This window comes from Vulpes vulpes, chromosome 1, assembly GCF_048418805.1.
Source record: "Vulpes vulpes isolate BD-2025 chromosome 1, VulVul3, whole genome shotgun sequence".
NCBI lineage: Eukaryota > Metazoa > Chordata > Mammalia > Carnivora > Canidae > Vulpes > Vulpes vulpes.
Window position 1 is genome coordinate 177,423,211 of NC_132780.1, and position 105,691 is coordinate 177,528,901.

At 43.1% G+C, this 105,691-nt stretch overlaps 2 protein-coding genes and 1 pseudogene across 23 annotated transcripts; 1 reads left to right on the top strand and 2 right to left on the bottom strand.

Annotated features, from left to right (window-relative positions):
• Positions 1-14,317: 14,317 nt before the first annotated feature.
• LOC140595470 (U1 small nuclear ribonucleoprotein C-like) lies at positions 14,318-14,909 on the bottom strand (annotated as a pseudogene).
• A 7,262-nt stretch (positions 14,910-22,171) lies between these two features.
• ANKRD6 (ankyrin repeat domain 6) lies at positions 22,172-97,011 on the top strand. 22 transcript variants are annotated; one of them, XM_072737179.1, is made up of 17 exons: positions 22,172-22,310; positions 55,169-55,267; positions 62,447-62,545; positions 63,768-63,815; positions 64,338-64,436; positions 68,649-68,747; positions 70,380-70,478; positions 72,632-72,730; positions 73,658-73,717; positions 73,958-74,035; positions 78,260-78,364; positions 79,885-80,019; positions 80,348-80,533; positions 81,032-81,184; positions 91,661-91,774; positions 92,497-92,623; positions 93,963-97,011. In XM_072737179.1, exons 1-17 carry the CDS (start codon positions 22,191-22,193, stop codon positions 94,532-94,534), a joined length of 2,292 nt encoding a protein of 763 aa, XP_072593280.1. In that variant the 5' UTR covers positions 22,172-22,190; the 3' UTR covers positions 94,535-97,011. The 22 variants fall into 22 exon arrangements, with proteins under 22 accessions (XP_072593280.1, XP_025839657.2, XP_025839656.2 ...); XM_072737159.1 differs by lacking the exon at positions 22,172-22,310 and adding an exon at positions 57,561-57,898 and having other exon boundaries at positions 55,180-55,267; positions 73,658-73,678; XM_025983872.2 differs by lacking the exon at positions 73,658-73,717.
• Positions 97,012-98,781: 1,770 nt separating this feature from the next.
• On the bottom strand, positions 98,782-102,770 carry LYRM2 (LYR motif containing 2). The gene is made up of 3 exons (XM_072737306.1): positions 102,653-102,770; positions 101,842-101,982; positions 98,782-101,061 (listed from the first exon to the last, which is right to left on the bottom strand). The coding sequence occupies exons 1-3, from the start codon at positions 102,695-102,697 to the stop codon at positions 100,981-100,983; spliced, it is 267 nt and encodes an 88-aa protein (XP_072593407.1). The 5' UTR covers positions 102,698-102,770; the 3' UTR covers positions 98,782-100,980.
• Between the last annotated feature and the right edge of the window lie 2,921 nt (positions 102,771-105,691).

Sequence of the window (105,691 nt, forward strand, 5' to 3'; positions counted from 1 at the left end):
GCCTCTGCGATTTTGGAATCTTGTCATTTCCCATTAATTCAGAAGAGCCTTATACTATGGCAGCATCTCCTATAGTCAACTCTGGTCAATAGAGAACATAACCACTGGACTCCTTCATATTGCCCTTTATCCCTTTAGTGATCAGATCTTCCTGGGATCATGTTCAGACAGTGAGTGCTTCGGTTCATAATAAATCCAGTCTAGTGCACCCATGTTTTTGCCTTTTGACTCCTCCCTCAACATTCTGCCAAAGCTGTTCCTACATCCCTATTAGCCTCTGTAGGCCATGACTGTGCCCAGACTTCAAGGAGCCAGGCCAGCTTCAGGTGTCTGTGCCAGATACTAAGCCACAACTTACAAGAGAGTGCTTTTGTGTCAATAAATTCTCATCAGTCTAGCCTGACATTCATCCCATTGACCTTCCCTCACCCATGTGTTCCCTCAGTTCCATCAGTACAGAACAGTGGAAACTGAAAGTCCTTCGCTATGAATCTAGTTCCTGCAAGAGCAGGGACTCTGTTTCCTCACATGGTGTGGAGACCTGACCCTAACTATTGGCTGGGGTGGAAGGATTTTGAAGAAGAGGAGTATCACTTTAGGAAGCAGTTGCCTCAAGTGAGGTCTTTTGGTCTCCTAGCAAGAAGCGGCAACTTTCCTCTATCAAGTAAAAGTTCCTTTAGGGGTTCAAAAAGTTCAGGGGGGATTTGGGAGTTCAGAATTCTGGAACTTGTCCACAAAATGTTCCTATGGCAAGTCTCAAGGGTGGGTGGCTCCATCTGTGTAAAATTCCCACACCTCTACGTTGTGCCAAGAGATATGCTGAGGGAGTCCCACTCTGTAGTGTCAAAGAAACTGCATCCTCAGGTGAGGTGCTGCGTAGGTCTCTGGTCTGCAGTTCTGGTTGGAGCAGCAGTCGCTTAAAAGGTAAAGTCAAGGGGATCCCTGGATGGCTCATTGGTTTAGTGCCTGCCTTCTGCCCATGGCATGGTCCTGGAGTTCTAGGATCGAATCCCACATCGGGCTCCCTGCGTGGAGCCTGCTTCTCTCTCTGCCTATGTCTCTGCCTCTCTCATGAATAAATAAATAAAATCTTAAAAAAAAAAGGTGAAGTCAAGAGAATGATGAAGTGGTATATACAGGTGCCTGAAACAAGGGGTCTCCACTAGAATTTATTTACAAGAGGAGCTCAGAGAAATACATCATTTAAACCCAGAACTTCCTGTGTGACAGATACATTCACAGGGTTCACAGAGGCCCAGTTCTTCCAAGTGTCTCAAACCCCAAAAGGCATACTAACTCTTGAGGAAAGCAATATTGAACCAGAGTCAAACATGGTTGTCTAATGCCATAATAGCAATAATAATAGTCGTTACTAAAAGCTGGTATCTATGTCATTCTAGATTCATTATCTTATTTCTGTAACATAATGTTTCTATTATCTTATTTAACACTATCTTATTTAATGTTCATCACCATTCTATCACAAATAGATAATATATCCATTTTACAAAAGAAGCAGCTGACATTCAGAGAAGTTAAGTAGCTTTTACATAGTAAATTAACCAGTAAGGAGTGGATCCTAAATTTACCTGGCTCCAACTTACAACTTATAAGCTATGTTGACACTCAACAAAGCCATGAAAATTTAAGAGAAGTAATGTATATACTAGCCAAAATTTTATACATATGTAAATAATTTATACATACGTAAATACTTTCTGAGAAAGGAACAGTACAGCAAGCCGATGATGTAAAAACACCGGTAAAAAAGCTGAGGGTCCCCTGGGGTGTGATCCTGTAGTGGGGCTCCCTGCAAGGAGCCTGCTTCTTCCTCTGCCTGTGTCTCTGCCTCTCTCTCATGAATAAATAAATAAAATCTTTTTTTTAAAATTTTTTTCAATTTTTATTTATTTATGATAGTCACACACACAGAGAGAGAGAGAGAGAGAGAGAGAGAGGCAGAGACATAGGCAGAGGGAGAAGCAGGCTCCATGCACCGGGAGCCCGATGTGGGATTCGATCCCGGGTCTCCAGGATCGCGCCCTGGGCCAAAGGCATGCGCTAAACCACTGCGCCACCCAGGGATCCCTAAATAAATAAAATCTTTAAAAAAAAAGCTGAAAGCAATGTGATGATTTTTTAAAATTACATCAAACTACAGTTAGGAAAAGGTAAAAGCAAAAAAAAAAAAAAAAACCACTAGAAGGACTAGAAGGATGCTCTTCTTCTGTAGGATCTTACTGTGATTGATGTTCACAAGAGGAGCAGTCCCAAAGACCATTAAAGGGATACCCCCTGCAGTCAGTCTTTCTTCATTTCTTGCTAATTATAGAATAAATTTTGAACTGTCACCCCTGAAGTATTACTTTCAAGGAAATTTCTGGTTTATGGAGTACTGTTGGCATTGCTAAAACCATTAACTAGAAAGATCCTATTACAACTTATTATTTGAGGGATTAAATATGATGTGTTCCAGCAACAAACTGAGGCAGGTGTAGGGGGCAGCGGTTGTTCTGGCAAGAGGTGAATCTTGGAGATGGTATTTGAGGGGTGGCATCCTACTCAGCTGATTCTCAGCCAACAAGGACTTCCTGGCAGCAACTGCCTGACAGCTTATCCTTAGGAACTCTGGAGACAACTCTTGCATCCCTGTTATTCTGCTTGTTGATATGTCTTCCTTTATGGCAGGATTTCCCCCCTTTTAACTGAACAGCAAACCTCACTTGTGTAACTCCTTATATATTATATATATCAGTTATGTCCTTTAGTGGGTTTGATAGAAATAATTGATGAGTGTATCCCGGGGGATGTCAAAACGTGCATTTGCTAGGAGCCAGTTTCTACTATTTCTGCAAACATTAGCATCATTACTAGGCACTTTCTATGTGTGATCATTGTGACAAAAAGTATCATCTTGAGTATCCTAGTTGTCATTTGAGATCATTCTTTTATCTCCATTTTACGGAGGAGGAGACTGCAGCTCAGAGGGCTTAAATGGCTTGTCCACAGCATCATGCATGTAGCAGCTGGAGTCAAGTCCATGGCTGTTTTATGTCAGTGCCCTGGTCTGAACTTGACATTTTAAAAAATGGAGATATACTTCATATATCATAGAACTCATCCTTTTGAAGTATACAATTTAGTGGTATTTTCTATATCCACAAAGTTGTATAGTCATTACCTATTCCAGAACATTTCTATCACCCCAAAAAGAAAACCCATACCCATTAGTAGTCATTCCCCATTCTCTTTCCCTGTGCCCCCTTCCAGTCACCAATGTCCTTCCTGTCTCTATGGATTTGTCTATTCTGGATATTTTATATAAATTCAAGTATATAATGTGTGATCTTTTATGTCTGGCTTTGTTTACTTAGCTTAATGTTTTTCAAGGTCCATCTATATTATATAGGATATATCAGTTCATTCCTTATTTTATTATTTTTTTTAGAGAGAGAATGTGTCTGCAAGCAGTGAGGGAAGAAGGGCAGAGGGAGAGGGGGAGAACGAATCTTAAGCTGATTCACATGGTATGTCTATGACTTAATTGGATGTTTACCTGAGAAAACTCTGGAATCTTTTTCAAATATGAAAGTAAAATAAGGTAGTTTCTGTGACAATGCTTTAGAAGACTATCATAGTATGGAAAAGCAGGCTCCTGGAGGGGATTTTTCCTTTGGAGCTTTGTTAAGTGTTTTTGTAAAACTGTCCAGTGACTTGAAGTGCTTTGTAAAGCAATGTGATCCTGATTCTTAGTGTGTGGGCCAGGGAGCACATGATTTACAGAATAGTAATTATGCTTCCATTTCCATTTCCATTTCTCGTCTTTGGAATACATCCAACTACTTTTTAAGACTAATTTGATAAAAACAAGTCGTGAACTAATGAAATACTGTTCTTGGTGTCCTCTTCTTTCCATCCATTGGGCATTTGATGTGGGCCCAGTGGGTGGAGTGAGTTTCTTCTTGGTGGAAGGAGCAAGGCAGCTGTCCGGGGTCAGCATTGTCTGCCAGTAATTTTTCAGTTAATGATATTCAGGCAGTGATAGTTCTTTTGCTCTGTAACGTATTTATAAAAAATAACAAAAGCAAACTAAAGATTTGTTCCTCTTACATGATTTTTTGAAGGCATAGACTGTCTCTAAGAGTGGTAAGGAATAGACAAACCCAGTGCCCCTCAGTTCTGCGTGGGACTCTCATGTGCCTTATATGATTCACATAGACTGATAGGATACATGTGATTGTGAGAAATATGCATAGAAACATCTGCTGAATTTGAATATACATATGCATGCCTATGACCCCAAAATTCTATTCCTAGGTAGACTTGGCATATGTGTCTTCACCAAAAACTATGCATGTAAGAATATTCAAAGCCACACTGTTTTGAGTACATGAAATATAAAACTACCTGAAAGCCCATCAATAGAATGGATAAATGAATTGTGGCGTATTCACACAATGGAACACTACATAGCCATGAGAATGATTAGAGTACAGTATGGATGAATTTCACAAATGTGAAATGAAAGAAGCCACACAGAAAAGGATAATTCTATTTGATTCCATTCACATAAAATTCAAAATTAGGCAAAACTAATCCATGTTGTTAAAAATCAGGAGAGTGGTTACTCCTGGGGGTGAAAGTAGAATTAGATGTGCATGAGGGGGGCTTCAGGGATACTGGTGATTGATTTTGTTGATTAAGGTGCTGGATACATGGGTCCGTTCTGTTTCTGAAAGTTCAGATGTCCCAGCAACATTTTACTTTAGTATTAAAACTAGAGGGACACCTGGGTGGCCCAGCGGTTGAGCGTCTGCTTCAGCTCAGGTCTTTTTTTTTTTTTTTAATAAATTTATTTTTTATTGGTGTTCAATTTACCAACATACAGAATAACACCCAGTGCTCATCCCGTCAAGTGTCCCCCTCAGTGTCCGTCACCCATTCTCCCCCACCCCCCGCCCTCCTCCCCTTCCACCACCCCTAGTTCGTTTCCCAGAATTAGGAGTCTTTATGTTCTGTCTCCCTTTCTGATATTTCCCACACATTTCTTCTCCCTTCCCTTATATTCCCTTTCACTATTGTTTATATTCCCCAAATGAATGAGAACATACACTGTTTGTCCTTCTCCGATTGACTTACTTCACTCAGCATAATACCCTCCAGTTCCATCCACGTTGAAGCAAATGGTGGGTATTTGTCGTTTCTAATGGCTCAGGAATATTCCATTGTATACATAAACCACATCTTCTTTATCCATTCATCTTTTTTTTTTTTTTTTTTTTTTTTTATCCATTCATCTTTTGATGGACACCGAGGCTCCTTCCACAGTTTGGCTATTGTTGACATTTCAGCTCAGGTCTTGATCCCGGGGTCCTGGGATCGAATCCTGCTTTGGGCTCCCCAGAGGGAGCCTGCTTCTCCCTCTGCCTGTGTCTGCCTCTCTCTCTGTCTCTCATGAATAAACAAATAAATCTTTTTAAAAAATCAAATAAAATATTGCTAAACATTTTGCTAAACCTGATACAGACTGTAGAATTATAAGACATAAATTCTATTACAAGGAGTCCCTGCACTGATTTAACCAATACCCAGTGAACAGAGATTGAGCTGGGTCGAATATTTCTAGCTGGGGGAGGGGCGGGAATTGGAAGGGATTGCCCTTGAGTGTGCTCCCCACCTCTTCTTATCAGTAGCTGCATCCTAGCTGTGGTATGCTCATGGTCTTTTCATGTTGTCCTTCCTCCTGCAGTCCTCCCTCTCTCCCCTTTCTCCTTCGTTTTTCTCTCTTGCCCTCTTCCCAGTGTGCTCTTTGTTTGGACATTGGGCTAACTGATCGTCAAAGAGGCAATCTGCCTGAAGGTGGAGAACACATGGAACTGTTTCGGGGAGCAACCCCCTCTCCCCCAAGGAAGGGCTAGAGTGGGTCTGTGGATTCTTCATAGGGACTGAGTCCCAAAGAAGATCGGTGGAAACCTGGGAACAAAAGCTTCACCTATCATAGCGAATCCAGACCTACCCTTTGATGAAGAGAAGCACAGCTTCAGTCCCTGAGAAAACTATCAGAAGAGGGAGGGCACAGGCTTCACCTGGGACTCTTACCCAGAGGGTCTCATGCTTTGTAATTTCTCAAGTTGACCCTGTCTCCTGAAGACTGGTGAAGCTCAACTAATTAAATAAATTTTCATCATGGAAATAATTTGACCATGATAATAATGAGAAATTCCTAAGAGACCTGACTATTTTAAGATTGTTTAAAACTCTTGGGGACAGATATCTCTGGGACTAATTCTGGGCGTGTAATAAGCAATTCAAGGTCAGTGTCATTTCTGTTCTTGCTGCCTTCACTGTAAGAACCTCTTTTCCTTGTAAAGATGTGGCCAAATTTTAATTTCAAATAATGGACCATAACTGATGCTGATGACAATTGGGCATGTTTGTCATGTGATGCAATTATTAGTAGCAAAAGAATTTAGACCAGATTTGCTATGGTTAATCTATGACTGAAACTTAAAATATGAACAATAACCAGTGTGAGAGAAAGTCTGAGCTGGGAAATAACCAGGGGTAGGAAGAGACTGAATGTGAGGAGAGCTGACTTCAGGTGGAACATTCCACGGAAGCTTGCCCTCCACCTAATAAATAGATCCTCACCTTCCTGGGATGCAGAGTCCACGAGGTCAGAGGCCATCTTTCCAAGCATGTACATGTCTGATTGTCGGTGTGTGATGGCCCGACTATGGGGAGAGGCTGCAAAGCCTCCCTGATGGCCAGCTCCACTTGAAGTCCTAATTCTCCTCCTCTGTGGGAACACTTGATCCTAGCAAAGGTCTGTGCTGAAGCCAAACGCTGTGTCATGCTGTGTATTGAGCAAGGCCAAGGGACCAAGCTCTCCTTGGGGCAGCCACTGGGAACTGTAAAGAAGAGGTAGGAGGATTAAATGATGGAAAGAGTTTGGAAATCTAATTGGAGAATTTAGCCTCTGGTTGACTTTATTCATGTGCACACACAAACACACACACACGCACAATATTTCCTGAGTGCTTACTCTGTGCCAGGTGCTATGCTAAGTGCTTGTCATCTACTCCCACAGGTAATTCTTTCAGCTTCCTGATGCAGCCAGTAGCTACTATTATTATCCCCATTTTACAGATGAGGACATTAAGGCCCAGGAAAGTTATATAGCCTGCCCAGAGTCATGAAGCACACTCTGTGGGTGGAGTGTTTAAGTAACCTTCTTCTTCCCTTGCTTCTACTCACTTCTACCTCAGCCAGTCTTAAAAGGGAATTGAGATGAGAAATCTACGTGTGTATAGTCTTCTGCAAACACTGGTGTGGAAACAGTTGATTATTGGAAGTCTCTTTTTGTAGGTGATGCACAATATTACTATTGCATCACATCTAACCCAGTCATGCTTGCTGAAAGTTGCAGATTTTGAAAGAGCTGTTATTACAGGGGATCCCTGGGTGGCTTAGCAGTTTAGTGCCTGCCTTTGGCCCAGGGCGTGGTCCTGGAGTCTCGGGATCAAGTCCCATGTCGGGCTCCCTGCATGGAGCCTGCTTCTCCCTCTGCCTGTGTCTCTCTGCCTTTCTCTCTCTCTCTCTCTCTCTCTGTCTCTCATGAATAAATAAATAAATAAATAAATAAATAAATAAATAAATAAATCTTTTTAAAAAAAGGAAGAGCTATTACAGAAAGTCATGTGGATTAGGGGAAACAGGAGTTGGGAAGGAGAGGTGGTATCTATTTCAGTATCAGATGGATATTATGTTAATACTTCATCAACTGTACAATTGATCAAATTAGGATCACTCCTATGAAAACTGAGTCCAGCTGACTTAAAAACAATAATTTCTGGAAGATTAGATAGCAGACCTTGATAAGTAAAAGCAATAATTGTGCATGCTGGGGGAATTTGAGTGGTCCTGCAAGGGTCATGGGCTTGCTGACCAAGAGACCTCCTCCAGCTTTGAGAGAAGGCCTCTGTTCTCTGAGGAATATAGTGGAAGAAATAATGCTGTAATTATAGTGGCAGGTCCCTGCGATGTTTACTTCTGAGTAGACACTCCTGTTAATCCCAGACTTCCTTTTCCCGTATTTGAAACTATGTCTGTGGGCTTGCATTCAGACACTTAATTCTTGGCTGGCAGAGCAACTTTATGATTGAGACTTGTGTGTGTATGTGTGTGCACACGCTCACACTGTGATACAGAATTGGGAACTGAAAGTCTAATGTGGCTCTCTTTCAGTTCAGCAGTGTTTCCTGCAAGTGCTTCCCTACTGTGCTAGCTCCTTCTTGAAAGAATGAGTGAAGGACATTATGTAGGAGTATGTAGTCAGTAGACACTTAGCCCCCGGAACCTGACTACCCCTCAGACAGTAGCAAGGGACCATTTGGTTACAACAGCACTGTAAATGTTGAAGTGACATAGTAGAGTCCTGGCTCTTGGCCAGGAGAGAGTGGGTGAGTGACATTGAAAAGGAAGCACAGCTTGTGATTGTACGTGACCCCGACAGGTAATTGACAAAGAGTTATTGAACATCCATTATGTATAAGCATTTGTGTTATTTTCCTGTGGCTGCTGTAACAAATCACAATTAACTCGATGGCTTAAAACAATAGGGAGTTATTCTCTCACATTCTGGAGGCCAGAAATCTGAAATCAAGATGTCAGCTGGGCTGCACTCCCTGTGGAAGCTCTAGGGGATAATTCTTCCTTTCCTCATCTGGCCTCTGATGGCTCTAGGTGGCATGTGTCCTCATCACTCTAATCTCTGCCTTTGGGGTCACATGGCCTCCTTTTTTTCTGTTTTAAGACTCCCTCTGCTTCTCTTCTAAGGATTCACATGATTGCATTTAGAACTCACCCAGATAATCCAGGATAACCATCTCTTCTCAGGATCCTTAACATAATATATCTTTTTAAAAAAATAATTATTTATGCATGAGAGACACAGAGAGAGAGAGGCAGAGACACAGGCAGAGGGAGAAGCAGGCTCCATGCAGGGAGCCCGACGTGGGACTCGATCCTGGGTCTCCAGGATCACGCCCTGGGCCAAAGGTGGCGCTTAACCACTGAGCCACGCCGGCTGCCCCATTAATATATCTTTTGTTATATAATTTACCACTCAGGCTCTGGGGATTAGGACATGGACATATCTTTTAGGAGGGCCACTATTCAACTCACCACAGCATTCAATGATTTATTTGGATAGATGGAAAAATTAGAGCATTGACTTGCCCATAGGAGTCTATGATCCAGTTGTATAAGCATAGATGTGTTTATTTATTCAGCAAGTATTTACTGTTCATACGTCATGTACCAGGCTGTGTGATTTCATTGGATTTACAGAAAGGGATGAGACACAGCTCCTCTACTGGAGAAGCTGACTCTAGAACAAAGACATGGTAAACAAGGGTACCCCTAAAGAATTTCAGTTTCATGTGGTCTAGTGTTTGTATGGATGTACTCAAATAATCACAATCCAAAGACCAAAAATAATTTTTTAAAAATAGTAATCATTAACTTGTTCCTTTTTAAAAAATTAAGGGAAACTCAATTCATAAACTCCCGGTAATAATTTTCATATCCCTTTTCCTCCCCCTAATTCTCTCATATCCCACAGTGTTTAGAAGCCAATTGTTTGCCGCCACCCTCCAGAAACTCTTTTAAACTCTTTTTCCTTTCTCCATCCTGCATGGCACTTCTTTTCTCTCTCTCCCAGCTCTTTGTTAAACAGAGTAGCTTGGCCTCCCTTGACAAGTCAACCTTCTCCTTTCCCCTCTCTGCTGACTGTCCTGTAATTCTGCATCCTGAAGTCCAGAAGCCTCTCTGGCTGGGACAGTGTCCTTAGAAGAGTAGCTGAATGGGGAAGGCTTTTTAATCAGAAGGTAGGAGGGGAGGCCAAGAAAACTGACATCACACAATTGCAGTCCAGTTTGGTAAATACTTACAATGAGATTTAAAAGTTACATTATTTTATATTAGCCTCTTTTTAATGTTTGCAACAACCCAATGGGTAAAAACTGCTATCCTTTCTATTTTACACATGAGGAAATGAACTTAGATTTATTAAATCCAAAATAAGTAGTCAAGTCGGATTTGAGCCCAGGCTACCTGGGATTTGGGCCTTGGGAACCTGGAATATAGAGTAGCATTGGAAGAATCTTCTGTGAGAAGGAAACCTTGAATCAGGTTTGAAGGATAAGAGTTTGGAAAAGATCTAAAGAGTATTGTAAGCAAAAATGGCAGGACGGTGCTTTTCAGGTTCTGAATACCTGTGTGGTGAAGCCAGTGTGCAGAATGGATGGGTGGGAAATTGAGGTAACACCAGGCCATGTGTGGACTTGTGTCTCATGGACTTTGTTCTGGGGGAACCCGAGTCACTGAGGGTTATTAGAAAAGGGGAAGCATGATCACATTTGCTGTGAAAAGAGCATTCTAAGAGTGATGATATATATTGAGGTGGAGGAGGGGATGGGCAGGACTTGAGACCAGGAGAGTACCATGGGAGATAGCTTCTGCATGCCAACTTTTCTCCTGATTAGCAGTCTCTATAGCCCCCATATGGTCTGGTCATAGAACGCTCTTTGACCAGAAGCACAAAGGATGAGAGGTCCATAGACAAAGGCAAAATAAGTGGCACCAAAGACCTAGGCACCACAGCCGAGCAGACTATTGCCTGGCAGATAGGCAGTGGTAATGACTCCTCCAGCATTGCAGCTCATCTGTCTGCAATTTCAGTCTTTGCCATCCTGAAATGAATTAGAGAAGTTTCCCATTACTCCCTTTCTTCTACACACAGAAGGGAGAACTTATCTCTTACTTGCTCAGTGATCTTCTAAGCCCAGTCAGAGGAGAATTTAACACTGTTGGCTCAATGGCTCTCTTTCCTGAGGGTCAAGTTTAGTAAATCCTGACAACAATCTGGGCAGGTTATATTGATTTCTACAAAGTTAGCTTTTATTGAAGATATATTTTGAGCCAAAGTATACTCACTGTCAGAATCCCGAACATTAGTCTGGCCTACTTTTCCCTTGGTAAAAACTCATCTGCAGCAGCAGATTCCATTACACAAGCTGAAAAGTACTTCACCTTTCTTATCCCAGTTTCCAAGTTTAGATAATCACAGGCAGAATTTCAAGAAATATCATTAGCATGCAGTTGGAGATCACTGTGATAGTTCAGGTAAGAAATGACGACTTCCTAAATCAAAGCAAGTGGCAATGCAGCTAGAGAAGAGAGAATAGATCAAGGAAAATTTAAGCAACAGCCGTACAGCCATGCTTATATTTACTGAGCACTGTCTATGTGCCAGGCATTATATAGTGCGTGTATTATCTCATTCAATCTTTGCAACAACCCAATGAGGTAAGAACTGTTATTCTGTTTTATACATGAGAAAACAGGCTTAGAGTCATTAGAAATTTACCTAAAGAAATTTACCCAGAGCTGGGATTTGAGCCCAGCAAACTGATCTCAAAACTCTCATATTTTTTAAAGATTTATTTACTTTATATGAGAGAGACAGAGCATGAGTGAGAGGGGCAGAAGGAAAGGAGAGAGATCCCAAGCAGTACTCTATGCTGAGCATGAAGCCAGCTGCAGGGCTTGATCTTATGACCTTGAGATCACATCCTGAGCTGAAACCAAGAGCTGTCACTTAACTGATGGCACCACCCAGGCACCCCTCAAAACTCTCATTTTTAATCTCTGTGTATTACTGTCTCAAATCAGGAGGAGTTGGTAATTTATGGAATGTGGGAGCGGGGGAGGGAGAATTAGAGGAATGGGAGGAGTGTTCCAGATTAGGGAAACAGGCAGATAGATGAAAGATGGAGCTGGTCACCAAAATGGGGATGGAGGAAAAGGAATGGGTTTGAAAAAAGGATGATGATTTGGTGTGAATATGTTGATAGGGGACATCCAAGTAAGATGTCTTTAAATGGTTGAGTGCTTAAAATATGGAGCTTCAGAGAAAGTGATTGAGGCTAAAGAAGTCTGTATCTAGGCAGCAGAGGAGCATGTGGGCAGCAACAGCAGGGGGTGGGGAGGTGGGTAACTGAGATTTTCTAGAGAAGAAGATGAGCAGAGAAGGCAATCAGAGATAGAATCTCAGGGACCTGCATTTGGGGACCCGTGAATGAAGAGCCCTTGAATGAGAGAAAAATAGTTCAAGGGATGGTAGGAGAACAAGAAGAGACTGTGTCACAGACACCAAAGGAGAAGGAAGTGTGATGAAGGGATGATAGCAGTGCCTAATGCAACAGAGAAATCATATAAGGTAAGAAGTGAAAGTTACCATTCCATTTGGCAATTAGGTCAATGTAAAATCAGCTGGTGGGAATGCAACACGTTAATAGCCATTTTGGAAGACAGTATGGCAGTTTCTTATAAAGCTAAACATTTTCCTAGCATATGATTTACTAGTGGTATTCCTTAGTATTTACCAAATGAGATTTAAAAAAAAGAGAAGTGCGACACACAAAAACCACATCAATGGTTTGTTTATAGCAGCTTTATTCATAATTGCTAAAACTTGAAAGCGATGAAAAGGTCCTTTAATAGATGAATGGATAAACTGGTACATCTGTAGAACGGAATATGATTTAATGATAACAAAAGTGAGTTATCAAGCCATGAAAAGACTTGGAGAAACCTTAAGTGCATGTTACTAAGTGAAAGAAGCCAACCGAAAAGGTTGATTGATTCCAACTATATGACGTTGTGAGAAAGGGAAAACTATGAGATAGTATTGAGTTCAGTGGCTGCCAGAAGTTGAGGGAAGAGAGGGATAAATAGGTAGAGCATTAGGCCAGTGAAACTATTCTGTATGGTACTGTAATGGTGTATACACCTCATTATACATTTGTCCAAACCCATGGAACTATACACACAAATAAGAAACCCTAGTGAAAACCATGACCTTCAATTAGTAATAATGTAACGATATTGACTCATCAATTATAAAACATTTTTCACACCAATGCAGAATGTTAATAATAGGGGAAACTGGCAGGGGGCTTTGGCGGGGGGTACATGGAAACCCTTTGTACTTTCTGGTCAGTTTTCTGTAAACCTAAAACTGATCTAAAAAATAAGATCTATTGACTAAAACAAAAAGAGGAAAGGAAGGAATAAAAGAATAAACAAATGAAGAAAGAGAAAGAAAGCCATGTGTATACAATCTTGAAAGTATAACATATACTTATACGTTATACCTATAATTATAATAAATCTAATTCTTAGAAATCTTGAAGTCTACGTTGAGTCAAAATAGGACTAGTTTCTCTTCTGTTTACCAACTTCTAGAGCTGCCCATCACAAATGCAAGATATAAACCAAACTTTGGCATGATATGAACATTTTTTCACAGCTCAACTTTGCAGCGTGATCTCTGGGTCATCACCCACATATTATGAGCTTCAGCTGCAACAGTCTCTTGCTTGTCTTTACCACTCATGATGTGTACTTCAAGACTACTCTGCCTTTTTGCTCTTGCTGTTTCTTCTACCTATTTCTTCTCCCCTTCTCTAGCTAACAAAATCCTACACATCCTCCACCACCCATCCCACACCTTCCCTTCTCTATGAGAACTTTGTTGATTCCTTTTTTCACCTCTAACACACTAAGCAAGAAAGATCCCTTCCCCGGCTTCTATACTTCTTTGTGCCCATCTCTTCCATAAGTGCATAGTATAGTACAACATCAACAACAAATAGATTAGTGAGAAAATTGGAGTGGAAAGAAGACTGATAAAAGCAGATTTAAAAAGTAGGTGGGAGAAATGTATGGATAGAAGGTAAAATATTGTGTGGGGATTGGTCTTGTAATTTGGCATTGCTTGTTTTGGTTTGTCTTTAGCATTTGTGGTTTTACCCAACTGGGATTGAGGGTAGCAAGAAAATTCTGGAGTGGCTGTGGCGCTGTCCAATGCTTGCAATGCTGATGGACCTGTGGCACTGGGTAGGATCTGTCTCAAGATCGGTAATTCTTCTCTCCCAGGAGCCTTGGTCCTCTGTTTTGGGGATGGAGGGAGGGAGGAGAATGACTATATCCATTTATTATCTCTCAGAGGTTCAGGAGCCATAGCCTGCCTCATCTGTGGGGGAAAGAGAAAAAGGTTTGCTGACTTGGTTGACACTTCCTTTTTCTCATGGGATCCACGGGCTCCTGAAGATGAGTTAATGACTAGAAAAAGCAATTAGTTATTAGTTTTTCTTTTCTTTTTTTTAACTAAAACAGTTGACAATTTTATTTTCACATTTCACAATACAAATGAAAATTGCCTTTTTTTTTTTTTTTTGTCCCACTATTCCCCTGCAGAAACTATTCTCTCTTTGATAGGAAGGGGAAGCAAGTCTTCCTTGTCATGCTGTTAGAAAACACCCAGAGTCACAGCACCATGATCTCCTGGTGAAGTAGAACAAGTAATATAAAATGAATATAAAGAGGTTCCTGTCTCTCCTTATCTGTCTGGTCGAGTCATTCCTGGCCGAGTGGGTACCATCATGGGACGAGCAGGAGGTCTCATCATTGGGGGCCCAGGCATCATTGGCATATGGCCTCCCATAGGTGGCCTCATTCCAGGAGCAGGTCCCACTGGCATCATCCCAGGAGGAGGAGGGCCCGTCATTGGCATCATGGGAGGGCCCCCCATATGGGGGGCTGGCATCATACCAGGGCGAGGAGGACCCGTTGTTTTGTCGATCAGGCTCTGAGCCTGCTCTTCCATCCATTTCTGATAGTAGTCTTTCACATTCTTTGTGTTTCCTACCACTGCAGGGTGTCTTTCTCACAGATGGAGAGTCATGGGTGAGGTATGTGTCGCAGTAGTCACAATAAAACTTAGGCATGTTGCTCTGCAGGCTGTTGGCCACTCCGTCCCGCGCTGCCCCAGTTATTAGTTTTTCTATCATCCACTTAACAGATATTAAAAGCTAACTATTCCAGGAACCATCCCAGGCACTGGAATACAAGATAACCAAAACAGGGTTCCTGTCCTCAAGGAATTTCGTCTAAGCAAGATCAGCCTTGAGCCCATGCCAGCAATTACACTGTGAAGGGAGCTGTCTTAGTTCAGGCTACCAGAACAAGATACATAGACTGAGTGGCTTAAGTAATAGAAATTTATTTTCTCATAGTCCTCAAGGCTGGAAGTCCCAAGATCGGGGTCCAGCAGGGTTTGGTTTTTGGTAAGCACTTCCTTCCTGGCTTGCAGGTGGCCACTTTCTTACTAGGTCTTCATATGGCCTTTCCTCTGAGAATGTGTGTGGGTGGTGGTTGTAGGAGTGTGATGAGAGGGAATAGGGGGATGGACCTTCTTTGGTATTTCTCTTATAAGGGGGCCCCATTCTATGACCTCAATTTATTTACCTCCTAAAGGCCCTATTTCCAGTACAGTCACACTGAAGGTCAGGGCCTCAACACATGAATTGGGGGGGGGGGGAGGGGCACAATTCAGTCCATAATAGGAGCTTATAGAAAACCGTAAGAGCACAGATGAGAGCATAATGGTCTTGTTTATGGAAAGAAGGCTCAGTGATGACTCTTGATGTGGATTCTGAGCACATGGGTATCAGTATATGTGATTTCAGTAGCCCCAAGTTGGAGGCTCTGGTGATCTAGCCAGAATTATTGTCCCGTGTAAAAAGAAGAGGTCTCCATACCACAAGCTGTCAATCATAACTTTATATTCAATGATATTCTTAGGCCTCTGAAACTATTTTTATATCTATTAGCAGCTTTTCTTGGTAGTAGAGGATGTCACAGGTTTCCAGATGTCACTCAGCCTTTATTGCAACAGCCTCTATATGCCTCCTGCAAAGGTGATTATCTCAACGAGTCAATAACTGTCAGGTTCAGAAGTACTGTACTTGTAGTGGCTCCAGAAATAAGCATACATGTTCTTCTGCAGTAGTGAGGTGTGTAAAATGAGTCATGGGCTTGTTCAAGAGGGTGTTTTGCCTCTGTTGTCCCTGTCTTTTGCAGATTAGTGTTTGTGGGTACCAGGCTCTGTGAACAGCCAGTGCTGTACTGTCCTCATTGATAATATTAGGTTGAGGAGTCCCTGTGTGTGGGGTACATATTCTCAGAAGAAGGAAATGTCCCAGAAGCCCTGAGAAAAGTAACCACCGCTTTCTTTATACTTCTGTCACATTTGGTGTACCTTTCTTACTTGGCATCTGGCCTTTGGGCTTCATTCAGGCCTATCAGAGCCAGTTTCTTTAAAGCAGGGAGTGAGTCACATTGCACTCTGTTCTAACCTCACTTGTCCTCCAGTGGTGGTAGCAGTATCCCAGTGGTGATCACTTTTGGATAAACTAGTACGATTGTTGTATATTAAAAATAAGCTATCATTCTACTGGCACTTTGTCTCCCCAGCAGAATTCAGTCTGTCTGTAAGGCACTGCCCTGATTCTGGCTTTTCTCCCCTTGGTATAAGCCAAATAATGGCCAAAGAAGCATCCCTGTCTTTTGCCCATAAGAGCTGCTACCCTCAAGGACATAGGGGCAAGGCCTTGAGGAGGGAGGATGCTTAGAGGGTTTGCATTGACAGAGTCATTTTCCCATCTTGAGGACCAACAATTTTGGCTTTAGAAATAAGGAAAAAGTGGTAATGTGGCTCAAGTCAAAATGAAAACCCTCTTCCTGGGGCAGCCCAGGTGGCTTGGCGGTTTAGCGCCGCCTTCAGCCCAGGACCTGATCCTGGAGACCCGGGATCAGGTCCCACATCGGGCTCCCTGCATAGAGCCTGCTTCTCGCTCTGCCCGTGTCTCTACGCCTCTCTCCTCTGTGTGTGTGTGTGTCTCATAAATAAATAAATAAAATCTTAAAAAAGAAAAAAGAAAGAAAGAAAAAGAAAACCCTCTTCCTTTCTGTGGCTACTCCAGTTGGGGAGTTAGTTTTCTGTTGCTTCAACAAGTGGTCTGGAGGACACCTCTGTAGTGTTTAGGGCCATTGATAGCACTTGAACAGCTTTGTTCCCTGTCTCCTGCCTGCCCTCTCCCCACAGAGACTCTGTTTAGAGGAGCATTTGGGAGACAGACTCTGGGCTTACAAACATTGAAATAGCCTATCTCCCAGCCCCTTGACTCCTATGCTGCTGCAGTCACGATGCTGGAACTCTCTGCCGGGGAGGGCGGAGTGTCTGGATCTCTGCTGTTCCCTGTTACCATAAAGGCAGCTCATTACAGGTTTTGACCCTCCCTGCATTCTCCCTCCCTTGCAACATGCACATTCCTCTCTTCTCCTGGCATTACTGCTGGCAGAGTGCAAACTTCCTTTCTCTGTCATCTGAGCATCATTCAAAAGCAGTCCGCCCATCTGTGAATTATGCCCTGACTCTTTGATAGGGCAGTGTTACAGGTTCTCTGCCGGCAGGAGGGAGCAGTCCGACAAGATCTGAAGACCAAGACTTTGAGAAGCTGTGACGAGCAGACTAGGAAGCCACAAAACATTGTGAGCTGAGTGGATATCTTAATAAGCTTTTAGATGTGATTTGGCCAGAGTTGGCAGAGGAAGCCCAAGGGAAAAAGGCGAGTAAATCAATGCAGACCCACTGGGCCTGACAATCCTAGGAAGCTAATGATCTCTCCAGGAAAGAACTGAAAGCAAATATCCAGCAACAGACCACCATGTAGGATGGGGAGGACGGACCCCCGGATGTGAGTACAATCTCTCTTCACTACAGGGCTCTAAGCAGTAGGAGCAAAGCAAGTTATTGTCACTGATGGTGCTCCCTAACCACTGGTTCCAGGGGCCTGTGGACTGTCTCTGGGTGGGCTGTGCAGAAGGTCCTGGCTGGGACTATTTGTAGGTCTTTTCTAGGATATTTTGTCTGTCAGGAAACTGAATATAGTGGTTTGGGGATATTGGTACCAGGAGACTTTGTTGTAAACCCTCAGGAAACCAGCAAAAGCAAACCTCAGAGACCTTTTGCTATAAAAAGAAAACAGATTGCATCACAGACCAAGCAGCTGTGTGGCCTTCTGGCATTCGCGATGAGAGGAAAAAAGCATTGGCAAATTGGAATGCAGTGAAAATGGGGCAGTGGGCTGGGAAAAAGGAGGGAAATCTTAGGAAGCTAAATACCTTTCTGGATTCAGGATGCTCGTTGAATATTTATGATCACGGATTTATTTCATTTCTGCTTAAAGAACTGGCAGCATGTTTGCATTTAATGTTTTTCTCTAGAACCCAGTGAAAGTGAGCATTGTGACGAAGAGGGATGTGATTGATAGATGTGGGGCAGAAGAAATTCCTCACCACCATCAGTGGGAAGTGTCTTGAAAGATAGCTGATCTACTTGGAGGAGGAGGCTCAGATTTAATGAGGGAACAGGGCTGCTACAGCCCGGGTACCCAACAGGTTGGCAGTGAAACTTAACTCGTTTATTGCAGACTGGTTGCCACCTCTCTAATCTTCTCCCCTCACCATTTATTAATGGGTATTCTCTATCCTCCTTATTCCCCACCCCCCAGCCTGCCTCTGCCTGGCCCAATTTGTCAGTTCAGAGGTGTCACACAAGAAGTTGAGTATTTCCTGACTCCAAAAGGATGTAAAGAAAAGGATGGGGGTATAGAAAGGAAACATAAGACTCAGCCACTTTGATCCCCTCCCACCACCCTGAGTGTAAATGCAACTGTAGGTGAATGCTGGAGGTCCTACAAGTGAGGCTATTACTGGATTTAAATTGAGAATGAACATGAGATGCCCAAGCACACAGGGATGATGCTAACTGCAGACTGGGAACTGGAACCCTGGGATTTTGTTCCTGATTTTGCAGGCAGTTCTCTGCAATTCTAGTTGGGAGCAGTATCCAAAATCCTATAAGCAACATATCCTGATGCTGCCCATTGCCTCAGGCAGGCTGTGCATTGACCAAGGGGGAAGAGGAAGGGTGAGGAGTGGGGAGCATTTCATTCCTAAGTAGCTGTAACTGAAAAGCTAAAAAAAAAAAAATCTGGCCAACATTTTTCAACTGTGGTGTTTTTCTATCTTAAAAAAAAAAAAAAAAGGAATAGTAATGTATGCTAGATTTGCAAAGGGCTGTTTACCAAAGGTAATTATGTAAACAAGGCTATCTCAGAAGGCTGCAACCATGGCAATAGATGTCTGAGAGCTGAATTTATTGTCTGGGACAGGAGGGGAGTGGCTGTACATGTACTATGGGCCCATTGACCCGTGCATCTGTTGCTGGGGAGACTGGACAGCACTGCTGGTCTGGAGCTTGTGACCTCGGCTGATGGGCTGCACTGAGTTTACAGCTAGGACATCTCTATTCCCTAAGCTCTGAAGTAAAATGAGTGAAATTTTAGCCATGATAACTGTCTTTGTATGCACTGGGCCATTGTCCTTGAGACATTCAAACGCCCATTGCAGGAAAAGTTTGGGTACGAGAAGGTGGCAGTTGAGTGTGCAAGGACAACAAATGAGTAAATGGAAGAATGTGGATGTGGAGGGAGAGCATTTAGGAAGCCACGGCTAATATTGTATTTTCGTGCCACTTGGGCCTGGAGCGCTTTTGCAGTATTGGGACAAACAGAGCAGAAGCTCAGTATTCTTGGTGTGAAGGTTCCACGGATGATCTATAGAGAGACAGTGTTTTCAATATTTACAAAAACAGGGCAGCCTGGGTGGCTCAGCGGTTTAAGCACCCAGGGTGTGATCCTGGAGTCCCTGGATCAAGTCCCACGTCGGGCTCCCTACACGGAGCCTGCTTCTCCCTCTGCCTGTGTCTCTGCCTCTCTCTCTCTCTGTGTCTATCATGAATAAGTAAATAAAATCTTTAAAGATAATAATAATAATAATAAAAGTATATCCAGGAGCTAACTCATTAAAAAAGAAATATTTACAAAAACAAACCACTTGTGAACAGTGGAACAGTCTGAGAAACATAAAGCCCGAACTAGTCTTTCAGTGGGGCCCTGGGAGTTTCCAGTGGCATTTCCAGCTCTGTTTCTGTGTTTTGAGTCTCAACCTGATTCACTTGATTCTTTAATTGGCTTATTCTTCATTCACCCAAGATTTCTGGTGCTTCCCAGGGACCTCTGACCATGGCTAACAGAGGAGTCCTCTGCTTTGGAGCATCCCTTCTCCAGGTCTGCTGAGCCAACAATGAGCAGAGCAGGGTAGATTGGTGAAGGTTTCTTGGCTCTCTTTCCTTGCTATTCTTTACCCACATTTTGGGCAATGTATGGATGAAGTGAGAAAATTTGATAATTAACAAGTAGGGGGTAGGAGGGATAATCATTACCTTTTTGAAAGTATAATATTCACATTTGGCCAATACTTTCACATAATAGAATGCTACGTTTCATCCCCACCAATTTCGTTTTTTTGTTTGTTTGTTTGTTTTGTTTTTGTCTGATTTATATATGATCATTTAACCCCAGCCTTTCAGAGCTGTTGGCAAAATGACTTACCTGGAATGCCATGGTAGGATGAGAGTTAGGGCAAGGTACCTACTGTCCAGAACTTTTCTAGTCACCTCATGGCCAGTTCCTTAGTTTTAGAGGTTGAAAGGAGCCTTGGGTTTGCCTGGAAGCAACTGTAAAAGATGTCTGTATCTTCCAGGCCTTCAAAATTAGAATGTGTAGTAGGGCCTGGGGTTAAAAGTGGTGTCCCCTTGGCATAGTGTTTTCTGTCCATTTGCATATACTGGTATTTTTAATTAAGTATGTTTTAAAACACAAAGCACAAAGCTTTCACTTCCTTTATGTCCTAGCAGAAGTGTGTTTAATTTTTAAGCATTCCTTCTTTTGCCCCGCGAAAACTCTCCTTTTTTTTTTTTTTTTTTTTTTTTTTTGAGAATCTTAAGCAGACTCCATATACACCTCACGGATTCATCTCAAGACCCTGAGATCATGACCTGAATGAAAATCAAGAGTCAGGATTCTTAACCATTTGAACCACCCAGGCACCCTGAACCCCTTACTTTTGACATAATTACCAATGGCTTTGGTTTGCTCTCATGGTGGCCTGGGGCCACTGAGAGGAGTCAGTCTTTAAAATTCTGTTCATTTGCCCTTTGGTGGAAAGAAGAGGTTAAGTTAACTACTGGTTACCACCTCCAGACCGCTGCTCTGGGTCGGGGCTTCATGTCCTAGAGGTGGCTTTAGTAGGCCTTTTATTTCCTGTTAAGCATGGAGGCAACACAAGCAGCCCCTCCTGGTGCCACTGGCAGTGCGCACTGTCAGTGTTTCTAGCATCCTTGTTCCCAACGTGGGTTGTTCCGACAGTAATTGGAACTGGGAGATGGCCCCGGGCCTGTGCCCAGCTCTTCATCTGCCCCAGAACTCAGGAAACCGCACTGCTTACAAAAGAACTGCAGTAAATGCCAGGACAACATCCCAAGGATCTAGCCCACTCCTCAGGGTCTCAGTGGGGGTGTGGTCCACAGGCCCCTTCACCAGAGAGGGGGGATGAGCATGTTAGCTGTGGTGGACCCCTGGCACATGGTCAGAAGGCCCTCTGTGATCATACACACAGGACACTGACTTGCAGAGGCTGGCCTGGAAACCCCATGATGTTGATGGGGTTCTTTTTTTTTTTTTTTTTAGATTTTATTTATTTATTCATGAGAGACACAGAGAGAGAGGCAGAAATATAGGCAGAAGTAGAAGCAGGCTCCTCGCGGGGAGCCTGATGCGGGACTCGACCCCAGGACCCCGGGAGCACACCCTGAACTGAAGGCAAGACGCTCAACCACTGAGCCACCCAGACGTCCCTGTTGATGGGATTCTATCAGGTGTCTGCAACCCAGGATGCAAGTGCAGAGCAGACCTCACAGTTTGGGCTGCGGTCCTCTGGGGAATGTCCCTGAAACGGGAAGAAGGGAGGGCGACTGGCGCACTCTGCTGTCATCTCCTCCCAGGTTCAGGGGTCTTGGTGTGCAGAGACAGTGCTTCGTGCTTGTCCTGTCCTCACTCAGCTCCTGCCCCCTGCAATGAGCCATCAGCAGATGCCCTAAAACCAGAGAAGAGGTGTGGCCGGTCCTGTGTGCCGAGTGGTGCTGATGGCAACTCTGTTTTGTAATCCCCAGGTCCCGAAGATGGCATAGGAATAAAGACACCTTCTAATGATCGGGAGCATCTTTACCTGTGGGTGCCTGCCCGGGCCGGTGGCATCGTGTTGAGCTGAAAGAACTTGACTACTGCTGTCCTGAAAACCTCTTTCTCTCCTAATTCATGAGCCAGCAGGATGCGGTCGCTGCACTTTCAGAACGCCTTCTCATAGCTGCGTACAAAGGCCAAGCAGAGAATGTGGTTCAGCTCATCAACAAGGGCGCCAAGGTAGCAGTTACCAAGGTAACAAGAAGGGGGTGAAAAAACGCTTTAGCCATTCCCTGGGAAAAAGCCTACCTCTTAATAACCATTGTCTGTACAACTGTTGTGTGTGGTTTGAAGCTTTCATAGAACTGGCTTTTTCTTTTTTCCAGTGATGGCAGTTTGGGGAGAAGGAAGGAGGATTAAAATGCTTTCAATGCTATTTTTCAAATGGAGTGACTTGTAATTAGCATTTGAGTCTTTAAAATCACAGTGTGGCTTTTTCTCACCTATTCCTTTAGCTAAAAGGACAAGAGATCTCTCTGGAAAAGTTGGGACACAAAAATTTATTGGGAAAAGTGTTTGTACAATAATCGCATTAGACTAGCTTGTGGACCGGCAGCCCATCCACCGTGGGGAACCTCGCTGTTCCCATCTGTATAGTGACAGACCTGGACCAGATGATGGGCGCCTTCTCTTTCATTTCATATGGGTCAGTAAAAATGCATAGTAGGCTTTGGAGGACATTGGTTACCCCTCACCGACAGATGACACCATGGGAGATGAGAGAACAAACTGGCCAAGGGTGCAGTTTTGTAGCAAAATGGAGGAAAGTCAGGCTGCAGAGTTAGGTGACAAGTTAAAAATACAAAAATGAAATAATGCTGATGGAAGATACTTACTGTGCACTTAGTATTGCTCTAAGAACTACAGTCCTCTAGAAGAGGTACTTTTTTGTGCCCACTGTAGAGATGAGGAAACTGAGGCACAGAATCATATAAGCAACTTGCTCAGGGTCCTTCAGCTGTTGAGTGACCGAATTGCTACTTGTACCTGCAGAGTCTGGCTCCAAAGCCCACCTTCCAGACCACCCCAGACAGAGCTGTGGTGAGAAGCACAGTTTAATTTTCAAATGGTAATGTCTGACAACCTGTGGCAACAATTGGCCAGCTCACATTTTCAGTTTCTCATACGCAGTCTCTCTGTTTCATGATTCTGATGTGTGCTTCTTTGGCACCACCAAGCAGTTAGCTCAATTTTGACACTATCTATCCGGGAATGGTGACAGGTCTCACAGTTTAAGGTCTCCATCCCACAAGAGTGCCTAGCCCCACAATACCCCTTCAGATGCCAATTGCCAAGCACGGTTGTCACCTGTGCTTTTCATCAACTGGTTATAAATCAAAGGCTCTGGGGATCCCTGGGTGGCTCAGGGGTTTGGCACCTGCCTTCAGCCCAGGGCGTGATCCTGGAGTCCTGGGATCGAGTCCCACATCAGGCTTCCTGTATGGAGCCAGCTTCTTCTCTGCTGTGTCTCTGTCTCTGTCTCTCTCTCTGTCTCTCTCTCTCTCTCATGAATAAATAAATAAAACCTTAAAAAAATTCTTCCTATTAAAAAAAATAATCAAAGGTTCTTACAACCTCGTCCTATGGTTTAATTCGCTAGAGCAGGTCACAGAACTCAGGAAGACCTTTTGTTGGCTAGATTACTAGTTTATTATGAAAGGATATAACTGAGGATCAGCCAGATGGAAGAGATACATAGGGCAAGGTATAAGGAAAGGGGCACAGAATTTCCATGCTCTCTGAGTGCATCACCCTCCCAGCACTTCCATGTCTTCATCAACCCAGAAGTTTTCTGAATTCTCTTGGGTTTTTATGGAGGCTTCATTGGTGATTGCTGATTGACATTCAACCTCCAGCCTCACCTCCCTCCTTCGAGGTCAGAGGATAGGACAGAAAGTTAACCCTCTAGCCTAGTTTGGTTCCCCTGGCAACCAGCCCCCATCCTTAAGGGCTTTCAAAAAGTTACCTCATTAACATAAACTCAGGTGTGGTTGAAAGGGGCTTATTATGAAGAACAGACTTCTTTCACTTTTTTTATTCTGGGGCTATTTCAGGAACTAAGGACAAAAGATCAACTATTGTAACAAAAGATGCTCTTATTGCTCTTATCACTTAGGAAATTCCAAGGATTTGGGGAGCTGTGAGCCAGGACAGGGACTAAAACCAAGTATATATTTATTATTAAAAGATTCCATCCTCATTGGTTGGGAGAAAAAATATTGTTAAAATATCTGTGCTATCCAAAGCAATGTACACATTAAATACAATTCTTATCAAAATACCAACAGCATTTTTCATAGAATCAGAACAAACAGTCCTAAAATTTGTATGAAACCACAAAAGATCCCAAACAGCTAAAGCAATCTTGAAAAAGAAAAGCAAAGCTGGAGGCAATCAGAATTCGGGGTTTCAAGTTAAATCACAAAGCAGCAATAATCAAAACAGTATGGTACTGGCACAAAAATAAACACATGGGGTGCCTGGGTGACTTAGTTATGCATCAGACTCTTGGTTTCAGCCCAGGTCATGATCTCAGGGTCATGAGATTGAGCCCCTCATCAGGTTCCACATTCAGTGGGGAGTCTACTTGAGATTCTCTCTCTCCATTTCCCTCTACCCCTCCCTGTCCCTCCCAAAACAAACAAATAAATAAGTTTTTTTTTAAAGACCCATAGATCAAATAAACCTGCAATTATATGGCCAATTAATCTTCAAAAAATGAAGTAAGAATGTACAATGGGAAAAAGACAATCTCTTCAACAAATGGTGTTGGGAAAAACTGGACAGCTATATATAAAAGAGTGAAATTGGACCATTTTCTTACACCATACACAAAAAGAAATTCAAAAAGGATTCAACACCTAAATGTGAGACCTGAAAACTTACGAATCCTAAAAGACTACAAGCAGTGACTTCTTTAACATTAGACATAGCAACTGCTTTCTAGATATGTCTCCTGAGGCAAGGAAAACAAAGGCAAAAATAAACTATTGGGACTACATCAAAATAAAAAATCTCCTGCACAGCAAAGGAAACAGTCAACAGAACTAAAAGACAACCAAGTGAATGAGAATAGATAGTTGCAAATTACATATTCAGTAAAGGGTTAGTGTCTAAAATTATAAAGAACTTATAAAACTCAACACCCAAAAAACAAATAATCCAATTTAAAAATGGGCAGAAAACTTGAACAGATACTTCTCCAAAGAAGACATACAATTGGCCAACAGGCACATGAAAAGATGCTCATCATCACATATCATCAGGGAAATGCAAATGAAAACTACAATGTGATAGTGTGTCACACCTATCAGAATGGCTAAAATCAACAACACAAAAAACAGCAGGTGCTGGAGAGGTTATGGAGAAAAGGGAGTCCTCTTGTACTGTTGATGGGAATGCAAACTGGTGCAGCCACTGTGGAAGACACTATGGAGGTTCCTCAAAAAGTTAAAAATAGAACAATCTTATGATTCAGCAATTGTACTTTTGGATATTTACCCAATTAATAAGCCATATATGAAAAGCCTATAGTAAATATCATTTTCAGTGGGGAAAAACAGAGCTTTTCACCTAAAGTCAGGAACATGGCAGGGATGTCCACTATCACTACTGATGTTCAACATAGCACAAGAAGTCCTAGCCTCAGCAATCAGACAACAAAAAGAAATAAAAGGCATCTGAATCAGCAAAGAATAAAAGACACTAATTCAAAGAGATGCATACACCCCTATGTTTATAGCAGCATTATTTACAGTAGCCAAGATACGGAAGCAGCCCAAGTATCCCCTGATAGATGAATGGATAAAGAAGACAGATAGATAGCAATATCATTCAAGATTTTATATACATATATATCAGAATATTCAGCCAATAAAAAGAATGAAATATTGTCATTTGTGACAACATAGATGGTGCTAGAGCAAAATAAGTCAGAGAAAGAAAAATACTATATGATTTCACTTGTGTGGAATTAAATAAACGAGCAAAGGAGAAAAAGAGAGAGAGAGAGAGAAAGACAAACCAAGAAACAGACTCTTAACTATAGAAAACAAACTGGTAGGTTACCAGAGGGGAGGTGGATGGGAGAAATGGAAAAATAGGTGATGGGAATTAAGGAGTGCATTTGTCTGGTGAGATATGGAAGTACTAAATCACGTATCATATATCTGAAACTAATATTACACTGTATGTTAACAAATTAAAATAAAAACTTTTTAAAAAGTAGGTATTATTTTCATTTTTATATTGTACCTACACATAAAGTCAAATATTTTTACTGTGTTTCTCTTCCTTTTCTGATTCTCCATAGCCAACTACATTCAGTCTTTTAGGTAGTTTTCCTTTAGCGTTTACATTCATAAATGGTATCCTGATATTGTTCAATCTTGATTTTTCCATTTGAGGCATTATCTGTTGATTTAACAATATGAAAACTGGTGATTTAAGATTTAATTTTTTTTCTTCCCTGCTGTCATATATGCATGTCTACCTTCTCCAATATAGTTGTGTCATTACTTAGATGACATCAGCATTTGGTCTTCATGTTAATTTAACCAGTTTATTTATTTATTGTTTATTTTAAAGATTTATTACTTGAGAGAGAGTGGGGGGAGGGTTAGAGGGAGAGAATCTCAGGCAGAGTCCCTGCTGAATGCAGAGCTGGGTCCCCTGACTCTGAGATCATGACCTGAACTGAAATCAAGAGCCAGACATTCAACTGACTATGCCACCTAGGTGCCCCTTAACCAGTTTATTTCTGGATGACCCATGTAGTAGGTACTATCCTTGGGTTTTCTTTTTTTTTTCTTTGTAATAATTCATTTACTCTGATGTTAATAATTGTCTTGTGTTTGTTTCCTTGGTTTTGTCTGTACATACTACAAACTATCCTCAAACTCTCCCTCAGTTGCTAATCTTCTCTCTGGATGTTCAGATGTGTTAGGTAGTCTCTCTACTGAGTCTCTTTGAAGAGATGTTCTCTGGAGCCCCCTTCCCTATTTCAGTCTGCACTGGTGGCCTGTAGGGCCTTCTAACAAATGTCACTCTTCACTATATAACTATTATCCTAAGGATTCCATTTACCATTTTCCAATATATTTATCTTTTGTTTCTGGACCCTCATGTCTTTTTCTTTCTTGATTTACTCCCTTGGTTTGATGGGATACATCCTGCAGACAGCACTGTCCAACAGAACTTTCTGTGATGATGAAATGTTCTATATCTGTGCTGTCTAATAGGGTAGCAATGCATAGCTATTCAGTACCTAGAATGTTGCCAGTACGGCTGAATTTTACATTTCATTTTAATTAACTAAAATTGAAATGCCACGTGTGGCTGTTGGCTACTGTATTGAATAGCACAGCTGTGATGTCTTCCTGAGAATGAGTGCATGGAAGAGATTGATCAACTTCAGACATAATCTATTGCCCCTTTCTCTTTCACACTCTCTCAGTCTAGTTATATCACAATTCTTGAGCAGATTCAGAATTACTGTGATTATGTAATTGCTGTTCATTGGTGAGCCAAGAGTTGTACTATAATTAATTCCATTTCCATTTTTATATAACTTGCTGTTTTTCCTGGACTTGATAATTGCCTTGATTTTTTAATTTGGTTAGCTTTATTCAAACTTATAATTAAGAGTTCCTCTGCCCTCCAACAAGTCTGTAAAGCAGTTCTTAGTACAATTTTCTATGACCGATCCTATCATGTATTTGTCAGGTTTATTCTTTTCCTTGAAATATCCCTTCTGGAGCCATCCATCTTTTCATTCCAGTTTGATCTGTGTTGTTCTCTAGTTCTGCTTGAACAGAGTCATCCTGAGAATTTCTTTCACCGCTCCTCTGTACTAGGTCCTATTTGCTGGAACCCATGTCACCCTTAGTTTGGTGGTGCATGGTGACTGGTAACTTCTAAAGAAAGGCAACAGGAAGATAAATGTTTTGAGAGTCTGCACGTCCAAAAAAATATCTTAATTCTAACCTCTCACTTAAGTGACAATTTGGTATGAAACCTAGGCTGAGAATTATTTTTGCCTCAGAACTTTGAAGGGAATATTTGTCTTGAGCTTGCAGTGTTGCTGTTGGGAAACTTTATAGATTCTTCCCTGCGAGACTCCTGAAAGACCCTACATACCCACTCTGCCCCCATAAGGCCTACTCATTCATTCTGAACCTGGTGCAGGTAGTTCACTTAGAGAAGTATCCTGCATGGTATGCGCTCTACTCTCAACTGGTGAAATGCTGCCCATTCAGTCTAATAATTGGATACTGTTGTGTGGGTACTCACAACTCCCCACCAGACTATTACTCTGACCTGGGTCTAAGTTTATCTCCCATATCTCTCTGTGTTTGGCACAGAAGACGAGCAATGGATTTGGAATCCAAAGACCTTGGTACAGGCACCTGCTCCATTGCTTATTAACTACTTGTTAATGTGGCCAGGGTTGCTTGACTTCCATATTACTGACATTTTAGGTCACGCAGTGCTTTTTGTGGGAATTGGTCCTATGCATGGTAGAATGTTTAGCAGCATCTCTGGCATCCACCCTTTAGATGCCAATAGTGTCCCTTTTTACCCAGTTGTAACAACCAAATATGATTCCAGAAGTTGCTAAGTATCTCCTGGGGGGCAAGATCACCATTGGCTAAGAGCCACTGATGTAGTTAAATTTCTTCACTTCATGAGTTTCAAATTCTTCACCAAACTTTATTTTAAAGATCTCATTTTTTAAAAAAGATTTATTTGTTTGAAAGAGAGAGAGAGAGAAAGAGCCCTCACATGGTTGCGAGGGTAGTGGCAGGGCAAGAGAGAAACTTAAGCAGATTCTGCACTACTCAGACATCCCTTAAAGATTTTATTTTTAAGTTATCTCTACACCCAATGTGGGCTTGAACTTAAAACCACAAAATCAAGAGTCACATGCTCTACCAGTTGAGCCAGCCAGGTGCCTCGAATTCCTCCCCAGACTTAAAGGGTTTCCATAAGAACTAAGTGTGAGAACAGTAGTTGCCACAGTTACAAAGTCTAAGTAGGTACATCATATGCAGGATTCACACAGTAAGGCCCGTGTACATTGAGTGAGGGAATAGTGTTGTTGAGTGTAAGCTGCTTTCACTTAAATAAGTAGTGTTTCTGAGGTGCCAGGTACTCTTTCAAGAGCCATTCAGTGATTAAATGTTTTAAACTTACCACAACTCCATTATCCTTATTATACAGATAAGGAAACTGAGGTAAGACGAGATTAGGTAACTAACCCATCCAAAGTTTCACTTAGGAAGTATCAGGACTGGGATTCAAACACTGGCCATCTGGTTCCAGAGTTCTTGCTCTGAGCCAGCATGTTCAAATGTGTGGTTTATAACTTTGGATTGTGAACTTCCTGTGGGCTCCTTCTTGTTAGAATATCTTCCTTGGTATCTTGCACATGGTAGATGTAATCTGCAAATGTTTTCCTGCCTAGAATACCATATGCACAGATATTTTAATAAAGCAGTATCCCAATAATGGTATTATACATGGGTGTAACATTTTATACTTTGCAAATTATTTTCACATACATGTTGCTCAGCCCCAGAACCTTTGAATGTACATACACAGATTTTTCTTTTGGAGTTGTAAGGAAATGGGAGGCCCCCAAAGGGGAATGACTGGTACATCTAGAAAGTGCCAGTGCTGAGACCAGAACCAGTATCTCCTGGCTCCCATTCAGATATCCTGTTAGACCAGGGCTCAGACAAGGGTAGTCTCTTCTGTGTCATGGAGATTTTTACTTGGTAGCTAATAGTGTGTAGTTGTGCTATCTTATCCGCCAGGTAGGGGCAGAATTATGCACAGGACAACTCCTCAGAGTTAATGGGGTTGGGAGTTGGGAATTGGGTAGAAACTACATGTAAAAGAATTTTTTTGTATTTAAAGATTTTATTTGACACACAGAGAGAACTCTGATTAGCTATTTGCATAATTTTCATATTTAGACCTATTATTTTCATGTTGTATTGACCAACACATTTTCAGTTAGAACAGGTAACCTGACAAGGACAGTGGATATCATGTCAGACATATCCCTAGAGTAAATTGGTGTTAGAGATGGAAGCTTGGGATCTTCCAGTAATTTGGCTCCCTTTCCCCTCACTTCTATGCCACTGCTCTCACCCAAGTCACCTGTTATCTCACCCATCCAGCAAGTATTAATTGAGCACCTGCTTTACACCAGTGAACAAGACAGGGTGCGGGGGATGGGGTGAGAGAAGTCTGTTTTTGTTGGGGAAATTGGCTAGAATTTGCATGTTGCCCACCCTCCCTTCCATGAAGATCTTCTGGCTCCTCAATGCTCTGCCTCTTGGGTTTTCTTCTCTCATGCTGCCTCCATCTCCTTTTGCTGTTTCTGCCTCCAAAGCTGGTTTTCTTCGGGGCTCTCAGCACTCATTGGCTCTCACTCTGCACACCCACCTTGACTTACCAGCTCTGGCTGGGCACCTTCACCTTCATCTCCTGATCCACCTGTGAGCCGCCTTCATAGGCATCTTTATCTGAATGATGTGTGGGTTCCTCACAGTTATTTCATTTTTTTTCTTTTTTTATGTATATTTTTATTGGAGTTCTATTTGCCAACATATAACACCCAGTGCTCATCCTGTCAAGTGCCCCCTCCTCAGTGCCCGTTGTCACCCCGTCACCTTATGCCCCCGCCCACCCCCCCTTCCACTCCTCACAGTTATTTCGGATCTGAATACACACCACTGACCCTATGCCCTTCCTGAAACCCAGTCCTTTTTCCATGGTCTCCTTGTTGATGAATGGCATCCATTTGCTCAGTCCTCAAGCAGAAGGTCAAACCACCCTCTCTTCTTTTGGCTGCTTTACATCCCTCCCCTTATACAAGTTCCCAATGGCCCAGCACTCCCCGCTCTGCCTCCTAGTTTTCTCTTTCCCCTGTGCCATTCTAGTTGCCCCACTGATGGGCAGATAGTCCCTGAGGTATTTGGTACAAACATTAAGCGAGATTTCTTTCTCTACAAGAGAACATATTTAATGTGAACATATTCTCGCCATAGTCACCTCACATTTTAGTTAAAAATCTTTACATACAACTTAATTTTGTTACTTCAAAACCAGTAGGTATGGGGCACCTGGGTGGCTCAGTGCAAGCTGAGCCTCTGCCTTTGGCTCAGGTCATGATCCCGGGGTCCTGGGATTAAGTTTCATATCAGGCTCCCCACAGGAAGCCTGCTTCTCCCTCTGCTTGTGTCTCTGCCTCTCTCTCTGTGTCTCTCATGAATAAATAAAATTAAAAAAAAATACCAGTACGTATTTTGCTGTCTGAATAAACCCTTTGTACCTCAATGCCAAGTGCCAACCATGTAGCAAGAGTGGTTGTGAACTTCTAGGAAGCCACAGGTAGCGTGTCTTTTTACAGAGCTTTTAGGAAGCTGGTCCTTGGGTTGTTTCACTGCAGCTTCTGGTTCCTTCCAAAACAACCAGACAAAAGTTATTGGATGCAACTTTAGTTAAGAAAAAAAGTGGTTTTATTTATAAAATTAACGTTTCCCAGATTTCCATTTGATACCTACTGCTACCCCTGAATAATGACATAGGGATTTAGACAATTAAGGACAGATCGTGGGGCACCTGGGTGGCTCAGTCGGTTAAATTTAGTTTGCCTTCTGCTCAGGTAGTGATCCCAGGGTCCTGGGATTGAGCCCCTGTCAGGCTCCCTGCTCAGTGGGGAATCTGCATCTCCCTCTGCTCCTCCCCCCTGCTCATGCTCTTGCTCACTCTCGTTGTCTCTTAAAAAAAAAAAAAAAAACCAACCAAGTACAGATCATGTCCTCAAGCAGTTTGTTCAAAGAGTGCACCCCCACAGTTCACTGCAGAGTAAGCAGGGAGAAAACTCAGGAGGTGGCCTCATGGGGATACTTTATGGAGGTGGGGAAAAAGGGGCCAGAGGCAAGGAAAAAAAACAGAACTAAAGGCCATATGTACACCATTCCCAGAGTTTTGTAGCAGCTTTGAAATTCCCTACCAAGGCTGTGTAGTGTAGAGGGTGTGAGCATGGATGTCAGAACCGGACTGCCTTGGGTTCCGATGCCAGTGCATTTACCAAACCTCGCTGATCTCGAGGAGATTACTTCATCTCTGGGCCTCATATTGTCACCTCTGAAATGAGTAATAAATAATAGTAGCTACCTTATAAGGTTGTTTAAGAAACTAAATCAATATATGCAAAGTACTTAGAACCATGCTTAGTGTCAAATGTGGGAGCCCTCAGGAGATTCTGATGCCACAGGGGCCACCTCCTGGTCTGAAAGTCGTGGTCTGAATAGCAGGCAGTGAATCCTGAGCAGAGGGCACAAGGCTATTCAATGTCCTCACCTGAAAAATGAGGATAATCCCAACCTCGTGGTGTTGCTGTGAAGATTAAATGAGATGGCAGTTGTTGAGCACAATTTCTGTCATTAAATAAATGACTGTTACAAGCTTTCTTGGTTGAAGTTGAGAAGCTGAGTCTAAAATTTATATAAAAATGCAGGGCAGCCCGGATGGCTCAGCGGTTTAGCGCCACCTTCAGCCCAGGGTGTGATCCTGGAGACCTGGGATCGAGTCCGGCACATCAGACTCCCTTCATGGAGCCTGCTTCTCCCTCTGCCTGTGTCTCCGCCTCTCTCTGTGTGTCTCTCATGAATAAATAAATAAAATCTTAAAAAAAAAAAAGAAAGAAAATGCAAAGAAAGCACCTAGACTAGCCAAAGCAATTTTGACGAACACAGTTGGAGGGCTTTTACTTGTTGATTTCTAAGTTTACTGTACAACTATGATAATCTACCCAGACAAGAGCAAAAGAATGGAATAGGGAATCCACAAATAGATCTACACACATGTGGTCAGTTGATTTTTGACAAACATGCCAACACAGTTTGGCAGGTAAAGAACAGTCTTCTCAACAAATGGTGTTGGCACAATTGGACATCTGTATGCAAAAAAAGTAAATGTATTGTAGCATATGTAAACATTAACATAAGGCTTAAATGTAGGGACTACAAAATATGAAAATTGCTTGAAGAGGGCAGCTCTGGTGGCTCAGCAGTTTAGCGCAGCCTTCAGCCCAGGGCCTGATCCGGGAGATCCAGGATCGAGTCCCACATCGGGCTCCCTGTGTGGAGACTGCTTCTCCCTCTGCCTGTGTCTCTGCCTCTCTCTGTGTGTCTCTCATGAATGAATAAATAAAATCTTAAAAAAAAAAAATTATGGAAAAAAACAGGCTAAAATCTTTGCAATCTTATGTGATGGTTAATTTTGTTTCAATTTGGCCATGATACCCAGATATTTGGTCAAACATTATTCTATATATTTCTGTAAAGATATTTCTTGGATGTGATTAACACTTAAATCAGTAGACTTTGAATTAGGCAGATTATCCTCCATAATGTGGGTGGGCCTTATCCAATCAGTTGAAGACCTTAAGAGAAAAAGACTCCTGTGAGGAAGAGATAGTTCTGCCTCCAAACTGCATTTGGGCTTGAGGTGAAGGAGCAACTCTTACAAAGGTCTGCAGCCTGCTAGCTTACCATGTGACGTTTGAACTTGCCAAGCCTCCACAATTGGCAGGAGTTAATTCCTTAAAGTAAACCTCACCACTACCAATGATAAACACATTGGGAAATGCTATTCAGCAATAAAAAGGAATGAGCTACTGACTGAGGGAGGAAACAACATTAACAAATATCAAAAGCATATGCATTTGAAGCCACAAAAGGCCACACACTGTATGATTCCATTCATGTGACATTCTAGAAGAGTCAGAACTATTAGAATGGAAGTCAGGGGGTCTAGATGGTGGAAATGGATAGACAGAAAAATTGGAAGGAATGGGGAGGGGGCAATGAAAATATTCTATATCTTGCATGTAGTGATGTTCATATGATTATGTACATTTATCTAAATACATCAAACTGAGTACTTTGAAATGGTGAGTTTTAGTGAATATAAATTATACCTCCAGAAATATCTTTTTTGGGCAGCCCCAGTGGCACAGTGGTTTAGCGCCACCTGTAGCCCAGGGTGTGTTCCTGGAGACCCAGGATCGAGTCCTGCGTGGGGCTCCCTGCATGGAGCCTGTGTCTCCCTCTGCCTGTGTCTCTACCTCTCTCTCTCTCTCTCTCTCTCTCTCTCGTTCTGTGTCTCTCATGAATAAATAAAATAAAATCTTTAAAAAAAAACCAGAAATGTCTTTTTTTTTTTTTTAACCAGCAAGAATAGGTTTATTTAGGAATAGCAGAGAATTACAATTCAGGACATGCAAGCTATGGCAAAACCACAGGCAAGTCCCCAGAAACTTGATTTTTTATTTTTTATTGTATTTTTTTAAAATATATATTTATTTATTTATTTATTTATTTATTTATTTATTTATTTATGATAGACATAGAGAGAGAGAGAGGCAGAGACACAGGAGGAGGGAGAAGCAGGCTCCATGCCGGGAGCCCGACGCGGGACTCGATCCCGGGACTCCAGGATCGCACCCTGGGCCAAAGGCAGGCGCCAAACCGCTGAGCCACCCAGGGATCCCCAAAACTTGATTTTTTAAAACAGCTGTTCTAAATATAACAATTGTTACAGATAAGGAAGCAAACATAAGGAGGTTCAATAACTTTGTTCTCATCATTTGTAGGTGTGGCTCCTGGGGGCTTTCATATCTTGTCTCCCTAGTAAATGACTATATGACTAAGCTCCCATTAACATAAACTCTAAACTTGTAAAAGAGAAATGCAAAGGGTTTGATTGTAATAAAGAAAATTTCCCAAGCATGACACTTGATAGTTTTTGTAGAAATGAAGAGTACGTGGGGCGGGTACATATTTTCTGGCAGTCACTCCAAAGAGAAGGCTGGAGGTAAAAGATGTATTCCCAGCCTAGGAACTAGAGCAAGAGCAGGCTCTGCATGCATCATCCCTCCTACTGCCTTTGCCTGGACTTCTTGCTCTTGAACCTGTTTCCTGTTGAGTAAAATCCCCAGGATGGGTCTGTGAGGCCGGCTTTCCCAGACGGAGGGAAGCAGTGGGAACCAAGGATCTATTTTGTTGTTCATTTGCTTTGTTTTTGATTCTATGAGTGTGGATTTTGTTTTTTGTTTTTTTTAAGCCTGGATCTATTTCTGGATGCTTTATTTTATTTTTAGTTTAATTTAATTTAAACTCAATTAATTAACATATAGTGTATTATTGGTTTCAAAGGAGAGTCAGTGATTCATCAGTTGCATTTAACACCCAGTGCTCATCACATCACGTGCCCTCCTTCATGCCCATCACCCCGTGACCTGATCCCCCCCACCTGTCTCCCCTCCAGCAACCTTCAGTGTGTTTCTTAGAGTTAAGAGTCTCTTACAGTTTGTCTGACCATGTGTTTAATATTAGGACTTACTAGAATGGCGTGGGTACAAATTTGTGTTTGCCAGTCTGTGGGTTTGTGGCTGCCAGTCCCCAGGAGGTGGGTGGTAGGAGAAATACATGCTTATGAAGTTTTTGCTCAGGTGAAATGGTTCATTTGAGGGAAAACATGTTGTGTGTAGTGCACTTCTTCCAGAAGATTCCATATACTTGCTGATAAAGATATAAAAATTGTTCAGGTTTTTAGTAGATAACCTATTCACATGGTTCTGATACAGAAGATACAGAGTTGACAAGTCTTCCTCCCATGCTGTCTTCCAGCCACTCAGTGTTTCCCTCTGGGTAGACCACGTGTGTTACCTGTTTCTTGCGGTATTTTCCTGATGTAATTCATGCATATATGTGCAAATACATATATCCCTATGTGTTTCCCTCCTTTTACGTAAATTGTAGGATACTATACATATTCTTCTTCACTATGCTTTATTTTGTGAACCATCCCCTAACCTAACCAGTAGGGGATAGGTTAGGAATTGGCCTAACCCATCCCCTACTGATGGGCATTTAGATTGTTAATCTTTTCTTATAAATTAGGCTGCAGTGACTAACCTTGTCCTAAGGTCTCATTATACACTGTGATCATTATATCTGATGAACAGATTTCTCTAACTGGCACTGCTGGGTCAGGGCATGTGTGCCCTTGGAACTGTGCCAGCTTGAGCAGAATTGCTTTGCACGGAGCCTGTGTCAGTGGACACTCACTAGCACAGAGAGAGGCCTGGAGCCTGAGCCTTATGCACAGGCCACCAGTGGTTTACTGACCTCTTCCTTCTTGATAGCTCCAGCCTCCCTCTTTCCTGGACCTTCATCTTCTGAATTTATCCTGCCTTTATAGCACTCACTCAAGGAGCTCTCTGCTATGGTTCATCTGGCCTCTATTTTGGCCTTTGTTCCTCTTTGCTTCAGCATGGGTTTCATAGAATTTTCTTCCTTTTTATTTTTATTTTTATTTTTTTTATACCTGTTCTGGGTTATGTCAAAGGCCCACTGCCAGGAGTCAGGGAAAAAAGACTGGGGTGGGCATCTCCACACCTCTTTGCTTCCTCACCATCCAGTCAGCTGGAAGACAGGGTTCCCTTCCAAGGCTGCCTGGGACTTTTCACCTCATATCCAGTGGCCCCATGTGTTCTCACCTCCTGAATGGGGGCTGGAGCCTAGGCAGGGCTGATGAAGCCCTGGTCCTGCTCTGGGCTCTTACATCTACACACCCCATGGGGGGCAGCAAGGATGTACAGTTACATGTCAGGTCAGGCAGAAAGTCTGCTTTTTGTTCTGCGATAGCTAGAAGTGTCATCTTGTGGGGAGAAAACCTCAACCAGGAGAACTTAGGCCTTTGTAGTTTATCATCAGAAATCATCAGGGAAACTTGACATATGGTGGTAATTCTGAGCAACAGATATAAAACAAACACATGTTAAGATTTTATTTAATCAAGTCATGAGGGAACCAATGAGATGTTGCAACTGGCTCAAAGGAGAATTCAAAGAATTTTAAGTGTAGGCCATCCGGAAAGTGGAAATAAATTTGCTGTTTAGATGTAAAACTGGCCAATATCTACTGGATCTCAGCTAGACACAATTTATTGGCATCACACTCTGCATCCTGCTACTTAGAGCTGTAAAATAGCTAAAAGACAATGAAGATAACTGAGATATAATCTGGAATTGCACTGTGTGAGACAGGGCATCGAATCCTCTCTCTGTCTTTCTCTTTCACCCATTTTTATTTTATTTGTAAATTTCTCTTTTTATGTTGACATAAAACTATGACAAAATATACCTAACCTGACATTTACCATCTGAACCATATTTGAGTGTACAGTTCAGTTCAGAATTAAGTATATTCACATTTTTGTGCAATCATCAGCACCATCCATCTTCAAAACTTTTGCATCTTCCCAAACTGAACCTCTGTGCTCATTAAACAATAAGTCCCCATTCACCCCTCCTCTGGTCCCTGGCAACCACTGTTCCACTTTCTGTTTCTCTAAATTTGTCACCCATTTAAAAATCTTTCCTAGTTTTTCCTTACCAAGAGTGGAGGCAGCAAATCACATGAACTATCTCTGTGATGTTGGCCAAGTTATTAGCCACCTTGAGCCTTGGTTTCCTTTCTATAAAATTAGCATAACAGCACCTCCCACAGGGATTTATTGTGAGGATTAAATGAGGTAGTCCTTGCAGAGCACTTAGTGTAAGAAGTATATAAAAAGGTCAATGGATGGTAGTTTTATTGTCATACTTACTGTTTTCTCACTTGAGTTTATGGTCCTCAGAGGCACGGAAGTTCCTTTAGGTCAGTGGTTCTCAGTATCAACCGCACATGTGATCACCTGGAGAGCCTTTGAAAATACTGATGCCCAGGTCCCACACTCAGAGGTTCAGATTTAACTGGTCTGAGTGTGGGTTGGGCTTGGTGGGCTTTCAAATCTCTAATGGGACACCTGGGTGGCTCAGTTGTTTAGCGCCGCCTTCAGCCCAGGGCGTGGTCCTGGAGTCCCGGGATCGAGTCCCACGTTGGGCTCCCTGCATGGAGCCTGCTTCTCCCTCTGACTGTGTCTCTGCCTCTCTCTCTCTGTGTCTCTCTCTGTGTGTCTCTCATGGATAAATAAATAAAATCTTAAAAAAAAAAAAAAAAAAAGCTCTAATGAGCAACCAGGTGGAGAACCACTCACTGCTCCAGGTGTTTCTCCCTGAGGTCCCAGAAGCTTCATGGCCATGTGGGAGAGGACAACACTCTAGTGAGCATTGGACCAAGTCAGTAGTTAGACACCTGGAAGTCCTGGTGCTCTTTGCAGAACACTATGGAATATTGATAATCCAAATGCCATAATTCAGACTAGAAACTTGTTTACTACCAAGAAATAAATGTCCCAGACGTGGGAAGAGAATTGTGTGGCTTGCCTATGAGACAGTGCGTTGAAATTTATTGGGTCAATAGTAGGAAAGTCTCATTGTTAACTTATGATGAGGGGGTTAATTAGGCAGGCAGCGCTAACAAAGGTAGGGAGGCACCCTCTGGAGATGTCTTGGAGGAAGGAAAAGTAGACTTCTCAGACACAGAGGGACAATGTAAGAGCTGGTGTAGCAGGTCACTCAGGAGTCCCTGCAGGGGCCTGTGGGGACACGGGCTCGGTTGAGGAAGCAAGCCTTAGAACTTTGTAGATGGACACTCAGACCTGACTCACGCATCTGGGGAGGCGCTGTTGAGGCTGCCATTGGAGCAGGAACGCTGGAGCTGGCCCTGCGACTCTCGGCTACTCTCCCCCACACTCTGCTGCCTCCGGGGCAGTCTCTGGAGTGGCACCTCGCTCTGCAGGGCCTCTTGTCTTCCCTCGTGCCCGTGCTTACAGTGGTGTTCAGTGGGGGTGGAGGCAGGCCAGTGCACCTGGGCAGTCAGGCAGCTGGCCATCTGTTCCTTGTGCCCGTGGTCTGCCTGTGGGGTTTGCACTGTTGCCTCAGCAGTCTGCACTTAAAATTGAGGCCTCTAACTACACAGCTGAGTATTTTGTAACACAGATTAATGTGCCATAAAACCCCCTATAGTTAAAAACAAACCAACCAACCAACCCTGAAGTCATGTATTTAATAGTTCTAACCACCCTAGAGGAGACATTTTAAATGATCTGGCACACCTGGGTGTCCGTATTTTAAAATCCTCCCTAAATGTCTCTATCTTTTCTGAATGAATACATTGGAGGATTAGTGGTTTCCATGCCAGTAATCGGCCTGTTGCAAGGCTTCCAAGGTGTCATCACCTAATCTGTGTTGAGGAATATCATGAAGAAACCACAGGGGGAAGGAGCTTTAGAACTGCTCAGATGACAGTGCAGGTGGTCTGTTGGTAAATTCCATGAGTCCCTCTTATTAGTTTTCTTCTTTCTCTTAGGCTATAATGACTCAGGTTTCAGAAAATAAACTAATCCAGAAACTTGTTCAGAAGCTGAGATTTTTTTCTTATCAGTCCTCACAGTGTGTTTTCAGTGAGAATTGGCTGTTGTATTTAGATTGTTGTAAATCAGGATCTAGGATAGATGAGTGAGTGGGTAGCAACTGTGCCTGGTCTTCTTTTAGCCCATGTTTCCATCTATTCAAGCAAGGTATGAAGAATTATATACCATGAGCAGAGGAAATTTATTCCAAGTATGCAAAGCTAGTTCAACACTAATTAATATAATCCTTCTATCAACAGATGTGTTAGTTTGCTCAGGCTACTATAATTAATAGTATAGACTGGGCGGATTAAACAACAGACACTTATTGCTCACAATTCTGGAAGCTGGCAAGTCCAAGAGCAAGGTACTGGCAGATTCAGTTCCTGGCCAGAACCCTCTGCCTGCTTATAGACTGTCACCTTCTCACTGTGTCCCCACATGTCTCTGATCTCCTTGCTCCTCTTCTTTTTTTTTCTTTTTAGAGAAAGTGCTTATAAGCAGGGCTTAGGGGGGCAGAGGGAGAGGGAGAGAGAGAATCTTAAGCAAGCTCCACACCCAGAGTGGACCCCAACACGAAGGTCGATCTATGACTCTGAGTTCATGACCTGAGCTGAAATCAGAGTTGGATGCTTATCAACTGAACTGCCCAGGTTCTTCTCCTCTCTTCTTCATCTTATAAAGACAATGCCTATCTTGAGGTCTCCATATTCACCATCTCGTCTCATCTTATTTACTTCCCAGAGGCCATGTCTCTAAATACTATAACATTGGGAATTAGAACGTCAATATATACATTTGGGGGGGACACAAACATTTAGTCCATAACAATAAGCTAAACAAGAAAAATTATGTAATCGTATCAACAGATGCAGAAAAGGTGTTTGACAGAATCCAACACCCATTCATGGTAAAAACAAAACCCTCAGAAAAATAGGAATTGAGGAGAACTTTCTCAACATGATAAATAGCATCTATATAAAACCTACAGCTGACATCATAGTAAATAGTAGAACACTGAACTCCCCTCTAAGATAAGGAACAAGGGGGATCCCTGGGTGGTGCAGCGGTTTAGCACCTGCCTTTGGCCCAGGGCGCGATCCTGGAGACCCAGGATCGAATCCCACGTCGGGCTCCCGGTGCATGGAGCCTGCTTCTCCCTCTGCCTATGTCTCTGCCTCTCTCTCTCTCTCTCTCTCTCTCTCTCTGTATGTGTGTGTGACTATCATAAATAAATAAAAATTAAAAAAAAATAAGATAAGGAACAAGGCAAGGATGTCTGCTCTTACCACTCATATTCAATATAGTGTACAAATTCTAGCCACTGCAATGACGCAAGAAGAAAAAAAGGCATGCAGATTGGAAAAGAAGAAATAACGCTGTCTTTTCGTGCAGATGACATGATTGTCTACATAGAAAATATTAAGGAATCAACAAAAAACTAAAACTAGTAAGAGTTTGGCAAACTTGCAGGGTAGAAGATCAACACACGAAATCAATTGCATTGCTTTATACTAACTGTGAACATGTGGAAATGGAAATTAAAAACACAATACCCTTGGGACACCTGGGTGGCTCGGTGGTTGAGTGTTTGCTTTTGGCTCAGGTTGTGATCCTGGGGCCCCAGAATCGAGTTCTGCATTGGGCTCCCTGCAGGGAGGTTGCTTTTCCAAACTCTGCCTATGTCTCTGCCTCTCTGTGTCTCTCATGAATAAATAAATAAAACCTTTAAAAAAAAATAAAAGCACAATACCCTGTATAGTCACTTTAAAGGGAATTAAATACTTAGGTGTATTTTTACCAAAACAAGGATATGAAACCTTATAAAAAAGTGGTGAAGGGAATCAAAGGAGACCTAAATAAATAGAGATGCATACCAGGTTCACAGAAAACTCAACATAGTAAAGATAACAGTTCTCTCCAAATTGATCTTTAGATTGAACGTGGTTTCTATTAAAATTCCAGCATAGTTTTTTTTTTGCACATATAGACAGACACATTCTAAAATGTATGTGGAGAGGCATAGACCCTAGAATAGGTGGGAAAAAAGTAAATTGGGAGGAATTACTCTACTAGATATTAAGGCTGAAAATGTAGCTACAGTAATTGAGAGAGTACGGTATTGGCAGAAGAATAGACACAGAGATCACAGAACACAATTAACAGAACACCCAGAAATAGACCACACTGTTTTTATTATGACAATACAAAAGCAATGCAGTAGAGGAATTCTCCACAAATGATGTTGGAGCAATTGGATGTCCATAGTTTTAAAAAATGAACCAAATACCATATATAGAAATTAACTCCAAATGGTTCATTACCTTAAATGTAAAATTATAAAATTTTTAGAAAAAAATCAAAAGAGAAAATCTTCAGGACCCAGGGCCAGGCAAAGAGTTCTTGGACTTTATACCTAAAACATGATATATAAAAGGAAAACTTGATAAAGTGGATCTCATTAACTTTAAAAAGTTTTGCTGTGTGAACAACTCTGTAAAATGATGACAAGGCAACCAATGGTCTGGGAGAAAATATTTGCAAACTACATATTTAATAAAGGATTCGTATCTAGAATATATAAAGTAACTATTATAACTCCAATAGCAAAATAATGAACAATCTTATGAGAAAATGGGCAAAAGACATGAAGAGACATTTCACTGAAGAAAATATATGGTTTGCAAATATGCAAATGAAAAGATAATAAATATTTTCTTATCTGATTACTGTGGCTAGGAGTTCCAGTATTATGCTGAATAAAAGGGGTCAGAGTAGACGTCCTTTTCTTGTTCCTGATCTTAGGGGAGAAGCTCTCAGTTTTTCACTGTTGAGTATGATATTAGCTGTGGGTTTGTCATGTATGGCCTTTATTATGTTGTGCTTTGTTCCCTCTAAGCCTACTTTGTTGAGGGTTTTTATCATGAATCTACGTTGTACTTTTTCAAATACTTTTTCTGTATCTATTGAAATGATCATAAGGTTTTTATTCTTTCTCTTGTTGATAACCTGGTCTCATTGATTGATTTGTGAATACAGCCCGATTTTTAAAATAAGCAAAGAACTTGAAGAGAAGTTTCTCCAACAAAGATATAGATATGGATGGAATCCCTGGGTGGCGCAGCGGTTTGGCGCCTGCCTTTGGCCCAGGGCGCGATCCTGGAGACCTGGGATCAAATCCCACGTCGGGCTCCCGGTGCATGGAGCCTGCTTCTCCCTCTGCCTGTGTCTCTGCCTCTCTCTCTCTCTGTGTAACTATCATAAATAAATTTAAAAAAAAAATAAATAAAAGATATAGATATGGTCAGTAAGCACATGACAAGATGTTTAGTAGCACTAGTCATTAGGGAAATGTATAGCAAAATCATAATGTGATACCTCACACTCATTAGAATTGCTATTATCAAACAAAGCAAACAGAAAATAAGTGTTTTAAGAACATGGAGAAATTAGAACACTTAAGCCTTGCTGGTTGGAATATAAAATGGTGCAGCTACTCTGGAAAATGATCTGGTGGGTCCTGAAAAAGTTAAACATGGGATTAGCATATAATTTGGCAATTCCACTTCTAGGTGGGACTTGAAGAGATGTTTGTACACCCACGTTCATACAGCATTATTCACAATAGCAAAAGTGAAAGCAACCCATATGTCCATCAGCAGATTGAAGGATAAGCAAAATGTATATTCATGAAATGAAATATTATTATTCAATCTTAAAAAGGAATTAAATACTGATACATGCTACAACATGGATGAACCTTGAATGTGTGTGCTCAGTGAAATAAGCCAGATACAAAGGACAAAATTTTGTATGATTTCACCTGTATGAAGTACTTAGAATAGGCAAATTCACAGAGATAGCAAATAAAATAGAGATTGGCAGGGGTTAGGAGGAGGTGAGTGGATGGAGGATTGATTATTGTTTAATGGATACAGCTTGTTGAGATACTGAAAACATTGGAATTTTAAAAAAATTTTTTAATTTGTAAAATTTTTTTTAAATTGGCTCCATGTGCAACATGGAGCCCAATGCAGGGCTTGAAACTCATGACCCTGAGATCAAGACCTTAGATGACATCAAGAGTTAGAGGCTTAACTGACTGAGCCACCCAGGTGCCCCCAAAACTTGGAATTTGATAGCGGTGATGGTTGTACAACATCATGACTATGCCTAATGCTACTCAGTTGTATACCTCAAAATGGTTAAAATGGTTAATTTTTATGTTACGTATACCTTACCACAAATAAAAAATATGAGCAACAAAGTGACCCAAGAAGAAGCAGAAAACTTAAATAGTCTAGTTACTGTAGAAGATTATAAACATGATTAAAGATGCAACTTTAAAACAGTACTAGGGCCGGGATCCCTGGGTGGCGCAGTGGTTTAGCGCCTGCCTTTGGCCCAGGGCGCGATCCTGGAGATGCGGGATCGAGTCCCACGTCGGGCTCCCGGTGCATGGAGCCTGCTTCTCCCTCTGCCTATGTCTCTGCCTCTCTCTCTCTCTCTCTGTGACTATCACAAGTAAAAATTAAAAAAAAAATTTTTTTTAAAGTACTAGGGCCGAGGGATCCCTGGGTGGCTCAGCGGTTTGGCACCTGCCTTCAGCCCAGGGGGCGATCCTGGAGTCCCGGGATCGAGTCCCACGTTGGGCTCCCTGCATGGAGCCTGCTTCTCCCTCTGCCTGTGTCTCTGCCTCTCTCTCTCTATGTCTATCATGAATGAATGAATAAATAAATAAATAAATCTTTTTAAAAAAATTAAAAAATTAAAAAGTACTAGGGCCAAATGGTTAACCCTATTCCATAGTTTAGCAACAACAAAATAATAGTTCCATTGTTATTTAAACTATTCTAAGCATAGAACAAAATGGAAAGCTAGATTTGGTTTATGAAACCAGCACAACCTGAATACAAAACCAAGTAAGTATAAGAGAGAGAGAGAGAGAAAGATATAGTACAAGAGATATAGATCAGGACAGCCCCGTTTGCATAGCGGTTTAGCGCCGCCTGCAGCCCAGGGTGTGATCCTGGGGACCCGGGATCAAGTCCCACATCAGGCTCCTTGCATGGAGCCTGCTTCTCCCTCTGCCTGTGTCTCTGCCTCTCTCTCTCTCTCTCTCTCTCTGTTTCTCATGAATAAATAAATAAATCTTTAAAAAAAAGAAGTATAGATCAACCTCACTTATGAACATAGATATAAAATAATAACATTACTTAGATTAATAACATTACTTAGAAGGATACAGTATTTATCAAAAGAATAATACTGTGTGATCATGTAGGGTTTGATCCAGAAATGCATGGTTGGCTCCATAATTCAATATGCCAGCAAGTTAAAGGAGAAAACTACATGATTATATTAATAGTTGCTGAAAAGGCAGTGATTTCTAGTAAAAAAAAAAAAAAAATATATATATATATATATATATATGAATATGAGAGGACAGTTCTGATCTCTTGACCATAGTTCATCCTGCATTGGACCACCGTGTTTCGTTCTGTCAATGCATCAACTGATTGAAAATGCTAAGCAGCAATCTGTGAGGAATATGGGGGCCATGAAGTCATGCTTTATCACTTAGGGACAGATGTACTATAGGAACTGGTGGAATCCTTAACAGCCAACTAAGTTGCTTGAAGTATTTTGGTTCTTCTTCTTTTTTTTTTTTTTTAAGATTTTATTTATTTATTCATGAGAGACACAGAGAGAGGCAGAGACATAGGCAGAGGGAGAAACAGGCTCCATGCAGGAAGCCTGACGTGGGACTCGATCCTTGAATTTGGATCACGCCCTGAGCCAAAGGCAGACGCTCAACCGCTGAGCCACCAGGGGTCCCAGTATTTTGGTTCTTCTTGCTGGTGGACTTTTCTAGAAGCAAGCCTGACCCTGGCAGTTACTGGATCACCTTAAAAAGAAATCTCATTAATTAAGCTATTATATTTGAATAATCGATTCTTAACAATATACATTTCAAATCATCTCACCAAATTATAATTATCAGGCTATCCCCAAAGTAAGACTTAGAGAAATATTATGAAGATTTTGGCATAGAAAGTTGGTCATTTGAAAAGGGAGGATTATTTTACGGGACAATTCTTGTACCCCTGCCCTTGTGTGATTGGACTGTTGATCCTCAGCACAGGAATTTTACATCTGCCCCCATTACATTTTGTCTTGTGAAAATTCGCGTATTCTTCCAATATGAGATTTTCTTGGATCCCAATTTTTGTCATCCAAGGAATTTAGTTAGTCTCTTGCTGCTTTTTTTCACCTATAGTCTCATTAAGATGTGATAAGTCACTCATCCAAGTAGACAGGTAGATAAGATTCTTTTCCAACAAGGAAAGAAAGCTCCGAAGGTTCATTGGTTATGTATGTATGTATGTATGTATGTATGTATGTATTTTAGTGGTGGGGAGGCGCAGAGGGAGAGGGAGAAAGAGAATCTTAAGCAGGCTCCAGGCCCAGCATGGAACCTGACTTGGGGTTCCATCTCAAAACCCTGAGATCATGACCTGAGCCGAAATCACAAGTTGGATGCTTAATCAACTGAGCCACCCAGGTGCCTCTCTGAAGGCTTTTTAAGCTATCAGCTTTTTAAAAATAAAAGTTGTCCTGTCTCAGTCTCCTTCAATCCATGGTACTTTTTCTTTGCCCATTTCCTCCTGAATTCCTTCATAACTTTCTTTTCACTGAATCATAAACCTGGGAAGGACTGAATTTTTCAACCCAAATCTATACCATTCTAGGCAGTTGGGATTTGGGGAACACTGTCTATTAGAAGAGGACCCAGGGGCACCTAAGAAAGTTGGGGGGGGGGGTTTCTACAATTTAAAATCTAAATGAGGTTCCAAGCAGCCAGGGTTCTAGATCTATGCAGTTCTGCCAGAAATTAGATTTATAGTCTTACAAAAATCATAGAACCTCTATTACTCTTACTATCCTCTTCCAAATTAAACTCTCAAAGACCCTTATCAATCTGAACATTATTTTGTTTCTAAAATATGTTGCTCTTATTTTACCAGCATTGCATCTTTCTCTTGCTTCCTATCTCTCTCTTCCCTTGCTTCTTTCTTTAATGCCACGGATAATGTAGACAGACGTTTCTTGCCTCAGTAAAGATTGCATGACCCTGATCTATTTCATGATCTCCTGAAGAAAGGAAGTCTTGTCATTTTGAAGTTATTATATTAATCTAACCTAAATTCTTCCTCCCTAAACTGTTTCCCTTCTTGTGAGTAACATCTGTGCAACTGCCCACCTTGTAACAACTTCCAATTAAGAGATTTAATTGTTTTATTTTTTTGAGCTACTGAGTCCCGGTTCCTTCATCCTTGCCTCTCCCCTCTTCAGAGTTTCCAGCCTTTTTATTCCTTTGGGTTCTGTCCCAGGGCTCTGTGTGACTTTGGTCATAAGCATGTCATTGGACAAAGGCAGTGTTCCAAGAATGGGTAAGCACAGCACCCTTTCTTCTCATTTTTTTAAATTGAGATATGATTGACATATAATATTTTATTAGTTACAGGTAAACAACATAATGATTCAATATGTGTATATATTGCCTTCTCACTTTTTAGGCCTGCTCTGTCTTAGACCAGGCAGCTGCCAGAGGGTCAGGGCTCATCATTCATGGGATCATTCATTATCAGTCTGAAAGGCTTGCTCTTTACTAAGGACGATCTGGGATACCTAAGCACGAGAGAAGAGCTGGGACCCAATGTCTGAATCCTGGCTAAAGTAATGAGTGACCAGGGTCATGGCCACATGGAGTCTGTAGAAAAGGAGTCTTTCTAGGTTTCTGTCGGTTGTGGTTCTCAAATGGTCCTTGGTCCCCCTCCCTCAGCTCAGCTCTTTCTTAGGAGTCTCTCCAGTAACCATTCCTGTCCCCCGAGGATTGTCAGTGACAGGGTTAAGCCCCATATCTGAACACCTGGTGGGAACAAAATACCTCCACTTCTTTTCAAGGTGTATTTCAAGCTGGTTACCTTTAGCTAGTCTCCCTTGTCATCCCCACCGGTAGGAGATCTTTATCTGAGCAAGAATCCTCTTCCTGGAATGCTCCCTGACAGAGCCCAGCCCCTCCAGCCTGGAGCTGGCCTCTTCAGAATGAGAAGCAAGGATTGCTTCATTCTCTATACCCTTCATGGTCACCTCTGAGTGTAATTTATGGATCCCGCCTGCTGGAATAGGACTCTGCTGTTCATGCAGCAGTTCTGCTCGAAGTTGGGACCCATCAGGCTGACCTGCATTATAAAGCAGCCCCCTTAGGCCAGAATCCCAGAGTCGCTGATACTGAGGCCACTTTTTTTGTGGTTATTGCCTGGCAACATCTCAAGGCCCTTTGCTGTTTAGTGCTCCAGGAGTGGACAGGTGCTGAGTCTCTGTCTCACTCTGGTTAAATCAAGGGAAATGTGCATTCCCTGCAGGGTCTTGTGTCCTCTCACTGCTACTGGTCTCAGATGGCCTATCCTGATGCCAGGGAAGGTTGGAGCAACTGGTACCTTTAAAGGGTCCCAGGCAGGGATTTATAGCCTCTGGATGCACATTAGAATCACCCGGAACTTCAAACTCCTATTCATATTCTTCCAACCCTAGGCTGAGAGAATACAGTCCTTTGGGGGTAAATTTTGGGTTTGTTTTTATTTTAAGATTTCAAGTAATTCTAATATGCAAACAGCCTGAAAATCAGTGGTTTACATCAGTGGCTCTCAAAATGTCATCCCCTACTAGCAGCATCTGCCTCTCCTGGGAACTTGTTAGAAATGCAAATTCTTAGTCTCCACTCTAACCTACTGAATCAGAAATTCTGAAAGGGCCCCGATATCTATCTGTCATTTATAACAAGCCGTCCAGGAGATTCTGGTGCCCAATAAAGTTTGAGAAGCACTGGCTTAAGGTATAATATTAATAAAAAAGGAAGATAGTTATAGGTGACCTATTGATATAACTTGCAAAAGCATCAGTAGAAAAGATGCACTGAAAAAGATTAGATACAAATAATAGCTGTGGGATGCCTGGGCGGCTCAGTCAGTTAAGCATCTGACTCTTGGTTTTTGCTGCAGGTCATGATCTCAGGGTTGTGAGATTGAGCCCATCGTTGGGTGCCCCCTTTCAGTGCAGAGTGTACTTGGGATTCTTTCCCTCTCCCTCTCCCTTTGCCCCCGCTTAAATAAATAAATGAATAAATAAATAAAAGATTTTAAAATGGGGTGCCTGTGTGGCTCTGTCGGTTAAGCGTCTAACTTGGTTTTGGCTCAGGTCATGATCTCAGGGGTCCTGAAATGGAGCCTGCCTCAGGCTCTGTGCTCAGCATGGAGTCTGATAGTCCCTCTCCCTCCCCCATCTGCACCTCCCTACCCCCCCACCTCTCCACTCCAGTGCTTATGAGCTCTCGCACGCACGCGCTGTCTCTCAAGTTAATAAATAAATAAATGTTAATCGTTATTTAAAAATGATAATAGTTGTATTTGGTGGTAGAATTACAGATTTTTAATTTTCCAAATTTTTATTAGTGTCATTATCTTGCTCACACACTCTTTTCAGAAACAGAAACTCTGGGTTGTGGTGGTGCAGTATTTTAGTGTTTTGTACTGACAGGTGGGGTTGAGAGCATCACGAGGAATGTAACTAGAGGAATGACTCGTGCCTGGACAGGCCCGACAGGGCAGGTTTCACCTGAGGGCCTATAGCTTTCCTGGAGAGGATTATCCTGCCCCCTCTTTATCTCCTCCTATGGTTCTTAGCCCGGGTCACTCACCTGGGAGGGTGTAGAACAACAGATGCCTGGGCCCCACCGCAGAGAGTTGAGTCAGAAACTCTGGAGAAGGGACTCAGACATCAATATAGGTGGACAAACAGACCAACCTGCCCAAGTTATTAGCTGTAGAGTGAGAATAGAAAACCTCTCTCCTTGTCCTTGAGATTCTAAGGAAACCAGGTTATTTCCAGAGGTCATCATCTGGGAGTCTTGGGAACTTCCTAACTGTGCGACGTGGAACCCCTCTGCAAGGAGAGAGCTTCACACACACACACACACACACACACACACACACAGCAGGTGGGCAGCAGGTAGGTGGGTCAGAGTGTGGGGGCCAGAGTCAGATGGCTTAGGGGTGAATCCAGGCTCTAATTACTTGCTTTATAACATAGAAAAAGTAACCAGATGCCTCCATGCCTCAGTTTTGTCATCTCTGAAATGGAAATTCCTCACCTAAATACAGTGCCTACCTCATAGGGTTGTGAGGTGGCCTGAATGAGCTAGTACATGTAACATTCTTAAGATATCACATAGGAAGTATCCCATAAATATTAGCTGCTGCGGTTTCTTGCTCTTGTCCTTATTATTAATGGTTTACCTGAGCCTCCAAAGCCCAGGTTGAGTTGAGTTGAATTGAACTGGGGAAGCCAAGGACAAATGGGTGCTTCAAAAATTTCTTTTTATTGTTTATAGTTCATAGTCTTTCTCCTTTTCCTGTTTCTTCCATTGGCCAATCCCACCGGCATGAAGATGAGAGCAGTTGAATCCTTGGCCCTAAGTCATTCAGAGACTTCTCTAAGGGTCGGTTATTATTTGCCCCCTCACACTTAGGGGGATTGCAGCTTTCCCCATTTGCCGGGGTTGACCTTGAGGTGTCCCTGTGTGCTGGGTGGGAGCAGTAACTTTTTTTTTAGTATTTTATTCAGTTTGCCAATATATAGTATAACACCCAGTTCTCATCCCATCAATTGCCCTCCTTAGTTCCCGTTACTCGGTTATCCCATCCCTCCACTCCCCTCCCCTTCTGCAACCCTTTATTTGTTTCCCAGAGTTAGGAGTCTCTCATGGTTTGTCTTCCTCTCTAATTTTTGCCCCCTTCAATTTCCGCTCCTTCCCTCATGGTCCCTTTCACTATGTCTTATATTCCACATATGAGTGAAAACCATATAATTGTCTTTTCCCCAATTGACTTATCTCACGCAGCATAATACCCTCCAGTTCTATCCACGTCAATGTAAATGGTAGGTATTCATTCTTTCTGATGGCCGAGTAGTATTTCATTGTACATATATACCACATCTTCCTTATCCATTCATCTGTCAAAAGACATCATGGCTCCTTCCATAGTTTGGCTATTGTGGACATTGCTGCTATGAATATTGGGGTGCAGGTGTCCCATCGTTTCATATCTGTATCTTTGGTGTATATACTCAGTGGTGCAATTGCTGGGTCATAGGGTAGTTCTATTTTTAACTCTTGGGGAACCTCCACACTGTTTTCCAGAGTGGCTGCACCAGTTCACATTCCCATCAACAGTGCAAGAGTGTTCCCCTTTCTCCACATCCTCACCAATATTTGTTGTTTCCTGTCTTGTTAATTTTAGCCATTCTCACCAGTGTAAAGTGGTAAGTCCTTGTGGTTTTGATTTGTACTTCCCTGATGGCAAGTGATGTGGAACATTTTATCACGTGCTTGTTGGCCATATGTAGGTCTTCTTTGGAGAAATGTCTGTTCATGAGCAGTGACTTTTCTGATTGGCTCTACTTTCGTTACTTTTCACAATATAATATTCTAGAAAACCAAATGCATTTCTGCTTCTTTTTTGCTCTCCACCTTTGGTATGTGTGTGTGAGTGTGTGTGTAAGGGAGTTGGTCTTGTGTTAGGAAACCCCAGGGAACAGGAATGAGACAGCTTCAGGTTCAGTGGGAAACCAATGACTATTGCCTTTGTAGCTGCTATACTTTTACCTGATGCCAGAAAAGCAGCCAGACGTGTGAGGGGGACACTGACTCCTCAGAGAAGTCCCCATGTCACTGTTGCACCTGCTTAAATACTTATGAAGCCGCTAGATGTCTACACTTCTCTGAGGGCCTGAGACATCCCAAAACCTGGAGTCCACAGCCATTCCCATACTCTCCATTTCTCTGACATCAAGCCTGGAATTGGAATTTGCCCCTGTGTCCCAGGTAGCCTCAGTCTGCCTGTGGCTGAGGAGCACTGTCTGTCTCCTCCTTAACTTGGCCCCATACTACCCCAGAGTCAACCTGCTTCATCATTCATGGAAGGCACAGTCCTGCCCTCAGGGCATTATGGCCTAGTTGGAAGGAAAAGCCAGGGCCCAGGGTGACAGAATGTGATGGTTTCTTAAGAGGAAGCTGAGATGCTGTGGGAACAGAGAAGACAAGTCTGGGAATGCTTCTTGGGGAATCTGAGAAGTCATAGTTTAGAGAAGAACATTCCCAGGAAGAAGGCCCATGTAGCAAAGATGTAGGAACTGGGAACCATGAGCCATATTTATAAAATGGAAGTGGACAAGTGGATCAGGATTGCCCAGTTGGAGGGGCGCCTCGGTGACTCAGTCAGTTAAGCATCCAACTCTTACTTTCAGCTCAGGTCATGATCTCAGGGTTGTGAGATTGAGCCCTGCATCAGGCTTTGTGCTGAAAGTGGAGCCTGCTTAAGGTTCTCTTTCTCCCTTTCCTTCTGCCCCTCCCTACCCCTAAAAAAAAAAAAAAAGAAGAAGAAGAACTGCCCAGTAGGAACCTTGACCTCTCAGCTGGAGCCTAACTGAATATCCAAGTGATCTGATTTCCAACACTTTACCCAGGTCTGTTCACCATTGAAAATATCCCACTGATCTTTGCTAAGGCAAAAGTGTAGGGGTGCCAACGGGGAGAGGGAACAATTGGGGTATCTTCAGGGGTGAGGACTGAGGACAGCTGGCAGGAAGGAAAACCCATCTTAGATGGTGGATCTTATCTTTTCTGGCATTAATCTGCTCATTTATCCTACTTCAATTTATGGGGTGAATAGTGGAGGCGATTCCTATTTTAGAGGTGGGAAAATGGGCTTAGGAGAGAGTATCATGCACAAAGTCACAGGTGTTATTAGTCAGAGCTGAGATTTGAACTTGGCTCATCAGGCTCTAACACCTCAAGCCTGTCCTTTCTCCACAGAAAAGATTCTCTGCTGACTTTGGATTAGGAAGGTGCCTCTAGTCCAGGGCCATCTTGTTAGTAATTTCTAGTTTCTAAATGGCCCTCCTAGATGTGACCTGGTTTGAGGCAGCATTTCCTTCTGCCTTCTGATTATTTGTGTTCACTTGGGCAAACCCTTTTGCCTCCTTGGGCCTCAACTTCTAACCAGTTATATCTGGTTACTGAGGAGGATGTTCCTCAGGCTGCCCTGCCTGACACCTGGAGTCTCTTTGTCCTTTGTCCTCTTCTCCAGGCTCTCTCCAGTGGCTTCTCTCCATCAAGGCTTATATTTTCCAGTTGCCCAGAAGCACTTGTCTCCCACCATCCTGTCAGCCTTGTTCACAGCACACACATCTGTCTCCTCACAAACATGACAGACTTCCCTGTTTCCTAATGCCTTAGAAACTTAGTGAAGGTCATCATCAGACGTCCTTAGCAAGGACATGTGATGACAGATGGATCCTGGGACCAGGCCCAGTGAGTGGAACCCGCTTATTTTGCTCCATCTGATCAGCTGTGGACCTTTCATTGAAAGAATCAAGGTTAAGCAGTGTGCACTGAGACGATTGCTAGCCAAGGAAGGTCACTCCATCTCCTCTCAGACATTGCCTTTTTATGAAGGCTTTTTATAGCCCACTTTCTTGGGAGTAACTTTTTTCTTAATTAAGAATTCTAATTTTAAAGTGAGCTCTGACCTCTTTCTTTATAGAATCATCCTACTGCTTTGATTGCATTTCATGGGTAGAAATTAAGATCCTTTATTGTCTGCTATCTCTGTTTTCCTCACGGCTGGTTACCCATGGCAAACTGACACTTTATGGAGATCATAAATGAGTTTATCCTGCTAGAATATCAATAAAGCTCCTTGGAAAGTTTTATCGAGGTACTAGAAGGACGTAAGAGACTATTAGCTCCCTTCCTTTTTAAAAAGATTTTGTTTGAGAAAGAGAGAGAGCGAGGGACTGAGCACAAGCAGGGGGAGGGGTTGAGGGAGAAGCAGGCTCCCTGCTGAGCAGGGATGTGGGGCTTCATTGCAGGATCCCAGATCCATGACCTGAGGCGAAGGCAGATGCATAACCAACTGAGCACCCAGGTGCCCTCTTATCCTCTTATTAAGAATGCACAGGGTGTCCTTCAGCATGGGTGGGAGCTGTAGCTAAATGACTTCTGAAGCAGAACGTAGAACATTTCTTTAGAGTGAACTTGAGGGAGAATGCAAAGGGAATATGATGCCTCCTTTAGAATTTGAAGAAGTTGGAATTTGGCAAGGTCAGTTCTCTGGATAGAAGTTGATTTACACTGAAGAGCGTTATTCTGAGTATTACTTCCTGTGTACCTCAGGAACCAGTCATCTCTGTGACCCAACCACAGGGCCAAGAAGCCTCCTCAAGTGCACAGCGAGATGTGCACACAAATGTGTCTGCAAACCCCTGAAAGATCCGGGGTGCCCATCAGTAGAGCATGGGTGAATAATAAATAAATGAACCGGAACTACATGTGACAATATGAAAAAGAAATCTAAAATATATAACATTGGACAAAAATATTGGCAAATGATATTTTAATAGTTTAATACTACTTATGTAAGGTTCTAAACTAAGCAAGAGTGTTTAGTTATTATTTATGACAATAACGCATAGTAAAATACAATAGGTGGCAAAAGAATGAAGAATACCAAACTTAAAAGTGATTACCTCTGGAGCTGGAGGAAAGTGGACTCTGGAAAGTGTTCAAAGTTTAAGAACATATCTGGTTTCTTAAAGTGATTGCTAGGTATGTACATTGAAAATATTATTCATATTTTTGAATGGCTGAAATATGTTGTAATTTTAAAATTTGGTTTTACAAAGGGAGAACCTATCCAAAACAGTTTGGCCAGTAGTTTCAATTTTTAATAATTACTAACCAGATTTTTCTGGGGGCTGATTAACTTGAGATTTTGCTGTTCTCTCATCTTTTGCCCCATCCAATTCGTTGTGGTCACTTCATCATCCTTGAGCACCAGGGGGAAAATAAGAGAAGACAAGAAACTCCTCATTTTCCTATTTGTTTGTTGAGTATGGAGTAGAAATTATGCACTGAAGGAAATCTTTACATTTTTAGCATATTCATTTATCACAAGGCTCATAACAGGTTAACTGAGACACACTTGAATTCTGGGTAAATATATAAGGACTTCCTGCTGAACTGAAGGGGAAGGGGCCTGCCACTGTGTAAATATATTTTTTTAAGATTTTATTTATTTATTCATGAGAGACACACAGAGAGAGAGGCAGAGACACAGGAAGAGGGAGAGACAGGCTCCATGCAGGGAGCCCGACGTGGGACTCGATCCCGGGACTCCAGGATCATGACCTGAGCTAAAGGCAGACACACAACCACTGAGCCACCCAGGCATCCCTACTGTGTAAATCTTGCTCCAGGTCCCCACTCTGCTCCAAGGCAGTGTTTCTTAGAGTTTTTTTTTTTTTTTTAAGATTTATTTATTTATTTTAGAAAGAGTGTGTGCAAGCAGCGGGAGAGGCAGAGGGAGAGAATCCAAGTAGACTCTACACTGAGCACAGAGCCTGACACAGGGCCTGGTTCCATGACCCTAAGATCATAACCTGAGATGGCACCAAGAGTTGGGCGCTTAACTGATAGAGTCACCCAGGTGCCCTCAGGGCAGTGGTTTTGATGTCCTATTCTGAAATCAGTGTTTGTTTTGCCTTAACAGCATGGCCGGACCCCCCTTCATCTTGCTGCCAATAAGGGCCATCTTTCTGTGGTCCAGATCTTGCTGAAGGCTGGCTGTGACCTCGATGTCCAGGATGATGTGAGTAGAAGCCACATTCTATTGGGATGGGCTGTTAGGAGATCTTGTCTGCCTAGAAATCCACAGTACAGTGTGTAACCAGCTATAAGGTGGAAGAGTAGAAGTTGCACTTCTACCATTTTTTAGCTTTGTCTTGGTCCCCATGGTGGGAAGAACTTCCTCTTAAAGACCTGCCCTGGGATCCATTCTCAGTAACAAGCTAGAGTTTGCAAGGATGCGGTAGTTTTCGCTTCATGGTTCATGTCCTATCTAGTATTATCCAAGTGTAGAGCCTCAAAGGGCGTTTTGCCTATGTCCTGTCTTGGTGTGAAGGAGCACACTACACACAGACACACACATATGCACACGTACACACACTAGAGTGAATGTGGGCAAGGCCTATTGGAAATGTGTAATTGACTAGGCTTACTACTAGAAAAAGTAGGGCTTAAAAACTTAATTTCTTCCTTTTCTCATCTTGATTTCTCTTAGTGTACATTTAGTTAAAGAGGATCTGTTCAAAGAAAAAAAATAACTGATACCATGGAATCCAAGAAAAAGGAAGCCTGCTGAAAGAGTTCCCTCTGGGGCAATGCCTTTATTAAGACTTATCTCTGAGTCTTTTCATTCAGATTATCTAGAGAAAGACTCTGATTGGCTCCTTTGGAGTCAAATATCTATTCCTGAGTCAATCATCAGTGGCTGGGGCGACGTCACATAGTGCAGAGGCTTGCCTTGGTCTTTGGGGATATATATTCTCTAAAAGGAAGATAGAGATAAGATTATATAAATTGTCCTCCAATGAGCTATTACCGAAGTCCTATGATAATGTGATTGGAAATTATTTTCAGAAATTCTATTTTTTTAAGGTTTTATTTATTTATTCATGAGAGACAGAGAGAGAGACAGGCAGACACACAGGCAGAGGGAGAAGCAGGCTCCATGTAGGGAGCCTGATGGGGGACTTGATCCCAGGTCTCCAGGATGACACCCTGGGCCAAAGGCAGGTGCCCAACCGCTGAGCACCCAGGCGTCTCTATTTTCAGAAATTCTAATTTCAACTTTAATTTGTGTGGTAGGACCCTAACAAATAAATTTTGTGAGGAATACAAAATCTTAAAGAATTTGCATTTATCATATTCTCTTCCTGATTCACCTTTAATAACTGTGGTTACAGAGTGTTAATCAAATTTCAGACCCTCAAGTATGCTAGCATATAGGTTACCATAATGCTTCTAATTTTGTGTAATCATCTGTGCAATGTTCTGAAACTTGGCAGACACACAAGATGGACAGTATTCGTAAAGAAATAACTAAAGTCATTGTTTTATGTACAGGCAGAAGGCTGTCCAGTATCATTCTTAAATCTCTGGTTATATTTGGAAGTTGTTGGGTCATCAAAACTGTTACTTTCAAAAGATGCTGATTTAGCTTTTAGCTGTTGATTTCTACTCTGGATCATAATACTTTTTTTCTCCACACTGTAACCATCATAACATTCCTGATTATATATCATCTCCTTAGATGACAGGAATGAAAATACAAGGAGAGAGAAAAGATTTTGACCACAGAAAAGGCAGGGCATTGGGTGCTGGTGCAGACATGTTGGTCTTCTCTTTGCATAATTAAAGTCCTCACTGGCCATGCCAGCAAGGCTACCATGCCAGGCGTGCTAACTCATCTCAACCTAAGTCCTACATCAAGCTTAGGCTCCGAGAATCACTGTGTTCTCATGTAGCAAAAGCCATGCTAACTTCCTTACAAGTTTATATCAGGCAAGGGTGTTTATATTAGGTAAGGTAGGAAGTAAAATAGGAGTTTTCACAAGGTAGCCAAGGGGAGACATGTCAGCAGAAGGAAGTTCAGCACTACTTTTAGACAGAAACTCCTTCATTTCATTTATTGGAATAATGTATTTTCTTGCATCTTTTCCTTGCCCTAATCAGACAATATATACATTGCTTCTCCTTGATAACTTAAATCAAGACAAAACAAAACAAAAACAGAGCAACAAAACCATGTAAAATCGGTTGGGAAAGGAGAAAGTAGCATTGATCATCACTAGTTCTGAAGTAATGCATTCACCAGAATACTCTTCATGTCTGTCTTCTACATTTTCTGTGCCTGTTGATGATCAGTTTTGAAATTTATGCACGAATTCAAAGAAGAAAACTATGGGTGTTTTTTTTTTTAAAGAAGCTGGGACATTAATTATTGGAAAAAATCAGTTCAGAAGTTACCTGTCTTGGATGATGGGTAGAAATAGAGAATGTTAATGTTATGAAGAATTTACTCCTAACTTCATATTCTACAGATACATTCCCTATGTCATGGTAAGGACTGAGAATTAGTTGAAGAATGACCTCCAGTGGCCTGGAATGGGATTATTATGAATTTCAACCTGTGGAAACCAGTTCTTTAGAATATGCAACTCCAGGAGAAAATCCCCTCTTGCTTCCTGCCAATCCTGTCAACTCGCATTGGAGCTCTAATGCCATCTCTGATTGGTCAATGAGCAACTACACGGCCCCCACCTCAGAAATAGTCCAGGACCCCGTGGCCATGATCAAAGCCACGAAGGAAGAAAAAAATAAGAAAAACCAGAGAAGAAAGGCTAGGAAGAACCCTAGAAGATCAGAGAGAGAAAAAGAGGTCAGCAGCTTGCTTTTGCACACCTGTGCTGTTCTGGGCTTCCTTGCAACATGTCTGTCGGTGCCACCTGGGAAGGATTCCTCCTGAAGAGGGACGTGTTCCACCTCTGTGTGCCTTGGGCTTCTTCCCAGAGCTTAGCTTTGGAATCTCCGTGTACTGTGTGCTCACTCTTTTTCACCACGTAGGAGAGAGAATTAAAAGTATTTCACAACAAAGATTTAGACCTCGGAGGTTGCAAACTCCTTAAATCCCGTAAGTGAGAAACACTGAAGCCAGAAAAATTGAGAGCTGGCAGTTTACGCACTTTGCAAACAGGTCAGCATGTCCCAAATCAAAGTGCCAAACTGCAGGGTTGCTGCTGGCTCTCCAGGTTCCCAGCTGCAGTGTTTTTCCTTCTGCTTCTTTGTAGTTAATCATTCAACAAATACTTCTTGGGCACCTGTAGTGGCCATGGCACTGTGCTAAGCACTTAGCTAGATGATGCCATAAAGAGGCAGCTGATCTTTTTTAAGGCCTGCACTGAGGTTAATTGACTTCATGGGGTGGATACAGCTTGGAGTTAGTGCAAAGAGCCTTGACAATTTGAATTCTGGCCTAACCGTGCTACCCCGAATTAACTGGATATCCTCGGCGAGGCACTGAATAGCACTGAGCTTTAGTAATTTGTTTGTTTGTTATCAATAAAATGAGAGAATTAGATGCCATTTAGAGTAGAGGGTCAATAAACATGTATTGAACAAACAACTATCGAATGCTGTTAAGAGTGTCATACCTTTTCAAGTATTTTTTTTCAAATTTCCAGAATTTCATGGTGTACTTCGATAATACAGAAATAAGGATTATGTCAAAGTTGCTGCCTGGGTCTGTTAATAAGTATGTATTGAGGACACATTTTGTTGTTTTTTGTGTCCTATTTCAAAGACGAAATGTTTCCACAGTAAATTTTATAGGAGAAAAGTAACTGGCCCTATTTCAATCGAGAGTCTCAGGTGCTTGATGGGGTTGGGTTTGGGGAAGAAGATCCCTGAGATAGATAGCCCAGGGTGGCCTATTGCTTATATGTTTCATGTCTCTCTGAGTGGCCTTCCACTCTCATCTTGGTAACTTGGTGGTGGCTGGTATTTATAAGCCAGAGAAAGTGTCCCATGCAGTCCTCTAGAACTGCCCCATCCAGTGTTTGCAAGGCCAATGGCACAGCTCAAGGACAGCCTCCTACAGTGAGGAAAAGCTGATGTTGGCCTTCTTGGCAGTGTTTATCTGACTGATGGGGTCAGGACCCAGGCTCAGAGTGAGTTCTCAGAGGGGAGTAGAGCTGGAGGGGAAGCGGTGGCCTAGAGACAGGCAGTGCCCTCAAAGTCTCTGCAGGAGACATCTGCTCCAGTGGCTTAGGACAATCTATGTTCTCACTGCACCTCACTCAATTAATTAGATCTCCTTGAGTCTTGATAATCCGTCTGGAAATTTACTTTTAAAGGCTAAACCAAAAGTTAGATTTAGCTTCTTTCATCGAGCTAGAGTTTCACAAAGGAAAGTCCTCTCCAGGGAAGCAAAAGATTCATGCTGAGAGCAAGTAATAAATAATAGTGATATTCTAGCTCTGAAGCTGCTTGAACTTGTGATTTAGGGGCAGCTTGTGAAACACAAGAAAACACTTGATCTACAGCAAGGCTTAGGCTAGACTGCAGCCTCACCAGCTGAGGCCCCTCATGCAATGACTTGGACAGAAAAGTGGCTGACGTAACCCCTGAGTGCCGGGCTTTGTGTACAACACAGATCAAATGGTTACGTTCTGTTATGTGAAAAGGCAGTTCTCATCAGTCCAAGGAGTGCTGGTTCCAGTGCTGGCAGTCTGTGGGAATATTAAAAGGTCCTGGGAGGGGTGCCTGGGTGGCTCAGTGGTCAAGCACCTGCCTTTGGCTCAGATCATGATCCCAGGGTCCTGGAATAGAGTCCTGCATTTGGGCTTCCCACAGGGAGGCTCCTTCTCCCTCTGCCTGTGTCTCTGCCTCTCTCTGTGTTTCTCATGAATAAACAAATAAAATCTAAAAAAAAAAAAAAAAGCCATGTTTATCCCAAAAGAATAAGCTGCAGTCTCCCCTTCTTGCAGAGAACAGAACACCATCTATCTTATCAGGTCATCAACTGTACTTGAGGCCCATTTTGGGAAAACCTGTCACCATTCTGATGGGGAAATGGCAGTCTTGGAAATTCATACAGAAAATTTTTAAAAGTTAAGATGTGGGCAGTTTCTCATAGGATGACTTGTTTGTACATAGTGTATGTCATCTGGAAATACTTCCTAGCATGTTTCAGAAGAATGTGTAATGGTTTGATGCACCTCCTGCACCCGCTGATCCAGTGGCTACATTCTTCTTGTGACTGCAAGGCATGCAGAAAGGGTTCTCTTTGAGTAAGGGGTCTGGGAAGGTGGACAAGAAGGTAACCAAGTCTTAATCTAATTTATAATGGAGATAATGGTTTAGAATGCCAAGAGGGAGGGTTCTTGATAGAAATGCTGGGGGCTGTGGATAAATCATTATAATGGAGCTAGATGTCCTGACCCATCACGCTGCAGAAATCCCTTAATTCTACACATGAATAGTGAGAAGAGATTCTGAGACATGGACAATCCTATTATTGGTATATTGTTACAGCTTAGACTTTTAATAAATAGCAGTTTTCCCTGTTGCTAAAATTGTACGTCTTAAATATAAAAAATAGGAAGATATTTAAAAGTATAAGGAAAAAAATAAAAATTACTTCCCCTCATGGATTTTATTTTTATTTTTTAAGATTTTATGTATTTATTCATGAAAGGCACACAGTGAGAGGGAGAGACACAGGCAGGGGGAGAGGCAGGCTCCATGCAGGGAGCCTGACCTGGGACTCGATCCCAGGGTCTCCAGGATCACATGCCGGGCTGAAGGCGGCATTAAACCGCTGAGCCACCAGGGCTGCCCCGCTTATGGATTTTTAAAGGGAGTTTTTTTTCTTAATTTTAAGAAAGTGAATTTGAGTTTTAAATAGCCTTATATGGGATCCCTGGGTGGCGCAGCGGTTTGGCGCCTGCCTTTGGCCCAGGGCGCGATCCTGGAGACCCGGGATCGAATCCCACGTCGGGCTCCCGGTGCATGGAGCCTGCTTCTCCCTCTGCCTGTGTCTCTGCCTCTCTCTCTATCTCCCTGTGACTATCATAAATAAATAAAAATTAAAAAAAAATTTATAAATAGCCTTATATGCTCTTTTTATTAGGATAAAATGCACATAAGATTTACCATTTTCAACTGTACAGTTAAGGGGCATTAAGTATATTCACATTGTTGTACAACCATCACGACCATCCATCTCCAGGATTTTTTTTATTAAGTGATTTTAATATGCATAGTTGTTTTTTCTAAATTTTAGGGTATTTAGTAAGTAGAATCAGCATTTCATTAAGGTTATTTATAGGTAGCAGTGCATCCCTCTTCAAAAAAATCTCCATATTTTCTGTCTTATAATCGTCTCTCTTTCCTCTCTTGGGCTAAGGATGAGGGATGCCCCAGGGTATGTCCTTTGCTCCTCTGAAGCTCCACCAGAACATTTTATTTATGCAGAACTCTTACCAACCAAATCATAGAACCCAAGAAAGGAAGGGACAGACCTTGGGGACCATCCACCCCTCCTTTTATAGGTGAAGTACCAGAGGCCCAACAAGGTGACAGCTGTCTCCCAAGGCTGTGCAAGACTCACATCTGGCCCCCTTGCCCTGCACCCCTCCCTTTCCTACCAGAAGTTTTCCACACTGTTCACCCATCTCTCTATTCCAGTTTGGACCCCAGGCTGACTTGATTTGTCTCGACTTGACTTCCGGAGTACATGTCAGAGATGAGCTATGCTCTTAGAGACTTCAGAACCCTCTCTTATCTTGATCATCTTACTTTCTCTCAAATGCAATTAGGGGAAAGAGTCAAGTTCCCTTTGGTGCCCTGATAGAGAAAGAGGAGGTCAACAATCCCCGGCATCTGATCACATGGAAAGGGGTCAAATGGCAGCATAAAGCAGTGACGATGCTGTCATGAAATATCAGAAGAGGCTTCATAGACATACACAGTGGTCAGCCTGTACAGATCAGTCCACAAATATGCACCCATCATCAAATCATGAGTGTTGGTAGCTGACATAGCTGGATACGGATTCCTCTGAAAGAAAGCAGACAACGGGAGGACTCAGTAGGGAGTAAAGATTGCTGGTTTGATCGCATAGCACACACAGTCTAGCTCTCAGACTTTTCACAGATGTGACAGTCATAATCCCCCCGAACACTGCCATTCCTTGGGGCGGCGGGGGAGTGCCTGACCCTTATTTCGAGGTCAGCACTGAAGCTGTTCTATGGTTGGTTCAAGGTTCCCACTGAGTTTGTGAACAAAAAAGCTCTGCCTGGCATGGTGGCCAGTCTGCTCCAGTTGAGGAGAGGAGATGTCCTTGTGTCAGAGTAGGGGAGTTTGAGTATTGCAGGGTGGGGTCGGGAGAGCTGACTGCTGTTCCTGCGTCCACGTCACTCTGCAGGGGGATCAGACCGCCTTGCACCGGGCCACAGTGGTGGGGAACACGGAAGTCATCGCGGCGCTCATCCAGGAGGGCTGTGCTCTGGACCGCCAAGACAAGGTGAAGTGGGGCGTGTTGGCCTGAGGACCCTGCTTGTGACTGTTCAAGGTGTTATCAATCCTGAGTCCTGTCACCATGATTTAACATGATAAAATCAGCCCAAACTTTCTTTTAAAAGACTATCTAATATTCCAACAAACTGTATTTTTTTTTTTAAATCCTTCCTCCCATTCTGTGGCTGCAATGTACGACCACATAAATATAAATGATAAAGAAGAAAAGTCTTTTAATAATGATCTGTGGAGGCCTCACTGGGGGAAGGGATGTGCCCTGGATTATTTCTAATTTTTCTTTAAAAGAAAGTGACCAATTTATTTGAAATAGATTGGAAGGAAAAAAATAAGCAAAACTAGTTCTTTAAGAAATCCCAATAAAAAAAAAAAAGAAGAAATCCCAATGATATATTATATATTAATCATTGCTTTTCATTCATTAAACAGTCTTAAAACAGGGGACTTCATAATTAAGCGCAGCTCAGCTGGTGTTTACTTTTTAGACAACTTTTTATTAAAGTGTGATATATATACACAGAAAAATGTGCAAATTATAAGCATGCCGTTCAGTGAGTTTCCACTAAGTGGGCACATCCGTATGAGGGCCCCCGTCCCCCCATCAAGACGCAGAGCAGCAGCAGCACGCCAGAAGCGCCCTCACCAGCACCCCCCAGTCACTTTTTCCTTTGCCTCCTGCCCTGTGCAGTCGGGCCCACGGGCCAGTGCATGCGTCGCCACTACCATTCCCAGCACCATCCCACTCCCTGGCCTTTGGGACACTACCTTGCCTTCCCCTTGTGGGTGTCAGTGCTAGTGAGCCAGTCTCGTGGAGTGGACACTCTGCGCCTGGACCAGCACGGAACACACAGCTGGAACAGCACGGGTGGTCTCTGTGCCTCTCCTCTCCATGCCTCTCCCCCCCTGTAACCCGCACCCCACTCGCTTCACTGCAATTAATATTTCTTTTATAGGAAGGTAAGCAAGTGCCAGCTGTGTGTGTCCATTGGTTGGTTTTTATTTAAAAGCCACATATCGGGGGCACTCGTTTATCTTATTTACAAGTCAGTGTTTTCTCAGTGTCTGCTAATTTGTTTCAGTCCCTGAGACTTTGGCCTGAACTGGATGAGATTAAATTTTGGGGGGAGAAGATGAGAGGAGGAATCTGTCTATCCAGCCCTTGGGCCTGGCAGTTTATGAAGCCGGACTCTTCATTTGCCTGATCTTTGCAGAGTTCTCTCTGGGGCCAGGAGCAGAGCAGACCCCAAAGGCTGATGGAGGTGGGAAGGAATGAACATCATGTCCTCGTGTGGTTAAACATGACCTGTGGATGAGCCTTTCTCAGCTGGGGTTCCTTGAGAGATTTAAGCCCTAATGCCTTAAAGCATCTATTATACATCATAAATCTAAAATGGTATTTGCTGGAGTGCCTGGGGGACTCAGTCATTCAAGCATCCGACGTGATCTCAGCTCAGGTCATGATCTCAGGGTCATGGGATTGAGCCCCACATTAGGCTCCATGCTGGGGCTGGAGCCTGCTTAAGATTCTCTCTCTCTTCCTCTGCCCCTCCCCCACAAAAAATAAAAATTAAAAAACTAAATGGTACGTATTATGTACTGTTTCTGGGAGAAGGGAGAAACTGGCCACTGAAATCATTTTCTGGGCTCTGTGGTTCCAATGAAAAGCCCCATTTGAGAAAGGACCCGTGGTGTGCCCTCGAAGTACACTATGATGTGTCGATACTAAGGAGATGAATTAGGTCTTCGGCAATGTGCTTTCTGTTTCTGTATGTGTTTCTCAGGACGGGAACACGGCTCTACACGAAGCGTCCTGGCACGGTTTTAGCCAGTCAGCCAAACTGCTCGTTAAAGCAGGAGCCAACGTGCTTGCCAAGAACAAGGTGAGGCCCAGCAGGTGCTAGAACCCTTCGTCCACAGGTGAGGATGGCTGCGGGCTTTTGTCCCTGTGGGAGCCTCCTCTCTGAGCAGAGTGAGAGCTCAGGGGAGCACGTGGAACCCAGCCGGGGAAATGAAAGCTTGGAACTCGTTAGTGAACCTATAATCTCCATGATGAGCCAGAGAACCCACTAGAGTCGCTTTGACTTCTTTGAATTCTCCGGGCTCTCACTGCTTTCCCATTGGTTTATTAGGGTGTGGGTAGGCAAGCAGCCCTGTCCTCATGGAGACAGGGAGAGGCCAGGAGCACCTCTTCTCCCTCCTTTTCCTGTCTCACCTGCAGTGACACATCATGTCTTCTCCCCCTCCTTCTGTGCTCATTATTAATGAGTGCATCTCTGGATTGCATCAGAAGCCTCACAGCAGATCGGCCCGCTTGCCTAGTCCCTTCTTCATCCTGCTCCTCCTCTGCCCAGGAATCTTCCAGTAAAGCTCTGCAGCCTGATGCTGTCTCGGGCCTCCCTGCAGTGGCCTCAGTCTATGTCTGCAGCCTCCTTCCCTGTGCCTTTCCCAGCATGTGGCTCCTCTGCTCACAGTGGGCTCACTGTCCCTCCCGTTGTCTGCTCCCTTTGAGGAAGCCTGCCCCTCATCTCCGCCTACAGACCTGCAGCCCAGACTCCCAGGGCAGTGGCCTCTCCCTCTCCAAAGGCCCATCAGGCTACTTCCTGCACAGCTCCTCCGACACTACACACAGCTTTGTGCTGTCATTTATAGGTTAAATGTTTCTCATGGTTCCCTCATGGGACAAAAGCTTGAAGAAAAGAAGCAAGCCATGCATCATAATATCTCCAGTAATGCCTGAGTCACTGCCTGGCAGACTGGTGGCTGCTTCCTTTCTTCCAAGTGGTACATTGTCTGGAACATGGGTTGTAGGTGGATCCGCACTGTATATTTAGATCCTGGAACTCTGAGAAGTGGGTGGTTCCCAGTTAATGGATAGGGAAGCCTAGGTGGGAGCCAGTAGTCTCAACTATGACATGTGACTTGTTTGTGACACAGTTAGGGCCATAAACTAGCCTGAGTCTATCTTCTCCACCACTCTGCCTCCCATCCTATATGGATCCCAAAGGTATTGTGGAAAGCCACAGCATCTCTCTGGATAAAATAGTAGCGACTGTCAGAAGCAAAAGTAGGTGTTACCCTAGAAAAGGACTTCTATATTCTGCACCAGCCACAGCCTCTGGGGAAGCCTCTAAAAAGGTTGTCCCCTCTCCCCTCACTTTTATTGAGGTACAACTGACAAATAAAATTGTAAGGTATTTAAAATGTACAAAGTGATGACTTGATAGATGTATACATTGTGAAAGGATTGCCCCCCATCTGGTTAATTAACACATCCAACACCTCACATGTTTACACTTCCCCAAAAATATTTGATGTGAACATTTCAGTTCTATTCTTAATGCAGTTTATCAACTATAGTCACCATGATCTATGTTAGACTTACTCATAACTGAAACGTTGTACCCTTTTAGCCACCTCTCCCTACCTTCCCCACCCTCCACATATAAGTGATACCATACAGGATTTACTTCTCTGGCTTATTTCATTTAGCATATTGTGCTCCAGGTTCATACATGTCACAAATGATACAATTTCCTTCCATTTTTAAGGTTGAATGATATTCCATTGCATGAGAACATTCTGTCGTATAAGAACTTACTCAGTGAGTGTATCAGCCTCTGTCTGGGAAATAAGTACTCATTACTCAGGATGGGAAAAATGCCTGCTATGTATCTATGTAGGTCACATTTTCTAAATGTCAGCTTCTAAGGTAAAATCCATATACAATAAAGTTCAGCCTTCTTAGGTATATTGTCATAGGAGTTTTGACAAATGTGTACAGTTGTGTAACCACCTCCTCAATCAAGATATAGAATGTTCCCATTACCCCCAAAGACTTCCCTTGTGTGGCTTGGTGGAAATGGTCCACCCACCCACCACTCTCGGCTCCTGGCAACCACCAATCTGTTTTTGCCTTTCTCAGAACATCATATAAAAGGAATCATAGAGTATGCAGCATTTTTGTGTCTAAACCTCTTTCACTTAATGTTTTCGAGATTTCTCCATGTTGTGACACGTATGATTAGTTCATTCCTTTTTATTGCTGAGTTCCAGTGTGTGAACATACCATAATTTGTGTATTCTAACCACAGCTTTTAACTTTCTTGATCCAAATATTTTCCAGCATTATTGATACTTTCTTATTAGCCAAGTTTGGTGTATAGCTCTAGAACCATTAGGTTTCTTTTACGTCACTCAGTTATTCAACACATTTAATAGCTCCCACGAGGCCAACACCTTTGAGACAACCTACTCCCTTTGCAGTAAGAATTACACCAATCCAGGCACTGAGCCCTTGCACAGGGAACAGAGTGTTTACAATGTGGACAGACCCTTGGTTTTTGAGAACTAAGCTAGCAGTGGCTCTCTACCTGGTGGTGCTTTAAAATCTGGAAAACTTCAAACAGAAACAAAAAGTTGGGGCACCGGGGTAGAAATAACCAAACTCACCTGATGGCTAGCTGTAGGGTGATGGGCTGTCCCACTTTTCCCAGAGTCAAGGGGCCTCCCGGAGTTTAGGACTTCTAGTGCTAAAGCCTGCACTGCCCAGAATCCTACCCCAGGCCAAGTACACCAGAGCCCCTAGATGGGTTGCAGCTGGGCACCGGGATTAAGGCTTCCTCGGGTGATTCTGTGACGCAGTGGGAGGTTGATAACCACTCAGCTCACTAAGCCCGCAGTCTTAAAATCTTCAGATTCCTTGCAGCAAGGAAGAAAGATTCTACCCAGGGGAATTAGGGCTGACGGTGTGAGGGGGAGGTAGGTGAACCAGCCACGTACAGGCTTCCTCTGTGTGTTTTGTTTTGTTTCTTTAAATAAAAATTTATTCCTCTTTTCAAGAGGTGAGGAATAGAACATCCTCGAGTATGGGCAGACAGTGCTGTGGGGTCCAGACCCTGGCTGAGGAAGAGCTGTCGTAAGCAGTGAGACAGCTCTGAGCCCACGCTGGTGCAGTCTTTTTTTTTTTTTTTTTGTAAAGATTTATTTATTTATTCATTCAGAGGAGCGAGAGAGAGGCAGAGACACAGGCAGAGGGAGACGCAGGCTCCATGCAGGAAGCCCGATGTGGGACTCGATTCCGGGTCTCCAGGATCACACCCTGGGCTGCAGGCGGTGCTCAACCGCTGCGCCACCAGGGCTACCCCTGGTGCAGTCTTGATGCAGCTTTTTAGCACAGCCCTCAATCACCCTGAGCTTATATACTTAACCTCCTGTATGCTCCTAGGCTCTCCAGGCCAACACCGTATCTCCTCTTGTGCTGTCTGCTTTTCTTGTGACTTTTATCAGCAGCCTTGCAGGCACTGCGTGCATGGCTTTAAAAAGTTGTGTTTATGTCATGAATTCTTTCTGTAAGATTACCTTGGACATTATTCTGCTCCTGGGTTGTCACTATGAAATGGCATATTGAAGATAGAGCCCTAAAAGCAAGGGGCTCTCTATCTCTATGGTAAGTCATGGATGTAATTATATTGCCTGCTGTGTGGGTACCTGGTCCATGGTTCACGTTTTGATGTTTCAAGAAAAATACGAGAATGAACGACTTGCACAAGGCCTACAAGTTAAATCTCCGTGATCTACACTTGCAGGAAGTGGCCTGTCTTGCTTTTCCTTCACTAGTGGAACACTGTGGCCACAGCTGTTATCTCTGTGGCGCAGGAAGGATGCAGCCCTCTCCAAAAGGAGTGTAACGGTAGTGCATGTGCACAGCATTTGGCCCTTAAATAAAACTTTTCCTAGGCACTCTGAATTCATGCCTACAGCCTCAGGAAGTGGGGGGTCAACATTCCGTTTTACAGGTAAGGAATTCACGACTGAGCATATTAAGAGTCTTGGCCAGTGACTTTCAACTAGTAAGTGGCAGAGCCAAGGTTTCCTGACAGATGTGACTCTCGTGCCTGTCTGGATTCCAAATGAAATGCTCTTGCCACCGAAACGCCCTGCTGGGGTCACCAGTCAGGAAGCAGAGAATGTGAGCATTGACTTTTTTTCTTTTCCCTGCAAGTGTCTGTCGCCCCTCTGCAAAGCCTGCCCGGTGCAGGTCTGCCGAGAAGCGTGTCGCTAACGTGTCCTCCCTTCTCTTGCCTCTCTCCAAGGCAGGGAACACAGCTCTGCACCTGGCCTGCCAGAACAGCCACTCCCAGAGCACGCGCGTCCTCCTGCTGGGCGGGTCCCGGGCCGACCTCAAAAATAACGTGGGTGAACAAATCCGGCTTCTCTCGCGCTCTCTTGTATCACCTTGGGAAATAACCCTTCCGAAAGCATACCTGAGTATTAACAGAAAATGAAAATGTGCAAAGTGTTTGGGGCCTATCTATAAAGTATTCACTTTTTTGCTATGTCTTAAGGGGTCGGCTAGGGGCAGGAGAAGAGCAATCAAGATGTCACAACACTGCTTTCCTCCCAGCCTTTCCCCTCCCTCCTCAGCCTGGGTTTGTTTCAACATTTCTCCTGGCATGTGCTGACAAACGAGCCCAGAAAAGCTCTGCCCACGTAACGTACAGTTAGCAACGGCAGACGATGCCACACAGGGGAGGCCTTCCGATGCTCCATGACCTGCGTCTGCAGATCCATTGCTGAGGCGCCCCTGGGTCTGTGGTTCTTGGGGGAGGCCTGACTTTTGAGGTCACGTGGGTATGCTTCCTCCCTCCATAGGCAGTGGGGTTTCCTTTCTTTTTTTTTAATTTTTTAATTTTTATTTATTCATTCATGAGAGGCACAGAGAGAGGGAGGCTCCATGGAAGGAGCCCTATGCGGACTGGATCTCGCAACCCCAGGATCACCCTGGGCTGAAGGCAGGCGCTTAACTGCTGAGCCACCCGGGTGTCCCCTGTTTCCTTTTCTAAGTCCCGTGCCTCAGTCACTCGGCTAGAGACTCTGACTGAGGCTCCTCTCAAAGAACGGCCTTAGCTGAGGTCTCAGAATGCCCTGAACCTGGGCCTTGAGCCTGGCTCCCCCTTAGTCTGGGGGAGAAGGTTATGCTGAGTGGCTGTCATCTCTAAACAAAGTCAGAATGGAAACATCAAGAAAACCCTGCAGGATGTCATGACTTTGTCTCCATTTTTATCTCTCTGGGAGCAGGTTAGCCTGTGACCACTAAGGAAGATCTTGATGCTGGGTTTTTCTGCATGCCCGGTTTTATGTGCTGTGATTGCCGCCCCGTCAGCTGCACCCCCTGCTCTGCCCCGTGTGGGCTATGGGGTCACAATAAGATGCAGCTCAAATTTTTTTTTTAGAACACATGTGATCTTAAAATCTTACGGCTCTCCCTACCGCCCTGAGCCACGACGAACCCACGATGAAAAGGGCTCATGTCCAAGGTGGTGCCGTTGGTCTTAATTCAGCGTAGTCTGGAGCCTTTGGGCTGCAGGGGAAGCCGTGCTGAGTGGATCCCTAGCAAGTGTGGGGTAGGCAGAGGCTGCCTTAGCCCTGGTGGGGCCTCAGGGCAGCGGGCATCCAGCATCTGACCCCCGAAAGCAGAGTCTATGCGGCCGGGGGAGCTGCAGACAGCAGCACAGCATCTGCAGGCAAGGGGCTGCTCCCAGCTCAAAGATTTATTTATTTATGAGATTGAGAGAGAGGCAGAGACACAGGCAGAGGGAGAAGCAGGCTCCATGCAGGGAGCCCGACATGGGACTCGATCCCGGGTCTCCAGGATCACGCCCTGGGCTGAAGGCGGCGCTAACCTGCTGGGCCACCCGGGCTGCCCTGCTCCCAGTTCAGGCCGAGCCCCTCTAGAGAACACATGCTACTCTGCCAGTCTTTTAATGATCTTTTTTCTTTTGTAACTGCTCAGATTGTGCTCAGAGTTTGATTTCTGTCCGCAGGCAGGCGATACCTGTTTGCACGTTGCCGCGCGCTATAATCACTTGTCCATCATTAAGCTCCTCCTCAGTGCTTTCTGTTCTGTCCATGAAAAGAACCAGGTCAGTGCATGTGTCCTCCCCGTGGCTCCCGGCCCCCTTCCCACAAGGCTGACAGGTGTGTTAGCACAAACGGGCGTAGAGGCCGCCGGGAGCCTCTTCAGGTGTGGGACTAGGCCAGCGCTGGCCTTTGCGTGGGGGTGCCACCGAATTCCCGTGGTCCTGGTTTATCTGCCCCCCTAGGGAGAGTCTGCTCTTATCATTCCAGTGCATAGCTCCACATTTGCACATTGAACATCTGAAAATTCTGGGGCAGGTTTTGCTTTTCATGCTTTTACAAAGGAAACCCACAAAGAGGAATGTGACAAAATAAAGAAACAGGGAATTAGATGTCCCTTGACTCCCTGAGTTCCGTTCCTTGCACTGTCACTTTGAGCTGACGGAGTCTCTGGTCTCTGTAAAATTGGGTGTGTGATCTGCATCTGTGCCATAGAGTGGGGGTTTGCAATAAAGCTGTGATTATTACAGTGTTCTGGGGAAATGTGTGTGATTTTTCAGTAGTTTAGATTTTTTTTTTTTTAATGTCTTGGTATTTACTGATACCTAAGTGATAGATTGTTTGGCTTTTCTGAGTTTGGGTGCATATATCTGAAATTCTAAAAACAGATCATTATTCAGATTAACCGTGCCCCATAACGGTGGTTTCTGACCCCGGCTGCATATAAGAATCAACAGGGAAATTCTAAATACCATCACCAAATCCTACCCCAGTTTAAATGACCAGAATCCAGGTAAATGGGATTTTTAGAAAGCTCTTGACCAGAGTGTGCAGACAGGATTGAGAACCACTGGCCTAGCTAAATAACTAAATCCTGTCATTCTACAGGCTCCTATAGGATTCCAGTTCGGCAGATTACCCTTACCCAAACCCCGTGAACCAGTGTTCCTCAACCTTGGCAGGATGTTTTAGTCACCTGAGAGCTTTGAGAAGTCACTGTGCCCCAGCCTATACTTCAGAACAATTAAATCAGTGCCTGGGGGCGGGCCCTGGGCATCAATAGGGCTTAAAGCTCCCCCAGCTGATTCCAATTTGCAGCCAGAGTTGGAAACCACTGCTACAGAGCATCCCCCAACACACACAAGTGACTCAGCAATGAGCAAAAACCTACCTGGTCATTCTCGGGGGAGGCCACAGGAGAGCTGGATTTTCATGCTGCCCAGGAAAACATGTTCTCCAGAGCTTTACCTGATCACCCAATGGGAGAGAATGGATTATTTCACATCTGTATTTGCCTTATTTATGTCCTTCTTCTTGGGGAAATAAAAATGTTTACATTTGGAATTGGCCCATCAGGCCACAGTTGTCCATAGCCTTTCATAGTTGACTGTCTGAACATCTTATGTATAAAGAAAACTTGAACTTTATTTTTTTTTAAGATTTTATTTATTCATAGAGACACACACACACACACAGAGAGAGAGAGAGAGAGAGAGAAAGAGAGAGGCAGAGACACAGGCAGAGGGAGAAGCAGGCTCCATACAGGGAGCCCGACATGGGACTTGATCCTGGGTCTCTAGGATCATGCCCTGGGCTGCAGGTGGCACTAAACCACTGCGCCACTGGGGGGCCCAAAATTGGAACTTTAATATAGGCTATTTGGTAAGGGGTTGAAAACAGCTGGTGTTAAGTGAACACTGATTTTCTTCAGTGACTCCGCCCAAGTAAATGAAGAACCCCCTGAGCCTACAGAGTGATTCCCAGTGGGCCCTTCACATTCCCCCAGGTGTTTGTAGAAGTAGCCACTTTTGCAGCTTCTGCTCATTCTAGCACTCAGAAACCAAGGGGTCCTCCCCCTGGGCAGAGGGACATGGTGCAGAGCTCTGTGATGGCTATGCTGGCCCCTGGCTGTGTGCCCATCATTCTAGCTTTGTGTAAGGCTTCGGGTCTCCCCGTTCTCAGCCACCCCAGACCGACATATTCTGCTCCCTGTACTTCATCCTGTGATTTTTGTTATCCTTGGTCAGAAAGGAATGTGATCTTTGTACACAGGTCATTTTAAAGGGAACCACGTAACCCTTGAGCAAAGGGCCCCCTATCAATCAGTCTAAGGCAAATCCTAATTTGAAAAGCTACCACCAGGCCATGGGATGAAAAGCCAGAGGGCTGTAAACCATAATCAGTGGAGTTTAGCAGCCTTTCTTCTGATTGATTTCAGGCTGGAGACACAGCACTTCATGTTGCTGCTGCCCTAAATCACAAGAAGGTGGTTAAAATCTTATTGGAAGCTGGAGCAGATGGGACCATTGTTAATAATGTAAGTTAAGTTGCAACAATGTTTCTAAAAATCACTCTCACCCTTTTCCAGAATGGAGTGTGTTGTTACTACCTCACCTCCTGCAAGGCCCATAGCCCCACCCAGCCTTACTCTGTAAGAGCCAGAGTTCTGCCAAAGCTGAGGACCCTAGAAGTAGACTTTTGAGGGAAGGAACCCTTGCTCATAGCAGCCCCATGAGTTGTTGGGCCCTAAGGGCTTATCTTTAGACTCCTAGCTCAAATGAGCACATCCTGCCAGGAAAGCTTGGAAGGTCAGAGGTGTCTAAGTAAACTGACCAGTGGATGTTACTGAAAGTGATTTCCTGCCCTGTAAACGGATAGGGTCCTCAGAAAAGTGGCCACATGACTGTCAGATTAATCATCCTCAAAACTCTTCTCTCTCCAAAATCTCTCAGGATCCCACCCCACACTATTCCCCCTCTCTCCTGGGTCCGATGGCAGCCACCAGCTCGAGCACCCTTTCTTCCTTGAGGCTGACCTGTGCTCTCCGCCCTCCTGAAGTAGCACTAACTCAGAGGGGCAGGGGGTGGAGCAGTGGAGTGGAGGGTTGGGGAGCATTGAAGCCTTCCTCTTCCTCCTCTTCTTCCTCTTCCACCTCACAGCTCCCCTACCTGTATTGGGTAGTGCATGATTGTACCTGTCCCATGATGCCTTTTCCTTCTTTGAATCCCACCATTATCAACTCCTGCTTCTTGGCTTAATCTCCTTAGAGCCTCCGATATGGCCATAGCTTCCTAATTGTTCTTTACAATCCAGGTCCTGAGACTTGGCTGGGCCCTGATCCGCCCTTCCAGGTGTCCTCCAGGGAACATTCATTGCTTGGCTGGATTTTATGATCCTTTGTGTTTCTACAACTGAAATCTTACAGCTTGACCTTGTCTTTTACATTCCCGCCTCTCTTTTCTAGGAATCATTCCTTGGTGGGCAGGTATTGCAGAGCTTTGCTTCTTGGAGCACTTTTCGCTGGGTCAGCACCGACCCTCTGTTGCTGTATGTTGTTAATCATTATGCCCTCAGGTGTGACTTGGCTCCCTCCCTGAGTGGGGTGAGGCTCAAGAGCAGGGCCACGTCTTCCATGTGATTATATTTTGTTGGGCTTAGGCGTACGTGCTGGTGTGCTGTGTGCAGGGTTGGTGTCCCCTTTGGGCTGGGTGTGTGCAGGGTTGGCGTCTTTTACTCACTTGTCCTCCCCTGTGCCTTTCCGTAGGCAGGCCAGACTCCGTTGGAGACTGCCCGCTACCACAATAATCCAGAAGTCGCTCTTCTCCTCACTAAAGCTCCCCAGGTAGGATCTATTGCATTTTCCATTACACTGATTATGTGGGGCTGCAGAGTTATGGGGCTTCTCTGGTGGCCATCTACTAAACCCGGTTCAAACTAACTTGAGTAGGAAATTGATGGGTTCGCAACCAGGCCTTGGAAGTGGAGGACTCCATGTGGGCGTCCAGGGTAACCAAAACCTGAGACTTCGGGTCCAGCACACTCGTCTTCATACGTAGGCATCCTTTCTTCTCTGTGGCTGGATCATTGTCATTATCAGCTTGGTGGATTGTAACTCCCCAGGTCCTCCGGGAAGAAGTTCTGGTTTAAATGATTACAGAAGAGGATCATGATGGGCGAGATTGGAGCAAATAAATGCCCAGAACAGGTAGGGCAGGTGCTTTAGGAAGACAGCTGCGTCCATATTTCACTATGTGGTTCCTAGAGAAAGGTGGGAGGAAGGGATCCAGTCTGGGCAAACAAAGCAGGAGATGTCCATTAGAGGCAGTTAAGTATATAGTATTCTTTCCTTTTTAAATTTTTAAAAAAGATTTTATTTATTTATTCATGAGAGAGGCAGAGAGAGGCAGAGACACAGACAGGGGGAGAAGCAGGCTCCCCGAAGGAGCCCTATGGTGAGACTCGATCCCAGGTCCCAGGATCACACCCTGAACCAAAGGCAGACACCCAACCGCTGAGCCACCCAGGCGTCCCCTCTTTCCTTTTTTATTGAATATAATAGGATTTGGGTCATTGTTTAACATAAATTGATAACATTTTAGTTGAGATTGAAATTATCTAACATTTAATAATGTATAAGCTATTCATTTCAGCACCTTAAAATAACTGCTTTTGTTTCATGTTACCTTTCAGACACATAATTTTTATAATTGTGCCTTAATATACATACCCTTTTGTATCCTGCCCCTTTTCCTAACTATAGTAGGAAAATGTTTGGCAGTTCTCATAATTATTCATCACAATGGAAATCAGTTTGCATTTTTTATTTCTGTCCAATATTTTGTTAACCTAAATGTCCAATATTAAGGAAATGGTTTGCTTCCTGCCCGATTGGAGCTACTCTGAGTTACATGACAGCAAAAACTGATTAGTTTTTGACCTTATTCTAACTGACGCTGTGAGAAGGTAAAGTTTCAGAGAGCTGGAGGAAGATTCCAGAAACCAGCCTGCTGTGCCTGAGCCTGGCAGCCCAGAAGTCTGCATGGCCATTATTCCATTTAAGTTTTAAAAACCTGCCTGATCTACCTAGCAATTTCTGGAAGTGGTGAAGATTTTTGCCTTTTGAAAACTGATCATCCTATTGCCCATGGAGTTGGCCCTACTCAATGATGTCTGGAAGTCTGTGGAGCCCCTGACAGCCTAAGTCAAGTGGTCCTTTAGAAAAAGTTTCCACCTCTTTCTACTTGCAAACAAATCATCCGTGAAATCATACCCATGAATCATGATAGAAAAATGCTGGTCTCTTATAGATCAAAAAGTACAGATTGCTATAATAAGGGTCAGAATCCATCTCTGTTATGTGGCATTTTAATGTTTGGCAGTGTGGACAGCCAGCTCTGTCCTTAGCCATATGAAGACCATCAAATTTTGTGGGGTGGGCTATCCCCAAGGAACACAGACCTACTGGCCTTTAACCCAACTTTTGTCTTCCAGAACTCAAGGATCTGAGTTCATAGGGAAAAAGCTTTACTGTGGACCGTTTTCCTATGTGAATTCTCCTTTAGTATTTCTGTTAAAAAAAAAAAAGGCTTCAGTTTTTCCACACCCATTTGAATAGCAAATATAAACAGGATGACACTATACAGAAGTATTTTACATGGTTGTATATGATAAACTCTATCCTTGACGCGAAGGAACTTTGGAATATGCGTAAAATCATACACATGTCGTTCTTTTGTTCTGAAGTTACAAAACTAGCCTTTCTCTTTGTGTGAAACTCCTTGCCTTGGCACCTTGGTTGACCATGGATTTCGATGGCTCACAGCAGTGCTAAGAGGTTACTTTCTAAAGATCCATATACCCTGATTTCCGTGAACTGGAAAAGATTGATGACATTCCATTTGGTAGGTGATATGGTTCACTGGGAAAGGCTGTAAGCCATGCAAAGTTATTTTCACTGGCTAATAACATGGTCTATGGATGGAATTATTCTGATGATTTAGGTGACCTCTGAGTATCCCTTCTCATTTTAGATGGATACGGCTCACAAATGTTTCTGAAAGTGAATTTTGGGCTGATGCTGAGGCTGTATCCTGTTCCAAGAGTCCATAAACTGAATGAATGATGAGCACTAGTCACTTCTTTTCATCAGATTTGATTTCCTAGTGAGACTGAATTTAGCTTAAGAAAGGGCTTAGGACCTTTTGGGTCTCAGACCTTTTGGTCTAGGGACACTTAATGTTCTAGAGACCCATGAAGAACTGTGTTTATATCTATTCATAGTTACCATATTTGAAACTCAAGTTGAGAAGTGTTAAAAATGTTTATTCATTTAAACATAAGTTCATGTTGTGATAACATAAATTGCGTCATTTTTTAGAAAAGTAACTTTATCAAAACAAATTGTGCGAGAAGTAGCATTATTTTACATTTTTGCAAATCTCCATACTGTTTGAGAAGATGAGAGGGCTTTCCTTTACTTCTGCACACCATCCATTGGAGTATTGTGTGCAGCTTCTGGCACACACCACTGTACACTCAGTGTGAGAGAGAAAAAGGTTGGCCTGGTTGTGATATTATAGAGATGATTTTAGCTTCATGGACCCAGGGTTCCCTAGACACTTTGAGAGCTGTTGGCTTAGGGCGTGAGAATATAATTAAAAAACCTGCTTCGGCCATGGGTAGGTATTATCAGGAATCCTCCAGTTAGGTGGTACCCACTGCCCGTAGAGGTTCTTTCTTATTTTATTTTATTTTATTTTATTTATTTTATTTTATTCTTTCTGTGGTTCTTTCTGTGGTCTTTCTAGAGGTCATATAATGGTGTCATTTGAATTTAATAAACATAAGAAAGTTGAATGTCGAGATGAAAACACTGCTGAACTTCAGAGAACCCTTCTCTATCTGCATATGAAGACCAATGTTTTATTGCAGAAATATTGTGAGACTTTGAATAAATGTCTTGACTTTCTGGACCTCCTTGGTTAAAGGGGATGACCTTGGGGGCCACTGGAGGAAGGGCGTGGAGCTGGGCCAGAGACCAAAGCTCAAAGGTCTGAACTCTGGTTACAGTTCCTCTGCCAGTTAAGGTACTCACGGGACCGAGGCAGGAAGAAAGGTTCCTAACAGTGACTGCCGGTCCAGGGCACGCCAGCCATCTGCTTTGTCTTGGCTAATTCCATGAACTCCCCACATGTGCATTCGAGGATACAGAGGGACATAACCTCCCCAAGGAGTCTACAGCTAGCTGCTGCTGGGTTCCAAAATCAGGCTGCCGGACCCCATGTCCCCTCGCCTGTGTCCGTTCTACTGTCCTGCCCTCGAAGGGCCAGACCAACTGCTTCCTTCTAGGGAAGAGATTCCTGTCCCACGGTTGGTACCGTGGTTCACAGATGCACCTCCAGTGTTTTTTTTTTTTTTTTCTAAGATTTTATTTATTCATTCATGATAGAGAGAGGCAGAGACACAGGCAGAGGGAGAAGCAGGCTCCATGCAGGGAGCCCAATGTTGGATTCGATCCGGGGACCCCAGGACCACGCCCTGGGCCAAAGGCAGGTGCTGAACTGAACCCCTGAGCCACCCAGGGATCCCCCACCTCCAGTGTTTGAATCAAGCTGAAAATGACTTGAATACAGTGTGGTCCAGAGAAAATCTGATGGGCTAGTTCAGGTCCAGGGCACCAAGATAGGGAGCCGGTGGCTGGCACAGTGCGCCACGCCCCACACCTCCAGGGGGTGCCACTCCTCCCCTAGTCTGTGCGAGTGCTGGGCTGGAGTTAAGTGTGCGCAGCCCACACACGCCTCGGGGTGGCCGCGGCCTGGCACACGAGCGCCTCTGGTTCCTGCCCTAGACTGTGCGCTCCTGGACGTCAGGGAGAAGGTGCTGCTCCCTCTGGGTGCCCAGCCCAAGGCCTGGGAGGCACAGACAGTCTGGAAGCTTGTTTGACGTGAACCCGTGGTGCCCCGACGAGTCTGGGAGCTCCTGAGGTCAGAGCACCGGGTCGAGGACCGCACGTCGAGCCCATCTGCGCGCACCACTGGTTGGTAACCATGCCTCTTGCCTCCTCCAGGTCTTGCGTTTCAGTCGTGGGCGAAGCCTGAGGAAAAAGAGAGAGAGGCTCAAGGAAGAGAGGAGAGCCCAGTCTGTGCCAAGAGATGAGGTGGCGCAAGGCAAGGTGGGGGGTAGCCCTCCCGCCCCTCCCCAGCCCACCCCCTTACAGAGGATGCCCCCCCCTCGCTGCCCCTGCCGCCAGGCCCTCGTCTGTCTGTCTCTTCCCCCGGGGTCTTCAGACCGTTGCCAGTGCTTTCTCTTCAGCTTCGTGTCCGCCACTCCTCCGGGGTTTCAGGGGTTTCAGATCCTAGGCCTGTGCTGCCGATCTTCGTGTGGGGGTGTCTTCTAGCCCCTGTGTCTGTGGCCTCGTCACCACCGTGTGGACAGCACTGCCTCTGACACCGTGCCCTTAACGGTATAGGGCGGTGGTTTTCAAAATGTGGTGTCCACTGTGTCATCTGGGACCTTGTTAAAAATGCAGAGTTTGGGGCTTCATCTGAGACGCCCCCCTGGATCAGAAGCCCCGGGAGGGGGCCCAGCAATCCGTGTTTGAACAAGCCCCGCAGGGGCTTCTGAAGTGGACTAAAGTTTGACAACCACTGGCATAGGGTTTCTCCTCCCTTTCTGCTTAGGGCATGGATGGAGGCTGTGCTAGCCCATGTGATTCCTCGGTGAACGTTTAGAAAAAGATGCCCCCTGGGCAGCCCGGCCCTGCTCGGGGCACCCAAGATAAAGAGAGCCGGAGCTGGATTTCAGCTCCCTCTGCTCGGTGCCCTTGTACAGTGGACAGCTCGCACAGCCGTACGCCGTAGCCCTGGAATGACCCCTGCCTTGCAGCTCTCACAGGAGGAAAAAGACTAGGCTACAAAGACAACTTTTGGCACATAAGATTTTTATACCAAGTACTCATTATTCTATTTTGAAATCTTCTTATCCGTTTCCAGGGTTAAGGCATTGTGACTCTGATTAAGTTCCTGTGGGTGTATTGTATATATTAATTTGTGACAGTTCTTACGAGGATTGGAAATGTGATGTTTTTTTCATTTCAGATGTTTCTCCTACTCCATTATGAATTATGAGGGCCAAGTTCTAAGAATGAAATTTTTTTTAAAGATTTTATTCACTTATTCATGAGAGACATACTGAGAGAGAGGCAGAGACACAGACGGGCAGAGGGAGAAGCAGGCTCCATGCAGAGAACCCGATGTGGGACTCAATCCCGGGACTCCAGGACCATGCCCTGGGCCCAAGGCAGGCACCAAACTGCTGAGCCACCCAGGGATCCCCAGAATGAATGTTTTTTTTTGTTGTTGTTGTTGTTGAAATGCAAAAAAATTTTTTTAAATCTCTAATGTTGAAAAGATCTTTGTGGTAGGCCCCGAAGCTCTAGAATATAGAATTAGATCCAAGACGATATTTAGTTTGGCACGTAATAAAGCAAAAGCCAAATATTCAACCGATTAGTAAAACAGAATGTCTTCAGTTTAGACCACCGAGCGGCGTTCCCTATTTGTCATTGGCTCAGAGTCCCACGGGTCCTTTAGTGGATGCAGTCTTGAAAACAGAATTTTACACCGTTACAGAAAAAAGGCAGAGGGATGCAATTAGAATTCGTTTCTGGGCTTTTTTTTTCCCCCTCTGTAGGGAAGTGTCTCAGCAGGAGACACCCCCAGCAGTGAACAGGCTGTACCCAGAAAAGAAGAAGCTAGAGAAGATTTCCTGTCTGCCTCCCCAGAGCCCAGAGCAAAGGACAACAGGCAGAGAAAGTCAAGGCCCAAGGTCAGGAGGCACGTGAAAGCAGCCGAGAGAGGGCTGGGAGACGGGTTGGCAGAGGGCCCTGGGACAGGGTCATGCCCACTAGCTAAAAGCCGCTTCACTTGGCTTGCTGGTTTGCAGCCAGAGCCCAGAAATCAAATCTGGCTAGCTTCAAACACAAGGTTAGCGTGCTGATGTATTTCTTTTGACATGTGGTGCTTAGGGTGGAATGCCACGAGACAAAGCGAGGCGGGTTCTTTGGCCAAACGTGGGTGAGATGCGAGCGGTTGGCTGGGTGTCAGTCCTGCGGATGTCACAGTGCTCAGGGGTATTGTCGCTTCCTCTCCCACAGGTGTCAGCGTTTTCTGACCCCACCCCACCAGCAGACCAACAGCCTGGACATCAGAAGAACGTGCATGCTCATAACCATCCTAAAAAGAGAGCCAGGCACCGATGTTCACCCCCGCCCCCTCCCCATGAGTTCAGAGCGTACCAGCTCTACACGCTGTACCGGGGCAAGGACGGGAAAGTGATGCAGGTACCCAGCGAGCCCTGTCCGGACGTGGGACCGTAGGCCTTGGGCAAGGCTGTCTATTTATTACTGTTCCTGGGACTAATATCCACTTTCCGTGTTGACGACTTAGGAAGGCATGAGCTTTGAGGATAAACCAGATGGCCCTCCTGACCTAAGCTGCAGGCACGTCCCCGTAGCTTAGGCCGAGACAAACAGAGGTAGTCACAAAGCTTTCTGTACCATCGTTAGGTGACTAGGTAATCTTGAGGCCCCCAGGCCCCCAGGTGCATAAAAGTGACAAGGACCCTGTGTAACCCTGTGTCCCTGTGTCTCAGAATCTTGTTAGTGCTTGTTGCTCCCAAAGCTTGGCCCACTGGACATCCCAAAGTCATGCCAGGGATGAGTCTGCCTCGTGCATCCTCTGTGTCCCCCGGCATACTGACTGGCACTGGATGGGCGCTCAAAACCAATCTGTTGAAGGAACGACTGAGTGGATTGATTCCTTTATTGTTTTCCCATCAGGCACCAATAAATGGGTGTCGATGTGAACCTCTAATCAACAAGCTGGAGAACCAGTTGGAGGCAACTGTGGAGGAGATCAAAGCGGAGCTCGGGTCAGTTCAGGATAAAATGAACACAAAGCTGGGACATATGGAGAACAAGACCCAGCATCAGGTCAGTGTGTTGCGCATCTTCTCACGTCCAGGTGTTCTGACAGGAAACGAACTTGGAAAGAGCCCTCAGCACGTCCTTCTGTTCTAGACTCTGCCCTGAGCATGTCAGACAGGCCAACAGGGAAGAGGCCTGCTCTTGTGATTTCTTTCAAACTCATTTATTAAAATTTTTTAAGATCACGTTTAAATTGTCTCTGATTATAAAAGTAATATCCATTATAGAGCATTTTTTAAATATGAAAATTAGGAAAAGAAATCACGGAGACACCCACCACAGTGACAACAAGTCACTATTGATATTTGGGTTTATTTTCTTCTTTTATGTCTTCTTTTATATCCCATATACCCCTTTCCCATCTCACACAATTAGAACGATCATGTCTATAGGTGTCTTTACTTTGAAAATTTTCAAATGAAGCAAAGAAAAACATTGAAATAGTGTAATGAATGCTTGTTTACCCTCCACCTAGATTCAACCAATTGTTAATATGGTTGCCACATTGGCTCTATGTGTTTCTCACACTTTTTTCTCTTGCTGAACTGTTTGAGATTTAGTTGGAGACTATCCTGATCTCTCACTTCTAAATACTTGAGAGCTCATCACCTGAGAATAAGAACTTTCCTCTTCATAATAGAATACCATTATTAAATATAAGAAAATTAACAGTAATTGCATAATATTCCATCCATATTCAGATATTCTTAGTTCTTCTGAAACATTTTTTTATAGTTGGTTTTTGTTTTCAATCTCAGCTCAGCATCTAGTGATTCTTTTGTGCATTCATGTTATGTCTCCTGTTTGTTTGTTTTTTTAATCTACAATAGCCTGATTCCTTGTTCCAGCTTTTTTCTTTATTCCTGTGATACTAACTTTTTTAAAAGTCCAGGCCAGTTGTTACTATAGAGGATGTTCAGTGTTCTGGATTTGCCTGATAGTCTCTTCATGAGGTTACTCAACTTGTTCCTTTGTCTGTATTTCTGTGAACTGAATGTTGTTAGGTCTAGAGCAGTGGGTCTCAGCATGTCCTGCTTGTTACCAGTAGCATCAACATTATCTGCGCAGTTGTGTGCAGGGTGGCAGGGAGATGCAAATTCTTGGGCCTCAGTCCAGATCTACTTAATTGTGAATAAACCTCTGGGAATGGGATCTAGTAATCATGTCTTAACAAGACTTCCAAGTGATGCTGATGCACCTCCGTTTGAGAAACCACTAGTGTCTAGATGCCTATTTAGGTTTGGGTTAAAAAATTTTTTTGGCAAGAAAATTTCATAGTTAATGGTGTAAACTTCAAATGACATCACATCGGGAGGCATGTAATGATCAGATTTATTATTAATGAAACATCCTGACACTTGGCTAAGTTGGTAATCACCCTTTCTCTCCATCAAAGTTACATTTTCCCTTTGTAATAAGAAATGTATGGTGGATATAGACTTTTTTTTAAAGATTTTATTTGTTTATTTATGATAGACACAGAGAGAGAGAGAGAGAGACAGAGACACAGGCAGAGACAGAGACACAGGCAGAGGGAGAACCAGGCTTCATGCAGGGAGCCTGACGTGAGACTCAATCCCGGGTCTCCAGGATCATGCCCTGGGCCGAAGGCAGGTGCTAAACCACTGAGCCACCCAGGGATCCCCGGATATCGACTTTTATTTTTATTATTTTAATTAATTAATTAATTAATTAATTATTTTTTTGGATATAGACGTTTAAATGCAAAAAGTACTTTAAAAATTTATAGGCTAACACATATTAATTGGGAAAAACATTCCACATTACAGAAATATGAAATATAGTGACACTTCCTGGAGATCCCCTCCATTCCTGGTTTGGTCTATTTTCCTAGAAAATAATTAATTGAACTATAGTTGACACAGTTACATTAGTTTCAGGTATACAACATGATGACTCGACAAGTCACTGTTATGCCATGCTCACGACCCAGTGTAGTTATCTGTTACCTTTCACCCTCATGACCTATTCATTCCATAACTGGGGACCTGTACCTCCCACTCCCCTTCACCCATTTCACCTACCCCTTCTCTGGCAACTACCAGTTCTCTGTATTTATGGGTCTGTTTCTGTTTTTTTTGCTTTTTTTTTTAGATTCTACATAAGTGAAATCATATGGTATTCATCTCTGACTTATTTCATTTAGTGTAATACCGTCTAGGTCCATCCATATTGTCACAAATGGCAAGATACTCTTTTTTATGGCTGAGCAATACTTCATTTGGGGTGTGTGGGTGTGTGTGTACACCATATCTTTTTTTTTTTTTTAAGATCTTATTTATTAGTACATGTGCATGCACGAGCAGGGGGAGAAAGGGGCCAGGCAGACTCCACCCTAAGCGTGAGCCTAACTCAGGGCTCAATTTCATGACCTGAGCCAAAAACAAGAGTCAGACTTTTAACCAACTGAGCCACCCAGGCGCCCCGTACACACTATATGTTCTTTATCCATTCATCTCTCAGTGAATACTTGGGCTGCTTCCCTATGTTGACTATTGTAAATAATGCTGTAATAAACACAGAAGTGCATATGTCTTTCCAAGTTAGTGTTTTTGTTTTCTTCAGGTAAATACGCTGTAGTGGAATTACTGGGTCATATATGATAATTCTATTTTTAACTTCTTGAGGAACCTCCATACCATTTTCCACAGTGGTTTTACCAACTTACATTTCCCACCAACAGTGTATGAGGGTTCCTTTTTCTACACATCCTAGCCAACATTTATTTCTTATGTTTTTGATACTAGCTCTTCTGACTGGCATGAGGTGATCGTCTCATTGTGTTTTTCTTTTTCTCATTGTGGTTTTAATTTGTATTTCCCTGATTAATGATGTTGAATGTCTTTTATATGTCTGCCATCTGTCTTCTTTGGAAAAATGTCTATTCAGGTCCTTCCCCCATTTTTAAATCAAATTGTTTATTGTTGTAGAGGTTATTTATATATTTTGATTATTAACCCTTTATTGGGCATATCACGCGTAGGTATCTTCTCTCATTCAGTAGGTTGCACTTTTATCTTGTTGATGGTTTCCTCAGTGTGCAAAAGCTTTTTATTTTGGCATAATCCCTGTAGTTTATTTTTGCTCTTGTTTCTTTGCCTGAGGAGAGCTATCTAGAAAAATGTTTCTAAGGCTAATGGCAAAAAGATTACTCCCTCTATTTTCTTCTAAAAGTTTTATGGTTTTAGGCCTTCCATTTAAGTCTTTCATCTATTCTAAATTCATTTTTTTGGTATGGTGTAAGAAAGTGGTCCAGTTTCATCCTTTTGCATGTAGCTGTCCAGTTTCCTCAGCACCATTTATTGAAGAGACTGTCTTGTCCCCCATATATTCCTGCCTCTTTTTTCATAGATTGACCATTTAGGTGTTGGTTTATTTCTGGGCTCTTTATCCTCTTCATTGATTTCTGTGTCTGTTTTTGTGCGAGTGCCATATTGTCTGGACTATTATAGCTTTGCGGTATATCTTGAAATCCGAGATTTCATCCAGCTTTTTCTTTCTTTTTTTTTAAAGATTTTATTTTTATTTATTAATGAGAGAGAGAGAGAGAGAGAGAGAGAGAGAGGCAGAGACCATTTTTAAGATTTTATTTATTTATTCATGAGAGACACACAGAGAGAGGCAGAGACACAGGCAGAGGGAAAAGCAGGCTCCTCACAGGGAGCCTGATGCGGGACTCAATCCTGGGACTGGGATCATGCCCTGAACCAAAGGCAGATGCTCAACCACTAAGCCACCCAGGGGTCCCTCAAATTTTAAAATTATTCTAGTTCTGTGGAAAGAGCTATTGGGCTTTTTATAGAGATTGTGTTGAATCTGTGAACTGCTTTGGCTATTGTGTACATTTTAATAATATTGAGTTTCCGATCCATGAGCATGGAATAACTTTCCAAGTTATTGGAAAACTTTCCAACTTTCCAAGTTGTGTCCAAAGACACAACTTTCCAATTGTGTCTTTAGTTCTTTAATCAGGGCTTTATATTTTCAGAGTGTAAGTCTTTCACCTTCCTGGTTAAGTTTATTCCTAGGTATTTTATTCTTTTTGGTGCAATTGTAAATGAAATTGTTTTCTTAATTTCTCTCCTGCTTCATTATTGGTATATAGAAATGTAACAGGTTTCTGTATATTAATTTTGTATCCTGCAACTTTACTGAATTCATGTATTCTGATAGTTTTGTGGTGGAGTCTTTAGGGTTTTTCTATATATAGTGTCATGTCATCTGCAAATAGTGACAGTTGTACTTCCTCCTTACCAATTGAGATGCCTTTTATTTCTTATCTGATAGCTGTGGCTAACACTTCTAGTACTAAGTCAAATAAAAGTGGTCAGAGTGGACCTCCTTGTCTTGTTCCTGACCTTATAAAAGAAGCTGTTTTTTTACCATTGAATATGATGTAAGCTGTGGGTTTGTCATACACAACCTTTATTATGTTGAGGTTTATTCTCTGTAGACCCAGTTTGTTGAGACTTTTTATCATGAACTGTTGTTGAATTTTGTCAAATACTTTTTCTGCATCAATTGAAATGGTCATATAATTTTTATCCTTTATTTTGCTAAAGTAGTATATTGTATTGATTAATTTTTGTGGATATCGAACCATTCTTTTATCTCCAGAATAAATCCCACTTGATTGTGGTGATTGATCCTCTTGAAGTATTGTTGGATGAAGTTTGCTAATATTCTGTTAAGGCTTTTTCCATTTATATCCATTACAGATATTGATCTGTAGTTTTGTCTTTTTTGTAGCATCTTTGTCTGGTTTTGGTCTCAGGTTAATGCTGGCCTTCTGGAGGATATTTGGAAGCTTTCCTTCCTCTTCTATTTTTGGAATAGTTTGGGAAGGATAGGTATTAACTCTTTATTTTATTTGTAAATTTATTAGAGAAAGAGCAAGAGCAAGGGTGAGGAAGAGCACGCACGTGCATGAGCAGGGAGGAGAGGCAGAGGGAAGAGAGAAACAAACTCTCCTCTGAGCAGGGAGCCTGATATGAGACTTGATCCCAGGACCCTGAGATTACGACCTGAGCAGATGCTTAACTAACTGAGCCACTCCCCATCCCAACTCTTCTTTAAATGTTTGGTGGAATTTACCTGTGAATGCTTTTGGTCCTGGACTTTTGTTTGTTGGGAGTTGATTACCAATTCAGTTTCATTGTTAGTAAATTTAGTAATTTTTCTATTTCTTCCTGATTCAGTTTTGGAAAACTGTATGTTTCTAGGAATTTACCTATTCCAGTTTGTTAATACATAATTTTTTGTAGTAGTTTCTTATAATTATTTGTATTTCTGTGGTGTCAGTTGTTACTTCTCTTCTTTCACTTCTGATTTTATTTGATCCCCCTTTTTTTTTCGTTTTTTTAAAAGATTTTTTTTTTTTTAATTTTTATTTATTTATGATAGTCACAGAGAGACAGAGAGAGAGAGGCAGAGACATAGGCAGAGGGAGAAACAGGCTCCATGCACCGGGAGCCTGATGTGGGATTCGATCCTGGGTCTCCAGGATAGCGCCCTGGGCCAAAGGCAGGCGCCAAACCGCTGCGCCACCCAGGGATCCCCTAAAAGATTTTATTTATTCATGAGAGACAGAGAGAGAGAGGCAGAGACACGGGCAGAGAGAGAAGCAGGCTCCATGCAGGGAGCCCAACGTGGGGCTTGATCCTGGGTCTCCAGGATCAGGCCCTGGGCTGAAGGCGGCGCTAAACCACTGAGCTGAGCCACCTGGGCTATCCGCCCCCACCCCCACCCCCTCTTTTTTTTTCCTTGTTTCTGGCTACAGGTTTATCAGTTTTCTTTTCAAAGAACTAGCTCTTGGTTTCACTGATCTTTTCTATTTTTATTTAGTCTCTGATTCATTTATTTCTTCTGATGCTATTTTCTTCCAGCTTTGGACTTTTTCTTCTTGTAGTTCCTTAAGGTATAAGGTTGGATTGTTTTGAGATTTTGTTTGTTTCTTGAGGTAGGCCCATATTACCTAAATTCCTCTCTTAGAACTGCTTTCTCCGCATCCCAAAGATTTTGGACTGTTGTTTTCATTTTCATTTGTCTCCTTTTTTTCTTGGTTGATCCATTGGTTGTTTAGTAGCAGGCTGTTTAGTTCTATGTGTTTATGCTTTTCCCAGTTATTTTTCTTGTCATTGATTTCTAATTTCATACCTTTGTGGTCAGAAAATGTGCTTTATAGGATTTTAGTCATCTTACATTTCATTTTCATTTTGTTCAGAACTCTCTGTGCTTCTTGAACCCAGATGTCTGTGTCCTTCCCCAGCTAAAGGGAGTTTTCAGCTCTCCCTTCAAATAAGTTTTCTGTTCTCTTTTCCATCTCCCCTCCTTCTGGGATTCCTATAATGCAAATGTTTGTTTGCAGTTGTCAGATCTCTTAGGCTATCATTATTTTTTTTTAATTCTTTTTTTTTCTTCTTACTGATCAGTTTGGGTGCTTTCCATTACCTCATCTTCCAGATTCCAGACCCATTCTTCATCCTCTATTCTGTTGATTTCCTCTATTGTATTTTTCTTTTTGAGTTACTATATTCTTCAACTCTGATTGGTTCTTTTTATATTTTCTGTCTCTTCCTTGAAATTCTGAGTTCTTCTCCTTCTTTGCAGCTGGTGAGCATCCTTAAGACCATTACTTTGAACTCTTATCAGGTAAATTAGTTATTTCTGTTTCATTTAGTTCTTTTTTCTGAAGTTTTGTCTTGTTCTCTTGTTTGAAGCCTATTCCTTCGTCTCATTTTGCTTGACTTTCTAAGCTTGTTTCTACAAATTAAGCAGAACAGCTTGAAGGAACATTCTTGTGTCCGGTTATCCCCTGTTAGAGTGTGTATGCTTGGGGACTTTGGCTGGCTGGTAGAACTGTGGCTGCTGTGGCCTAGGGGTCCCCAGACTCTCCGCACTGGGCCTGTATCAGAGGATGGCCCGAGCTGGAGTGGGTGAGTTTGGGGCAGCACTGGGGCCTTCTGTGCCAGAGGCCTCCGCAGAGGTGAAGTGGGTGCACGCTGATGTGTTCTGAGGTGCTCTGCACAGGGTGCACCCCAGCACATTGTCTAGAGCCAAAGGGGACTCTGCGTTGAGTGTGCCCTGGCAAGTCATTTGGTGTTGAAGTGACATGGGCCTGGAGCGTTCAAGACACTTTGCACCCATGTCAGTGAGCACTGACCGAAGATATTCAAGTGTGTACCACACCCAGGCTGCCTTGGCAGGGCAGAAAGGCCCAGTGTGGGTTAGGGCAGGGCTCATTGAGGTGACAGGATGGCGGTGGTGCCCAGGCCCTGCTCCCATCTGTGGCATCAAGCTGGGGAGGAAGAGAAACCATGGTGCTCACTAGCCCTTCTGACCTGGGGAGAGTTCAGTAGCTCCCTTGATATTTGGCAGGGTTCTAGGGCTGGATCCTTTGTACTCTAGTTGCCCTTTTATATCCTGGCTCTTCTTCTGTACACTAGGGCAGAAGTGTACCCACATGCCCTCAGTTCTATCTCCACTACAGTTCACAGTGTTGGGGGTGGGGGGTTCCCTTTGCTACTGTGGCTCTGTCTTCCTTGCTGTTCTCTATATGGTTTATTGTTTGTGGTGCAGATACTGCTCAGTCATCCCCCAGGTCTTTTTTTTTTTTTTTTTTTTTTTTTTTTTATTTATTTATGATAGTCATAGAGAGAGAGAGGCAGAGACACAGGCGGAGGGAGAAGCAGGCTCCATGCACCGGGAGCCCGATGTGGGATTCGATCCCGAGTCTCCAGGATCGCGCCCTGGGCCAAAGGCAGGCGCCAAACCGCTGCGCCACCCAGGGATCCCCGATCCCCCAGGTCTTTAGGAGGAATTGCTCTATAAATAAGTATAGATTTGGTGTGTCTAGGAGATTACAAGGTTTTCCTGCCTCACCATCTTGGACCCGAAGAGCCCTTGTCATCTTTGTAGCTTATGTCTAAATTTAGTATTATTTTAGACATATTGAGTTTCAGTGTGCTACTTAGTGGCAAAGTACTCTTCTGTATATAAAGCTACGCATAAATTTGTTTTTATCTAGTACATGGTTTATTTTATTTTTGCTTCCAGTATAGTTAACACACAGTGTTATATTTCAGCTGTACAATATAGAGATTCAACAATTTCATACATCACCCAGTGCTCATCCCAACAAGTTCATTCCTTAATCCCTATCACCTAGTTCGCCCATTCCCCCCGCCCACTGCCCTAAGTTACACCTTAGGTTACCCTAATACTAGATCTGTGTTGGCTCAACTTGTAGATTTACTGTGTGTTCCATCTCTTCAACACCTTAGGACTTTCACTAATGAGAGAAAGAAACCTTGACTACACAAACATGGTCAGGGATTATGCAAAGCTAGAGTTTGATGAATACTAGGTGAGACCTTAAGTTACATATTTTTGCTTCCAGCTTTTTTCACCTAATTTGACATCCTGTGCACTTTCCCGTGTCCTTTGCTTCACAATATTCTAGCATATTAATACAACAGCTTATTTAACCATTCCTTTTTGTTAGACTTTAAAGTCACTTATAGGGGATCCCTGGGTGGCTCAGCGGTTTAGTGCCTGCCTTTGGCCCAGGGCGCCATCCTGGAGACCCGGGATGGAGTCCCACATCGGGCTCCCAGCATGGAGCCTGCTTCTCCCTCCTCCTGTGTCTCTGCCTCTCTCTCTCTCTCTCTCTCTCTCTCATTCTATCACGAATAAATAAATAAATAAATCTTTAAAAAAAATAAAGTCACTTATAGCTCTTCACTCATAAGTAATACTATGATGAACATTTATGTGCATAAATGTTTGCTTTTCAAGTTATTTGCTCAGAGTTAGGATAATTGGGTTCAAAGTTTAAGAATAATGTTATTCATGAGAGACACAGAGACAGAGGTGGAGACTGAGGCAGAGAGAGAAGCAGGCTCCCTGTGGGGAGCCTGATGTAGAACTTGATCCGAGGACCTGGGAATCATGATCTGATCCAAAGGCAAACACTCAACCACTGAGCCTCCCAGGTGCCCCAGGTTGTACAAATTTATATCCAACAGTCACATAGGATATAAATCGAGTCTCTATCACAAATCTTTGCCATAATTAATGTTACCATTTTTAAAGTTTTTGCCAAATTAAGGATGATCTTTTTTTTTTAAGGATGATCTTTAATTCTTATTTCCTTGTTTGTTGGTGAAGTACAACATTTTAGGTTTATTTGCTATTTTTACTAATGGAAAGCCTGTTTAAGAAATCTTTCCTACTGCCCTAATATATTAGTTAAGACTGTTTTACAAATAAAAGCCACTTCAACTAGCCTAAGCCCAGAGAGAAGTGTATTAGATAAATGGTGGACCTTCTCAAGGACCTCACTTCAGTTCAAGAAGGGTGACAGATGGGGGTGGAGACTCTTAGTCCTCATCCCTAATCACAGGTAAAGGACTCTGGTGTGGCGTGAGTCCGGTGCTCATGCCTGAATCAAACAGCCATGCCCTGGAACAAAGCTGTGTATCAACATGGGTTGCTCTTGACAGAGGATGAGGAGGTAAGGGAGGAGGCCAATCTTATAAAACAGGAAAGCGGTTCACAGAAAAACATGAGGGATGAAGAAACAGAACACAGGTGCTTACCACATCTCCAGAACTGCTGCTGCATTTTTTTCTTTTGAACATCCTGTGTGTCCCTGACAGGAGAAGAGCTCACCAGTGAGCCCTCATCACTTCTCCAGAATGATTCTTCTTTTTGTTTGTGTTTTGTCCATCTGAGTGTGGAACATCATGCTTGTCTCTCCCAGGAGAGGAGCTCAGCAGTGAGCCCTTGTGGGCTGGTCCCTGGTAGCAATGTTCCTTTCCCTTGTTTGGACCTTGTCAATGCAGTGAAAGTCTGGCTTTCCTGGCTGTTAGGGCCCTGGGGCAAATGTCAAGATGATGGGGGACCCAGGAGGACATCATTAAGAAGGGGCAGCCATTCATTCTCTGAAACACTTTCTCTGAACTGCCTCCCCACCTTTCTTCACACTTGTTTTGATTACTAACACTGGATAAAAGCCCTGAGCAATTCAGCTTCTTTCACTACCTCACAGGCAGTCACTAACATTTAAGTGAAGGGTGTTAAAAATTGAAAGGGTAATTAAAATCATGTATAGCTCCAAACATTTAGATATAGTTTTCCCTTTCAGTGACAGTCTTGGAAATAATGTTCTGAGACCTACAAAAATACCCCTGTGTACAAGGTCTGCATTGGCTCAAGTTGTAGATTTATTGTGTTTCATCTCTTCAATCCCGTAGGACATCCACAATGAGAAAAAGAAGCCTTGACTACACAGAAACATGCTCAGGGATTGGAAAAAACTAGAGTCCAATGAATACTAGATGAAACTAGATGAAAAGAGAAGTTGAGGCTTGCTTCTATTCTTTCTGGCCCCTGCTTGGTCTCGCAGAGCCCCATCCTTAGATCATCTCAGTCCTATGCTCTTTGCCCCTTGACTTCTAGATGCGTGTTCTGGACAAGCTGATGGTTGAGCGGCTCTCAGCAGAAAGGACGGAGTGCCTGAACCGCCTGCAGCAGCACTCAGACGCAGAGAAGCACGAGGGAGAGAAACGACAGGTGAGAACCAGGATCTGTTCTTACCTGGGTACTGACTACACATCTCCACTGAGTTAAGACTCAGATCCATCTCCACTGAGTTAAGACACAGATCCATCACTGAATACCCAGAGGCCAAGAGCCCAGAAAAGCATTTGTGTCATGTACCATATCCTTTTTATAACTCTGAAATGAAGATAGAACATGTAGTCCAGTTCATTTGTTGTTGAATATTCTGGTAATAGATGGAGACTGAACCGTTTAAAGAACACGCTGGGGAAAATGTGGTCTCTGCTTTGGATCACTTCTATGCGTTGTGCATTTGTTGGGCACTGTTCTGCTGTGAGCCAGCTTTGGTTCCTGCCCCTGGGGAGTCTGTCTACCTCAGACAATAGACATAAATGAGTACTTGTTGAGTGTACAAGAGTTCATGCTCCTAGGAAGCCAGAAATTCTTGATTTGTAAGATTCGGGAAGCATTGGGTATTCAAGGTGTCCCTTGCCCTAAGTCATTCAAAGATTATTGAAACGATTGGGTTTGGTGCCAGGTGAATTCCGGTCTACAGAGGGCAAGCGAGCAGAGACGGCTGTGCGGCTTTTGGGAGGGCGAGGTAATCCACAACTTCTAGGCTTGTCAAGATGATATCTTGAACTATCGTAATTGAAAAGTCTAATCATGATGCTGTAATTCATATACCACATGTCAGATTCACCTGATCATTTATGTGGGTTTTTTTTTAATAGATGTCATTAGTGGATGAATTAAAAACCTGGTGCATGTTAAAGATTCAGAATCTGGAGCTGAAGCTTTCTGGAGATTCTAGGGCCTCTAGGACCAAATCCACACCATCTACTTGCGAGTCCTCTACAGGTAACACATGTGCGATGAGAGCCATTCCATCCCCCAGATATTGTTCTCAGCTATATCCAGAGGCATCCCATAGTATAGGGCTGTGGAAAACACTGGATTGTAAACTCTGTAGGTTCAAGGAGTTATTTTGCTTACTGGTGTACATTCTGTTCCTATAAGGTAATAAAGCGCTCCCATTTAAGCATTCAAACATTTGAATGAAGGAATAAAAGAATTGGTGACTGGTGATAGCAGTGTTTCAGGTATGTCTGTGGTGTCAGAGTGGGCCCCAAAGATGAAGAGTGATGAATGAACATCTGTCTCTTCAGCAGGGCTCTTGCCCTGGCCCTTGTGTTTCTCTCTCTCTTTTTTTTTCTTAAGATTTTATTTATTTATTCATGAGAGAGAGAGAGAGAGAGAGAGAGAGGCAGAGACACAGGCAGAGGGAGAAGCAGGCTCCACACAGGGAGCCTGATGCAGGACTCGATCCCGGGTCTCCAGGATCACTCCCTGGGCTGAAGGTGGTGCTAAACCGCTGAGCCACTGGGGCTGCCCTCCTTTCTTCCCTTTGATCAGCCTTTTACCTTTGTCCAACTGTGTAAAACCTCCATAAATAGCAGATCATATAATGAAGCTGTCCCCGGTGCTAGATAAAGAGATCTTTCAACCAAAGTGTCTTTTCATTAGCCTACAGTAATTATACTCAATGGTAATTTTGAGGACATTTAGAGCCTTTGTAACTAGGCCTCTGTGAGGAATTTTGATATGTCGAATGCATTATGTTATTATAAACCACTTCTGGGACTGTGGTTTTATCTTTTTTGTGCCTGGGACATTGGGGAGATCCTGGGCACCTTGTTTGTGATAGGTCTAGTTAAAGAGCTTGGCTGGAGCTCTGAGTATAGAGGATTTGACCACCTCTCCAAATTGGAGCTTGGCTCAAGGACTAGTAACTGGCGCCATGGCCTGGGAAAGGCCCATCAATTAGGGGAGGGGCATATTCATTCTCATCAATACATGCCCAGTCATTCTGCAGGCACTTGACGAGCTGGGTCATCCTTAGCAATCCAAAATGGTACCCAGAGCTTTCTAAGGTAAATTGAAACTGTCTAAAAGAAAGGCCAGCAGCTTTTTTGGCTTAGATGCCGCCAGTGTGATTAACAAGGTTATCATGAAAGCCCTGACAAGCCAAAATGGTCATCAGGGGTAAGTGGTAGGGGAGGACACATGGTGGTTGGCAGTTGGGTTGCTTGGGTGGTTGGGTGGTAGCTGATGGTTTAAAGGATTACCAGGACTCTGAAATGCTGACCCAGAGCCACATGACTGTGTGAATGTGGTTTTATTTTCCTTCTGAAACTAGGTATGGATCAATCAGTGGTCACTGCAGGTCCAGTAGCAGCTTCTGACAGTTCTCCTCAGGTGGTTAGGCCCAAGGAAAAGGCCTTCAGCTCCACTGTTCCCCACAGACTCCAGCAGGAGCTGTCTTCCTCAGACTGCACAGGCTCCCGACTGAGGAACGTCAAGGTACAGACAGCCTTGGTACCCTTGAAAGAAGCAACCAAATGTGATCAGCAGGCTGGGCCCTGTGTTGACAGAGGCACCCAAACCAAGAAGTCTGGGAAAAGCGGGCAGACGAGGCACCGGACTCAGCAGCCGGCACCCAGCAACACCTGTGGGCCACCCCCACCAGCAGCAGGCAGTGAGCAGACTGCCCCTCATGTTCGAGACACCTCCCAGGCTCTGGAGATTACTCAGTATTTTTTTGAGGCTGTTTCTACCCAGATGGAAAAGTGGTATGAAAGGAAGATTGAAGAAGCTCGAAGCCAAGCCAGTCAGAAAGCCCAGCAAGACAAGGCCACCCTGAAGGAACATATTAAAAGTTTAGAAGAAGAACTTGCTAAACTACGGACGAAGGTGCAGAAGGAAAATTAGGACCTGGGAAGTAGCACAAGAAGGGATTCTTGAGGGTTGCTGGTTTTGCGACTGCAGGATAGCTATACCCAAGGTGTCATTTATGCACACAGCAGACTTGCCTTTTAAAAAAAAACAAACCCAAAAAACAAAAACAGATTTCTGAAATGTGCCAGAAACATGCTTCCTATGCCCTGAAGTTATGAAGACCTCAACAATGAGCCTGAAACCAGGGAACACTGGCTTAGTTTCAGGTTTCATTACAAACTCCTAACCTCAGTCCAGGTTCCTCATCTGAGGTTCAAAAGTTCAGATTAATTAAGCCACGCTAAGAAACTGAATGATGTGTGAAGCCTGAGCCCTAAAATTTAGGATGTATATAATAATATAAATCAAAAGGAAGAAGAAAAATTAATCCCTTGTAAGCTCCAGTGGTCATTAGTGTGGTGCATACCTGCCGTGCCCAGACAAGAGCATCTTTCTGTAAGAGATGTAGCTGAGATGTGCTCAGTCGGCTCTGTCAAATTCCTACTTCTTGAAGTGCTGACCTTTTAACCAGATGAAAACTTATCAAATAGATTTTGAGAAAAGATTTTCCTGATTTCACTAGAGCCAGTATATCTTAAAATATTTTGCAAAGTCAGAGGGTACTGAAAATAATGAGCAATTGACCGATAGCCCTGGGAATATTTGTTAATAAATTCAAATGAGAAAGGTTCAAATCCTTTGGTCATTTTTTTCTGTATTTCCACCCAAAATGTGGAAATACTACAATTAACTAATTGTACCGGTTTTAAAGATTAATGGAAAAACATTCACCTAACAGTTACCTGAAACTTCTATCCATATCCACATCCATAATACACAAGTTATCCAAGAGAACCTTTCTAAATTTGAGCTTTATTGGTTTACATTTTATAAAGAAGTAAGGCCATTTCTTGAAAATATTTCACTCCTCATCGTCTCTTGTCATTGAAGAGCCTCAAAAGTTTCCCACTGCTTTGCACTGATTATGTCAAGGTAAAATAATTCAGTAACTTGATCTAGACCCCACTGTTCTCAGCTTCGCAGAGCCCCAAGGATTTTACTGTACTCTCATCCTAAAGTTGTAAAAAGTAGCTTGGTTATGTTGAAATTTTGGAATTATTTTGTATGCTTTGTGTCCCTTGGTATGTGGGACTGTATTCATCTCATGGTTCCATGTATGCACAGAAATCTCAATTCTGTTTCCATCAACAGAGGAACTGAGTAACTATTGTCTCTAACATTGAATAAAATGTTGCTCACTGAGCCAAAGAAAATGATTTCCTGACATGGGAGCACCCAGAAAAACACAGTATGTTTATAGTCCTTTTGTTTTTGCCTGTCAAGCTCACGGTTGTTTAATAGTGATGATCTATGGATATAGATGGACATTCCTAACAAATCTAGATCTAGATCTAGGTCACCATTACACAACCTGGATGGGGAATCCATTGAATGTTCTATCGAGTTGATGTTAACGGCTGCGAGCTTGTCTCGTTCCTCAGCTACCGTTAAGAACGTTTTATTCTCCCCCAGAGGCTCCTGTTGCAGTGCTGCACGTAGAGGTGCCTTCCTCTCCGCATTCCCCTCTGCGTTCCTGATGCAGGCACTGCAGAATTAGATGGTACTTAGTTGCCCAGCTCCCCTAATCAGGCATCAGGGACATCTTTGGAATCCTTCCTCAATACCCATCAGTTTCTTGAGAACTGCCTGATACTTAAAGACATGAAATCCTGAGATAGTAAGTTGTAGTCTAAGCAGGAGTTCTTTTCACCTACCAAATCTCCTGTTATCCCAAGGAATATCCTTGTTGAGAAATGCTGAAAACAAATTTTAACTAGACCATAGAGTGCTTTGGAAGGAAGGATTTTGATTATATAACCTCTACCCCTCAAGTAGGCAGCTTCTCATTGTGAACTGGGTATTTTTGTCCAAGTAACAAGGAAGAGACTAGGGAAGAATGAGAAGAGTCAAAGCCACCCAGTCTGGCTGATTACCTGGATCCTTCTCTAATGGAAAGGAAAACCAGTAGAGAGGCAAGGAAACAGGGTCAGTCAGCGTCCTAACCCAAGCTGGTGGCAGCATCCCAAGACCAATACCTTTTTAATTTCAAAGACTGGGTTTTTGTTCTTTAGTTCTGTCAAAAATTCAACTTTGGGTTTGATAGGTATCTTTCCTTATTTTTCCCTTGTGCTATCTGCGAAAATGAGCGAATGTCACAATAGTACTTTTCCAAAGAAGCAAAATTATTAATTTATAGTCTCTCGCGTGGGTTGTGTTTGAAAGTGAAATTGGAAATCTCAATAGCTATAAAATGATGTAGAATACAGACTGTCTAACACTACAGTGGGGCTTTTGTTACTGAATTATTGCATTGAATAAAGTAAATATCTGTGGTTAGATTGAATATAGTTCTAAGCTTACTTTTGACTTTGGGAGCCCAAAATAAAGTAAGTGATGTTTTCATGTTTAAATCTTTTTTTTTTTTTCAGCCAAGCGCTGATACTTAGAGGTATGTTGTCTTCTATTTAGTATTTTTATTACCTTGAATTTGTCTCTTCCATACATCAAACCATGGTTCTCAACATTATGGATATTAAAATCCTTATTTAGAAATGAAAGTGTGAATATTTAGTGTACATTTTCATTTGTGTGGTTGACCAAATTTATGGTTCCCAGAAAGAGTGCCTTCACCTAGCCACACTTTACCTTGTTTTGATAGAAGAGTGACTTCTGGTAAATGCATCCGCTTTAAAGTAGCGATCAGATGCACTGCATGAAAAATAAATTTTTCAAGAGCCCATAATATGGAAATATTTCTCAGTGCAAGCTTGTTTTGTTTAAAATGTTGACCTTTTAGAAAATAGCAGAGAACAAAACCTCACTTATAATTGTAAGCAGGCGAAATAACATTTCCTAACAAATTGTTCATAAAAACTAAATACATTTCTTCCTGTGATATAAAAGCCAAATCAATTAGGATTTAAAAGACAAAATCAGTGACCTTTTAGAATTCTTATAAGAGAAATTAAAATTGTTTCCGTTGATTTCAAAGGGAAACATTCTTCTCTAATATTGTCAAAATATGACAATTGTGCATATATTAAATCCATGAGACACATAATCGAGAAGCAGCAGAGATATTCCTAATGGAAAACAGTATGGGTAAAAAGCAATTTCCTCTTAGTAAACAAAAATAGCAAACTTAATCCTGATAGAATTTCTCAGATGTCTGACTGAAGGAAGGAAATAGGCTGTGGCAATTTCTAGTTTGGCACAAAGTGATGATTTGCTTTTGATCCGGCTCGGACTTGCTCTACATAATCCCGGGTTTTTTCCACATGGATGTGAGCTGTTACCTTCTGTTGTTTAACTAGCATTTTTCCTCCAAAGAAGAGACAATTTAGGTAAGTGTGGTCTCAGCCTCTTCTGAGTGTCTGCTTGTGTGACTACAATAATACAAATACCAGGAAATATGTTCTGTTTTCCTCAAATATTACAAAGTCCTCTGCAGGCACACCACAGCAATGCCTGTGCCGTGAGTTTAGGAACTTCCAACCCAATGGCACACTTAAAAGGCAGTAATGATGTAGGAACAGTCAGTATGCTAAATAATACCCCTAGCCGCTTGTCCTCATGCTAGAAAGCTTTTGTATTAAAAAAAATTTTTTTTAATTTTTATTTATTTATGATAGTCACACAGAGAGAGAGAGAGGCAGAGATATAGGCAGAGGGAGAAGCAGACTCCATGCAGGGAGCCCGATGCAGGACTCGATCCCAGGTCCCCAGGATCACACCCTGGACTGAAGGCAGGCGCTAAACCGCTGCGCCACCCAGGGATCCCTTAAAAATTTTAAAACAAAGATTTGACTTGCTGTAGTTCAAATATCGAACATCAAATATTTTAAACTTGACAAACAAAACTTTTACATTCAGATAAGAGTATAGTTGTGTTTTTTGTGCTTTAAGGGATGGGTAGGGAATGAGGGAGAGAGGGACAGTCTTAAGCAGGCCCCATGCCCAGCACAGAGCCCAACTCCAGGCTTGATCTCACAACCCTGAGATGACATGAGCAGAAATCCAGAGTCAGACACTTAACCAACTGAGCCACCCAGGTGCCCCCACACAGGTAATTTGTTATCCAAGCCAGAACACTGATAAAGTCGCTAAATAAAATGTGTTTCACCAGGAGTTCTAACCTGGCCAACATCTTAATGAGCATGGTTCCATGTGGGAGGAGAAACTGTTGTTTAGCCTAAGATTTATTTAGCATTAAAACACTGTCCATTATTAAGATTATAATAATTTTTGCTTCTGGAAGAGGACAATTCAATTTGTAGTGTTTTGCCCAATTTAAAAAACATACAGAACAAATCCCAAGCCAGGTTTTCTTAGAGTCTGGTATTTGCATCTTACAAACTCAAAGTACAAATGCTCCTTACATCTTTGACATATACCGCTGCTAGGAAGATCATCATCAAGTCACTTCTACATCTCATAAAAGGATGATATATAGCGTCAGGATTTTAGATTTACTAGAAATAGCCTATACTTGAGTATGTATATCATGCTACACAAAAGTGTCCTCTGTTCAGACTGTTTACAAATGCTTCTGTTCATCAGGTTGATTAATGTACACTTATGTACAAATCTGATAATTAGCTCCTGCATTTTGATATTAGATTACCCTGTTGAAGAATATTCAGAATTATTTTGTCTTGTGGGCTGAGGCTGTGGGAGCGGCAGGTGGATCCTGGCAATGCAGGTCATTGACAAACGCCACCATCTGCTTCTCTCTCTCCTTTGGCACACAGTACAGTACTTAGGTAACCATCTATCATTCTGCAACATTTTTCCTACACTTTTCAGATGCTGGTCAGATTCTTGGATTAAATTTTTAGATCTACTCTGTAAAAGAACAGAGGAGGTCTATTTGCAGGATTGACAATCTTAGCCTCTTTCGTAAGTTTTCACTTTCACTAACTTAACTAGTATACATTTCGTCTCAGAGTGTCTTCAGGTCCACTTCTTATCTTCAGCGTATTCTTCAAACTTTTTCTTCCTGTCACTGGAGGAGAACCTAATGCACCAAGGATCTTCCTTGATGGTTTCATGTCTTTCTATATGGATGCTAAGGTAATTGCATTAGTTCCATCCAGATACTGCCTTTTCTTTTTGGTAAGTGCTTCAATGTGTTCATTAAGCCTCTGTCTCTCCTCTTTCCAACAAAGATCTATATTCCCAATGATCCTTTCAGAAAGTCCTTGAGCTACTGCATCATTACAAATCTGAAGAACCTACCTCACCAGCCCTCAGTAATGCAGAAGGATTTTTTCTAGAAAGGCCTAAGGTATCTCCTGAGGTCAGTATACCTCCATACATCTCATACTGTTTCTTAAAACAGCTTTATTGACTTACACAGTATGTCAATTATATATCAGCAAAAAAAAAAAAAAAAAAAACCACCTTTATTGAAGTATAATTCACATATCACACATGCAAAATGTAGGATTTAAAGGACTTTAGTAGATTCAGAATTGTGTAACCAATGCCCAAATCTAACTTTAGAATGTTTTCATCACGCAGAAAATAAACCCCATGTCCAGTAGCAATCCCTCTCCTGCTGTCCACAGTCCTGGGCAACCACCTCTTCCTACTTTAGGTATTTCATGTAAATGGAATCACATAATATGTGATCTTTTGTGACTGGTCTTGGGGTTCATCCATGTGTAGCAGGCATGCATCAGTACTTCGTTTCTTTTTATTGCTAAATATTCTAGATATTTAACCATTTGTCAGTTGATGGGCATTTGGATTGCTTCTACTTTTTTGGTTATAAATAATGCTGCCATGAATATTCCTGTAAAAGTTTTTTTAGAAAGATCTTCAATTTTGTTAGTTATAGGCCTAGGAAGAAAGTGCCGAACTATATGGTAACTTAATCTTTTAAGCAATTGACAGTCTGTTTTCTGAGTGACTGTGCCATTTCATAAGCCCACAGCCATGTATATATAGGGCTCCAATTTCCCTGCATCTTTACTAACATTTGTTATTAGCTGTTTTTAATCACAGTTATTCCAGTGGATGTGGTACTGTTTCAATGTGTTTTATTTTTTTTTATTATTATTTTTTCAATGTGGTTTTAATTTGCATTTCCCAGACGGGTAATGATATTGAGCATCTTATGTGCTGACCACTTACACTGGTTTTCGCTGCTTGAACTGATGACACATCCAAAAAATTTTCAAAATGCAGGATTATGTTTTTCAGTGTTAAGGCAATTGTTCTGATATGCTTTTGTTTGCTTTGACATGCCAGGCTCCATGTTCTGATATTTTCCCAAGTACTATACAGTTGGACTTGGTTTTAGGCTGCCCATCGTTGAGTCTCTCATCAGCCCAACAATACATATGGACTGAAAATCTTTCACAATGATGCTGTAGTTAAGATTTTGCCAAAGCAAGTGTTTTTTGTAACTCCTTAAGTTGCATGTTGCCTTGAGTAATCATCATCCGGATTGTATCCTGTAGAAGAAAAGTGAAATTGGTCACTGTTTGACTAACAAATGAAAGGGTAGAGCTGTACCTTGTTTAACCAAGTAAGAGACCAACACTGTGAATTGGAACTACTATGAATTAGGGTGCACACTGCCTGGCATGTTCTCATATACCCATCATACTTCCCAAACCATCATGCTATCATTATTTCTTCTTGTATGTCTGGTTTAACAGAGGAGTCAGGTAATGCTACTATAGAGCAAAGACTGTAAAATTTTATTTTTTTTATTATTTTTATAATTTTAAAAAATATTTATTTATTCATGAGAGACACAGACACAGGCAGAGGGAGAAGCAGGCTCCATGCAGGGAGCTCGTCATGGGACTTGATCCCTGGTCTCTAGGATCACACCTCAGGCTGCAGGTGCTAAGCCACTGCACCACCGGGGCCACCCTGTAAAATTTTAAATATCAATTGAGTTGGAAGTTGGTAACATTAAAAGCAATGGTCAGGATCTATATCTCCGTGACCCTTATATTCCAAGACGTCTATTAAACTTTTAAAAAAATAATTCAACTGGGGGCAGCCTGGGTGGCTCAGCGGTTTAGCACCGCCTTCAGCCCAGGCGTTATCCTGGAGACCCGGGATCGAGTCCCACATCGGGCTCCCTGCATGGAGCCTGCTTCTCCCTCTGCCTGTGTCTCTGTCTCTCTCTCATAAATAAATAAAATCTTAAACATAAATAAAATAAAATTCAACTAATACAAAATAGTCAGGACTTATCCTCACCGTGATCGTGTTCTCACCTCTTCGGTAGCACTTTTGTTTCTTTTGAATTCTTCTCTTGCCCAGTCCTTCAGGTATCTGCGATCAGAATCATCTGGAACTTGTCGAATGGCTTGCAAAATCCTTCTGTAGAGGAGGAGAACTTGTTGCCTTCTCAAGAACTGTGGAGGGAGGAGAAATGTGGATTACAACTGCAAAATCTACAGCCCCAGAGAGCTTTACTTTTTTTTTTTTTAAATTGTACTTATTTATTCATCAGAGATACAGAAAGAGAGAGAGAGAGAGACAGGCAGAGGGAGGAGCAGGCTCCATGCAGGGAGCCCGATGCGGACCCGATCCCGGGACTCCGGGATCACGCCCTGGGCCGAAGGCAGGCGCTAAACCGCTGCGCCACCCGGGGATGCCCCGAGGGCTCTACTTTAGGACACCAGGCTACATAGATTGACTTCTCTTTCGTCCTCGACTTTAAACAAGGGCGAAGATGAACTTAAAAGAGCAAAAGGCTGATTTGGGCTGTTTGCTTATTCCCTTTGTCCAGCCCAAGGACCCTCAACAGCAGGAGAGGGCCACTGAGCAGTAAAACGGCGCTCCGTTCCCACAGCCGCAGCTCAGCGACAGCACGTTCCCGAACCAGTGCGGGGGCCGCGTCCGTCAATCCCGCCCTCCCCCGCGCGGCCCGACGGGCGGACGGCGTCGCCGCGGCCGAGCTCCCAGGGCCGGGCAGCCCGCCCGCCTCACGGGCCCCGCCCCGCCCCCGCCCCCCAGGGCGCGGCGCAGGGCTGAGATCCGACCCTACACGGCGGCCTCCCAAGGCGGCCGAGAACTGGCTACCTGCTTTAGCGTCAGCGTCGCCGGGGGTAGGCGGGAAGCAGCCATGTCCCCCCGAGAACGCGGGCGCGCTCACCCCGCCGGCCCCGCCGCGGGCTCCAGTGCGCAGGAGCGGAAGCGGGGGCGTGGCCAAGGGGCGGGGCGAGCTCGGTTTCCTGGGAGACGGCCGGTGGCTTCCCCTCGGTCCCCCCCCCCCCCCCCCCCGCGCAGTGTCAGAAATGAGGCGGCTGGAACCAATAATGAGCTATAGAGCCTCGGGCAATTTTGCTTGGACTAAATTTCCTTATGGGCGAGAGGAGGCAGCAATTCTTGCGTCACAAACAGTGGTGGTAATAGGAGTGGTAAGGCGACTGGCACGGTTCCTGGCACCGTTGGATTAGGGGTAAAATTAGTGTATTCCTGTTGAGGCTTTTTTTATTTTTATTTCTTTTTAAAGATTTTATTTATTTACTCATGAAAGATACAGAGATAGAGAGAGGCAGAGACACAGGCAGAGGGAGAAGCAGGCTCCATGCAGGGAGCCCGATGTGGCTCGATCCCGGGACTCCAGGATCACGCCCTGGGAAGAAGGCAGGTGCTAAACCGCTGAGCCACCAGGGATCCCCTGTTGAGGCTTCTATATGTGTAGAGTTAGAAATAATAAAAATGGGGATCCCTGGGTGGCGCAGCGGTTTAGCGCCTGCCTTTGGCTCAGGGCGTGATCCGGAATCGAATCCCAGTTGGGCTCCAGGCGCATGGAGCCTGCTTCTCCCTCTGCCTATGTCTCTGCCTCTATCATAAATAAATAAAAATTAAAAAAAAATGTAAATGTTGGCTTTTAGAGTTTGTGTTCTGTTCGTTTCCCCCCCCCCCCCCCTCGTTTTTATCCTGATCTTTCCTGTTTGCAAGCATTTTCCCCATGGTGGCAGTCTTACTGGTTGCCATTACTTACATTAATCTTATACGTAAAAGTTATTTTAACCAGCAAAAGTGGATTTGGGAAGAGAGAATTGCACTTGGGGACACGCAAGCTATGGCAAAACTACAGGCGAGTCCAGTAAAGGGGAGGAACTTACTTTATGGAGAAGGAAATGGAGAGTTCTTTTGCAAAATTCATTGGGGGGAAAAAATCAAGATTCTTCCTGGAATTGCTTGGGGGAGTTGATTTCTTGAACATTGTGCTTCTCACATCTTTTCCCCCTTAGGGCCTGTAATTGATTATTCTTTCCTGTTGACCTTCTTTTGGGAGCTATAATTGGGCGTCTGCTAGTGTCTGTAACTGACAATTCTTCCTGGAAGGGACATTGGTCCCTCTTAGCTTCCTAACTCTACTTTAGTGAAGTCTCCCTGTAGTAATTTTCACATTATTAGCTCTCAGGTTTTAAATGGCTGCTCCATTAGAGTTTTAACAGTTTTGGATCACTAATAATGAGGAACTCAATGTTCCCACAACTTAAGCTTTTCCTCATAACTTTTTTATCCTCCCCACAAAACACACATGCCCTTAAGTTATGTAAGTAGCATTAGTGAATCTTTCCTATACGTTGTCAAATACAATTGTTCTAACTTAAAACAGCCAAAAATGAACATGTTCATTTGGTTACCTATTTACTATTTATATGTCTCACTTGTTGGAAACTTCTGGTGCTCCCTTTTCCTAATTATATTCTTTTGGCAACTTAATCTCTCCTGGCATCTTTCCTCATCTGGAAGGAAGCTGAAATAACATCTACCTCAGAGTTGCATTATATATGTAATGCACTGAAAACAGGACCGGCCACCTATATTCCAATGCCTACCTTTCTTGACCACTACCAGGCATTGAATGGGTGATGTTAACTGTGACTGCCTCTTCAAGTTTCTTCTAATTGGCAATAGCAATTCATTCTTTCCTTAAAAAAATTAGTGACATAGGGCAGCCCAGGGGGCGCAGCGGTTTAGCGCTGCCTGCAGCCCAGGGCGTGATCCTGGAGTCCCTGGATGGAGTCCCACGTCTGGCTCTCTGTATGGTGCCTGCTTCTCCCTCTGCCTGTGTCTCTGCCTTTCTCTTTCTCTCTGTCTCTATGAATAAATAAATAATCTTTTTAAAACAATGAGTAATCTTTATTAAAAAAAAAAACAAAAATTAGTGACATAAAAGCGGCAAGGGGTATTTTATGAATTGGCATGACTGGTCCCATTTATGGAGATGAAGACTTTTATTCTAATTTTGTATGGCCTGTTTGGCTGTTCTTTTTGTTTATATAGCCTTAAGAAGTCTCTATATACTCACATGTTTTTCTTTTGAGGCTTTTCAATTTCATCCCCCACCTTTAGAATTTTGCAATTAGACCCTATTGTGTCTAAAACATTTACTCCATCTATTTATGGCATATGAATGTCAAACCTTTTTCCAGTTGCTAAACTAATTTTGACACCATTTATTAAATTACTCTTCTTGGGCTTTATGATACCATATGGTAATTTTTTTTAGGGTCTGAACAAATTGTTCAGGATTACTTCATAGAGGACTAATACATTTTATTATTCGTCAGGACTAATACCCTGTAGTTTCTTGCAAGAATCTTTTGTATCCTTTCCCTGCAAATCATTATAAAATCTTTTATAGTGCTGAATCTATAAATTAATGTGAGAAGACATTTTTATACTAGTTCTTCCCATCCAGAAACATTCACTCATGCTAGACACTGGGATACTGTCATGGGTCAGACTCACTTTGGGCAGGAGACATAACACAGGGGAGCATCTAAGTCCAATATTATAGATGGCAGGGTTCATAGTTGAGAGCTTATCTGAACTAGGCAGCTGGTTCAAGAAAGGCCCATTAGGTAAGAAAATTCCAAACTGGTAGATTCCAGGACCTCTGGTTTGCTGTGACCAGACCAGCTACTGTTGGGGAGATTCTGGGAGAGAAGAGACAGGAGAGGTCACCCTAAGAAGGGTGAATAATGCCCTCTTCACAATAGGGGCCTCTAAAGGAATTTTAGAAAGATCTCTTGGCTGTTATGAGAAAAGGAAGCAGGCAAAGTGACTTGTCTAGGTTATCACCAAAATAGGCCAGAG

Coding starts and splice junctions, on each gene's coding strand:
- ANKRD6 (XM_072737159.1), top strand. CDS start 57,605: ATGACCTCCAGTGGCCTGGAATGGGATTATTATGAATTTCAACCTGTG. Junction 57,899..62,446: donor GATCAGAGAGAGAAAAAGAG/GTCAGCAGCTTG, acceptor GTCACTCTGCAG/GGGGATCAGACCGCCTTGCA. Junction 63,816..64,337: donor GACCCCAAAGGCTGATGGAG/GTGGGAAGGAAT, acceptor TGTGTTTCTCAG/GACGGGAACACGGCTCTACA.
- LYRM2 (XM_072737306.1), bottom strand. CDS start 102,697: ATGGCTGCTTCCCGCCTACCCCCGGCGACGCTGACGCTAAAGCAG. Junction 101,983..102,652: donor CGACGCTGACGCTAAAGCAG/GTAGCCAGTTCT, acceptor CTCCCTCCACAG/TTCTTGAGAAGGCAACAAGT. Junction 101,062..101,841: donor ACAAAAGTGCTACCGAAGAG/GTGAGAACACGA, acceptor TTTCTTCTACAG/GATACAATCCGGATGATGAT.